Source organism: Pinus tabuliformis, chromosome 7 (assembly GCF_031772625.1).
Source record: "Pinus tabuliformis cultivar Carrire ecotype Pingquan chromosome 7, CPIR1, whole genome shotgun sequence".
Lineage (NCBI taxonomy): Eukaryota > Viridiplantae > Streptophyta > Pinopsida > Pinales > Pinaceae > Pinus > Pinus tabuliformis.
The window spans coordinates 1,280,541,227-1,280,685,405 of record NC_142293.1 but is presented as its reverse complement, the minus strand read 5'-3'; positions in this window follow the sequence as shown (position 1 = coordinate 1,280,685,405).

The following is a 144,179-nucleotide window of genomic DNA, read 5'->3' as shown; positions in this document are numbered from 1 at the left end:
GGTGATAGCGAAGATATGACTTGGTCCTTTATTACTATGATTAATTTGAATTCCTGTACAATAATTGATCCAAAGTCTTTCATTACTATCAAGTTTCAGTCCTTGATGTCATGGTAGCATACACTCAACAATGTAGTTTGGTTATATTTCAGTTTTTGAGGCAGCCTTTTAATTTGTCATCATTCTTTGTGTAATTCATAAACACTTCAATCCTACTATATAGACTCTGTTCTTTTGGAGAACCTTGATGTAATTCGAGTTATAGTTCTCATTTACTTGTTGTCTATACTAAGATCCGAATTCTTCTTTGAGAATTTTATCAAGCTTTGTTCCCATACTATGAATTTGATTTACAGTGAAACTCCTTCTGTAAGAAAGATTAAGACATGTCTTACTCACATACACCGAAATGCATCATTGAACTTCTTGTTGAGATTAGTATAGAACTTGTTTTTGAAGTCATCAATGCCTTTCCACAAACTTCTGACTTGATCTTAAACATAACCTTTTACTGGAAATACTTCAAAGATGCATAAGTAAACTGCCTTTTGATCATGACCTTAGCTCTGATACCATGTTGAGAAATCCAAAGGGTGGCAGTTAAAAGATTTCTATTTTTATGACATTATGTTGTGATGTTTTTCATTATTATTATTTGTTCTTTTGAATTATCTTTTATTATCATCAACACTAATGCCAAGCAACAAATAGAAGAGAACACAAGATGTACGCACATTGTCAGGGAAAATCCCCACTCTAGGGGAAAAACCAATCATAATTATTCCTTCAGTAGATTCAAGATGAGATGATGAAGACCCTTACAACTTAGACTTGAGATTACCTCCCTCAAGTCATCCTTGTTTTTTCTTCCTTTCACTGTGTTCGCATACCAAGATCCATGTCACTCTATTAGCACTGAATTCTTGCCACTGAGTTTACAACGAGACATCACCACTATAATACCACCAAGACCTTATCAATGCAATGGCACTAAGATCTTATCACTATAATAACATTGATACCTCATCATAGTAATAACTCTGAGACTTCATTTATGTAGTGGCATCGAGACCTTCACATTGTGATGACACCAAAACCTTCTCACTATAGCGGCACCGAACCATTATCACTGTAGTTACTCCGAGATAGTGATTTTACCAATACTATGTTATGTGATAGCACCAAAATTGGACTAGCACTGAACTTCAATCTACATTTACCAAAACAATTTGAAATTATCTTACTATGATTACACCGAGAGTACACATGTGATATACGAACTTATTTAATAGATGATCCAACCATATTATTTTGTGTGTAATGCGAGGTTATTAGGCTTGTATATCGAGTTATTTCTTGATGAATTAGGTTGACATGAATTCATGAATATTTGTGCCTTCATTTAAAGTTAGGCTGACATGATATCACTTAACCGTAGCCGATTTGATGATAATCTATTTGAATCTGACAGAAGGAGAATTGATGGAGGAGTCTTTGACCAATCAAAAAATTGAATTTGACCCAAGTAAACAATTCTAAAGCCTAAAATTGGGGCTTAACCTATGAAAATTGACCCAAATATGAAACACATGCTTTAACAAGTCAATTCAATAATAATAAAAAATATTTTTACTTTTATTTTGACAAATATATTAGATTTTGACTCAAGTAAAATTTATGAATACCGAACTTAGCTACATTATTCAATAGACCTTGCCTCCTAAGGGAGGTAGTAGAGTCCCCTTGGCACATTTTATGTCTCATCACTTACGTGAATTGGGCTTACTCCTCCATTCTATTCTTCCTAAGTCACTTATTAGCACTCTATTCACTAGTTCAATGCGTCCTCCTAATGTTGCCTCTATTCGTTATGCATGTTGATTACTATTTAGTTTCTTGAGCATGGTTCCATTCACTTTCCTCCATTGGCTTCCCTCCTCCCCTTGTGACTTTTCTAGATGATCAAGGAATAGTCATAATCTTGCCACCAATGTAGCCCACCAATCATGATATTATGGGAAAATTCTTTCATGTATGACTGTTGTAGCTTACCTCCTAGATTTATCTAGGTCTCTTAGATAACTTGTTGCCTTTGGTAGCCATAATTAGCCAACAAGTTTGTTGTGGATGTACAGTTGGTGGTTTTTTAACTTTAGATGAATTTATAGCTTAATTTCATGTTGAATCCTCATCCCACAACTACCATGAACCAACACCTTCAGACATTCAGGAGAGAATTTGTCTTATGGAAGTGTAAACTCAACAAGAAAGACATGTCACCTTGGACTCAATAGTCACGGTCGACATAGCCTTTCGGATACCTAGTTAAGACAAATTCATAGGCCATCAAAGCCATTATTTTCATACAATGGACTTGTATTGACATGTTAAGTTGCCACTAGGAAATATTATTTTATATGGAAGACAAAATCAATTCAATCTCATGAACAAAATGGATGAGATGAGAGGTCTTATACTTGACATGGAAGGAAGGCTTGGAGACTCAAGATGGGATCGCTACCTATATCTCTAATTCCACCACCATGCAAGTTGGAGGAAGAACCCATCAATCTCACCATTTCATTTTATAGTTTTAGTTCTTGTTCATCATGCTTGCCTGCCTAGGGTGTTGATAATTTATTTTTAGAGTATATATCTAGTTTTTGTTACTTGTTGCCTTAGAATTTGCAATCTCTAAAGATATCCCATTTTGGTTCTTTTAATTTGTTTCCCCAAGGGTGGAGCAAGGATATCTTTATGAATTTTCAAGTTTTAGACTATCATCTAAAAATAATTTTGGTAACCACACACTTCTTATTATGTTTTCCAAGGTTTCATGCCAAAGGTAGCAAGACTAGTATATCTAATGTATTTGATAATTTTAATGAAAAATCATCTTAAAAAAACCAGCTAAATTATAACATTTTATTATTATTATTATTATTATTATTATTATTATTAAGATAAATAATTAATATATACATTAAACATATATACGTTTAAGAAAACAAGTAACAAGATTCTTAACCATGGAGATTAATTATTGGTGTAGCCTCATTCATATTTGACTCTAGTAACTTCCCTCCTAGCTCTATTCAGGTATCTACAATGTCTTACCACCTTCAACAACTATGAATTTTTAGTGTGCTTGTTTCCAAAGTTGAGGTGGAAGTCGTTGTTCTTTAGGAGGATCTAGAGCACAATTGTGTTCCAAATCCTTAACCCACAACTATGATAAATACACACACCTTTAGACACTCAAGAAAAAATGTGTCTTGTGTAGGAAGAAATTTGGAAAGAAATACAGGTTAGTTTGGACTCAAGAGTCATGACTGACATAACCCCTTATGTTTGAGATACAAGCAACTTCAGAGGTCGTCAAAACCATTATCTTCATATAGCGGAGTTTTACTAACATGTTAGGCTTCTATTGGGAGACATCCTTGTAGATGTGAGAAAAACTCAACTTAGCCTCATGCCTAAACTACATGATCTTAGGTATTGTATTATAAGTGTAGAATTAATGCTTACTAGGCTCAAGATCAGATTGCCACCTAACTCTCCAATTCCACTAGCATGTAATGTTTAGGAATATCTCATCACCCTTTTCATCTCACTATGTTCCTGAGGCTCAAGGTACCTATTTTTTATGCACTGAGTTATTTCTCCTCATGCTTGCCCATTTCGGATGCTGATAATTTATATTTCGAGTATATGTCTAGTTTCTTTTACTTCTTTCCTAATTTTTTAACGCCAATAAAGGCTTCCCATCCCATTTCTTTTCTTTATTTTCCCCAATAGGAATCAGACACTATCTCTATACATTTTAAATTTTTGCATTATGAGTTGAAGATAAGTTTGGTAGCCATAAACTCTAAATATATTGTTTCGAGACTGGTTTCGAAGGTGGCATGGCAGATGAATAACACTTGTCTATCTAATTTAATATTTGATATTGTCCATGAAAAAATAGCTTACAAAATAAAAACAAAATTATAACATTTTATTATTATTATTATTAATTATAAAAAGACTTAATGTATATGTCAAACAAATATACATTTGAAATAACATTGAACAAGATTCTTAGCCATGAACCTTCACTCCAAATTTACTAGGATAATTTTAATTTGTAAATAGGCTTTGTTATAATGTAATGGGCCAATACCATGGCTTATAAATCCCACAAGCCCAAAAAACAATAAATCATTTCATATGAAACTTTTTCATATGGAATTTTTTTTAGTAATCACTTTAATTAAAATGGAAAAAACTTCATAACTACTTTGAAGATAAATATCATCCTTTTATTTCCATGGAGGTTAAATCTCTCCCATCCACCTAATAAATATTGATAATTATTAAAATTATGGATGCCCTATTGAGTTAGCTTGCCATATAAACAAGTGTTGCAGGATAATATAGTCCCTGCCACTGAACATAGAAATTATGTTTTTGGAAAAATTGCATAAATAATTATAACCTACATTGGTCAATGCTAAATTAATAGCGATCAATAGACAAATTGAATCCTTGGAAGGAACTAGGGAATTGAGATGTCAAGTGGATAAATTAATTGATTAATTGGGCACAAGGAATTGCATAAATGTTTCATTGGTCAATATAAGTTATTCATTATTCAAATTAGTTGTTTTAAGGGAAAAAAATAGTTTGTTGATATTCTTTGATCGCTCAAGGAATAAATTGGAACTCTGAAATTGTGTGCAAGAACCAAATAATAAATGCAAATTATATAATGAATTTTTCAATACTAGGTTTCCTCAAGTATCAATATATAATACAAAGTATAGAAGTACCAATAACGCAAACTACAAACTACTAAATTAAGCTATGCCTAACATAAAATATTAGCTTTGTTGGGTTTTCAGGTGCATCCCACATGAGTACTGACTCTATTGGGTATCAAACTCTCAATGCAAATTTCCATTAACATTACGACTATAATTTTAAATTATCTTCTCCTGGGGGGAGCTCGACCCGTAAGCCCGTGTAAATCAAAGGGTTATGATGAAACTAATTCTAGTTTAAGTCCCCTTGCCTAATGCGTGCATGTGGAAGGGGCAACATAGGCACCTAGGGGTTACAGTGGTAGAAGTTGGAATTGTGCTTGTGTCACACGAATAGGAAACCAACCCAATTGTTGATTACCTTAGCCATAAAAATAAATAATAATCTATCTCATTATTAATGTTTTTGTAAATTATTAATATATGTACATAAATAAGCATTCACGTTGCTATCAAAATTACCCACAACCATTATTACTATGATTAAACTATTAACTTGAAATGAAACCAATAACACAATGAAATGGAATTTAAGAATTAGTATTATCATTAAGCTATTAACTTGCAATGAAAAAAACAACACATATAAAATGAATTTTGGATTGTGTACATCTTTTATATACTTGAATTCATTAGATTCCAGGAATTTATAGATAGCCAATAATTTGTTTTAGTCCAAAAAGTTACAGATAGCGAAGAATTTGTGACATTCAAGGATTTACATCATAGGTCACAAGTTTGCGAGCTTCACATATCTTATTCACTTCAAAAATTCCACCATGTGCTTAATCAAAATTGAACAAAACCAAATCCCCCTTATGAGATTTCATAAGAAAGTAGAAAAAATATAAACCTCAAACCCACAATTAAATTCTCATAACAAAAATATAATAATCATCTTTAGTAATATAAATGTCCATAAGATTTTGAATAGATGCTAAATTAAATCGAAAAAAATTACATAAAATTAAAAAAACACTCAACAATTCATTATAAAAATTCTAATAAACTAGCTCACCTAAACCAAATAAAGTTTCCATGGAAATAAATGTGTATATTCTACCCATTCACATTGAAAATTATCATTATTTCGAGAACCCATATCATGTTTAGAAATTCCTTCTTATAGCATAGATTTGATATCACTTGTTTTCATCTCACGCAAGGTTAACAAATACAATACACTCAATATTTGTGATTGTCTCTTATATCTCATCCAAAAATTCAATTATCAAATATCGTCCTCCATTTTTTATATATAAATAGTTATCATCCCAAAATAGCGTCGATGTTGTCATTGGGCTCGAAAAAATACCCATATTTTGTAATAGCAGTTGTCTATAATGCGACTTTTTGAAAGTCTTTTCGGCGGGTTTTTCCGGTGAAAATCCGGCAGCAATTTATTGGAATCGCAAGTTTGATAGCTACTTTCTGCACAATCAAAGCGTCCCAGGGGTTTTTCAGGGTGCTGAAAACAAATATGCAGTTAAAAAACCATTTTAACTGCAACAAATCATGATTTAATCTCAATTTCTTCCGCCGGATTCCGTCACCGGAATCTCCAAAAAATCGCATTATAGACAACTCCTTTTGTAATAAGATTGCAGTGGTACACGGTTTTAGTCATTGAAAGCAAATCAAGTGATTTCCTGTATATTACCCACATGTTCGCCTTGGAGACTGTGTCATCGTCCAGAACCACATCGTAGCCTTAAATGAGACAGTTGCATCAGTCACCCCAAGCTCTCAATTGTTTATGAGATCGGACTTAAGGAATCCCTTGCACCTTTGTAGTTGTAGTCCCTACCCACAAAACGATAAACACATAAAGTATGAAATTTGTTTGTTTCCTTTCCATACGTGTCGGCAAAATTTGAAGTGGATTAACCATAATTAGATATAGATATAGTTAATCACTGTGTTAACTGAATTTCTCTAAACGAGGAAAATATATTTATTGCTCATCTGCCAATCCTTATTATGACTTCTAATGTTTGATATTTCTCGAAAAAAATGAAAAATAAAAAATATTAAAATGAAGAATATAAAGCTGGATTATTAAATTATTTTATATTTTAAAATTAAAAATCACTGAATGAATATGCAACGCCCAAATTAGTTTAGTAGCTATTAAAATAAGTAAAACATGCCGCATGAGAAAGGTGTCGATTCCTCTAACAATAATAGCATAAATATAGTTTTTAACCAAAATTATAGATTTCAAATTAACGGTTTTTACAAATGTTATTGCTTCACCTTTGTGGATTTTCATTTTTTTATCGATAAAATGCATTTAAAATAAGAAATAATTTCCACATGAAGGATGTGCTTAAATATTTATACTATATTAGCTAAAACATCTATCCAACAGCCTAAGTGACTATCAAAAATTTTCTATAGGTCATGATAGAATTACAATAGCGGAATTTGTTGCAATATTCCAAATCTAATTAAGTCACAAACACCATAGAACTACAATTCACAAAGTACCCAAATGCTTATAGGAAGTGAAATTGTGATAAAATGTTACTTGCTGCAGATTACAAAACCAAAACTTCCCTAAACCGTATATAAAAAAAAAGAAGATCTGAAAACGTATTGTGATATAGAGAAATATCGACAAATTAAAACAACACAACAAACACCATATAAAACACTTTGTACAAATACTTCATGATGAATGAAAAAACACAATGTTTATAAGACTTTTTGGACTAAAATTAAAAAACCCATAATGGAAATACTCATACCAATACTTGTCATGAATGAAACTACAATTTAACAATCGAAAGGACAATGCCAAAGTAAAATCTTCATTCAAATTGTTAGGGTAATAGTTTAGATTCTAAAATTGTAAGGCAGGGGTTGTTGGATGTAACTGCCTCAATGAGCCATGTAATATACGTGTTTAGTTTATTTGTTTGAGGTAAAATTCTTTTTTTTGTCATTTTGTTCTAAATATATGAATAAAATAATATTTTTTATATCCTTAAAAACATTATTAAAAAATAAAAATTGTTTATGTTCAAACATGAAAAAATTTCGACCTTTAATTGCCTAGTAAGGGATAAGGACATGCATAATTTTTTGGTGGGTAGTACTACTACTATGTTTGAACATTTACACTTTTACTCCTACATGTTAAAGAATTGAAGAAAACATAAATAATGATAGCAGCTAACTCGATAGATATATTAATTTCCATCTTGTTCTTATTCATTTTTTATGTAAATAAATAGCAGTAGCAAATAACTCTCTGTAGGTATATTTATTTCCTTGTTTTTCCTATTCATTTTTTATTCAATTAATTGCTTAAATTATGGGGTGAAGTAACAGGTGGTAATAGGTTAGTATGAGCTATTTTCAAATATTTTAGTTTTAGGTGGCTTTCCTATGAAGCTTAACAATGAAAAATCACTGCAAAAGTATTTAAAAATCATGACATAAATATTGCAACTACATCGAGAAATTATGGAAAAATATATGAGGCAATTATCCACATGGCACAAAGGCTGCAATAAAACCTTCAAAGTCATGGTTCAAACAAATGTTTGAAAATCAATATTTTCAATAATATTTAAAAATAATTTATTTTTTTTCAAAGTTAAACATTATAACTTGCATTGGTCAATGCTAAACTAATAGTGGTCAATAGATAAACAATTGATAGAACCCTGCCTTCGCAGGGACTAATAAATGGTTGGTAAAAGAATATAACTAGAAAATGATTATAACCATCAGAATACATATTTCATGATAAATATCTCATTTCTAAAACAAAAGAAAACATACAAAAAAAACTAAATTATGACTTTATTTAAAATTGTTGTTATTATTATTATTATTACCTAAGTTGTCTATATGTAAGACCTTTTAGAGTTTCCGGTAGATTTTGGGCATGAATATGACGAAACATATTGTCGTGAAATCTTGATTTATGTTGTTTAATATGGTTTTTCTACTATATACATAGATTCCACACCCTAAAAAATCCCTGCTGCACTTCTACTGTGAAGAATTCACTCATCAAACTTGTGATTTCAATAAATCCCTGCAAGATTCTAGATAAATTAAATAAAATAAAAAAAGTAGAATTTTTTTGAAAAAGTCTCAATTATATACTACGCCTTATTATTATTATTGTTGTTGTTGTTGTTGTTGTTGTTAGATTATGTGAGTGTTGAAATGACTAGCACGCCCAATGTGTGGCTTGACTAGCTACCACCTGGTGGCATATAAGTTGTAAAAATCACCTAGGGATCGCACTTGGGCTAGGCCACACCATCCCTTAGGATTTCTAGATTTTTCCCATTGATTTTCGAATCAGTGAACTTTACAACATGATGTTACTTAAAAGAACAACATGTCACCACCTCTAAGCCCCATGGATATTTTAAATTATTATTATCATTATTTATTATAAAAAGAATTGATAAATGAGTTGAACATATATGCATCTTATGCTTTACCATGGAGATTCTTACTACCATGGCCTATAAATAAATAAAAATCTTAAAAGCATAATTCATTTCACATGACATTATTTTAATTAATGAATCTAATGGAGATGACAGAAAAGGAATAACTACTTTTGAAGTAATTCTCTCTAAAAATAACTTGAAATTTGCATCTACTAATGAAATTGGATTAAGATCAATAGACAAAAATTTCTTCTACTCAATCTGTGAAAAAGAAAACATACAATAGAAACATGTGCAATAATTCAATAAGAATGGACATAGTATTTTTACTCAAGAACCCAACTGGGAAAAACCCCTCCCCTGTTTGTATTATCTCAGATGAAAATATAAATCTATTATAATATCTACTTCAATCCTTGAAGCTCAGTTTGAACTACAATATTGATCTCCTCCCAAGTTTGCTCTTGCTAATACTTAACCAAAATAGGTGTCCTACTTCCTCATATTTCCTTGCACAATTATTTCTCCTAAAGAATAGGAAGAGCTACTATTTTCTTCTGTAATCCCAAGATAATTCCGTACCTGCTACATTCAAACCTTTTATACTCAATAATATACAACAATAAGTATAATTATGTCTTTTCTGTACGATCAAATAGGCAATTCAAATTACATACATGACTAGGGCTATTTTTAGTAAATTGGCTAGTTAAATGATACATAATTGAGTTAGAAACAGTTAAAACTACTCAACTGAACCCATACTCACTCTATTCATGACTAGATCTCAGACAACTGAGTTTCACTAAGTATAGCTCCACTAGATTGGTAGATCTTATAAACCAACTCATGCAAAAACTCTACTTCTTTCCTAGAAACTCAAATTGATTAACTTAACTAAGTGACTTGCCCATGTCATTCCTATTAACTACAGCTCAAGTCATCCTGCTAATGTGGAAATTCAATTTTCTCCATTTTCTTGCTATTATTTAACACTCCCTCTTATGAAGAAAGGATTTTGAGCCACCCCAATCTTTCTTCAATGAAATATACTATAACTAAACTTACACTCCATATCATTATTGTTGTTGCTACTACAACAACTACAACTGAGAAAAATAAAAAATATTGAATCAACTGTGGCTTTTCTCTGCAATTATCTCTTGAGTCTTTGAGTGGAACTAGCCTCTACATTGTCACTCAAGATCTGACTGGATAAACTGACACTCATACTTCTACTACTAAATATTATGGGCCCATGTAGCAATGGTAATGATCCATTAGAATAGTATATTGCAACTTTTACTACTCCCCTATCAACCCTACCCAAATATTTGCAACTTTTGGACTAAGGCTTTACATTGCCCCGCATCACTCCTAGAGGTATAATTGCATGCATGGAAAAATCTACCTTTAGCTTGTAGATATTTTTAACGCTAACATTAATTTTTCTTACTTGATCTGTATAAACATGCTTGGGATATTCCATCCCTCTCCTAAACACCACATCATATCCTTTGTCTTCAAGTACAACTACAAAAACTAGATTTTTCTGCAGGCAAGAAAAATCATACATTCCATTCTCTAGGTGAATATTAGACCCTGACTCCCTATTAAAGGTTGTAGTGCAATCCCTTTGGTACTATATCTCCCATCATATCTAAGCTTTATGGGTAATTGTAGGTCATTCTCCTATAGGTTGTTGAATAACTCCTTATTTCATGTGATATCATATGAAGCACCAGATTCTAGGTACCACTTACTCCCTCTTACTATTATTTCCATAAAAGAAATGAGGGTGAAATCAAACTCGAATTGTGATTTGAGAGAATCTAATCCTCCTCCCGTTGCAAGCTCCTTAATTGATTTCTTATGTGGATACTTGTTTACATAGTGTCCTTACTCATGGCAGTGAAAACATTTAATTTTACTGAGGTATTTCTTCTTACCATGGTTCTGGATGGATTTTACCTCACCTTGGGCCTTCTTTCTTTTGACATTCTTTCCTTTTCCAACTAGAGCACAATATTCTTCCTCATCAAATCTATATGAGACTCCATCTCTAGTGTTTCTTATAATCTCCTCTTGCACCATTTCAGACCAAAGTCTCTCCTAATTTGGGAGCTTATCTCTTCCAATAACTGAATCCTAATAGTTTTGAAAGGACTTCGAAAGACCAAGGAGTGATAGGCTAACAAGCTCATATGGTGACAGTCTCTCATACTACTCGAAGTTCATCTTTGACTTGAGTGAATTTGGATAAGAGTTGAACAATGGTTTCATTTTTCTTCATTCGAATGTTCCTGAGCTTATCTTTCAATGCCAATTTCCTAGCACCACTCCCTGTTTTGAATAACTATGTGAGGGTATTCCACATTGCATAAGAATTCTGCTTGTAATGGAAACTCGAAACCATATGGTCTCTGACTCCCCCAGGATAAGCCTCCTTGATTTTGTTGTGTATTTCTTCCACTGATCCAATTGGTGTGCATATTATGTTGATTATTTTGGAATATCAGTTTATGTGTACTCCTATACTCCATTGTCATCCAGCACAACTTCCATTTTTTTTTCCAAGCAATGAAAGTCCAAGTTCCCTACAATTGATGCTCAAGCCTCAATCCATAGAAAAACAAATCCTGCAATGAAGATAGTTCTTACACCACAAATCTATTATTCGATTTATTTTGAGAGATGATCAGGAATCTTGTTTCTATGTAGTTTTAAATATCACTAATTCCATGTAGAAATAACTCAAAATTTGCAGTTTCTAATGAAATTAGACTGAGATCTATTTGCACAAATTTCCTCTACTCAATATGCAGAAAGGAAAACATACAATAGAAAAACATGCATTCATTCAATCACAATGAACACAATATTTCTACTAGGGAAACCAACTAGGAAAAACCCCTCCTTTGTTTGTATTATATCATATGGGAATATATATCTATTACAATGAGCGCCTCAATCCTTGAAGATCAATCTGCATTGTAATATTGATCTTCTCACGAGCATGCTCTCGCCAATACTTAGCCAAAATAGGCCTCATGCTTCCTCCTATTTCCTTGCACAATTCCTGCTCCTAAAGAATAGGAAGAGCTTCTATTTTCTTCTGCAATCCCAAGAGAATTCCTCACCTTCTACATGCAAACTTTGTACACTCAATAGAATACATCAATAAATACAATTATGTCTTTTCCCTCCACTCAACTAGGAAATTTGAATTACATTAATGACTAAGGCTATTTTCATTAAATTGACTAGTTAACTGAGAGACCAGTGAGTTAGCAATAGTTACAACTACTCAACTGAACTCATACTAACTCTATTCATGACTAGAGCTCAAATAACTAAGTTTTACAAACTATAACTCCACTAGATAGCTGGATCCTAGCAATCAGCTCATGCATGACTTTACCTCTTTCCCACAAAATCGAATCAACTGACTGAACTATGTGACTTGGTCATGTAAGTCCTGCTAATTGCAACTCAATTCATCTAGATAATGTGGAAATTCAAATTTCTCTACTTCACCTAGGAACAAGTTAAATGAAGTCATTTCTTTCTACAATTTAAAAATCTCAATCGTTCATTTGTGAATACTACTAAAAAAAGTATTTTGAAATATTTAGGGCACGTTAAATCACTACCATCCACCTAATAATTATTAATAATTAAATTAATATTTGGGAAGCTCTATTTCAAAATAGACATGTTTATTGATATAGAAATAGCCATAATTATCTACTTAAAAAAGTTAAATATGTTAATTACTAGGGATTGTGGAAAGTAAATTTTAGAATTCTTAAATAATATTTTGCGATAAAGATTATAAAAATTATTAAAAAGGTAATGTTTAAATCAAGTTTATTTTACTAATTTTATAAATAAAGGAAAATATTGCTTTTAATTATCAAAATGGGATTTTAGATATAAACATAGTAATCATTAAAATTTATATAAAGTTATAATAAATAACATAACAAAAAAAATTATAACTTCTTTTTATATGTGAGAAGATTTAGGGCTCTCGAAGCACGTTAAAAAAAATAGTTGGATACTTCTACTAATAGGATATAGTCTCTGGGTTAGATGACCACTCACTCTACCTTCTAATGTATCTAGAGTCAACCACTTGTAGTTTTATCATTCACATTTAACACTATTAATCTACCTCTTAATTTCTTTCGATTTGTAACTTCATTCCCTCACCTACAACCATTTCAAAACTATCGCTCAATAAATAGCAACATCAAGGTTTAGTCTTCATTTATATGCTATTGGTTGAAACATTGACGAGGTATTGCAGGATTAAAAGGATAGAGGTTGTTTCCATCACCTATGTTCCACGTCCTCATCATTTGACTTATTATTAAGGTTCCTTATAGCTTTGTTAAAAAGGTGACCTACCATGTTCTAAAAAAGTTATAAGTCACAGTGACAACGAAAAGAAAATGGTTGTGTCAAGTCTCCATGAAATTTGGTAAAAAATATTTAAACATTAAGAACATTATTAAAATCAAGAGAAAATTTCTTCTTTGTAATTTTCATCACTAAAATCCATTCCTCCAACTTCTTTGAGACTTCCAACCATGTTCTAATCATGTTCATATTTGTTTTCCCACTGCCATGAACTACACAGTACTCATGGGTTTCCACATCATTGGTACAAATGACAATAGGTTTGATAGGAACATCACTACCTAAAAACGTAAAATGTCCCTACAATTAATGGATCATGGTTTTTCTTACAAATGAAAAATCAAAATAGTTTAGTGTGTGTTATACTTAAGTATGTGTTGACATACTTACAACTCTATGTTTGACTCAAAATGTTATCTCTTATCTATATGATCAAATTAACGGTATCAAGTTCCTATATTGTCACATTCAAACACATTTTGGGTAGAAAACACTTACATAATATATGTATATAATAGACTAGGCTATTTTGTTGTACCTTACATATATAGTCTAATGTTTTTCCTCTTTACAGATTGGATAACATGATCTCGTTTGAAGTTGAACGTCGTCCATGATTATGATCAAGAACTTTGATCGGATAGATTATAAAAGTTCCTTGGATCTATATTGATGAAGTGTTAAGAAATGGTAATGAAAGACCACTCTTCATTTTCATGTACATGTTAGAAATTGTTCGGAAAATGATATTTTTGTTAAATTTGTTTGACTATATTAAGATATAATTTTTTATAGAGAAATATTAGAAATAATTGTATGCACCACCCTTACTTCATTCAAGTCTTATTGATTTTTATTGCCGGCCTTCATTTATTCAATTTGTTTCATAAGAGCTACATTCACGGTATTTAAATAGTACCTCTAATATCACTTAATGATAAAAAATCTCTTTTTTTATATTTTGGATCTTTCTTCCCATATATATTTGTCATAAAAAAAAAAAACCTACTTTTTAATAGATATTCCATATTTTATGGAATACCTTTTCTATACTTTGAAATACTAAACGTCATTACTTATATTTTTGTTTACTCACTACTATTATTATGATAATTAGACAAATATGATGCATTATTATTATTAAGATAATTAGAAAAATATGATGTATTCTTAATTTGAAATTAAAAGCATAAATAATGATAATATTAAAACTCTTTATAGGATAGTCTATACATTCAACTCATTTGAAATATAAAATGGGGTGATTCAACAAAATAATAAGTAAATTAATTATATAGGGTGATTCAACAACATAATAAATAAATTAAACATATATGAATTATTAATATTATTAGGACAACTAAAAAATATGGTGTAATCTTAATTTGTAAATTAAAAGCATAAATAATGATAAAAGTAAAGCTCCACATAGAAGAGTCTAGACATTCAACTTATTGAATATATGATATACAATAGTTAAAAAAATAATAACTAATTTAATCATATTTTGGATAGTAGACTATTGACATTCAGATGAATAAAAACCTTTACTTTATATAGTAAATTTAAATTTTAAATGCTTTAAAAAATTATCGCTAATAAGGCATGTAGGTCTAAATTTAAATATTTATATAAAATATATTTTTTTATAAAAATGTATATTTTAAATAAGTTTGTAGCATTTTTTAATTCGATTATATTATTTACTTTATTAATTTTATAATTAAATGATATTACGAAAGAAATATTTTAATATATATATATATATATATATATAATTTATTTATTTTTATATTAAAAAATAATTTTAAAAAGTTTTTTGGTATATGTAAATTAGGTTATTTTTTTAACTTGTATATTTTTTAATGTTTTTTCTTAATTTGTTTTTTATTCAAATTCGGTGGCGGTGGCGGCGGCGGCGACGAAGAAAGTTCTTTAGATCTATAAATAGGTAAGCGCTAAGAGATGGTAATAAAAGAACATTCTTGATTTTCATGTACATGTTAGAAATTGTTTGCACGATGATTATTTGTTAAATTTGTTTGGTGGACATTTTTTATATGATGATGATGATGATGATGGTGATGATGATGATGATGATGATGATGATGATGATGATGATGATGATGATGATGATGATGATGATGATGATGATGATGATGATGATGATGATGATGATGATGATGATGATGATGACGACGACGACGACGACGACGACGACGACGACGACGACGAAGACGACGACGACGACGACGACGACGGCGGCGGCGGCGGCGGCGGCGGCGGCAGTGACGACAATGATGAGGATGACGGCGATGATGACGAAGACAAAGAATCATCATCATCACGACCACCACCACCACCACAACCATTGTAAAGTCCCCGAGTCATCATCACAAAGTTGGCGAGTCGGGCGCGTTGGGCAAACACATTTAACCGACGAGTTGGCCGAGTTGGCGGGTGCACAACTGGCAAGATGAGTTGATCACACTTAACTGACGAGTCAAGGAGCGCGCCCAAATGACAAGTTGGGCCGACCGAATGCGCCATGAACGTCACACGAAATTCGTTTGCGAAAATGGCTAAGTGTTAGCAAAGTGGCGAACTTATATGGGTGGGAAGTCACAAAAATGGGCACCCCACACCATGGTTGACATTAGAAGTATGGCGAGTTAGCAAAGTGGAGGGTCGACTGGGTGGTGGTCGAAGCCCCCACTATGGGCGGAGGGCCATATATATGAGCGGCGAGTTGGTGGTGAAAATCATAAGCAAATCTTTAAGCGAACAAGTAAGCAAAGAGTCCGAGCTAACTTGAGGAGTCTGAGTGAAGGGTGAAGTGCAAGAAGAGGTTGGGCTGAAGCACAGAGCCAAAGAAGACGCATTCGGTTGGATCCACAGGGCGTTCGGGCAGCGTGACCGCAGATGAGCTGGTAGGTTGGTCGCAGGTCGGGCGGCGGGTAGAACCGCACGTCGGTCGGCGAGTGTAACTGTAGGTCAGGTCGCGGGCCAAAGGAAGGGCAAGCACACATGGAGTTGCGATGAGCTGGCCACAATAGGTGGTTGGACAAAGGCGACGAGTTGGCTGCAGCGGGCGGGCAGACAGAGGAGACGAGTTAACCGCAGTGGGCGTGTGCGCACGAAGTGCGACGAGTCGACACGGTGATTCAGCGAGCAGGTGGGAGCGCCGGAGGGATGAGTTGGGCGACCCATGAGTTGGGCAACTTGCATGTTGGGTGACTCGCAAGTCGAGTGACAAGGTGGTTGGGCTAGCTCGGTTAGGTGATTCGGTTAACACGACGGTCTAGTGAGTGGGCAGGAGCATCCGAGGTGACGAGCTGGGCGACCCGCAAGGTGGTCGACCTATGAGCTAAAGGTTGAGCGTGGTGTGTTGGGTGGCACGGTGTAGGTGCGCTGCAGGTGTGCGTAGGGTGGGTGACATGACCGGACAGTGCTGCACGAGGCAACCAAACTACGGGTGAAACGAAGTTTTGAACAGCGAACGGTGGAGGTGGCCCGTGGGCACCTCTGCCTAGTGAAAGGCAAGGCTACATGGTGGTGCAAGCCGGGGTTGTAAGTTTGCTAATTCTACGAGTTGGAACCTGGGGTTCCTCTCTAGTTGTAAATTTAAAAGGATTCTGATATTGTCATTATTTTTGGGCAAACTCATATTGCAGGTAGTTACCCCTCCTATTTATTATTCGTTGTGCACATATGTTAAAATGATAATGGTGATGAATTTTTTATGAATGTTTCCGTTGTGCTAAAAAAAAGATAACACTTGGAAAGTTGAAAAATAAACTAAGTATTAAAGTAGGCGTAGTCCACACTTGTAAGTATTGTTAAAAAGAAAATGAGTGGTGTTGCCGCACACCCCTTCGTGTGGTTGGAAGATTACCGGCTACCGCCAGGGTAGGGGTGTGAAAACCATCATCACGACGATGGCGATGAAAATTATGACGATGACGATGGAAGTTCCTTTGATCTATAAATGGGTAAGTGCTAAGAAATGGCAATAAAAAAACACCCTTCATTATCATGTACATGTTAGAAATTGTTTGTAAAATAATTATATGTTAAATTTGTTTGATAATATTAAGACATATTTTTGAAAAAAATGCTAGAAATAGTTTTATGCATCACCTTTACTTTTATTTAAATCTTATTTTTTTTTATAAAGAGTGTCCAATTATTCAATTTGTTTCATAAGACTTGCGGTCATGGTATGTTAAATAATACTTCTTAACTCATTAAATGATAAAAATAATCTCCAAATCTGTTCTTTTATATCTGTCTTCCAATACATATTTCTCATACAAATAATTCATTTTTTTAATAAATATTTTATATTTTCATGGAGTTTTTTTTTTTTATAATTTCAAATACTAAAAGATTTTTTTTTGTTTATTCGCTATTAATATTATTGTAACACTTACAAAAATATGATATAATCATAATTTACAATTAAAAATAAAAATAATGATAATATTAAAGTTCCCCATATAATAGTCCAGGCATTCAACATATTGACTATATAACATGGAGTAACATGAAAACATTTATCAAAATAATAAATTAATTTAACAAAAGAATAAATTAATTAATCATACCTTGGATAGTATCTTATTCACAATTAAACTAATAATAAAATTTACTTTAAATATAAATTTAAATTAAATACTTTAAGAATTTATCAATAATAGGATGTGTAACTCTAAATTTAATTTTTATATAGAGATATGTTTCTATATAGATGATTGTTTGAGATGAGTTTATAACCATTTTAAATTGGATTACATTCTTCATTTTATTAATTTTATAATAAAATAGATAAATAGATAAACATTATAATATGAAATATATATTTAATAACATCTATTTTCTTATAATAAAGGATATTGCCTTATTTTGTTTTTTATTAAATTTTTTATTTTTATTTTTTATTTTAAAAGCGATTTAAAAAATATTTGGTTAACAAATTATTTTACACATAAATAAATATTTTATTGTCAAATATTACAAATAATCCTATTTTATTGAGACATAATTAACTAGTACAACCACATTACAAATATTAATGTGGTTGATATATGCAAAAGTTTTATAGATATAACAAAAACATTATTGCAACAAAAAATTAAGGCTTCCTATATATAATAAAAAAAACTATTGCAACACGAAAAATGACTTAGTAATGCTCAAATTTACCTCATTAACCATGTATAAAAAGATTATGGGCCAACTTTAACTTGAGAAGAAAAAGTAAGTACACATCTTATTATAAACTAGACCATTTTGTTAAATAATTTTTCTTTTATATAAATAAATGTTATAAATAATAGTGAGGAACATGAAGGAACTTATTAGAATTAGAATAATCTGAAATCTCAAAGATTGGTGAGTTCAAAATAAAAAACCTCCAACAGCATATCCCTTACCTTGATTATTTTAACTTTCCCAACTAATAAAAATGAAATATACTAACTTTCATAATAATCCATACATAATTAATTTCACAAAATTAAAAAAGCAAGTCTGTAATTATGCACTAGTGGGAAAACTCCAGCCAATCAAGTTTCTATCCACATATAATTAGATGTACAAAATTAAAAAGACAAGCTTGTAATTATGCATTATAAGTGTAAAACTGTGGAAATCTATTAGTCTAAAATTACGGAAAACTATTATTAATAATAAAGAGAAACTGGGTTATATTCCTCTAATTATGGAACGCTATTGGTCTATAATTCTGAAACCTATTCCCAACATAGAGAAACCCTCCTACTGACTAATTTTCCTGAAACTCTCCTACCGACTACTTGTCCTCATCCTTGGAGAAGCACAAAGCGAAACTTGCCTTCGTCCACATGCTTCCTTCATATCGAGCAGGGACCCATCACCTTCAGCTCTCCAATCAAAAGTGTGCACAAACTGAGTCAATGCATGCTGAATCGGAGGAATAGCCATCGGTGCCCCTGGGCATCCTCTCCTTCCTGCCCCAAACGGTATCATATGGAAGTCTGATTGATCTGTTAAATTGAGATGTTCATATTCCATGAATCTCTTAGGCCTTGCACACATTCACGCCCTTTCGTCCGTTCTCGCTCTCCTCCCATATTGATTGGATCATCGCAGGCACCTCTTCCTCTCGCACACCCTTGAAGGACTCAATTCTTTTGGTGGTCAGTAGTTCTAACACACATACTTTTCTCATTTTCCTCCAGTGATCTCCATACGTAGAGAACATCACATCTTTTGAATTGCAAAACATTAGTCTCCCATCGGATCTTTGAGGTTGGTTGGAAAAAACTAAGTCATGAGGTTTGAGGAACTCTTTGGCTACATCAAAAGAAGGGAATAACATAAGCTCGTGTGATCCTATGTCTATTGTGAAATCTATGAAAAGAACACACACACACATTAAACTTGCTCTTATAAAATTAAAAACTGTTTTAACGACCCACTGATTTCAAATCTAAAAGACGCTAAACTTAATTTTGTAAACTTTAGAAAAAGGTAATCATCTATGATTATTAACATGTCCGCAGAATTCCAAAAACAGGAACACAGAGTGTAATGCCCTGTGGTTGTTGCGATAGATGGGTGGCACGGGCGACACGCTAGGCGAGCCAAATGATGGAGGAATGACGAGCTGCGGTTGGCAAGGACACGGACGAGCAAGCTACAGTGAGAAACGGGCTAGTGGACGAGCATGGAGAAGTGCCAAGGCGGTGGACTTATAATGGGCGAGCGGGTAGCTCGAGCCCATGAGCCGACTTGAACCTTAGGCAGAGAGTCATGGCGGTTGGGCGGTCCTATTGACAGGCCAACACGTTGGTGGGGTGGCCACACGTTATAATGTGTGGGCCAATGAGTTAACATATGGAACGGGCCAACGGTTGTGCAATACAGTTGAACGCCAAAACAATGGAGCGGGAGGATATATATAGGTGGAGAGGAGTTGTGGCGGAGGCAAGCAATTCAGACAACATTCATCCAACAAGAAGTGCAAGTAGTGCGCAGTTCTGGAGTGGAGCAGGCAAGGCGTAGGAGCCTGGGCTGAATGACCGAGCTAGATGAATGTGGGTGGTGTATCATGCGGACCGGGTAGGCAGGCGACTGGGTGAATGGTTCGTGCAGGGCAACACGAGGGCGCGCCCGCCGAATGACGGGCAGGCTGAACAGAGGTACATGCGTGTGTGGCGACACGGAGGTGTGTCCGCCGGCTGAACTGAACGAAGGATCGTGCAGGGTGACACGGAGGTGCGCCCACCGAACGGTGAGTTAGTGACTCAAGCGGGGCAACCCGCGGTTGGGTGCGCTAGGTAAAATGAAGTGTTGGGTTTGTGAACGGGAGGTGCGACAGGCATGCGGAGGGCACCCAAGTTGGGTGACACGGACACGAGGAGCGCACCCAAGTTGGGAAAACGACACGGTTCGTTCGACGAGTTGAACGAACGCGTTCAGGGGTAAACAAAGAGTTGGGTAGAACATGCGGCGACTGTTCAGGCGTGCCGACGAGCTGGGCAACCGAGTTTGCCGAAGTTGTAAAATTGGCTAAGTGTAAATTTGGGGTTTCCTCCAAGATTTAACTTGTACATGAAAGATTGTGAATTATATATATTGATATATGGGCAGACTCATGTTGGGCACTTGCCCCTCCCTTTATACTGTTATGCATTTATACATATTAATGTTGTTTATGGTGAATTTTTATGGTTTTCACTGTGTATAAAGGAAAACATAATGCTTGGCAATGAAGAAATAAACTAGGGCGTAGTCCATGACCGTGAGTGCTGGTGAATAGAAAAGGGTCAGTGGTGTCACACCTCGCTATAGTGCAGTTGGAAGAGTACCGCCAGTGTAGGGGCGTGACAAGTGGTATCAGAGGTGGTGTTGAAGTATTGAAGCTGCTACACACTTGCACTTCGTGACAAGTGGAATCAAAGCTGATTCAGGTTTTGTAGGGAGACCTGGTGTATGGTGAATGGTCTATACTAGATCACAAAGAAGGAAGCTAATGGCAGATATGGCAGGTGAACCTTAGGTTGTGATGCGTGAGTCTAGCAACAATGCAGGTGATGATTTAATGAATAGGGTATTGGAAAGAATGGAAGAATTGGATTCTTTTTGGACTTCGAAGATGGCCGAGATCACAAAGGATTAAGAAGGCAATGCGAAGATGAAAGAGGAATTCGATGAACTCCAGGACTGATACGAGTATACAAAGTGGAAGTATACACAACTAGAGGAGGAAGTCAAAGAGATTGGGAAGGAAAGAGACCAAGGCTTGGCAAAAATATTGGAATTGCAGCAATCTATTGACGAAGCAAAGGACGAGATCGTAGTGTTGAAGAAGGCCATGAGACATAACTCAAGTGGAGGAGTGTCTTATTTGAAAGTCAAGGAACCAGAATCTAATGATGGTACAAGGAACGCGAAGAATCTTGGTAACTTTGTATGGGACATGGAGCAATACTTGGAACACTTGGGATTGCCTGATGAGGAGACTAAGGTAAAATTGGTTGCTCAGTTCTTGACAAAAGATGCTAAGATGTGGTCGCGAAGAAGGATGGATCAGATTTCCAATGGCAGTACTGACGACATAACTTTGTGGGAAGACATGAAGAAGGCTTTGCAGACCCACTTCAGTCCTCAAGATGAAACTTGGGAAGCAAGGATGAAGATAAAATATATGAAGCAAATGGGAAGTCTGCAGGCATATTAGCGAGAGTATGCAAGTGCGGTTCTGGTACTTCCGGACATGGCGGAGAAAGACAAGGTATTCAACTTTGTTATAGGGCTGAAACCTTGGGCACGGAATGAAGTGAAGAGGCAGAAGCTAAAGACACTTGAAGAAGATTTTGTAGCTGTAGATTGTTTGGTGGAGCATTACGACGAAGTTTCTGATGAGAAAAAGAAGAATTTTTACAAGCTAAAGGAGAAAAATACGACATACGATGCCTCAAAATTGAATGACAAGTCGAAGATGAAGAAGCCATTGAAGTGTTAGATATGTGCGGAACCACATACGGTGAATAATTGTCCTTCAAGACCGAAAGTGGCTGCGATGGCACAATCTAATACGAAGAAAGAAGAGACTTCTATGGGGGTGATGCAGATTCTTGGAGCTGCAGTTGCTACGGAAGTAGTCTCATGAAGAGATCCATAGAGGAACAATTTTGGAAAATGTTCGGATGAAGGTTGGGAGTGCGGATGTAATCACTATGGTGGATAGTGGGGCTACTCACAACTTCATGAGTGAAGATGTTGCGAGAAGGATTGGGCTAAAATTTGTACCGGTGTAGGCATAGATTAAGATGGTGAATTCTCCTCCTAATTCCATGATTGGTGTGGCTGAAAAGGTGGACACAACACTTGGTGAGTGGACCGGGAAAGTTGACTTCACTATAGTGCAGATTGACGATTATGAAGCTGCACTGGGAATGGAGTTTTTGAAACACTATGATGCAATGATTGTTCCACATTTGAAGAAGATGTATATTTACAATGGAAGGGAAGATGTACCCATTGGTGTTCCAACCATTGGAGTGAAGAGACCCGAGTGTAAGTTGGCAGTGATGCAGATGGAGGACAAGAAGCATATGGATGAGATATGTAAGTGGTTGTCTACTGTTGAGGCAAAGCTTGTGGAACAATCACAAGTTATCAAAACATTGTTCGATAGTATCTTGGATTTGTCTAGGAGGCTGGAGGAAGTTGAGGATGATGATGACGATGATGAGGATTATATGAGGCCGAATATCCAGGTGGAGGATCGAGATGCATATCTTCAGAGGATGGAGGTGGAAGATCCAGACAGGTGGATTGAGCTGATTAGTGAGGGAGAGCCTTCAGGCTCTGCTCCCTCCACATCTTCTTAGATGACTTAGAAGATGGGGCTAATTGTTAACTGCTCATGGCAGTGAGTCCTATAAATAGTTTGAGCAGATATGATAGGTAGATGATGTAGGAATGGTTTGGAATTAGCATCATGAAATGTTGTAGATGGGATGGAGATTCCATTGAACTGAGCATGGGTTTAGAGTAGATTCTTGATCGAGTTGATGTTGTGACGAAAAGTCTGAGAAAAGACTAATGATGACATAAGGATGTGCATTCTTATGATTTGAGCGTGACAGTTGGACTGATCACCCAACTAGTTCGAGTCATGAGGGACGTTAGTGTGCAGAGATATGTTAGCAATATGTTAGAGTATCATGGTAGCAGTACACACAATGGCGATACATGATGGAGACTGTTGTATTATATATGTTGCAGGGATGTTTGCAATGTATGGACTAGTTGATATCATGGATTAGGGAGATGATTGTTCTGATGGATTATAAGACATTGGATGGCAGCTACGATGGATGGTCGGATTTCCAAGGACGACAATGACTTTCGATGGGGGAGGATTTAACGCCCTATGGTTGTTGCGACGGACAAGTGAAATGGGCAACCTACCAGGCGAGCTGAACAACATAGGAACGACGAGCTGTAGTTGGCAAAGACACTGTAAGGTCCTCGGTTAGGCGACTCGGTTGGACGCCTGGTGGACTGGGCATGGGCACGAGCGCGCAGGCGAGTTGACGTGCACGGCGGGCACGCAGGCGAGTCGGGCTGCATGACGAGCGCGGGCGCGGGTGGACCAGTGAGTCACGACACACGCGACGGGCGCGCGGGCGGAGGACGAGTTGGCGCACACGTGGGTGCGAGCACAGGCGAACCGGCGAGTTGGGCTGCATGCGGGTGCGGGCGCGGGCGCGTGATGAGTCAAAGCACACCCGGGTGTGACGAACGCACGAGTTATTTGCAACGAAACCAGTGTTACAAGTAAACTTGTGATGAAACGATGGAGTGGTTATACGACCATTTGGAGGATGAAACGACAACTTAGGAGGCTGACTTGCGTTATGGGCGGGCCGACTATAAGGTGGGCATTCAAGCCTTGTACAGGGGTGTGTAAACCATGTTTTCGTGGTTGGCTGGGCAGCCCCACCCATAGGTTACAATGCATATATATTGTGATGCGTTGGGAGGCATTTTCATCAACAATTTCACCAAGCAACTTCGCATAAGAGGTGCAGAACTTCAAGTGCACAGAAGGGACAAGTAGAAGCGCATATCTCATGCGCTAACTTGGTTTTGGCTATACGGTTGGAAGTAGCATTTGGAAAGTCGAAGTTTTGGGCAAGGTGTGTTGTGGGTGGATTGAAGTGCCGGTTTGTGCCAGGACTTGGCGTGGGTGTCTTGGTGGCTCGGGTGAGCACCCGCCCAATGTGCAAGGTGTGCATGAAGGTGAACGGAGGTTCACCTCGATTGTAAAATTGACTAAGTGTAAATTTGGGGTTTCCCAAGTTTTAGCTTATACTTTGTAAAAGTGAAGATTATATAATATATTGATTCGGGCAGACTCATTGTTCAGGGAGTTGCCCCTCCCTTTATACTATGCAATTGTCTTCTTCGTTTATAATTGCTATTGGTAATGAATGAGTATGGGTGTTCATTGGTATAAAGGATAAACATAATAATATTTGGTTGTGAAATACAAACTAAGTAAGAGAAAGTTAATTAGGCATAGTCCACGAACATAAGTATTGGTGAAAAGAAAGTGTTCGGTGGTGCCGCACTTCGCTATAAGCGGTTGAAAGACTACTGCAGGTGTAGGGGCGTGATAGTTGGTATCAGAGTTGGTACATGACGAAGTGCAGGTGTGGATGCACTTGACAGTTGATGACAGTGGAAGCAGGTACTTGCAGGTGAAGGAAGCTAGTTTCACATACAAGTGGAACAAGGGCTGGTTCATGATTGCAGGGAACTTGGTGAAGCTGGTGAATGGTGAAACAGGTTTAGCAGAAGTGAAGCTTAGTGCTTGGACCAAGCTGAACATCAAGGCATGGCAGGTTTGGAAGAATGCGAAGGGAAGCTCTTGCTTACCTTATACAGGTTGAAACGAATGAAAGAAGAGAATCCCCGGATTCGAAAGGAACTTGAAGTCTTGGAAAAGAATGTTGAAAACAAACTTCTTCAACTTGGTTGGACAATAGAGCAAGATGGAGTTGCAGATTGTGCTAACAAGGAAGAGGAAGCCGTGATGATTGAAGATGTTGCAGATGTGACAACGATGGAGGATGAACTTGAGATTAATCAAGTTGGACCGGGACCGTTCAGTTTGCAGACATGGTTGGATGAGGATACTCATGTGGAGGAACCTCATGATGATGATCATGATGATGGTGTAAGTACTATTGATACTTGTGTTTCACTTGAGCATTTGGAAGATGGACTGTATGCAGGGAAGGGCAAAACCAGTTTGCCGATGCAAGGGAGCATCTTACCATGGATGACTATGATGAGACCTTGTATGGAGAAGCAAGGATTATTGATTGTTGTAGGACTTGTTGGGGTTGTTTGTGACCTTATGGTAGAAGGTACAGGGGGTTGTGATAAGGGAGGAACATGATGATCATTGTGGAGGATTGGGTCATGCTTTAGCCACATGGAGAATTGGCTAAGTGCCCAGCATGCCTCATGGACAGATTAAAGGGCACACACTTGAGGTACGATGATGCTTGGGTGGACTTCTCATTGCCAAGACCAAGAGCAAGTCTTGGTGGAACCTTTAGTGGAGGAGCTATGATGGAGAGACTCATGTGATGATGATATGGTTGGGTGACCGAGTTCACTAGACCAAAGATTGTAGACATGGATGAGGATGACTGGTTGTTGTGATGGGTCTACTTGGTTGGACTACATGGGCAACTTAGTCATGGACATCAGGATGGAGACATGGAGCATGGCAGTCTTATGCAGGGACATTATGCGGGAGCACTCGTAGAGGTGCCACTTATGGGCATCCAATGAGGAGTGCCAAGGCAGGGATGTTGTGTAGATAGATTTGTTGATGTGACATGGAGACTTATTACTTATGAGCCGATGGAGAGGTTGTGCACTTATGTACAACAAGGCCATGGATTTGGGTGGATTTGTGAGGAGACTATGGAGCATTCCTACTACATGGAGAGCTGAGGCATCTCACAAAGACCTTTTGGCCGAGACTTGTATGCTTGCTAGGATGTTGGTTGGGGATGATTTATGGAGCTCATGATGACATGAGATTGTTGTGACTTTTGGGAATTTCATATATGGTGGACTTGGGGACACTTTGGAGGAATGGAGTTACAACGATGATGATGCCTTGGTGGCAACACTTGGGCATGGGTTGAGCCGAGACTCAACCACTTTTGACACATGGGAGCTGGTTGATCTATGCTGATGGGCAACACATGGATAGATGAGACGGGTATATACTTGTTTCTATGGCAGACTTGAGGGATGACACATTGCCGACATGATGGAGGATGATTCATGGACCTGGATGTGACACATCGAGAGCCGATTTGATGAGATGGTCTCTTCATATCGAGGAGATACACATATAGATGATGTTGGGATGGATGTGGCTGATTTCATGCAGCACATTGACACCAAACATCATGGACAGCATGTTGCAGATGAGATGAGGACTACTTCATGGACTTGAGCATGGCTTTGTATGGAGATGGATTCTTGATCGAGTTGAGGGTGTGGCAGGATGTTCTGAGAAACGACTGATGGTGGCATGAGGATGTGCATTCTCATGGTTTGAGCGTGACAGTTGGATTAGCTACCCAACTAGTTCAGTCATGGGGGACGTCAGTGTACAGAGATGTGTTAGCATTTGTTGGAGTATCATGGCAACAGTTCACATGATGACACATGATGAGGTTGACACGAGATGTTGCAATGGACATGTAGCTTGGATGGAAGAACCAGCCTTCCACGATGGAGAGCAGCATGTGGAGATTGTGACAGGGTGATCGATGGTCATGGATTGAGATGATTTCCGATGTATGACATACCGATGAGGTGTATACCTTGGTATGGTGATCTTGGTGACAAATGGTTGCCAAGGCGAGACATGGTGGAGACGGTGGTTCTACATATGTTGCAGTGATGGTTGCAGTATGTGGAGGAGTTGACATCATGGATATTGATGATCTTGGTGGATGGCTACCGGGATGGTATGTTGTCGAGGACGGCAACGATTTTAGGTGGAGGAGGATGTAAGGTCCTTGGTTAGGCGACTCGGTTGGACATCGAGCGGACCGGGCAAGGGCATGGGCATGCGGGCGAGTTGGCAGGTGCGCGGGTGAGTTGACATACACGACGAGCGCGCGGGCGAGTCTGGCCGCACGACGGGCGTGGGTGCGGGTGGACCGGCGAGTCATGACACACGCGACGAGCGTGCGGGCGGAGGACGAGTTGGTGCACACGCGGGCGCGGGTGCGGGCAAACCGGCGAGTTGGGCTGCATGCGGGCGCGGGCGTGGGCGCGTGACGAGTCAGAGCACACGCGGGTGCGACGAATGCACGAGTTATTTGTGACGAAACTAGTGTTACAAGTAAACTTGCGATGGAATGATGGAGTGGTTATACGACCATTTGGAGGATGAAACGACAACTTAGGAGGCCGACTTGCATTTTGGGTAGGCCGACTATAAGGTGGGCATTCAAGCCTTGTACAGGGGTGTGTAAACCATGTTTTGGTGGTCGGTTGGGCAGCCCCACCCATAGGTTACAACGCATATATATTGTGATGCGTTGGGAGGCATTTTCATCAACGATTTCACCAAGCAACTTCGCATAAGAGGTGCAGAACTTCAAGTGCGCAGAAGGGACAAGTAGAAGTGCATATCTCATGTGCTAACTTGGTTTTGGCCGTAAGGTTGGAAGTAGCATTTGGAAAGTCGAAGTTTTGGGCAAGGTGTGTCGTGGGTGGATTGAAGTGCCGGTTTGTGCCAGGACTTGGCATGGGTGTCTTGGTGGCTCGGGTGAGCACCCGCCCAACGTGCAAGGTTTGCACGAAGGTGAACGGAGGTTCACCTTGATTGTAAAATTGACTAAGTGTAAATTTGGGGTTTCCCAATATTTAGCTTGTACTTTGTAAAAGTCAAGATTATATAATATATTGATTCGGGCACACTCATTGTTCAGGGAGTTGCCCCTCCCTTTATACTGTGCAATTATCTTCTTCGTTTATAATTGCTATTGGTAACGAATGAGTATGGGTGTTCATTGGTATAAAGGATAAACATAATAATACTTGGTTCAAAACACAAACTAAGTAAGAGAAAGTGAATTAGGCGTAGTCCACGAACATAAGTATTGGTGAAAAGGAAGTGTTCGGTGGTGCCGCACCTCGCTATAAGCGGTTGAAAGACTACCACAGGTGTAGGGGTATGACAGACATGGACGAGTGAGCTACGGTGAGAAACATGCAAGCGAATGAGCATGGAGAAGTGCCAAGGCTGCGGACTTATAGTGGCTGAGTGGGTAGCTCGAGCCCCTGAACCGACTTGAGCCTTAGGCGAAGAGTCGTGGCGTTGGGCGGTCCTATGGACAGGCTGACACGTTGGTGTGGTGGCCACACATTATAATGTGTGGGCCGACGAGTTAATATATGGAACGGGCCGACGGTTGTGCGATACGGTGGCAGGTCAGCCGAATGCCCAAACAATGGAGCGGGCGGATATATATAGGTGGAGACGAGTTATCGTGGAGGCAATAAATTCGAACAACATTCATCCAACAAGAAGTGCGAGTAGTGTGCAGTTCTATAGTGGAGCAGGCAAGGCGTATGAGGCTGGGTTGAATGGCCGAGCTAGCCGAACGTGGGTGGTGTATCGTGCGGACCGGGTAGGCAGGTGACCGGGTGAATGGTTCATGCGGGGCGACACGAGGGCATGCCCGCTGAATGACGGGCAAGCTAAAAAAAGGTACGTGCATGTGTGGTGACATGGAGGTGTGTCCATTGGGTGAACCGAACAAAGGATTGTGCGGGGCGACACGGAGGTGCGCCCGCCGAACGGTGAGTTGGTGACTCCGGTAGGGCGACCTGCGGTTCGGTGCGCCAGGTAAAATGAAGTGTTGGGTTTGTGAATGGGAGGTGTGATAAGCATGCGGAGGGTGCCCAAGTTAGGCGACATGGACACGAGGAGCGTGCCCAAGTTGGGCAAACGACACGGTTCGTTCGACGAGATGAATGAATGCGTTTAAGGGTAAACGGAGAGTTGGGCAAAATGTGCAGCGACCATTTGGGCATTCGACAAGCTCGGCAACCGAGTTTTATGAAGTTGTAAAATTGGCTAAGTGTAAATTTGGGGTTTCCTCCAAGATTTAACTTGTACATGAAAGATTGTGAATTAAATATATTGATATACGGGCAAAATCACAACGAGGAGTTGCCCCTCCCTTTATACTGTTGTGCATTTATACATGTTAATGCTATTTATGGTGAATGTTTATGGTTTTCACTGTGTATAAAGGAAAACATAATACTTCGTAATGAAGAAATAAACTAAGTACGAATGTTAGGCGTAGTCCATGACCATGAGCATTGGTGAAAAAAAGGGTCGGTGGTGCCACACCTCACTATAGTGTTGTTGGAAGAGTACCACTAATATAGTGGCGTGACATAGAGGGTCCCACGAGGGACGATGTCGTTTCAAATTTTCGATGGGATAAAATATTTAGTGTCCTCCTTTAATATACTTTTGCCTAGTTAAAGTATTTAATATGTTTTAATAATATTTATCATTGTTATGTGAAATGCCCATTATATGCATGTTCATAATAATTAACCATTGTTTTCTAATATATTTTCCCTCAGACGAAACATTTAATATTTTTTATATTTTCACATGGTAAATGAGAATTTTAAAATAATGATGAGGTGTCAATATATATTCTCTAATAACAATAATTGATAACTACTTTCATGAATAAGAATTGCAATAAATTTTATGTTTTCCAAAAATAATTTATTAAATTCATCTTTCTATACTAAATTAATTTAGATTCTTAAATAATAAGAATTGGAAATTATTATTTTTTAATGAATAAACGAATTATTATTATTTTAATGAATAAACGAGTTATTATAAATTTTTTTAATGAATAAATAAATTATTATAAATTCTGTCATTTTCAAAAAAAAATAAAATACATCTTCCAATCGTATAGTGTTTAAATTAATTATAATATAATTTATTAATAAAATAATAAAAAAATTTAATTATTAATACAATATTATTAGTCTATTTTAATGTTGGACTATTAGTCCATGGAAGACTATAGCAACAAATTTATTCTTTGATCGCTAATAGTTAACCTTTCGCTTATATCATTTCTACTAATTAATGTTGTAAATTGAATATATGTATTATTTAGTATGGTAAGAAAACAAAAATAGTTTTTAAATTTTTTATTAATCAATAATTTTATACTTTTATGGTATATCTTACTAGTCTGAATTAATTATCTACTAATATTTAATTGTTTTTCAAATGTACTATGGACATACATGAGCATTGTGTTAGGTCAACTTTATTTTAAAATAGACATACATGAGCATGATATTAGGTCAACCCTATTTTGCCTATGTCATGAAGCATCATTTCCCATAGATCCATGACCACCCTCACAACCAACTATGCATGCCTTACCATGAAATAAGAATAGTGGAGCATGATCAAGTCAATCAACCATAATAATAATAATGTTGTAATTGTGTGGAGAGAGAATCTATAACCAAATACAAACTCGTGTTATGTGTGAACAATGCTAAGTAAAGATATCTATTATATTACTACCAGGAAGAACAATTAGATATTACAATTAACTAAAATGAAAAATGTCTTCCATCTAACCATGTAATAGTTACAAGAAAGTAAAGAGCATAATAGAAAATAATGTAATAATCTCAAAATAAAACATATGCATAGTTTGATAAACATAAATAATGTAACCAAGATCTCGATCAATAAAACATTTACTGTAAACCAAATATCTTAAAACTATTATGTTTGGGTAAAAAAAATTTGTTCCATAAACAAATAAATTTCTCAAAACTCTACCTCACATATCTCGCTCACTGCCATAAAGAAAACTGACCAAATCTTTTATATAAGAAAACCCAAAAACCCAATTTACAATAAAAAGCATATATCACAAATGCCTTCAAAAAGCATTCAAAAGTAAGCTAAATACATTCAACTCTAAAGATTTGTGAGAAAAAAATTGAAGGCTCATGGGAAAGTTAAGGTCAAGCAACCCTACTGAAACAATCAACATAACACAAATAAAAATGTGACCAGGGATTTTCAAACATAAAACCCTACGCCATAACTCAAAAATTTGGCTCCTTAATAGCTAGAGTGGCATACGAAGAATATAGAGGGAAATAAAAGTGGAAAGGGAAAATCGATTTGAAAATCGATGTCGAACCCTTACTAAAAGAATTAGAACCTAACATGAGAATTTCCGTAAAAAAAGAAAAAAGAAAAAAAGACGAAGTTTCCATTAGAAATTTAAGTAGGCACTCCCATTACAAGGAAAATCCCTTTTAGTGGAGGCTATAATGTAAGATTTTAGTGATATAAAATTGGACGCTATAATGTAAGATTTTTGTGATATAAAATTGGAATGAAAATATTAAGAAAATATTTGCTAATATATTCTTTTATGATCAGGATGTTTTAGTGGAAATTATAATATAATTTCATCCCAAGTGAAAAAAATTTTAAAAGGGAGATTTTAGCTAATGTCTTTTTAGCGGTATGTTCCATGGAACAATAACGGTGTGCTTCATGGAACAGGTAACCCCTGTGCGGTGCTTCATGAAACAAGGAGCACCTATGCACTATATATATAAAATCACCGAAGCGGCATCCATAATTAAAAGAACTTGCGCGCCGAAGACGTAAAAAAAACCAGTGTTATTAATTTTAATAATACACTAGGGCTGGAAATAATATTTTGTGACATCAGTGCGTTAGTTCTGTGACAACACTCAGACTTAAATAGTTACAATGTACCGAAGCGTTAATTACAAACCATACTAGTGCGTGAAGAACCAAACGCCACGGTGTTGTCTTTTTCGAAAAATGCATCAGTGACGGCAGAAAAGATGTTGTGTCATAGTGATTTTATATAATGTTTTAACGACCGAATAATTTCAAATCCTCGAAGAAAACAACGCTAAACTTAATTTCATAAAATTTAGAAAAAGATAAGCGTGACTAATTCGCTCTCCGCAAAATTCCAAAAACAGGAAAACACGAGGGTCAACGTCGTTTTATATTTTCCGTGGCATAAGATATTTATCGGCTTCCTTTAATATATAATAATTCGTCGTAGGCGTTCTTATATCAACCCCTAGGTCGATGGAGCGTCGTTGAGTTCTTTTTTTTAATGAATGGCGTAGATTTATTCTCAACGGAATATGCCAGTAGATCTTCGTCTGAGTTGCAGATCTACGGCTCAGGTAGGAGGAAGCCTGAAGCGTTACAGTTTAATTCAAATTAATTGAAATAAAAATGATTTTGAATGTGGTGGCGGATGGGGAAAATGGTGGGACGATCCAGCTTGCAGCTGGTAACGTGGAACTGGTAATGTGGCGCCCATGTCAAGTCGAAGCTCTTCATAAGTCAACGTGTTTTCGTGTTTTTTAATTGATCATGATCCTGGGAAGAAAACTTTTTGTGTACAGTTTCCTCAGAGAATTGATGGTATTGATCGACGCGATCTATATGCTAATCGTAACACTTCGATAAATTGATAACAAAATTCATTTTAGAATGCAATGTATAAGAATGGTTTTGATTTTGCTACATTATCAATTTTGGTTTTTGATGTTGCCATATCTGCTCTCATCTCAAGTATGCTAATAATGTCTTATGAGTTTGTATCACTTGCCTAGGTACACGGGATTGACTTCCTATTTTCCATAGCTATCACAACATTGTAGCCTGATCTATAACACCCAAGACAATCTATTAAAATCAAACACTTCATTAAATTCTATGGGGATATTTCAGTTTAAAAGAACTCTGCGACGCATTTGTCTTTTATGATTATTGATGCAATTTTTTTTTGTTTCCTTCACTTTTTTGAGTGGGGTTGTGTATTGGGGTGATATGAAGCACATATTTGAATGAAAAATTGGTCCATATTCTTCAATATTATCTATGTGAGTTTAATCACTTTCTTTCATGAATAGGGCCACATATTTTGAATGATATAACATTTGGTTGACATAGAGCACATACTTTAACGAATTTTTTTTATTTTTTTTTTAAGTTTGAGGAGTATCTTTTAATAATTTAAGAATTGTATTTTTACTATTTGTAAGAGTACATTTGGATTGTGTGAGATATTTATAGGTAGAAAAATTTTAGGGGCTAACACTTGTAAATAGGCTCATTTCCCATATTTTTTCCAAAAAAAATGTAAATTCTTTTTTCTTAAAAAAATAATCACTCAAATTTCTTAAGATAAAATCACTTTTTCCTTAAAAATTATCAAAATCTTATAAAACTATAGAAAATTATTATAAACCTTTATAGAAACATACTTAAATATTTTACTGCTTCGATATTAGGAATTAGTAAGATTTACTAAAGTTTCTAAACTTCAAAATAAATTATCATCCTTAAAGTTTTAGCTAATTAACAATTGTGTATGAGTCTCGAATCCAACATGATAGAAAACAAACGGTTTCAATATTTAACTATTACAAAACTTCAAACTGTTGGAAACTCACACAGCCATATTAAACACACACAACAAATTAACACACAAAACAAACAGGTGGAACAGGCAGAGAGCTAGCATGTGGTCTCTCATGGTCATGTAATGCTCTCTTATTCAAATACTTTAATAATACATTTAAATACATGAGAAAGTGGTCTTAAGATAGTGTGTCTATCTTAGACTCACTTGGTTGAGACAATTTCTCAACTTACACACTAATTTAAGAGAAATAGTTGGAGAGAATCTCTCATCCAAACTAGACTCCTTAGTTTGAGCAATTGTCATGATTTTATTTAGTTAATTTAATAATTGGATTTATTATTGATTTTTAAGAGAGTAAGGATAACATTCCCCACATCAATGATAAATCCAAAACGAACAAGGAACCATCTTCCAAGTTCTCAAGTTGATCCTCAAAAAAAATTTGCCTGAAAAACCGCCAAAGCTGGATGCTGAAAAAACTCAAATCCAAAGAGAACATGAATCAGCTGCATGTATGATTCATCTCTGAATGTCGTTTGACAACTCCATCACGTGCCAAGTTGCAAAAGGATCCAACTGTCCTTTACTTGAAATCAGCATCCGATGTCCATTGACACAATCTGATGAACACCCACTCGCATATTTGTTGATGATGATCGCCCACTCGCTGCTTCGCTAATGTTGTCGAGACTTTCAGTCTCACAACCACTGTCAATTTCATTGACATTTTCCCCCGTTTGTCAGCTGAAAGGAGAGGCAATCTTCTCCAAATTATATCTGAACTCCCCCCCTTCAGGTGTAGGAGAGTTTCACTGTTGTACTCCCCCGTTCAGCTGCACGAGAGTACCATCTTCATTTGACTGTTGGCTGCAATATGTGTGAGTGAATCCGATTGTAAAACTTGTACAATTTTTCAGCTGTGGATGACCATTTCCATGGATCAATCCATGAATAATCGATCTTTAATCTGGCAGGTTGGTCTTGTTTGCAACATTTCTCTGATGAATGATTCTACTTGCCACAATGGTGACAAGGATGGAGATCAAAACACTGATCTTCCAAATGACCAGTTCTTTGACAATGAGAACATTTTGGTTTGTTTGCAACTTCAGTTTGCATTCATTTCTGTTTGTCGGCACTTTTAGTTTGTGTGCACTGATGTCTGTCTGCAACTTGCAGAGAACTTGCTGAGGTGATATGTTCAAGTAATCCGGTACTCACGAACTAAATGGGCTTTCAATAATCAGGCATATGTAAGTTGTCATCATCTTCGACATATCCTAAGCCGTGTCTATTTCGATTACTTTGGATTTCTTCCCTTGGCTTGATGATGGGTTTGGAAGAAAGTTGAACTGGAACAACTTCAACACTTGAAGCTGGTTGGATGAATGAGTTTGAATGATCAACTATATTTGGAAAAGACTTGGAAGCAACACGTTTCTCTTGCAACTCTGTTCTCTCCAGTTGCGATTCTAGTTGAAGAAACTCAATCATTTCATGTGCATGCTAAATATGCACTTGAATGTCAGCAAGAGTGGTTTTGTTGATCTGCACCATGTCACCAGCTAATGATAACATTAAATTGTGAAGAATTTGGGACAGGTGAATGTGTGTCGCCATGTTGTCGGGCTTGAAAAATTGCTCACTTGAGTTGATCACTGAAATGACAGGCTTGCTTGTACCGTGGCCGATACTTTTAAACACTTGCTTGAGCTGTTGATGCTTTTAAACACTTTGCTTGAACTATTGATTTCATGCTCACTTGATGACAATCACTTTGAATGAAACGTTATGAGTGCTTTAATGAACTATACACAAGCTTGCTTGTTGTGCATTGAACCATCACACTTGATTTGGTTACTTGACACGCTTACTTGATCTTAGTGTGCTTACTGTAGACACATGCTTGTTTTGATACTTACTGGAAGATTAGAAGTCACGCTCGTTTGATGATTATTGGCTGCTTGATTATTTTATGAACACACTCTCTTGCTTATTGTTTTTACATGAAATACTTATTGGCTTGATTGTTTTTAATGACATGCTCGCTTGCTTATGATTGTTGTACTTGCTTTAAACACATGTTGTTTTGAACTCTTGGTTGATTACTACACTTAGTGATGAAATAAATGTGATGAAAAATGATGGGTGTCTAACACTGTCGAAAATGCACCCAAATGACAAACAATAAATTCAATGTTCAAGTAACAACTGACTTGACTTAATGATGCACTTTAACATATCAAATGAGGGTGTCGGTTATAACCGAAAATGCACCCTTACAATTCAAGTGAATTTGACTTTGATTACAATTCAAATTACAAATTATGATTTGCAAGTTACAGTTTTTTATTGAGCTTTTTAAAGAAATGGCCCAAGTGCAATTTCCAAAAAATTGTTGTTGAATTGCTGCAAAAAAAATTTGTTGATGTAGATGACAGCTTGATTGGATGTTGATGCAGAAATGTCTTGACTGGAGATGCTTGATTTTGTAGCATCCTTAACTTGATTTCTTTGGTTACATAATGTGAAATGTTGTGGCAGCTTTTATCAAGTCAATAATGTGATGCTTTGTGCTTATGAACTTAATTGGTAATGGGAGCTTTAATTTCAAGAGCTTGATTGATGACTTGTGGATGTAAACTTTTCTTATGTTCATGTAGTTGTTTTGTTAAAGCATAAGAAAAAGAGCGTTTTACAAAATCGACACAAGTCATGTACACGCATACACACGGTGTTCCTAAGATCCCCTTATTCAATTTCGGGCAGATCTAGGACACAAGCACCACAAAAAATATGTCTTTATTAAATATTGAAGTACATCATTCTTTGTCACAACTTTGTAAGCAAATTGTCTTCAAAACTGAATCAATCTCTCTCAAAATAATGAATTTCACCCAAACAAATTCACTTATCGCTCCAAATACAAAAAATTACAAATACTCCTTATCTCACTAAAATATACAAAAATCACTTCTCCCTCCAAAAAAAACTTATCACTCCAAATGTACAAAAAGAATTTCACCTTATGACTCCACTCCTTATCTCTCCCAAAAATCACTCATTCTCTCATATTCCACTTGCTATCTCTCCTTTGTTCATAAACTCACATGCTTTACATTTAATAATAATTACGCTCACAGGAGGATGTCTCATTGATAACTATTTGAATTATCTCTCCCAAAAATCACTCATTCTCTCATATTCCACTTACTATCTCTGTTTTGTTCATAAACCCACATGCTTTACATTCAATAATAATTACACTCATAGGAGAATGTCTCGTTGATAACTATTTGAATTATTTTATGAAGGTGTTCACTTTTAGGCACGTACTTTTATGAAAACACTCATTAGTATTCCTCCATAAAATGTATCACTTATTCCTCCTTACCGTATAACCCAACAACACATTTTCTGGCCTTTTGTGGATGGGTGGTTGTTGTTGTTTTAATGCTTCAATGCCTGCACATGGGCAGTGCAACACGCCTAGAATGCCAGAATTATCACACTATCTCTGTTGAAAACTTCAAATGGAAAGAGCCACAGGGAGCTGTCGAATGCCCAGGTTCACTTGCAGGTGAGGAAGCGCTAAAACCAGGAGTGAATATAAGACTGGATCATATTCACGGGGCCTGCTCACCCCTCAAGCCCACCAAGTGGAGCCCAAGGATACCCTTGGTGTCTCAGATTTTCGAAAGAGACAATGCTCGTTTGAATACAATTATGGGCAGGTCAAAAAACGGAGGCACTTATTCTCCACAGAGCGATGTTCCTATTCATTCTGGAAAGAGTCCGTCTTCAACAAAATATATTGTAACAGTAGGGATTGGCACACCTCCACAGAGACAGTCGCTGATAATTGATACGGCCAAGGTTCCTATTCATTCTGTTAATTTATTACAAATACTTCCCATGGAAATTTAACTACAAGAACAATTGAGCAACAACTTGAAAGATTCATACATAGTTTAATTTGAGTTTGGCCAACAAGAATAGAAAAAATATTAATCTGGTAAAACGAAACATGTTCGAATCCTGGCAGAGAATTACGAACATAACTTAGCCCATATTTCCAATGCTAGCATCCACTACTTTGTTCTAGAGAAATTGACCCACATAAGAACCTCTGCCACCAATCATATTCTCATACCTCCATTCTCGTTCTGAGTCGCAGGATCCCTCCGAGCATACCATACTGTGCAACACTATAGCAGTTGATGTTAGGAGGAGAAGAAGATCATCCACAACAGAGCGCGGCTTTAGAGGAGGCAAACGAGGTCGTAAATGCTTCTATCGTGGCAATCATTCGCATTTAGTGCACTATATTAAATCAACTAATAAAATACACAGAAGAAATATAGAAACCAGAAGAAACTCACAAAGAACACTCCATGTAGTTTCCTTCATGGGCTTTCATGCTCTTTCAACACAGTTTTGAAAGTGCATACGAAGTGATATGTCATTTCTTTGAATTATTGTGAGACGACTCCTATCTCTGGCCACTGACTGATCAATTCAAAATTTATGTCTTGCAGTCACTTCAAATGGGAAACACAAAGAAACCAATAGGCCGAGAAGACAACTCACTTCGGATGTGATACTTAAAAAGTCTCTCAAACTCATGTGTTGAAGAAGATCCCATCAGAATCATCAAATGGTAATGGAAAAAAAAATTGGGCTTTTTTTTCTCGAATGGTCACAGTTCGTTCTTTGCTGCTATAATAATGTTATCAATCTAGTAGCCAATGGAGTAGAATGAATATGAATGAATGAATATATGGCAACAATCTCTCTCACACACCATGCTGCCAAGTTTTCAAACTGATCTTCTGTAACACAACCTTCACACTAATCTTTGCAACATCACCTTGACACTGATCTCACGATCACATAGTCTCAACACTTCGGATCTCAAACACACTGTAATTTCCTTGAGCAGTCCACGAATTTATCAATGCATAGTCAAAGAAGGGCAAATAAAGTTTCTTGGCTTGAACTTCACAATACCTTCACCACTTGGCCCTCTTTCAATGTGGCTAACTGCTCTATGCTATCGCCTTTATGTCAACATAACGGATCCTCATTCCAGTGCTGTAAAATGGTGACATGAGCCTCGACTTCCAATTCCCATTTCCTTTACTAGTACGCACTCTCACACACTAACCAATCTAAAGCAAACACTCTCACTCCCAAAGAGCAAACCATTAGCTTTGATACGAGATGTTGCAAACTCACACAGCCATATTAAACACACACAACAAATTAACACACAAAACAAAACTAGCAGAAAAGGTAGAGAGCCAGCATGTGGTCTCTCATGCTCATCTCTCTTATTCAAATAATTTAATAATGCATTTAAATACATGAGAAAGTGGTCTTACTATAGTGTGTCTATCTTTGGATCACTTGGTTGAGACAATTTCTCAACTTACACACTAATTTAGGAGAGCTAGTTGGAGAGAATCTCTCATCCAAACTAGACTCCTTAGTTTGAGGAATTGTCATGATTTTATTTATTTTATTTAATAATTGGATTTATTATTGATTTTTAAGAGAGTGAGGCTAACACAAACCTTTTATTTTAATATTACAAAACTTCAAACCTTTTATTTTTGCAGCCAAATTTAATTGTTTTTGTAAAAAAAATCTTTACAGACTTACAAAGTCCTAATTAAAAACTTAATGTGTTTTCAAGTATCTTGTACAAGAAGAAAGTGTCATTGGCTAAGATTGGATCTAAAATTTATTTTCATTTTATTTTAAACGTGCGATCAAATTGAAAGAAATTTTATGTATAATCAAGGTAAATTTAATGTGTAGTTAAAGTAAAATAATTTTTTTGAAAATAATTTTCATATTTTTTTAAAATAATTGTGACAAATATTGTCTCAATATGCAAATCAATCATGATCAACCATGGTGAACAATGGTGAAACTTCGTGTTGTGAGAAAGAATCTCTCAATATGGAAATCAACCATGGTCAACCATGTTTAATTTAGGGTTTATAATATTTACCTTATTGTTTATATACCTTGGGTTTATAGTTTGTGTCCCTTAGTTTTATAATATCAATCCCTTGGATATATTAATCTAATGATTCATATTCTTAAGGTCTAGTATTATTCCCTTAGGTTTATAGTCCCTTGGATTTTTAGTATTAATTACTAGGGTTTATTATTCCCTTTGGTTTATAATATAAAGCATGGTCAAGCATGGTCAATCATGGTCAATCATTATCAATGATGGTCCAAAGTTTCATTGTGACAAACATTGTCTCAATTTGAAAATCAATCGTTGTTTGAACTATGGTCCAACATTGCATTATGATAAAGATTGTCTCAATATGATAATAATTTTAAACCATGGTCAATCATGGTCAACCTTGGGCAACCATGGTCCAACGTCGTATTATGACAAATATTGTCTAAATATGATAATCATGGTCAACCTTGGTCAACCATGGTCATCCATGGTCGACCATGATCGAACGTCGCATTGTGACAAATATTGTCTTGATACAAAAATCAACCATCGTTAACCATGGCCAACCACAGCCAACCACGGCCCAACGTCATATTGTAACAAGGAATGTCTCAATATGAAAATCAACCATAGTCAACCATGTTTATATTAGTGTTTATAATATTTATCTTAGGGTTTATATACCTTGGCTTTACAATATTAGTCCTTTGGGCTGAATATTATTCAACCATGGTCAACCACGTTTTGTAAAATCAATCGTGGTCAACCATGGTTAATCATGGTCAACCATGGTCTAACGTTGCATTGTGACAAAGATTGTCCCAATATGAAAATCAATCATTCTCTCAACTATGGTCCAATGTTGCATTGTGACAAATATTGTCTCAATATCATAATCATGGTCAACCATGATCAACCATGTTCAATCATGGTAAACCTTGGTCAATCTTGGTCCAACATCGCATTGTGACAAATATTATCTCAAGATGAAAATCAATCATTGTATCAACCATGGTCCAGTGTCGTATTATGAAAAATAATGTCTCAATAAGACAATCATGGTCAATCATGGTCAACCTTGGTCAACCATGGCCATCTATGGTCAATCATGGTCAACCATGGTCGAACGTTACATTGTGAGAAAGATTGTTTTGATATGAAAATCAATCATGGTTAAGTATGGTCAACCATGGTTAAGTATGGATGGTCTAATGTTAGATTGTAACAAGGATTGTCTCAATGTGAAAATCAACAATGGTCAACCATAGTAAATCATGGTTATTTTAGTGTTTATAATATTTATCTTAGGGTTTATATACCTTTGGTTTATAATTTTTATCCCTTGGGTTTATAATATCAATCCCCTGTCTTTATTAATCTAAGGGTTCATATTCGTAGGGTTTAATATTATTTTCTTAGGTTTAGAATCCCTTGGGATTTTAATATTAATATCTGGGTTTATTGTTCCCTTGGCTTTATAATACCAATCACGGTCAACCATTGTCTAATTTGACATTGTGACAAAGATTCCCTTGATTTGAAAATCAATCATGGTCAACCATGGTCCAACATCACATTGTGACAATTATTGTCTCAATATGAAACTCAACCATGGTCATCCATGTTTATTTTAGTGTTTATAATATTTATCTTAATGTTTATATACCTCGGGTTTATAATATTAGACCCTTGGGTTTAGTCAATAATGGTCAATCTTGGTCATCCATGGTCAACCATGTTTATTTTAATGATTATAATATTTATCTTAGGGTTTAAATAGCTTGGGTTTATAATCTTAGTACCTTGAGTTTAATATTATTCCCTTTCTTTCAACATCCCTTGGGGTTTCAGTATTAATCCTTTGGGTTTATTATTCCCTTGGGTTTATAACATTAACCCCTTGGGTTTATAACATTAACCCCTTGGGTTTATTTTTCCCTTGGGTTTATAATATCAATCCCTTGGGTTTATAATACCAATCATGGCCAACCATGGTCAATCATAGCCAGCTATGGTCAACCATGTTCGAATGTCGCATTGTGCCAAATATTGTCTCAATATAAAAATAAACCATAGTCAACCATGGTCCAACATCACATTGTGAGAAATATTGTCTGGATATCAAAATCAATCATGCTCAAGCATGGTCACCCATGTTCCAACTTCGCATTGTAATAAGGATTTTTTAAATATGAAAATAAACCATGGTCGACCATGTTTATTTTAGGGTTTATAATATTTATATTAGGGTTTATATACATTGGGTTATAATATCAATCATGGTAAACCATGGTCAATCGTTGTCAACCATGGTCCAATGTGACATTGTGAAAAAGATTCTCTTCATTTGAAACTCAATAATAATCAACCATAGGTAACCATTGTCCAATGTCATATTATGACAAGAATTGTCTCAATATGAAAATCAACCATGGTGAGTCATGGTTAACCATGTTAATTTTTGTGTTTATAATATTTATCTTAGGGTTTATATACCCTGTTTTTGTAATATTAGTCTAATAGATTTAATATTTTTCAACCATGGTTAATAATGGTCAACCATGTTTCATAAAATCAATAATGGTCAACTATTGTCCAATGTCGCATTGTGACAAGGATTGTCTCAATATGAAAATCAACCATGGTCAAGCATGTTTATTTTAATGTTTATAATATTTATCTTAGGGTTTATATACCTTGAGTTTATAATATTAGTCCCTTCGCTTTAGTTCATCATGGTCAATCTTGGTCAACCATGGTCCAACGTCGCATTGTAACAAGGATTGTCACAATATGAAAATTAGCCATGGTCAATCACAGTCAACCATGTTTATTTTAGTGTTTATAATATTTATCTTAAGGATTATATACGTTGTGTTTATAATTTTAGTCCCTTGGGTTTAATATTACTCCGTTGGGTTTATAATCCCTTGGGGTTTTAGTATTATTCCCTTGGGTTTACAATATGAATCATGGTCAACCATGGTCCAATGTCACATTGAGACAAAGATTCTCTCGATTTGAAAATCAATAACGATCAACCATAGGTAACCATGTTTATTTTAGTGTTTATAATATTTATCTTAGGGTTTATGTACTTTGAGTTTATAATATTAGTTCCATTGGTTTAATCTACCATGATCCAACATTGCATTGTAACAAATATTGGATCGATATGAAAATCAATCATTGTCAAATATGGTCAGCCATGGTCCAACGTCGTATTCTAATAAGGGAAAATCAACCATGGTCAACAATGTTTATTTTAGGGTTTTTAATATTTATCTTAGGGTTTATATACCTTGGGTCATAATATTAATCTCTTGGGTTTAATATTATTCTATTAGGTTTATAATCCCTTGGGATTTTAGTGTTAATCCCTTGGGTTTATAATATCAATCCGTTGGGTTTATTAATTTAAGGGTTCTTATTCATAGGGTTTAATATTATTCCCTTGGATTTAAAATATTACTCTTTAAGATTTATAATATAAATTCCTTGGGTTAAATACTAATTAATATATAATAATATATTAATATTTTCTTAATGCATAGTTAATATATTAATATTTAATATTAGGTTTGTAATATAGGTTTTATAATTAGCACTTATAATATTGAGTTCGATATTATGGTTTATAATATTAAGTTTAAAATATAACATATATTAACTTGATGCCTACAACGTATATCAACCACATTTATTAATGTGGTTGTGTTAGTATTTAACATTGTTTAAAATAATTTTATTGAATTTTGTTATCTACCTAACAAGTCGATTATATGCACGCTCATAATAATTAACTATTATTTTCCAATGTATTTTTCGCTTAGACAAAACATTAAATATTTTTTTATATATTTCACATGATAAGTTTGAATTTCCAAGTAATGATAAGGTGACAATTTAGGTTCTCCAATAACAATGATTGATAATTATATTGATAAATAAAAATAACAATATTTTTTTTGTTTTCAAAAATATAATTCATCTTTCCATCCTATAGTGTTTAAACTAGTACAACCACATTAAAAATATTATTGTGGTTGATATAACCGAAGACTTCATTTATATCTACCATTGATAAATATATTAAAAAAAAAATTATTAAACCAAAAATATTATTATTAACTTTAATTTTACTTAACCCTTGACAATCCAAGGTCTTTATAATACGAAAGTGTTTTAGAGTTTCTATCCTTTACATCCAAGATATAAGACATTTTTTCTAAAATTATGCATGCTTTGAAAATCCCTAAGAAATTGGTGGGCATTTGCACATCAGCTTTTTAAAATTTATTAAAAGTCAATGCAACCTAACAGACTCTCTTACACACTGCAACCCTTGATTAATATTCAAATGAAGCAAATGCTGAGCATATTCCCTTTAGAATCAATCTAGGCCATTAATTGAAAATAAAATGTCAATAAATACTCATCCACCTTAAGTTGAAAGAGGAAAATTTTAGCTAACTAATTATAATAATATATTTTCTTTTAATAATTAAAATAATAATAACATTCAATTATTAATAAAATTTTATTACTCCATGTGAAAGAAAGCTTTAGCAATAGATTTTTTCTTTAATTGCTAATTGTTAACCGTTAACCTTTGAATTATATCATTTCGAATGTTTAACATTCTAAATTGAATATATGTATTATTTAGTATCATAATAAAATAAAAATATTTTTATATTTATGATTAATCAATAACGCTAGAGTCTTACTTTAGTGTCTTATTTCATATCCCAATAACATGAATTAATTGTGCACTAACTTTTAATTGTTGTTGAAATATACAATGGACATACATGAGCACTATCTATTTTGAGGAAGAATCCTTTCGCATAAATCCACGACCAACGATGTTCCTCATACATAAGAAGTATGTAGATTATGATCTACATATATGTGCCAAAATGCATGCCTACCCTAAAATGCGAACAATGGAGCACTATCCAGTCGATCAATGCACTTCCTCTATCATCAGGGTAGGAGTGGGTTCCTCCCCCACATCCGCCCCAAAGTCTTTCTTAACAGTGTTGGCCTTCCATTAATCTAATGTTTGTTTAGGCTGATCAAAAAATCTAATGGTGTTTTTGCATATCAAATTGAACTCATTTGTACAACATGGAGATGGAATTTGTACTCACACTGTGGTTCCTTTGTTTAGTTTCAACATCACAGCAAAATAGCAGAGAGGATGAGCGCTCTTGCTAAACGCTATAAAGTTTCAATATGCAATTCTAGAAGGTCGAATTCGCAAATGTTTATTCATTGGGATTTAAACAAGAAAATTTCGTAGTACAATGTTTCATCTGGTTGACTACCTCTAAAATCATTTTTTCATTTGCATTTTCTCTAAAGCAAATTTGTAAGTTGTTACAATGATCTTGTCAGTTCAATCCTATGACGTCTCTCAAATCTTTATATATGTATATTGAATTATTCTTTTTTTATTATTTACAACTTCTAACGTTTGCATTGATAACACATTCCAAAATGTTTTATTCATAGTTCGTTGTGTATCATTGTAGCCATGGATATATATATATATATATATATAATTGTTTGGCGTCAAATCAGACCAAAAGGGACGTCATTCTTTTGCAGGTTGATTTCACCCTAGGTCAATCGCGACAAAGGCCTATGCTTATGGAACCGTTGCATTGGTTTAGCGTTTAGCATGACCTCTTCTAAGGAAAAATTCCCCTTTACCTTGGTTAGGATCATCGCCATATGCATAGTGGGATCCGTGGTTAGGATCATCGCCATATGCATGGTGGGATCCACGGTGGGTAACTACGGTGTACACACTTTCCCTCATATTAAACGCAGGTCTTTCTCCCTGACCCTATTCGCATACTTGACGTTTACTCGACCGTTGGATTTTGGATCAACGGTGATTGATGATGGTCGATTGAGATTTTCTGAGTTTTGTGGGGGCTAGCCCCACTCATGTTGATCCCATTGGTTGATGGCTAGTGGACGATGAATTTTCATTTTCTCTTAGGCCTATTTCGAGACTAGCGTTAGCATATGCTCAAAGAGTTATGTTCTCCTGAATCTTCATTGTATTTCCTGTATTCGTGGACTCCTTCATTGCCTCTTTGAGTTTTCTTGCTCTGTTACTATTTTATGTGATTATGTCAATGTTCATTGCAAGCCTTAGTTCATTGACCCTTCCCTTGGCTCCGTGTATTCTCTAGCTTTGTTACTATGGTTTGTGGTTACGCCAGATGCAAGTTGCGGTTGCAAATGGGTTTGACATTATGTTGTTTTCTCTTCCTTTCGATCCCCATGGTTCTTCTTCTAATCAATGAGAGTTGTTTGTGGTGTTTTCTTACTTCCCCTTCCCTTTTTCTACTATCCAAACTTTGAGTGAGGATGACCCATGTTCTTTTCCATCCTCTACGAAGTTTATCCCTATTGTGGTAGTAATTTTCTTGTATTGTGTAGCAATTCTTATCCAAACTTTGAGTGACGATGACCCATGTTCTTTTCCTTCCCTTACAGAGTTTATCCCTGTTGTGGTAGTAATTTTCTTGTATTGTGTAGCAATTCTTCTTGGTTTTCACTGTGAAAGGTATTGTTCGTAATTATATTTTTTTCTTTCTAACTATTTGGGTCTTGTTCATTTTTGTTGTTCATTTTATACAAGTTGTTAATGGCTCCATAGTGTGGTTTGGGCAGGCTTTTACCTCTTAGTAGTGGAAATTAGTTAATGCCAAGCGACCGTCTGATATAGAGAGGTAAGTCAATCCGTGAACGCCTTCCATAATGCTTTCCCAACATTAAATGTTACTCGGCATAGTGATGACATGATTGACGCTTGCATGCAGCTTTTGTTCCCTCTCCATTTGAGCGCTTTGAAAAAAACGCTAAACTTAATTTCATAAAATTTAGAAAAATCTAATTAGGTAAGACTGATAACCTGTCCGCAAAATTCCAAAAACAGGAACACAGAGGGTGCCTGGAGGGATGACGTCGTTTGATATTTTCGGTGGGATAAAATATTTAGTGTCCTCCTCTAATATACTTTTTCCGAGTTACACTATTTAATATGTTTTAATAATATTTATCCAGGTTTAAAATAAGTCTTTTTTTTTACACGGATGGGAAATTTCGATTATATGCACATTCATAATAATTAACCATTATATATTTTCGCCGGCATAAAACATTTGATACTTTTCATATTTTTCACTTGATAAAAGAGGATTTCAAAATAATGATGAGGTGTAAATATATTATTATTATTATTTAATTTTAAGAACTAAGTCAGACATTAAATTGGTGTATGAGACCTCTTTGTTGTGGGACAAGGGACCTACCTCCGTGCAACAATTTGATTGCTAAGTCTGCGGAGGCATACATACTCTACCCTGCTCTGGTTTTGAACCTATGAACTCCTAGGAGGAAACACATGGTCTTAACCATTAGGCCCACTCAAATTATATCACATTTATATTATCTAATAACAATAATTAATAACTATATTGATGAATAAAAATTGCAATAAATTTTATTTTTGAAAAAAATAATTTATTAAATTGATCTTTCTATAGTAAATATGCCAATATGCAAAGCCATGCATGTCAAAACCAACTAGGAAATCACACATGCAATATGTTACCTGCAAGTATTTCTGTTGAAGATGCTTGATCATGTGCTTCCTTGCTTAATCATTTCTTTCCTTTCCTTTCCTTTTCCTTCCATTTCTTGGTTTTCCTTCCTTGCTCCAAAATTAGAGTGCTCCAAGAAAACTTTAAGATTCCAAGAGTGAGAGAGAGAGAGAGAAATAATGAGAGAGCCCCAAAACTGAACTGGAAAAAGGTTTCAAATTGATCATCCAAAGCCTTTTTATCAATGAAGCCTTTATTTTACTCATTTTCCATTATTTTCCTTCAATTTCCTCCTCACATGCAACTTGTGACCTTTCACCTTACTTTTCTCCTAGTTTCCTTTATTTTCATAATTAAATGTGCCAAAAATGCATTTTTTCCTTTTAATGCCTTTGCCAATTTCCTTTAGCCATAAACACATTTAGTGATGCCCACTAGGATATCTTTGCCCAACATTCAGCTTGGATTAAGTCTCCCTTAACCATGGTCTTATTTTTCCTTTATTAACTTTTATTACATAGAATTTTCGCGAGGGCTGTTACAAAACCCTCCCCCTTGGGGAACACCATCCTCAATGTTAAACTACACCGAGGTGTCAGAAAAACAATTGAAAAGAAAATATATTGCCCATGGAGGTTTATAACTTAGCTCGTTGGAGTATTTACAATGAATGACCTGCTCAAAAACAAAAGATCATGACAACAGGACAAGATAACAACCATAGTGCTTATTGGAGCTTTATAACTTGGATCATGGTGGTATTTACATTCATATACATATATACATATACCAAAACATCAGTAAAACTTATGCCAAACATATACCAAACATCACACCAAAATTGCTTTGCTTCAACCAGCAAAAAAAGAAGGATACATGGCCCACATCTGATTTGCCATCTCCCATGTAGCGTCTTCAGGCCCAAAGTGCTTACATTGCACTTTAACTTGCTCTATCGATTTGTTCCTAAGCATGAGATGCTTTTGCTGAAATATGCATTGAGGCTTTATCTGGAATTCTCCTTGTTGCTCCACCTGCAATAGATATCAATCAATAACATGATCAACATATTTAACATACTTCTTAAGAAATGAAACATTGAAAACATCATGGACTTTCACTGTTAGAGATAGTGCAAGTCGATAGGCCACTAATGCAATCCTGTCAAGGATCTCAAAAGGCCCATAATAACATGGTGCTAACTTGGCACATGATCCAATCCTCAGAAAGACCTTCTTATGCTTGATTTCCAAATACACATGCTCCCCAGCATGAAACTCCTTCAATTCCCTATGTTGATTTGCATAACTCTTTTGTTTATTCGATGCTACCTTTATATTCTTATTTATAACTTTCATTTCCTATTCCATGTCTTCCAACATATCTAGTCCAATAATTACCCTATTCATTCGATCACTCCTACTAATGGGAGCATTACAACTACACCCATGCAATGCCTTTAAAGGACTCATCCTTAATAACTCCTGGTAACCATTTTTGTATGCGAACTCAACCAATGGAAGATACTCCTCCCATCTCCTCTGCTAGTGCATCATGTACATACTCAACACATCCTCCAAGATATTGTTGACCCTCTCTATCTATCCATATGTCTGTAAATGATAAGTTTTACTAAAGGGCAACTTTGTACCCAAACCTTCAAATAGCGCCTTCCAAAGCTTGGAAGTGAACTTCACATCCCTATTCGACACAATATTCTTCAGAAAACCATGTAATCTCATGATGTCCTTGATAAAAAAATATGAGACCTCACTAGATCAATATGTAGTCTTCACTAGAATGAAGTGATATACCTTGCTCAGCTTGTCGATCATGAGCATAATATAATCATGCTGTCTCATTATCTTCGGCAAGACTTGTAATGAAATCCATGGAAATGAACTCCAATTTCCATTCTGGAATCATAATAGGTTGTAGTATACCACCTTGATGCTTACATTCTTCCTCTACCTGCTGACAGTCCCAACACTTAGCCACGAATTTTGCCACTTCCTTCTTCAAACTCAGCCAATAGTAGGATTTCTTAACCATCATCAATGTCTTCTGATATCCTTGGTGACCCAAGAATGGATTCAACTAAAACTTCCTCAATATAAGCTTCTTGAGCTCACTGCAATTTGGCACATAGATCCTATCCCTGAATCTCACCAAACCATCTGTCGTAAGACAATACTCCACATCTTGTGTAGCTGCACCTATACCTGTAGCTATACCACTACCATAGATACATGTACCTGTATTACTACCTATACCTATACTCTGCTACAGCTTGTGCATAATCTCCATGTACTTGTCATCCCATTATCCTTCCTGCAAGATCCTATCCTATAACTCTATCCCATAAGAGCTCATATCTGTTATATGATTTACCTGTACCATCCTGCTAAGAGCACCTGCAACTTAGTTCTCCTTTCCCTTAATGTATCTAGTCTTGAAGTCAAACTCACTAAGGGTAGCCAACCATCTAGCTTGCCTAGCATTTAGATTTAGTAGGTCAAACAAGTATCTCAACCTATTGTGATCACTCATCAATACAAACCTCCTTCCCAAAAGATAGTGCATCCACATATTCAATGGATGTATGATTGCTAATAGCTCAAGATCATGTATCAGATAGTTCTACTCGTGCTCATTCAATTTCCGTGATTCATCGCACACTACATATCCTTCTTGCATAATAACTCCACCAAGTACTCTCTTACAAGCATCTGTACACACTATAATTATTTATTTGGGTCTGCAAACTTTAACACTAATGCATGTGTCAACAACTGCTTGAGCTACTCAAAACTAGTTGCACATTATTTTGTCCATTCGAACTTCTTACCTTTCCTCTTTAAGGATGTGATATGATATGCAATGCATGAGAATTTCCCAATGAACCTCATGTAGAAGCCCTCCAAACCCAGGAATGATCTCACCTCATCCACATTTTTAGGAGCTACCCACTCCATGATGGTCCTTATCTTTTTCAGATCTACTGTTATGCCTTCCTGGGAGACAACATGTCCTAGGTAATGTACCTCTATCTGAAATAAGATCCACCTGCTAATCTTGGCGTACAACTCATGCTGTCTTAGCAATCTCAACATGGATGCTAAATCCTCAACATGCTCTTCTCCATTCTTAGAGTATATCGAGATGTCACCAATGGATACAATAACAAACTTGTCCAGATAAGGACGCAACCCACTATTCATCAAACACATAAATGTATTTAGAGAATTATCCAAACTGAATGGAACTACGACAAACTCATACTTCCCATACATAGTCCTCAACACAGTCTTTTAGATATCATCTTCCTTGATGTGTACCTGATGGTATCCCAATCTCAAGTCGATCTTAGAGAACAATGTTGCTCCCTTCAACTGATCAAACAAATCATCGATCCTTGGAAATAGGTACCTCTTCTTGATCGTTACCTTATTCAGCTGCCTCTGGTCAATGCACAATTTGAGAGTATCACCTTTCTTCTTTACGAACAATATTTGTGCACGCTAAGGTGATACACTTGGCCTAATAAATCCCTTGGGAAGCATCTCCTTTAATTACAATTTCAAGTCTACTAGCTCTAGAGTAATCATCTTGTAAGGTGCCGCCTCTGGAACCAACTCAATAGAGAATACCATGTACACATCTTGATATTGCAACAATACTAGGTACCTCTTGAAGATTTCTACATCCTCGACATCTTTACCGTTGTCACTAGATATATGCACTACAAACATCACACAACCTTTTTTGCAACTACGCTTAGCCTGCACATTGGTAACCATCCTCACTAATTCAGGCTTCTTCTTTCCATGCAAAATTCTATTTTCCCCATTATCATCCACACACTTAATGGCCTTGTTGAAGCAATCCGCTTTGGTCCTATAAAGGTACAGCTAATCTTGCATATTAAATATCTATAGTATTGTCTCAACATACTTCCTTTTGTTTAACCAGAGCAACCTCTTTGCCTGATCTCATTTAATTTCCATGCCCAAAATATAATTTTCCACACCAAGATCCTTCATGTCGAATTTGGAGGACAATTGGGTCTTCAAATCCTGGATAATTTCTTTGTCATTTCCAATCAACAATATATCATCCACATACAAGACCAAATAAATAAGACGGTCACCAATTATTTTACTCATTTTCTATTATTTTCCTTCAATTTCCTCCTCACATGCAACTTGTGACCTTTCACCTTACTTTTCTCCTAGTTTCCTTTATTTTCATAATTAAATGTGCCAAAAATGCATTTTATCCTTTTAACGCCTTTGCCAATTTCCTTTAGCCATAAACACATTTAGTGATGCCCACTAGGATATCTTTGCCCAACATTCAGCTTGGATTAAGTGTCCCTTAATCATGGTCTTATTTTTCCTTTATTAACTTTTATTACATAGAATTTTCGCGAGGGCTGTTACAAAACCCTCCCCCTTGGGGAACACCATCCTCAATGTTAAACTACACCAAGGTGTCAGAAAAAAAATTGAAAAGAAAATATATTGCCCATGGAGGTTTATAACTTAGCTCGTTGGAGTATTTACAATGAATGACTTGCTCAAAAACAAAAGATCATGACAACAGGACAAGATAACAACCATAGTGCTTATTGGAGCTTTATAACTTGGATCATGGTGGTATTTACATTCATATACATATATACATATACCAAAACATCAGTAAAACTTATGCCAAACATATACCAAACATCACACCAAAATTGCTTTGCTTCAACTAGCAAAGAAAGAAGGATACATGGCCCGCATCTCATCTTCCATCTCCCATGTAGCGTCTTCAGGCCCGAAGTGCTTACATTGCACTTTAACTTGCTCTATCGATTTGTTCCTGAGCATGAGATGCTTTTGCTAAAATATGCATTGAGGCTTTATCTGGAATTCTCCTTGTTGCTCCACTTGCAATAGATATCAATCAATAACATGATCAACATATTTAACATACTTCTTAAGAAATGAAACATGGAAAACATCATGGACTTTCACTGTTAGAGATAGTGCAAGTCGATAGGCCACTAATGCAATCTTGTCAAGGATCTCAAAAGGCCCATAATAACATGGTGCCAACTTGGCACATGATCCAATCCTCAAAAAGACCTTCTTGGGCTTGATTTCCAAATACACATGCTCCCCAGCATGAAACTCCTTCAATTCCCTATGTTGATTTGCATAACTCTTTTGTTTATCCGATGCTGCCTTTATATTCTTATTTATAACTTTCATTTCCTATTCCATGTCTTCCAACATATCTAGTCCAATAATTACCCTATTCACTCGATCACTCCAGCTAATGGGAGCATTACAACTACACCCATGCAATGCCTTTAAAGGACTCATCCTTAATGACTCCTGGTAACCATTTTTGTATGCGAACTCAACCAATGGAAGATACTCCTCCCATCTCCTCTGCTAGTGCATCATGTACATACTCAACACATCCTCCAAGATATTGTTGACCCTCTCTATCTATCCATATGTCTGTGCATGATATGTTTTACTAAAGGGCAACTTTGTACCCAAACCTTCAAATAGCTCCTTCCAAAACTTGGAAGTGAACTTCACATCCCTATTCGACACAATATTCTTTAGAAAACCATGTAATCTCATGATATCCTTGATAAAAAAAATGAGACCGCACTAGATCAATATGTAGTCTTCGCTAGAATGAAGTGATATACCTTGCTTAGCTTGTCGATCATGAGCATAATATAATCATTATGTCTCACTATTTTCGGCAAGACCTCTAATGAAATCCATGGAAATGAACTCCAATTTCCATTCTGGAATCATAATAGGTTGTAGTATACCACCTTGATGCTTACATTCTTCCTCTACCTGCTGACAGTCCCAATACTTAGCCACGAATTCTGCCACTTCCTTCTTCAAACTCAGCCAATAGTAGGATTTCTTCACCATCATCAATGTCTTCTGATATCCTGGGTGATCCAAGAATGGATTCAACTAAAACTTCCTCAATATAAGCTTCTTGAGCTCACTGCAATTTGGCACATAGATCCTATCCCTGAATCTCACCAAACCATCTGTCGTAAGACAATACTCCACATCTTATGTAGCTGCATCTATACCTGTAGCTATACCACTACCATAGATACATGTACCTGTATTACTACCTATACCTATACTCTGCTACAGCTTGTGCATAATCTCCATGTATTGTCATCCCATTATCCTTCCTGCAAGATCCTATCCTATAACGCTATCCCATAAGAGCTCATATCTGTTATATGATTTACTTGTACCATCCTGCTAAGAGCACCTGCAACTTCGTTCTCCTTTCCCTTAATGTATCTAGTCTTGAAGTCAAACTCACTAAGGGTAGCCAACCATCTAGCTTGCCTAGCATTTAGATTTAGTAGGTCAAACAAGTATCTCAACCTATTGTGATCACTCATCAATACAAACCTCCTTCCCAAAAGATAGTGCATCCACATATTCAATGGATGTATGATTGCTACTAGCTCAAGATCATGTATCAGATAGTTCTACTCGTGCTCATTCAATTTCCGTGATTCATAACACACTACATATCCTTCTTGCATAATAACTCCACCAAGTACTCTCTTACAAGCATCTGTACAAACTACAATTATTTGTTTGGGTCTGAAAACTTTAACACTAATGCATGTGTCAACAACTGCTTGAGCTACTCAAAACTAGTTGCACATTATTTTGTCCATTCGAACTTCTTACCTTCCCTCTTTAATGATGTGATATGATATGCAATGCATGAGAATTTCCCAATGAACCTCATGTAGTAGCCCTCCAAACCCAAGAATGATCTCACCTCATCCACATTTTTAGGAGCTACCCACTCCATGATGGTCCTTATCTTTTTCAGATCTACTGTTATGCCTTCCTGGGAGACAACATGTCCCAGGTAATGTACCTCTATCTGAAATAAGATCCACCTGCTAATCTTGGCGTACAACTCATGCTCTCTTAGCAATCTCAGCATGGATGCTAAATCCTCAACATGCTCTTCTTCAGTCTTAGAGTATATCGAGATGTCACCAATGGATACAATAACAAACTTGTCCAGATAAGGACGCAAACCACTATTCATCAAACACATAAATGTATTTAGAGAATTATCCAAACTGAATGGAACTACGACAAACTCATAATTCCCATACCTAGTCCTCAACACAGTCTTTTAGATATCATCTTCCTTGATGTGTACCTGATGGTATCCCGATCTCAAGTCGTTCTTAGAGAACAATGTTGCTCCCTTCAACTGATCAAACAAATCATCGATCCTTGGAAATAGGTACCTCTTCTTGATCGTTACCTTATTCAGTTGCCTCTTGTCAATGCACAATTTGAGAGTATCACCTTTCTTCTTTACGAACAATATTGGTGCACCCTAAGGTGATACACTTGGCCTAATATATCCCTTGGGAAGCATCTCCTTTAATTACAATTTCAAGTCTAATAGCTCTAAAGTATTCATCTTGTAAGGTGCCTTCGATGCTGGTGTTGCCCCTGGAACCAACTCAATAGAGAATACCATGTACACATCTTGATATTGCAACAATACTAGGTACCTCTTGAAGATTTCTACATCCTCGACATCTTTACCGTTTCACTAGATATATGCACTACAAACATGACACAACCTTTTTTTGCAACTATTCTTAGCCTGCACATTGGTAACCATCCTCACTAATTCAGGCTTCTTCTTTCCATGAAAAATTCTATTTTCCCCATTATCATCCACACACTTAATGGCCTTGTTGAAGCAATCCACTTTGGTCCTATAAAGGTACAGCTAGTCCATTTCCAAAAGCATACTATACGATCCCAATAGTAGTACATTCAAATGTGTTCTTTTTGGCAAACCATTGAACTTGATTGCAAAATCTCTTACCGAATGGTGAACTCTCTTCTTTGTACCTGTAGCCAACTGTACCAACCAAGATTGTGCATACACTTCTTTTATCAAACCATACTTATCCACTAGGTCAAGATTAATATAACTATAATTAGATCCAGGATCAACCAAAATAGAAACAAATTGATCACAAAGCTTACCGTCCATCTCAACGATAGACGTGTGAAGATCCTCTTGTCTGTTGTCCACAGTTGCATAAATATGAAGAATGCTATGACAAACATCACCAACTATATGTGCATATAGATCTGAGTGTTATAGATCTAGGGTCTACCACCCTAATACTGTGGAGAGTACCCCTTACGATGATCCTTGCCACATATCCAACACTACAATGGTTCTCTAAAATTGCCTCTAGTATGCTACTGTCCATGTCCCTTCTAAGTTGTATTGAACTTGTTGTAAGGGACTACATTTTCTTTATCACTTGCATCTTGTGGTCTTCCTCGCTTTGGCGACCATTTTCCTTCACAGTAACCTTCACCGATTTACTATCCTGCATATTAAATATCTATAGTATTGTCTCAACATACTTCCTTTTGTTTAACCAGAGCAACCTCTTTGCCTAATATCATTTAATTTCCATGCCCAAAATATAATTTTCCACACCAAGATCCTTCATGTCGAATTTGGAGGACAATTGGGTCTTCAAATCCTGGATAATTTCTTTGTCATTTCCAATCAACAATATATCATCCACATACAAGACCAAATAAATAACACGGTCACCAATTAATTTAAAGTAAACATAGTGATTTGCTTTGATTTTGGTGAAGCCAGTTCCCCTTTTATATGTATGAAATTTATGATACCACATCCATGGTGACTATTTTAACCCATACAAAGACCTTTTTAACCTACATACTATTTATTTACTTCCCTTCAGCAAAGCCTTCAGGTTTCTTCATGTAGATCTCTTCTTCCAGATCCCCGTGAAGAAGTAATGTATTTACATCCATCTGTTCTACCTCAAATTCAAAAGCAGAATCAATAGATAAAATTAATCTAATAGAAGCTACCTTGGCAATAGGAAAAAAAATATCACCAAAATCAATTCGTGGTGCCTAGGAATAACATTTTTCTACCAACCAAGCTTTGTATTTCTCCACCTTGCCTTCTGGATTCATCTACATCTTAAACACCAATTTTCTTCCAATGGGTTTCCTTCTAATTGAAAACTCCACCAGATCCCAAGCCTCATTTTTCTCCAAAGATGCCATTTCATCAACCATGGCCTCTTTCCAGAATTTTCCATCCTCTAAATCTTCTACCTCCCTCACAGTTCTGGGATCATCATCAGTAATAGATATATAAAAATTTGAATAGAAATCATATGGATTATACCTTTTTGGCTACGTTATTTCTTGAATTGATCTTCTCACAACTCGATTTTGTGATTCTTCATCTTCTGATTCATGTTCTGCTATAGAGTTTGATTGCTCCTCCTTTAGCTCAAAATCTTTCTTCTTAGGTTCCTTTCATAGGAATTGATGTTTAATAATATCTTACACCTCTATAAACACCACATATTGGATATACATAACCTTCCTTGTTTCTAGGTTCAAAAGATTATAACATTTTAAACCATCCTTATACTCAATAAACATTCACCTTTCATATTTACTATCCAAATTGGTTATTTTCTCCTTTGGAACATGTACATATGCATCACAACAAAATACCCTCAGATGTGAAAGAGAGGGTTTCTTATTTGTCCATATCCCATGTGCAGTCTTATCCTCCAACACTGATGAAGGTGATCTATTGATCAGGTAACACGGAGTCTCTACGGCCTCTACCCAGAATTTTTGTCCTAATTGGACACCCGTGAACATGGTTCTTTCCTTTTGCATCAACCATGTTCATTCTCTCTGCAGCTTTGTTTTTATTTAGGCGTGTATGGAGTAGTATTATATTGTGCTATACCACACTTCTTACAGATATCTTCAAATTCCTTACTGTATAACAATATGCCATTATTTGTCCTCAACACCTTTATCTTTTTCTCTGTCTATTTTTCCACTAGAGCCTTAAATTCTTTAAACCTGGCAAAGACTTCATATTTCTTCCCGAGGAAATATGTCCATGTATTCCTTAGGAATTCATCTATAAATGATACATAGCACACATAATTACCCAATGATGGAACCGACACAGGTCCAAACACACCACTATGCACAAGCTCTAATATCCCTTTCGCCCTCTTAGCACTAGAGGGGAAACTCACCCAATTCTACTTCTCATATACACAATGTTCACATAAATTGAAATATAGAGAGAAATTAAAGATACCTTCTAATTACCATGAAGTATACAAAGGCCCTTCTCTCTAATATTTCCAAGCCGTTCATGCCATAGCATGGTCTTTTCTCCAGAGATCACTAGATTTTCTACTTCACTTTCATAAACCACATAACTGTTGCACCCATCAATAATAGTACTATCAAGAAGCTTGTACAAAGATCCATTCTAAACTCCATACATCAATACCATTGCTCCCTGAACCATATTGTAGGAATCTTTCTTGAACATTGCTTTTACACCTACATCATCCATCTTGCTTATAGAAATTAGATTTCTGGTCAATGCAGGAATATGCAGAACACCCGAAAGTGTTCTACTCCTTCCACCTTGCAACATTAGCTTGATGTTTCCACGTCTTATGATTCTAGCCTTCCTATCATCCCCTAAGAAGACATCAAAACCATCATATTTCTCATACTCACAGAACCACACACTATGGGGAGTCAAGTGAAAGGATGCACCTCAGTCAATTAACAATGACTTGTGATCTACATGTTTACTTCAAGAAGAAGTCAGGTACACATCCCCACATTCATTTGAGGTGGTTTTCGCCTCTACCTAAGGAGCATCATCATGTCCCTTTCCTTTCTCCAGATCTTTATATCTACAATTATTTTTGAAGTTCCCTTCCTTTTTTCATTTCCAGCACACCCTTGTAGGTTTTCGTGTCAATTTAGATCTCCCTTTGGATTTAGATCTCCCACTCGAGGATTTTTTTTATCTATTCTGGGACCATCCTCATACAAATAAGGAATATTGCTTCCGACCCTCCATATTTTTCCCTCTCATCCATCTGATAACAAGGATTATACTATTTCATCAAACTTCAAGGTAGTTGTGTTGCTAGTTATTGCAACAACCAGACTATTTGACGAATATGGTAGAGAACACAGAAAACTGATGCACTTATCTTCATCTAAAATTTTAATATCAATAGATAACAACTGGATGAGCATAGTATTAAAGGCTTTCAGATGTTCTATCACCGAGTCTCCATCCTTCATCCTAAGGTTCTACAACTTTTTCCATCGGAACAATTTATTCACCAGAGACTTAGATTGGTACAAGTCCCTGACTTGTCCCACAAAGCCTTCACCGTAACCTCCCCTGATACATTCAACAATTCTAAATCTAAGATACATAATCATATTGTGCTCTTTTCTTTCCGATCCAAATTCACCCAATCTTCATCTGACATTGTCATTGGTTTATTACACAGATCTAACATGATCCAGTGATCTTTATCCACCAGCAGATCCTCCATCTTGAGTTTTCACAACTCAAAAATATGACCATTAAATTTCTATATCTCTATCTTTCCACTGCTCGCCATCTTCTTTCACTAAAAGAATTGATTTTGGAAATCTCTCACTAAACAAGGTCTACCATAGGCCCGAGTAAAACCCATTAGCAGCAAATGTGCCCCCTTGAAGCCGAAACAACTTTGACACCAAATGTACATTTTAACCCTATATATAAATTACCTCGAGATGAATTCTAAAAACATAAAATAAACAATGATGAGAATATAAAACAAATACACATAAATTTTCCCTAGTATCCCAAAACTAGGACTACAAGATTGATTTTTTCAATATGTTCCTTTCAATGTTACAATACATATATATACATGTGAAAGCATTCATAAACCCCAACCCATCAACCCTGGATTAGAACATAATTGTAGTTCCCTTGACTGGATCTACAAACTACCATGGGAAAAAAATCATCATGCCTAACACCATACGCAAAACCCATGCACAAAACAATAGGTAGGTCTGCACCCCTAATATATTGTTAAAAAAAAAATTCCTAGGGCACTGGCTCGGACCCCGTGCAGGGGGGCTACCACCCCCCTCAAACCCTCTGACAAGGGGGGCTTCTCCCCCCTTGTGACCCCACTATTGTGCCCTATGTAATGAACAGGAGGGCCAATCATCCCCCCTATACCCCCTCCCATTCATGAGACTATTCGTGGAAATAATATAACACACACCGACCACTGATGACTGTCTCATATGTCTCAACATCCAAATCCCACATCACCCTACTCATACTTAGTCGAGACACATGTTTCTCCTTCACCTCCCTTCGTTGCTGGTGAGTAGATAAAGGAATCCTTCTGTCTCCAATCATCATGAATCCTTCTGTTTCCCTTTAGAAAATCCTTCCCTAGTATCATGTCAAATTTGTTCATCTCCATGACTCTGAAGTCCAAAAAAACTTGTTAAACTGCAATTCAAACCAACAAATCACTTATCAATCACTACACTTTAGCCCTTGAGTTCACTACCTTGACTTCCACTTCCTTGGGAGTAAGTTGTAACCCAACTTCCTTTTCTAACAATTTCGTCATAAAATTATGAATAGCACCTGTGTCCACTAAAGCTTGGGCAGTTCTCCCATGAATCTCCAAGTAAAGAAACCCCAAACTGTGCAGTTAACACTTCTATTCTCCAAGAACCCCAACCTACATACTTTTATGGTCTTTGCTGCATTCTGTTGCATTGGCTGTAATACCATCTGTCATGCCCTCACATTGGTTTTATGAACCAGAGCGTCGTGTGAGACCAACAAGAGTCATTTTACTTAACATTCCTTCATCTTTCAGACTACACCTACCAACTTCCTTATTATTATCCCAATCTTCTCTTTTTATCATTAACTCGTTATGTGTGAAAAACAAAAAGAAATAGTGTAGAAATACCAATCAAGAGACCAATAACAATATCTTATGAATTTAAACTTTCATTATCATTTTCATAATTTTTACAATATTTTACATGGGTAGGCTTCCCCTAAACGGGTGCAACACTATACCAGAGTTTCTGCACAACTTTGTATGCCTTTTGAATTACTATGTGTTTCCATTCCATGCCTACATGTTGTCGTGACTGTGCACGTTGTCGTGACTTTCTCGCAAGGCGGGAATATACTTGAGTCATCCGACCCAGCCTGCGCTCTCTTCATTTCCTCCCCACAACCCGCAACATTCAACACTTTCCTACAGTCTCACACTGCAACTACTCATGACCATGTGTCTTTTTCTTTGTTTTTTAGTGATGCCCTTCCAACCGAGCTCTTCTGCTATACTTATATGTGACTCACCACTTGTCATTTTGAATAGTCCTGTCCATTCGGTGGTGGGTGAGTTGACCCACCGGTTGACCTTTCCACCACTTCCACACGCCCTTCCACTTATTCTTGGGTGAGCTGACCCGCCATGTTTAACTTTTTCATTCGTCATCTACTACATGATCTCACTTGCCGATTCTACCTGATCACACTTCGTTCGTTCGCTCGTGCTTGAGAGTGGGTACCCTGCCCGGGTGTCCACACTTGGTTGTGCGTTCCACCAAACACGTTTAACCAAAACGTGTGTCGCCTTTAACCAAACTTCACTTATCGTGTCACCTTTAACCAAACTTTCCATTGGGCGCACTCTCCATCCACATACCTTTAACCGAACACGAGTCGGGCGGGCGCCTCGTGCACTTTCCATTACGTCCACATGCCTGATGCACAATACAGGCACTCCCATACCCATGACTCGCCTAAGTGTCATGTGCACCCAGTCGGGTGCATGACTCGCCTAAGGGCTTTATGCCGACTTGGGGTCCTGACTGACTCTTTGTTACACGAATACAAAACAAGTCGAGTCGTCAATTACCCTAGCCAAAAAAAATAAATTAATCTATCTCATTATTAATGTATCATATTAATATTAATGCACAAGTTTATTAGCTCATATAGCTCATTACTTAATCAGTGTACTGGTTAATATATCTCATTATTAATGTGCATGTAAATTATTAATATATCTACATAAATAAACATTCACATTTCTATAAGACTTATCCACATCCCTTACTAATATCATTAAACTATTAACTGGAAATGAAACCTAAAACATATTGAAATAGAATTTAAGCATTACTATTATCGTTAAGCTATTAACTTGTTGTTAAACAAAAAAAACCATAAAAAAAAAATAAGCTTAAGTACATCTATTAGAATTATATTCAAGAATTCACATCATAGGTTGCAAACTTCAAATACCTTATTCACTTCAAAATTTCCACCATATTCTTAATCCAAATTGAATAAAACCAACTCCACCTTATAAGATATCATAAGAAAGTAAAAAATCCCAAACCTCAAACCCATAGTAAGTAAATACTCGTAACAAAAAAATAATAATTATCTGTATTAATATAAATTTCCATAATATTTTGAATTGATGCTAAATTAAATCATAATAGTTCATAAAAACAAAAAAATAAAAAATTCTTTACTAAAAATTCATTATAAGGATTTTAATAAATTGGATTATCTAAACTAAATAAAATTTCAATAGAAATCAATTTACATAATATATGTATATGCTACAAATTTACATTGAAAATTATTATTCATTCTAGACAACCCATATCACGTTTAGAAACTCATAAATAACTTTCTTTCATCTCCAAAATTAACGAATACAACACATTCGATATTTGCGTTTGTCTCTTATATCTCATCCCAAAATTCAATTGTAAGATATTTTCCTCCATTTTCAATATATGAATATTATCTATCCTAAATAGCACATTAACGATATTTTGTAATAAGCTTTAAGTGGTAAAGACGTTCCGCTTGCAGCAGTGAAAGAAAACCAAGCGGTTGACTATATATTACACACATGTTGGACTTGGAGATTGTGTCTTCATCCATAACCACATCGTAGTTTTAAATAAGACAGTTGCTTCAGTGACCACAAGCTCTGATTTGTTTGTGAGATCGAAACTACGGAATCCGTTGCAGCTTTACTGTTGCAGTCCATACTTACGGAATGAAAACACATTAAGTATGAAATTCATTTGTTTTCTTTCCATACCTATTTGTACTATTTGAAGTCGATTATTTACACTTAGATATAAATATATATAATCCATTTTCTAATTCAATTTTTATTGTGAAGAATATAAAGTTAAAGTGAGGAATAATTAAAACATTCCAGCTGAGAAGGATGTTCATTTCATTTCTCTAATAATAATAGTATAAAAATGAATTTTATCTAAAAAATAGATTTAGCTACAACATCTATTTAATGATTTGAGTATAAAAAATATTTTGTAGAGCATGGTAGAATTATAAGGTATAAAATTATTGTAATATTTCAGATCTATTGAAGTCATAAACATCATAGGACTATAATTCACAAAGTACCCAGATTTTTATAGAAAGCAAAATTGTAATAAAATGTTTCTTGTTGTAGATTACAAAACCAAAACAATCGTAAACCATATATAAAGGAATAGAAGATATGAAAACTTACTGTGATATAGAGAAAAATTGACTAATTAAAACAACACAACAAACTCTGTGCACATATTTCACAGTGAATGAAAGAACACAAGATGTTTAAAGAAGAAAAATTTGCATTGAAACTATTAAGAAAATCGTTTAGATTCTAAAATTGTAAGGCAATTGTTGTTGGATGTAACTACTGCAACGAGTCATATAGTATACTCTTTTAATTTTTTTTTTTGGGGAAGCTTGTTTTGTTTTTCATATTGTTTTAAATATATGAACAAAATCATATTTTTTATATCCTTAAAAACATTATATAAAATAAACAAAATTTCTTATGATTTAACTGCCTACTAAGACATCAAGACTTGCATAGTTTTTTCAATACTATTGAAAATAAATATCTAATTTTCAAAGCTAAACATTATAACTTGCATTGGTCAATGCTAAACTAATAGTGGTCAATATAAAAATCGATTGCTAGAGTCTTCCAACAACTAATAAATGGTTGATAAAGGTGGATAAGTATAAATATATGATAAACATCAAAATACTTACTTCATGAGAAATATCTCATTGTTAAAACGAAAGAAAACATAAAAGATGAAAAAAATTATGACTTTATTTTAAATTGTTATTACTATTTTTTTTGTATAAGCATGGTAGATCATATTTCTATTAATATTTTCCAAATATAAGTTTATCTTTAACAAAAATTGCAGGTGGCCTTAACCTACTCATAGGAAACCAGGTCTGTTGTTCACCTGTCTGCATCGAATGCTGTCCAAAATTTAAATAGAGTTTTCATGACCATCAAGGCTACATTGGCATTTTTATCTACTATAAAATTCAAGTTGAAACAATAAATGCTAGCTGACATATAAACAAAATTCTATTTGAGGACCTGCTTCATTCATCTGATGAGTCCATCGAGGCTGGGGCTTTTGCACTAGATCCCAGGATTTCGCTTCTCTTCATGTCCTATATGCTCTATTCAATCATATTCACCATGAGGTTGTTTCGTTATAGTTGCATTTGGACAACTACAATTTCCCTGTGCAGGTCTTTCATACTAGGCTTAGCTACTCTGGCCTCCTCTAGCTCCTCTCGCTCCTTATATAATGTCATTTCCCGGGCCAAGATATTCTTCATGACCCAATATTGTTCAATTGTTTGTCGGAACAACGTTTGAAGTCCTCTGGTATTCTTGGGGTCCTTAGCCACGGTTTCCCATTCTTCTGTCCTAATTTCCTGATTTTCTATAATGTCGTTGAGCTCCCTCTCCCACTCAAATATTTGTGCTTTCACCTTCGGCTGTGTGCCAACCACGTATGCATTTATCAGGCCTTGCATATTGTCTTTCCTGGTGTTCCTTCCCCTTTTAAATGGTCCTCTATTGGAGGTTTCTTCCAATCCTTTCATCTTTTTTCTTGCTTTGCCCATTCCTCTATTTCCTCTATTTCTGCTTCTTTTCCTTCCTTCGCCATCCCTTTCCCCTTCCAGCTTAATTTTTTTTTCTCAGCTGACTCACCTATTCCAGGTTATTCACCTGTTCCTGGACTGGAGCACTATATGAGTTCCAGTACTCCAGGATTCATTGCACTCTGGTAGTTTTATTACCTAAAACATAAACCAGTGAAAATTATTTATGAGTCAGAATTATTTTAAACAAAGTATACATAGGCTTCTCTAGCCCAAGATTTTCCATTCGCTCTAGGCTTGGAGAATTGCAGTGGCCTTCTTTAATACCCAAATTCCCCCCTTCCTCCTCAAGGAAATTTAGGCTTATGTCCTCCACTTTGTGACAGTGGTTTTCTGTTGAATTCTAAAGAAACCATTTTTCCAATTCCCACAAGGTCTCTCTGTTTCTCCTCCCTAATGAATTTTCTCCCCCCCTCGCCTTATCCCCACCCCGACTGACAGGATTAGGCTTTTTAGGATGAACTCTTGTGCAGTCATCCCTATTATGGGTTCCATTAGAGGGGTGGGACCGAGATTTTTGCCTTACTGATTCCCTATCACAGTTTCTATCCCTACTACGACCTTTGAACCCGCGGTCTTCAACCAGGTCTAGGCTCGGTGATACACAGACAATATGTAGCCTTGGTGCTAGATCTAAGAGGGCACCTAACCCCCCACCCGTGACTATGACTCCATCCCTCCTAGGCCATAGACTCCACCATACTGGTGCAATAGGTTTCAGTCTACTTCCATTATGAAAACCCCAAAGGATGTCCCAACGGTCTACAGTCCATCAGGACCTTTCTACCCAAAGACCCATTATAGATTTCCCTCACCCCCTCACCCCGATGATATTCCCGATAGTATCACTCTAGGTTAACGGGCTAAAGCCCTGGAAGGAACAGGTCTCTACTCTTGTTGAGTCTTGAGATGCCATAGCCGTTAACAAGTAATCCTTTGTAAAAAGCATTTTTACCAGGCAATCTAGAATGGGGGCCAAGATAACAAACCAGATCTTGTTGATGAAACCCAGTTCCATCTCGACGTCCACCAGCCCACTTCCACCACCTTCCGCAGCACGTCTTGCCTTCGCCCTCAACATGCAAATTCCCCAGCTCCTACTTGTCTTACCTTTTTGTTTCTTTGTCCAACTTCCTCTCTTGCCTTCTGAAGGACACTCCATGTGCCTTCATCCTCCTTTCACCGCCCCTTCCTTCATTTGGTTTACTCAGGATGTGGTTTCCCTGACACTGCCATAATTTCCTTTCATAACTCCACTTGTTCCTCCGGCAACTCCTGTCGTGGGATTATTCCTTTCATCTTGCCACTTGCCATCTTCTCCTGCCTACCTGCTCCTACAATTGACACTGAGTTGCCATCTCTGACCTCCACCCTCGTCCACATATGCCTTTTCCCTGTACTGCCTGCTACCCCACTATCGTGTATTGCATGCTGCCCCATTTATGCTCGTGGCCCTGCACCGTCGACTTCCACCTCTACCCTTCGAGCCAGCTGGGTGTCTGCTCTCACCTCGACCCCCCATGTCCTATGGCCCACCTCCCCTGCCGTCACCACTTCGTACCTACCGCACCCCTATCGGGGTTTTTCTCCCTTCTCCTTATCGGTTTTTAGGATTTCCTCTAAACATCTGATCCCTTCCATTTGGCTTAACTCCTCTCCCCTTATATCAAGGTTTTTGCCTACCTTCCCGCACCCCCAGTTGGCAAGGTTATCTGCTGCCACATTACCCGATCTATGGACATGCATCAGGACAATGTAGCCTATCCTTCTAATTAGATTTCCTATTAAATTCTTGAACTAGTCGAGCCAACCTCCAACTTTGGCTGATCTTCTCCCATGTGGTTCCTTGTTGAATTTTTTTCACCATTTCTATAGCCATCTTTGAATCTCCCTCCACCTCTAGTCTCTAGAACCTTACCCTCATTGTGATTTCCAACCCCCACTTTAGCGCATGGAGCTCAACTTCGTTGTTGCTCGCAGTGCCAGAATCCATAGCAAATAGATAGAAAGTATTTCCTTTGTCATCTCTGAACACTCCTTCATATCTCGCTGCCCCCAGGTTCCCTTTCACAGCTCCGTCAAAGTTAATTTTAATGAAATATTTCTGAGGTCGCATGAAGATGAGAGGATCTCACAGTGAGGTGAATTCTATTTCCATGAGTTAGGATTGAGCATGCTTGGTTTTACACTTAGTCCTACCATTATTCGTCCTTCCTCGGGATTAGTTTCCTAGTCCTCTACGTACCAGTTCTCATCTATGATCATTTCTCTTATGTTCTAGACTATCATTCTCCATAATTCTACTGTTGCTCTTTTTTTCCCTTTGAAGATTCTTATGTTTCTTTCCTTCCACACTGCCCAGAGTAAGAATCATAGTGATATCTGCTAAGTGGGATTCACTATGGAGTTCTAGTAAGGCTTTCTCCTCCATTTGTCCATTGTTTCTTTCATACTCATTTGATCCCTGTTGCTAACTCCAAAGAGTTGTTCATGGTTTTTCCAAAGGATTTCGTTGTAGTTGCAGGCGTTTGTAAGGCATTCCATTGATTCTGAGTGTCATTCACAGGTACAATAGACCGATGGACCCTACAGACCTTTTATTTTGAGTTCATCCCACATGAGTGCTCTACCATGCTGAAATATCCACAGGAAGAAACCAATTTTCGACCATGATTTATCTTGCCAGATTCTGTCTCATATAGGTGGCCCATGTTGCAGCTGGTGCACTTCTTGTATTTAGTAGCCTTCTTTAATAGCGAAAAACCCTTTGATTTTATACCCAGACCTTATTATATCTAACCCTTTCGAGATTGCAATTTTTCGAGTTTCCATCTATTTCTCATATGTTTCCCATTGGGCGGAATCGGGGGCACCTGACCAGTGTTGTTTATGTTTCCATTTTCTCCAATGTTCTCCTATGTCCGAGCTCCAAAAGTTTTTCACTGTCTGATTTGCAGGGCTACTGGTGAATTGACATATTTCCCCTAGATCAAGTCTATTGTAAAGTTTTTCTCTCTGTTGCCATGCCTCATTCTAGAATTTTTCTTTTCCTCCTTCCCTTATTTCCCAAAAGTTGTGGGTTCTTATCACTTCTCTATTTTATAATGCTAAGTTCCATATGGCTGACCCCTTGATTTTTTCCTGGACTCTTAGCCTTCCTTCAATTGAACTTGGCATTCCATATTTCCTCCCCCATATTTCCTTCCATATATCTACTCCTCCCTGAATCCATTGCCACCAAATCTTTGCCCCCATTACTTGGTTGAGAATGTATAGGTCTTTCAGACCTAACCCTCTTTCTTTTAATGGCTTGCTGAGCCAATTCAATGATAGTAGGGCCCATATGTATATATTTTTTATTTTTTATTTTTTTTATTTTTATTTTTTTATTTTTTTTTTGGGCCCTTGCCACAATTTTTTTTTAAATATCAATCATCCTTTGGTGCACTATTTTGGGGGGCACTTGACTAGATAATTGGTAGATCAGAATCGAATGAAGCATAAACTTCAACAATATAACAGGGCTTGGCATATTCAATGATCTGAAGGTATGGTTCTGCATTCTTCCTTGGATTTTCGCCAACAGAGTCTTCCAGTTCACCACTCGGATTTAGTGGTCACATAGTGGGATTCCTTGGTATTTTGAAAGGATATTTCCAATGCGAAATCCCATTATACTTGATAGCAATGCCTGAGATGGGTTTGTGGTGTTAAAGAGAAAGATATCTGACTTATCCTTATCCATCCCCGTCCTAGAGGCGCTCGTGAGGTCATTTAGGATTTCCATCAGACCTCTGGCTTCCCTAAGGGTTGCTTGCCCAAACATCATTACATCATCAAAAAATTATTGATGTTTTAACGGTAAATCATTGCCCCACATTCTGAGACCTGTAAATTGATCCCTTTGCACCTTCTCTTTTACATACCTCCCTAGTCCTTCAGCAACCAATATAAACAGGGACAAGGACATTGGGTCGCATTGTCTAAGCCCTATGGTACCATTGAACACCTCAGTGGGTGTCCCGTTGAGAAGGATTGAAAATACCGGGATCGATATCATCGACATTATCCATCTTATCCATCTTGAATCGAAGCCAAATGCCTTTAGTATGCCCTCTAAGTACTTTGAGCTCAAACGGTCATAGGCTTTCGATAAGTCTACTTTTACCAGCGTCCCTTTATTTTTTTTTCTCTTCAGGAAGTGTACTGCCTCTTCAGTCGCAACAATTTTGTCTACTATTTATCTCCCTTTGACAAAGCGTGTCTAATCCTCAAAGATTAATCCAGGTAGGATAGGTTTGAGGCGATTCACCATGATTGTGGCCATGATTTTGTAAATTACGTTGCAGAGCACTATTGGTCTGAAACCTTGCGGTTCTTCCAAGTGGTCGGTTTTGGGTATGAGGGAAAGAAAGGTAGAATTTAGGGCTCGATGCATTCTTTTATTGTGTTGGGACTCCTCCACGATTGCCACAATATCATCTCCCATGAACAGCCAGGTAGCCTAAAAGAACTCAGATGTGAACCCATCTGGGCCTGGTGCATTGGTTTTCGCAAGGCATTTGATTACTTCTTCCACCTTGCACTTGGAGATTTCCCTTATAAGGGCCAGATTCTGTTCCCTTCTCACTAATTGGGGAATATGACGAGTTAGTCTGTATATATTCTTTGTCCTATCTATGTTGGGTTCAGTCAACAAGCTTTGAAAGTGGTGAACTATCAAGTTCTCTATATCTTCCTTTTTAGTAAGGCAATTTCTTTCCTGATCCACTAGGGAGAAGATCTTGTTTTGCTGCCTGTATTGAATCATTTCTTTGTGTAAAAATCTAGAGTTTCTTTCCCCGTCCTTTAACCACTGGATTCTTGATTTTTATTTCCATAGGATCTCTTCTTGTTGCCTTCTTTCCTCTAATTTATTTATTAGTTGTCCTTCTGCCTCTATTAGGGATTTCGATCTACCATCATTAATTATTTGTTGTTTCACTTTCCTCATCTTAGCTTGAATCAATTCCTGATCTTGATGTATGTTTTCAAACTCTTCCTTGTTCCATTTTCTTATTTTACCTTTGAGATCTTTGAGTTGGAGTTGAAAAGTATGCATTTGGTTTATGCCTTCTTTCTCACTCTCTTTCCGCCATTCCTTCAGCTTTCCAATGAAGGTCGGGTCTCTTAGCAAAAAGACTTCAAACTTGAAGGGCCTTTTTGTTTTCCACTGCTTCATGTCCACTTATAATCTAATCGGCCAGTGATCCGAGCCCAAGAAGGGTAGGATGGATGTCTCATATTAGACATCTTTGCTGATGAGATTTTTTGTTGCCAAGAATCTATCGAGGCGAGACCCTATTTGCCTATTTCCCCCCCATCTATTTTTCCATCTATATCTTCCAATAATTGTTGGGATATCCACCAGGTGAAGCTCTTCCTGGATATCCTTGAATTTCTCCATTTCTGGCTCATCCCTTCTAAATCCTTCTTTTTTCTCCTTTAACGATGTTATCAAGTGGAAGTCACCTGCTATCAACTATAGCTTTTCATCATGCGTCTGGTTTAGAGTCTTTATCTTTTGGAGAATGTTTTCCTTTTCAATTGGGATGTGCGGGCCATAGACTACTGAGAGCAAGCACAAGTCTTTACTTTCTATGAGGCAGAACTGACCTGTGAGGATGTGTTGCATGCCTATCCAATGGTCTACAATTACTTCTGTTGGATTCCATAAAATTGTTATCCCTCCTGCACTTCCTTTTACATATGTTTCCATTCCCTCATACCTGAGTTTCATCTTACTTGGGATCTCTTCTAGTTTTTCTTCTGTGATGTTAGTTTCTTGGAGAAGCATGAATTGTTGTTTTTCCTTTCTGAGTCGCTCCACTAGTTATCTTTGTTTACCTTGGTTGTTTAGGCCTCTTATGTTCCAGGATATTACTATCATTGGGAAACTTTATTTAGTTGTTGGTATATCGCTGATAACAATACCACCCTGCTTCTGTTCACTAACATTTCTCCCATTATCTGTATTGATTCATGTAGGTTTGTCTGGCCTCTTTTCTTCCCCCCTTTTTGTTTGTTTTGATACTCCTGGGGATTTTCCTAGTGCATCCCTAGTTGTTATGCGATCTCGACCTGTCCTCGTCCTTGCTTAGCTTGATATTGTTGAAACATCTCTTTGTACAGTTTGTTTTGGTCTTCTGGGATAAATCTTTCACCTAAGTGTCTCCATTCATTCAAGAATTTCTTAAGGACTTCTTCTTCCATGCTAAGCTCCTCCCCCTTGCCTAGGTCAATTTCCATTATAGTGGTTTCCATCCATATTTTTTCATCTTTGTCTGTGAAGTCCCTTTGGGCTTTCCGCTTGGGTGTTGTTTTTATTTGACTGGAGTTGCTCTCTTTTCCTTTTTCCTAACAATCCATGGGTTGGGTCTCATTTTTCACTTCTTCTTCCACCTGTAATACTTCTTATATGTTTTTACTACTTGACTGGGCTTGGGTTTCTTTCTCCGGGTTATGGAGTCCCCTTGGTTGTCTCCTCTTGGTTTTTACTTCTTGGAACCCTTCATTTCCACCATGTGGGGTCTTTTTCTGCATTTTCTTGTTCTCCATCTCTTCCTAGTTCAGCGGGCATTTCTTGAATAAATGGCCATATTCATGGCACCTTTGACATCTAAACGGGATATGCTAGTAGTCTAGGGTCTGCTGCCAAACCTCCTCATGGTATTCTAGCTCCACTGATTCAGGTATGGGTTCTGCTATGTTCATATATACACAGATTCTCGCATAGGATGTGTATTGGCCTCTTTCTGTAGTTTATGTTATTTTGACAAATTTTCCTATCATATTCCCAATGCCCTCTAATATTTCTAGGTCCCAGAAGTCCATTGGGAGGCTAGAAAGTCTTACCCATACTAGGGCTGCCAAGAATTTCTGTTTCTCTGGTTCATAGCATTCCTCCCAATATCGCATGAACAAACAAGTATTGTAATGGAAATAGGGACCATTTTCAAATACTCTTTCTTTATCTTGCAGGTTTGAGAAGAATACCGTAAAGAAGCCTCTGGTTCCTAGCTTGAGTTCGATAAGGCCCCTGGGTTGCCATTTCTATTGTATCCACTTGACGAGGTCTTTCTCCCTCGGCCACACTCCTATGAACCTGTAGATCATTGCATAGTCCTTCATGAAGCTTCTATACCTTTCCAATTTGTTCATCGGGATGAAGAATATTGGTTTCTCTGCTACACATAGCAGGCATTTTCCCCTACAACAAGCTTGCCATTGTGCCCAGAGGACAAGGTCATTTGTTTGGTTCGTTTCTTGGGTTTGTGGCTAGGTGTTAGTTTTATGGTGGGAATCGCCTGCTGCAACATCCCGGAAGGAGGGGATCTCTCCCCCTGCTCCAACTTCCTCTGTCATCCCTTCTTGTCTTGCATTCCACAAGCTAGCTCTGCTGATAGAGCCGTCAGGAGATTAGGTTCCCGACTTAGTTTAGGGCATGGTAGAGTCTCAGGTCTGCTAGGGTTATAGTGATCGTGAAATATTGATCAACAACTAATTTAAATTGTTTTTACTATTATTATCATTAGGAGTTGTGTATAGGTGAGTTTTTAGAGTTTACGCCAAATTTTTGGTCGATATATGATGAAAATATTTGTGGTGAAATCTTGATTTGCATTATTTAGACTATTTTTTTTTACTATATATATGGATTCAACACCCCAAAAACTATGGGGAACTTCGATTATGAAGAATTCACATGTCAAACTTCTTGTGATTTCAATGAATCCCTGCGAGATTCTCGAAAAACTGGATGGGAAAATAAAGAGGAAAACATTTCATGCTATGTTTTACCATGGATATTCTTAATACCATGGCTTATAAATAAAAAATAAAAAATAAAACATATTTCATTTCATATGATATTTATTTTAATTAATCAATCTAATTAGAATGGTGAAAACGGAATAAGTAATTTTTAAATAAATCTTAGCCTTTGATTTGTGAATACTATTAAAAATATATTTTGAAATATTTAGTGCACGTACAGTGATTACCATCCACCTAATAGTTTTAATAATTATTCTAATATTTTAGAAACCCTACTTTAAAATAAAGATGCTTATTGATGTAAAAATAATCACGTGTATCTACTTAAAAAAGTTTAGACAATTATTAAATATGTTGATTGATAGATAATGTGAAAAATAGATTTTAGAATTCTTCAATAATATTGTGCAATAAAAATTATAAAAGATATTAAAATTATATTTTTTAAATCAAATTTATTTTATTAGTTTTATAAATAAAAGAAAATATATTTTTTTAATTATCAAAATGAGATTTTAGATATAAACATATTAATTATTCAAAAATTATATAGAGTTAACAAAAACAAATTATAAACTTTATATATATATATATAAAGATGTAGGGCTCTCTAAGCATATTAGAAAACACAATCTGAATATTTATGCTAATAGGAAACAGCTTTCGAGTTAGATGACCACTCACTCTGCCTTCCAATGTCTCTATAATCAACTGTTGGTAACTTTATCATTCTCATTTAACACTATTAATCTACCTCTTAATGTCTCCGGATTCGTAACTTCATCCCCACATGCAACCATTTAAAACTTGCTCTCAATAAATAGAAACACCAAGATTTATTCTTCATCTTTATGCTATTGGTTCAAACATTGACGAGGTCTTCTATTACTAAAAACATAGATGTTGTTCCCGTCACCTATTTTTCACATCTTCATCATTTTCTTTATGAAGGTTCCTTGTAGCTTTGTTAATGACCTACCATGTTCGAAAAAAATTAGAATTCGCAGCAACAACGAAAAGAAAAGTTAAAATTCTAATGGGTGTGTCAATTCTCTATGAAATTTGGTTTTAAAAATTATTGAAACATGGAGAAGATTGTTAAAAGCAACGGTGAAATTCTTCTTTGTGATTGTCATCACTAAAAATCCATCTCTCCAAGTTCTTTGAGCCTTGGGAGGATGTTCTAATCATGTTAGATATGTTTTCCATGGCCATGAACTAAACTAGAATCATGGGTTTCCACACCATAGGTTTGATAGGAACATCATTTAACTTAAAAATGTAAAATGTCTCTACAATTCATGGATCGTGGTTTTGCTTACAAATGAAAAATCAAAATACTTTAGTGCATATTGTACTTAAGTATGTGTTGACCTACTTACAACTCTATGTGTGAGTCAAAATGTTATCTCCTAAAATGTTATCTCTTATCTATATTATTCCATGAATGGCATAAGGTTAATATTTACGTGACATTCAAACACATTTAGGGTAGAAAAACTTCTAATAATATATGTATTTAAGAGACTAAGCCATTTTTTTTTTTACATTACATATATAGTCCAATGTTTTTCCCCTTTACATATTGGATAACTTGATCTCGTTCGAAGTTAAATACCATCGATAATTATGATCAAGAGATTTGATTGGATAGATGATAGAAGTTCCTTTGACCTATAATGGGTAGGTGCTAAGAAATAGTAATAAAAGAACATTATTCATTTTCATGTATATGTTAGAAATTGTTCTGAGCATGCTTGCTTGTTAAATTTGTTTGACAGTATTATACATTTTTGAGACAAGTGCTAGAAATAGTTATATGCACCATAATTATTATTTTTTAAGTTATATTATTTTTTATCACATGGTTTTCAATTATTCAATTTGTTTCATATGCCTTGCATTTATGGCTTGTTAAATAATACCTCTAATCTTAGTAAATGATAAACAAATCTTCAAATCTTTTCTTTTGTATCTTTCTTCTAATACATATTTTTCATAAAAATAACTCCTATTCTTTTAATAGATAATCCATATTTTTATGGAGTACCTTGTTTATACTTTCAAAGCCAAAAAGATATTACTTTTTTCATTTATTAGCTTTTTTTATTATTAAGACAATTACAAAAATATGATGTATTCTTAATTTGCAAATTAAAAACATAAATAATTATAATGCTAAAGCTCCCCATAGGATAGTGTATACATTCAACTTATTTCAACTTATTTGAGCATATAACCTGGAGTGATTCAACAAAATAATAAATATATTAATCATATCTTGATTATTAATATTATTAAGACAACTAAAAAACGATATAATTTTACTTTCCAAATTAAAAACATAAATAATGATAATACTAAAACTTCCCATAAGATAATCTAGACATTTAACTTATTAACTATATAACATGGAGTGATTCAACAAAATAATAAGTAAATTAATCATAACTAAGAAAGTATTTTATTGATAATTAAACTAATAATCAACTTTACTTTACATAATAAATTTAAATTTTAAATACTTTAAAAATTGTTTATAGATGTATCATTCTAAATTTAATTTTTTTTATATATAAACCCTTCGAATTAGATTACATTCTTTATCCTATCAATTCTATAATATGAAATATATATTTTAATAACATATATTTTATTATAACAAAATCTATTGCTTTATTTTTTTATTATTTATTTATTTTTTATGTTTTAAAAAATACCTAACAAACAAACTAGATAGATGTCTTTTCCACAACACATTACCAATAATCATATATTATTGAGATATAATAAACTACCACAATCCATACATAAATAAATAAATAAATATAATTTATTATTTTTGTGACAGCATCCCATTACTTTCCTAAGGTAATCATGTATGACTAATAACCTGTCCGCAAAATTCCAAAAACAGGAACACAGAGGGCCCCACGAGGGACGGCGTCGTTTCACATTTTCGGTGGGATAAATTATTTAGTGTCCTTTAATATACTTTTGCCGAGTTAAACTATTTAATATTTTTTAATAACATTTATCATCGTTTAAAATAATTTATATGCACGTTCATAATAATTAACCATTGTTTTCTAATATTCCTTAGACAAAACATTTAATACTTTTTATATTTTCACATGATAAATGAGAATTTTAAAATAATGATGAGGCTTTAATATATATATATTCTCTAATAATAATAACTGATAACTATTTTGATGAATAAAAATTGCAATAAATTTTATGTTTTCAAAAAAATAATTTATTACATTCATCATTCTACATTTTATAATTTTCACATGATTAATGAGAGTTTTAAAATAATGATGAGGTGTCAATATATATTCTCTAATAATAATAATAATGGATAATTATTTTGGTGACTAAAAATTATAATAAATTTTATGTTTTCAAACAAATAATTTATTACATTCATCATTCTATACTAAATTAATTTAGATTCTTGAATGAGGCATTTTTTTAAATCAATAAACAAATTATTATAAATTCTATCATTTTCAAAAAATTAATTATTAAATGCCATTTCTGTTTGAATTAATTATAATATAACTTTTTTATTTAAAAAAATTAAATTAATAATAAAATTCAATTATTAATGATGATGATGGTGGTGGTGGTGGTTAGTGTCCACTGAGACCAAACTTTGGTCTATCAGACCTAAAGAAACAAATTATTTAGTTTGATTTAAGATTTTATTCCTATGCTCAAAAAGCTTGGAGAGAAGCCTCCCGAGCTCACTATAATTTTGACGTCATAAAAGGCTAGGAAGGTCAGTGTTGCGACAGAGATTATGAAACTGAGATCTAATGTGGTTGCACATGGGGCACTCTAAGAGGAAGTGGTTTTCATCCTCAATGTTCCTATTCTCACAGAGGTGGCAGAGCCTTTCCATCCATGGTGTTTTAGGAACTGCCCAATGACTTGTTTCACTATGAAGCTCATGAGAGTTCATTCTAATCTCCGCTCTATTAATTTTCATCTTTAAGCTAGTTAAAACAGAGAGATACTTTTGATCTTCTAGGGTGGGGTTGATGACCTTCTTATAATAACTTAATTTTCTTTTAGTTGTTAAATCTTTTTCACACCACATTTTTTCTTTGAACTTAGAAGTAACAATATTTTTAATGTTATTAATGTTTTGCAATGAATCATTCTCGTTGATCTCCCAATGGTTTAACCAGGCCCTCATGTCTTTATACCACCACCGCTTGAGCCTTAGGTGGTTTTGGCTGGAATTTAAAGCTAGCTTAGGAATTCTATGATCTCCTATATTATTGAGTTTGTGCTTGTACACCAAAAGCCTAGTCATAGCTAGGCTCTTGATAGGGGAAAGACCTACTTCTATAAGGAAAATAGGATAGGGTGTATTGCTTTTAATTTTCAGGTTATACATTATAAAACGCTTCTGGATTTGCTCAATCTTTCTCCAAGATTCTCTAGAGATGCTGCAACCCCAGACCTCACATCCATATAAGATAACAGGAGTGACTAAAGTTTCAAAGAGGAACTTCTTTTTATCCCACGTTACGAGGTTTGTCATTTTGCAATTATTTTCAAGACCAAAATAAGCTTTCCACCCCCCATTAATCATTTTCTCAATGCTATAGTTCCAGTTGAGCTTGTGATGAATATCAATTCCTAGGTACTTGTAAGAATACACTTCCTCCAAGTTATTATTGTCATACATAAAATTAGTGTAAGTGTCCTTCTTGGATTTGATAATCATAACTTTAGTCCATATTATATTATGGACTAATACAATATTATTAGTCTATAGGACATTATCAATAAATTTATTTTCTGATTGCTAATAGTTAATCTTTGTTCTATATCATTTGTACTAATTAATGTTGTAACTTAAATATATGTATTATTTAGTATGGTAAGAAAACATAAATAGTTTTTAAATTTTTGATTAACCAATAACTTTAGAGTCTTATTGCATATCCTACTAACATGAATTAATTATGCACTATTTTTTAATTGTTTTTCAAATGTACAATGGACATACATGAGTTTTGTGTTAGGTCAACTTTATTTTATAATGGACATACATGAGGATGAGAATTTTGTTAGGTAAACTTTATTTTGCGTATGTCGTGAAGCAACCTTTCTCGTAGATCCATGACCACCCTCACAACCAACTATGTTCCACCCTCACAACCAACTATGCTCCTCTTGTATAGGAGTATGATTTGCAAATGTGTGCCAAACTGCAAGCCTTACCACTAAATGAGGAGAATAGTGGAGCATGATCAAGTCGATCAACCATAAAAATAATAATGTTGTAATTGTGTCTATAGAGAGAGAATTTATGGCCAAATACAAAATCTTTTTATTTGTGAACAATGTTGAGTAAAGATATTTGTTATATTACTACAAGGAAGAACGATTAGACATTACAATGAAGTAAAATGAATAATGTCTTTCATCTAATTATGTAATAGTTACAAGAATGTAAAGAACATAATAGAGAGGTGGATAACACATCTTTCTCCAGTATAAACAAAAAAAAACAACATAGTAGTCTCAAAATAAAACATATACATAATTTTATAAACATAAATATTGTAACCAAAATCTTAACCAATAAAACATTTACTCTAAACCAAATACAAAAAAGTGTTCCATAAACATATAAATTTCTCAAAACTCTACATCAAATATCTCGCTCACGATCAAATATCTCGCTCACGATAATAAAGAAAATTGACAAAATCTTTTATTTAAGAAAATGAAGAAACCTAATTTTCAATAAAAAAAAAACATAGATCACAAATACCTTGGAAACACATTCAAAAATAAACTAAATACATTCAACATTAAATATTAGTTAAGGTCGAGCAACCCTAGGCAAACAATCAACATAACAGAGATAAGAGTCTGACCACAGCGACTCATTGATTTTCAAACATAAAACCCTACTCCATAACTCAAAAATTTGGTTCCTTAATAGCTAGAGTGGCATACAAAGAATATAAAGGGAAATAAAAGTGGAAAGGGAAAATCGATGTCGAACCCTGCTAAAAGAATTAGAACCTGACATGAGAATTTCCAGGAAAAAAAAAAGCTTCTATTAGAAATCTAAGGACGCACTCACGCTACAAGAAAAATCTCTTCTAGCAAAAGGTTATAACTTAGGATTTTAGTATTATAAAATTAGGAAAATGATGTTAAAAAAATATCTGTTAAATATTTGTTTAAAATAGAGGATGTTTTAGTGGTGATTATAGTATTATTTCATTTTAACTTAAAAAAGTCTAAATAACAGAAGATTTTAGGGAATATCTTTTTAGTGGTGTGCTTCATGAAACAAGTGCACTGCATATACAAAATCACCAAAGCAACATACATAACTAAAAATACTGAAAAATTGAAGGAAAGTAACATCAATACTTCAAATGTATTCATGGAATAAGTAACACTGATGTGCTACATATATAAAATTGCGGAAACCGCATACATAACTAAAACATCTAGAAGTTAAATGAAAATAACACCAATGCCTGAAATGTATACTACCCTGATACATATATATCAAAAAAATGCCTCATGAGGTTCCTTTAAGGAATAACACCGGGGCAGGCAAACAAAATACCGGAGACTTGGTGCTATTATTTAGACTCGTAACGTCGATCCATATGATATAAACGAACTTGTACACTAAGGACATAAAAGAACTAATGTTATTCATTTTATTGGAAATAATATTTTGTGGCATTAGTTTTATAAAAGCGCTGAGGCTTAAAGAGTTACAATGCGGGTGTTAATGGCAAACAATACTAGTGCTGGAAGAACTAAACGTATTAATGTTTTTGTTTTTCAAAAAGTCATCAGTCACGCAAAAAATGTTATCAAATTGATTTCATATAATGTCTTAACGACTAATTAATTTCAAATCTTTGAGAAAAACAACTCTAAACTTAATTTTAATTTCAAATCTTTGAAGAAAACAACTCTAAACTTAATTTCATAAAATTTAGAAAAGGATAAGTGTGACTAATTCCCTGTCTGCAAAATTCCAGAATTAGGAAAACAGGAGGGACGAGGTCGGTTCGTATTTTCGGTGGCATTAAATATTTATGGGCTTCCTTAATATATCACTAGCATAGCCATATTTACCAAGGTAAATATGGTATATCACTAGTATAGCCATATTTACTAAGGTAAATATGGTTGAGATAGGTCGATAGGCCAACTGATCATTAATAACTATTAACAACCATATTATTTATAGATATTATTATATGAATATTATATTAATATAATAATAATAATATAAACTCATAATAATATTATTAATATTAATTAATTAGATTATCATTATATTATTCAAGAAATAAAATAATATAATTATTATTATATTATTATAATAATAATATAAAATTATAAAAATAATAATAACAATTATATTGTATAATAATAATAATAATAATAATAATAATAATAATATCAAATAATAATATAACAATAATATTATATTATTATATTAATATACAAATATAATTATTAATAAGATAATAATATAATTAACATTATAATAATAGTAATAATATAATAGCTATAATAATAATAATAATAATAATTACTATTATATTATTTTATTATTATTATAATAATATATTAGGATTATTATTATAATATTATAACAATAATATAAAATAATAATAATAATCACAATTATATTGAAATATTATTATTATAATAATAATAGCTCATAATAATAATCATGATTCAATAATAATTAAAATTGTGATATGTGAATTATTATGTGTAATTTTTTAGAAAACCAATCATTTATGATAATTAATAAATATATAAATAATAGCAATGATATTCTTACATATTTATATTTTTATGATTATTATATTAATATTATTAAAATAATATAAACTCATAATAATATTATTAATATTAAATATTAATAATTCATAATTAATAATAATAATAATAATAATAATAATAATAATAATTATTATTATTATGAGGTTTTATTAATTCAACCATGTTTATTTTAGTATTTTTAATATTTATCTTAAGGTTGATATTATAGACTCAAGGGATTAATACTAAAACCCCAAGGGATTGTGAACCCAAGGGAATAATATTAAACCCAAGGGACTAATATTATAAACCAAAGGGAATAATAAACACAAGGGATTGATATTATAAACCTAAAGGAATAATAAAACTAAGGAATCAATATTAAAACCCCAAGGTATTATGAACCCAAGGAAATAATATTAAACCCATTGGACTAATATTATAAACCCAACATTGTTAAACCCAAATATAAACACTACAAACACTAAAATAAACATGGTTTATTTTGATGGTGAGACAATTCTTGTCACAATCCCTTGTTGATAATATAAACATAAGGAAATAATAAACCCAAGGGATTGATATTATAGACTCAAATGAATAATAAAACCAAGGGATTAATACTAAAACCCCAAGTGATTGTGAACCCAAGGGAATAATATTAAACCCAAGGGACTAATATTATAAACCTAAGGGAATAATAAACCCAAGGGATTGATATTATAAACCTAAAAGAATAATAAAACTAAGGGATCAATACTAAAACCCCAAGGGATTATGAACCCAAGTAAATAATATTAAATCGATTGGACTAATATTATAAACCCAACATTGTTAAACCCAAATATAAACACTACAAACACTAAAATAAACATGGTTTATTTTGATGGTGATACAATCATTGTCACAATCCCTTGTTGATAATATAAACCTAAGGGAATAATAAACCCAAGGGATTGATATTATAAATCCAAATGAATAATAAACCCAAGGGATTAATACTAAAACCCCAAGGGATTGTGAACTCAAGGGAATAATATTAAACCCAATGGACTAATATTATAAACCGAAGGGAATAATAAACCCAATGGAATAATATTAAACCCAATGGACTAATATTATAAACCAAAGGGAATAATAAACCCAAGGGATTGATATTATAAACCTAAATGAATAATAAAACTAAGGGATCAATACTAAGACCCCAAGCGATTATGAACCCAAGGAAATAATATTAAACCCATTGGACTAATATTATAAATCCAACATTGTTAAACCCAAATATAAACACTACAAACCCTTAAATAAACATGGTTTATTTTGATGGTGAGACAATCTTTGTCAAAATCCCTTGTTAATAATATAAACTTAAGGCAATAATAAACCCAAGGGATTGATATTATAAACCCAAATGAATAATAAACCCAAGGGATTAATACTAAAACCCTAAGGGAATAATATTAAACCCAAGAGACTAATATTATAAACTTAAGGGAATAATAAACTCAAGGGATTGATATTATAAACCTAAATGAATAATAAAACTAAAGGATCAATACTAAAACCCCAAGGGATTATGAACCCAAGGATATAATATTAAACCCATTGGACTAATATTATAAACCCAACATTGTTAAACCCAAATATAAACACTACAAACGCTAAAATAAACATGGTTTATTTTGATGGTGAGACAATCGTTGTCACAATCCCTTGTTAATAATATAAACCTAAGGGAATAATAAACCCAAGCGATTGATATTATCAACCCAAATGAATAATAAACCCAAGGGATTAATACTAAAACCCCTAGGGATTGTGAACTCAAGGAAATAATATTAAACCCAAGGGACTAATATTATAAACCTAAGGGAATAATAAACCCAAGGGATTGATATTATAAACCTAAAGGAATAATAAAACTAAGGGGTCAATACTACAACCCCAAGGGATTATGAACCCAAGGAAATAAGATTAAACCCATTAGATTAATATTATAAACCCAACATTGTTAAACCCAAATATAAACACTACAAACACTACAATAAAGATGGTTTATTTTGATGGTGAAACAATCATTGTCACAATTCCTTGTTGATAATATATACCTAAGGGAATAATAAACCCAAGAGATTGATATTATAAACCCAAATGAATAATAAACCCAAGGGATTAATAATAAAACGCCAAGGGATTGTGAACCCAAGGGAATAATATTAAACCCAAGGGACTAATATTATAAATCTAAGGGAATATTAAACCCAAGGGATTGATATTATAAACCCAAGGGATTAATACTAAAACCCCAAGGGATTGTAAACCAAAGGGAATAATATTAAACCCAAGGGATTAATATTATAAACCTAAGGGAATAATAAACTTGGAGATCTATAATTGAATGCATAGTTTATTCTTCTAATTATATTCATCATCTATTTCAATTTACTCTTTTAATCTATTTCATATTCTTGATTTTTTTTTAGAACTTCATTTCAAAAATTATTATTTAACAAATATATTTCAAAGCTTACTCATTCACTAGTATTGATATCTATAATTTTTCAAATTAAATTTAATCTACATTACATTTTAAGAATTTAGTGTTCAACAAAGATAGATTTTAGAATTATATTTCAATATTTAATATTTTTCAAAAATAAATACTTATCATTTATTAATTGATGTTTTGTTGTTATTTTCCACTTGACATTTTAAAATTTCTATGTTTAATAAAAATAAGTTTTACAATTACATTTCAAAATTTTATGTGTTATAATTAAAACTTGGAATCCATATATTTAATTACATTTCAAGGTTTACTGGACATCTATAATTGAATGTAGAATTTATTCTTCGAATTATATTCATCATCTATTTCAATTTATTTTTTTAATCTATTTCATAATTTGATTTTTTTTTTAATTGCATTTCAAATATTATTATTTAACAAATGTATTTCAAAGTTCATTGGTTCAACAATATTGATGTCTATAATTTTTCAAATTAAATTTAATCTACTTTACATTTTAAGAATTTAATGTTCAACAAAGATAAATTTTAGAATTATATTTCAATCTTTATTATTTTTCAAAAATAAATACTTATCATTTATTAATTGATGCCTTGTTGTTATTTTCTACTTGACATTTTAAAATGTCTATATTTAATGAAAATAAACTTTACAATTACATTTCAAAATTTGTTACCTCACGATGATTATAATCTTTATTATTTTTCAAAAATAAATACTTATCATTTATTAATTGATGCCTTGTTATTTTCTACTTGAAATTTTAAAATGTCTATAGTTAATGAAAATAAACTTTACAATTACATTTCAAAATTTGTTACCTCACAATGAATATGGATAATTTGATGCACATCCATTTTTTATAATTAATTTTAAGATGCACTTCATATTTTAAAACTAAATTGATGTTTTATTTTTATTTTCGACTTGACATTTTCAAATTTTTATGTTTAATAAAAATAAGTTTTACAATTACATTTCAAAATTTGTTGTTTCACAATGAACATGGATAATTAAAGATTAATTTTAAAATAGTTAGAAAGGATCAACCTTTCTATATTTATTTTTTAGATTTTTTTAATAAATTAAAAATGGTGATAAAAATATATTTTAGAAGGTTACATGAAATTAAAATAATTTTTAAAATAACAAAAAAAACATAGTTATAAGATAAAATTGAAAATAAATTAATATTTTTTTATTTAAAAATGTATAGATGTTATTTTATTTTTATTAAATTATTATCTAAATAAGATCGCTTATTCTTTTATTTACCATAAATTAAATTACACTTTTGTTTTTACTGGAGTGTATTTTGAAGTTGATAAAATTATAGTAATATTTTTAATTTTTATTGTAATTTTATTTTACATAAAATGACTTGTACCATTCCAATTAAAATAACTTATTATTTTGTTTATATATATTCCATTCTAGAGGGTTTTGGATACACAGTTATCTCAGGTGTGGGTGTTTTGTTGATGTGAAGTCAATTTCGTGTGATATATTAGACATATTGAAAATGTAATCCGCAAAACTTACACACTATATATATATATATATATATATATATATATATAACTCCAATCTAATATATTTTAAATAAAATAATTTTCATTATTTTCATTAAAAAACATATATATATATATATATATCTTCCTAATTTTTATTTTCTTATGTATGTTATTAATATTTATATTACTATGTTTATGTAATAATGTCTTTGTATTTATTTTTAAAGCATTTTTAATATTATTTTACTATAATTATATTTTAAAATTGATCTAATTTGGTGTAAAGTTTCAGTTTGATAGAAATTATTTATATTATTCTTTTGATCTTTACACATTAATTTACATAAAAAGGATATGGAACGGAGCAATAACATAATGCTCTAATAACCCCGTGGACTATAGGAAATAGCTATTCGCGATTCCAACGCTCCAATGCTAGGCTCCTTCCATTCCGATCTGGTGATGCGATAACAATCACAGACTCGATAACCTTTCCACTCTTCTCTATAACGGTTCGGGTCCGGGTTGTTGGAGTTCGGACTTCCGCGGTTCCAAAGGTCCCTTCCACTCCACTTGTGGTTCTTGTGATGCGATAATGGTTTGGACCTGATACGGGTATGAACCAGATTCAATAATATTTCAAGTCTAGAACTACATCCATATGAAGTCACCCATTAATATGAAGTCACCCGTTTAATTTCCCATTCTAATATTAAATTATATTTTTTTGGTGTTGTAAAATTGACAATATACTTTTTAATTTTAAATATGTATTTTCTAGATGGTCATCAATCCAAAGAATGTAGTTGCAAGTCAATCTAATTCATACGTCATATACAGAACAATGTGCAACATTTACATTTAATGGAGGTTTAAAATATGCACGTGATTTGTTTTTCATGGATGTTTAACAGAAACCCGCATATTAAGTTTATTTTAATTTTTTACATATGTGATCAGGGAATCTAGGAAGTGTTTATATGGCAATATCACATCTGATCTTGTGTTTTTCTTCAATAGTAATTCAACATTTACAACTACTAATTTAGTTTTATTATTGAAATTGAGATTAATTTCTATTTATGATGATTAAATATTTTAATTATAATTTGCTTGCATTGGGTATTGTTTTTGTTCAATTTTACAATTTTATGAAAATAAACGAAACAAAAAGATGTTAGAAATTTTATATTTTTTTATTCGTTTATAGCCAATGACAATTTTATAAAAGTAAAACAAATTTTGATTTTCATAAATATATTTGGGATATTCTGAAAATATTAATTATATTTTATAAATTTATAACCATTTTTTTATACATTTAATAATTTATAACCATAGTAATGGAATCTTTTTGAAAGGCTTTTATCGCATCATTATCGCATCACAAGAACCACAAGTGGAGTGGAAGCCTAGACCTTTGGAACCGCCAAAGTCTGACAGCTCGGACCCGAACCCTTATAGAGAAAAGTGAAAAAGTTATCGTTCTGTGATTGTTATCACATCACCAGATCGGAATGGAGGGAGCCTAGCAATGGAGTGTTAGAATCATCGCCGATATCGATTTTCGATAGTCCATGTACTATCGCACCAAGGTTATTGGAGCACTATATTATTGCTCCGTTCCATGTGAAATTTTAGAACTATATTTCAATATTTAATATTTTTCAAAAATAGGTATTTATCATTTATTAATTGATGTTTTGTTGTTATTTTCCACTTGACATTTTAAAATTTTATGTTTAATAAAAATAAGTTTTACAATTACATTTCAAAATTTGTTGTCTCACAATGAACATGGATAATTTGATACATATCTATTTTTTTCTGATTAATTTTAATATACACTTCATATTTTAACATTTCTATCTTTAATAAAGATACAATTAATATAATATTTGAACATTTTATGTGTTATAATTACAACTTGGAATCCATATATTTATGATGTGTTGTTATTTTCCAATTTACATCAAATTTTTTAATGTTTTTCTACTCTTTCAAAACCATGTATATATATATATATAATGTTGTATTGTTCTTTCCCACTTTACATTCTAAAATTTATGTTTAGTGAAATTATAAATTTTTAAAAGTAGGCTTCAAAATTATTATTTTACAAATGTATAATTTCAAAGATACACAAAATATTAATTAAGTTTATATTCTAGGGCGTGAGGATTACAGGATTGCAATCCTTTCCCTCAGTGCGACTCTAATTAACGTGTCAAGCCGGGAAAGGGGCTAGGTGTTAGGTTTTTGTGTAATAATCATCTTCCATCCCGAATTTAGTTGGTTTCATTTTATATTAAAATTAACTAATATTTCAAATCCGAATTAAGTTGGTTTCATTTTATATTAAAATTAACTAATATTGGTTAAAAATGTAAAGAAAAATTAAAATATTTAAAATTATAATTTTAAATCTTCAGTAGAACTAATTCTATCGACTACTTTTATCGTATAATTTCATTTACATTGTGCGTTAATAAATGAGTTGTTTGAAAATTGGCTCCAAGTTCAATAATAATGTTACATTTTATTTAATAATATTAATTTTTATTTAATATTAAGGTTTGTTTTCACGTGTTTCATTAACAATGTGTCACAATGCTTAAATGTGCGTCTTGCTTTCCCTTTATTTGTAATAGGGCCGGTGGGCTTCTTCTCTTGCCCCTTCTTAGCATGCCTTTAGCTTACTCTTTTTCCTAGGTAGAGGAAAGTAACTACTCCCTCATGGGGAAGCAATGTGGGACTTTCCTCATATGTTAAAGTGGTTACAGAGAAGAAGTGACTCCCTCGGAATCAATAACATTGATTCTTAAGTATCGAATACATTTGCAATTAGATTTTTAAATGAAGTTTTAATAAATATTTTATTGTATTTTAATGTATTAATAATGTATGTTTAATATTGATGATGTTACAATATGGTGAGTAGTAAGTTAATCAACAACTCAGGTTTATAGTTCGAACTTTTTATTTTCATACCCGGAACAAACAAGTTAGTTATATTTAATTGTAAAAACAGTGTGTCAATCATTACCTTACTGCATGGTATTTAATCTTTGCAGTGTTTAGTAAATGCCAGTAAATGGGTATTTTACAGCCGAAGTATCACACTTTTCTTTTGATTTCGTTTAAAGACATTTAACATATTTGCAGAGCAAGCAAAAGGGTTCCATCGGCATCTCGATCTATGCCCCGTGGTATGTACCAATGACAAACTCGTCCGAAGACAGCGCTGCGACTCAAAGAATCTTAGATTTCTGGTATGGCTGGTAATGGCAGAACCAGAAAACCCAACAAATAATGATAAAGTCACTCACCGTTTGTCTGACTAAATTCCATTGTTAATGTGTGAATTCATTCTCTGATTGAGCAGGATAATAGAGCCTGTTATGTATGGAGATTACCCTTCTTCTATGAAGAAGATTGTAGGCTCCAGATTGCCTTCTTTCACCAAACAAGAATCCGAAAAGCTGAGGGGTTCCTTCGATTTCATTGGTCTCATCCATTATACTACTGGTTATGCTTCGGATGCTCCTAGTTACAGGGATTTAACCCCAAGAGACTTTCTAGAAGATATGTTGGCAACCATTTCAGGTATATACCTGCCTCTAATGTCTTTAAAAACTAATAACTAGAGCCGGTACTCTTTTGATCGAATGCTCTACAGACAAATAAAACTATTATGTATTCAGCATATAAAGATTAAGAAATATATTTTCTTTAAGATAATTTTCTTTTTATGAGGCCATAACAATTGTAATCGAGCTGAACACTGTCATGCAAAAGTTTACATTAAAATTTGACAATTAGATGTTAAAACCCGCTGGAACCCAAGGGCCGGACCTCAAATATTATAGACCTGCCTCTATAAATATCGGTGGGTGCGCTCCTTCGCGCCATTCCGCAGTGCCGCTCTCTATCTTCTTCGAACTCCGACTGCTCGATTTGGGTTCCGGACCTCAAATATTATTGACCCGCCTCTATAAATATCGGTGGGTCCGCTCCTTCGCGCCATTCCGCAGTGCCACTCTCTATCTTCTCCAAACTCCAACTGCCCGATTTGCGATCAGCGTCTACATCGCGACTTTTGATCTTGAAGTTGATTCGACGGTTGCCGATTAATCAGCGATCATAATCTCAATGCTTCAACTGCCAATTTCACTATCATTTCAATGATTCCGCCGATGCGATGTGGACTCTCCGCTATTGGAATTTAATTCCAACTGCAACAATGAACAGCTGTACAGGAATCTGATTTGCAGTAAATGTTACAGGCTGTTCGATGCCGCAAAGTCGCCTTTCATATTTTTGCACATAAATGTGCATTAAACTCACAAAATTGATTTCCCCTGCAGACAGCCGACTTGTTTTTTGATAGAAGCATTACCGCCTTGCTGCATTAAATTCAGAGATAGGCATTAGAAGATATTTTGTAATATTTTATTGTTTAAATCAGATATGTTTTAAACATATAAATATACCACACAGCAGTTCTATTTTAAGGTTAGCAGCAGATTGATAGAGAGCAGAGGAGAGCACGCAGCAGCGTGAAGAAAATACTTGCCAGATAGTGAAACGCACAACAGTGCACAACAGGAGTAGATGCAACAGCGCAGCAGAGAGCAGAAAGGAAAAATGCACAGCAGTGCAGATATTTGAATGAAATTTGTGTTACAGATGTTTATCTGTGTGGAACAGAAGCATTCCTTAGTGAATCCTTGAGGAAGATATTCAGCAATAGATGTTGTGAAATTCCCTCTATATGAGGAAGACGAATCTGTAACAGTTAGTTTTATTTTTAATAAATACAAGTTATTTTCATGTTGCTGTTACACTGTCACCGTTGCTGTTACACCAGTTACAGCGTTGTTGCAACACCAAACTACGTTGCTGCAACACCATTTCCAGAGAATGAATTTTTCTGTTTTCTGAGTTAAAAAACAGAGTATTGTTTTTTCGTTTCCAGAAAACAATTTTCAGTTTTCTGTGCAAAACAGAGTGTTAAAACATAGTATTTTTTTCTTGTCTGTCTGTTATGAAATTTATCAGAAAATTCCAACATGGTATCAGAGCTGGTCTAGGCACTCAGTGAGTCAAAAACAGAGATTGTTTTTCACTGTAGGAGCTGTAAGAAGTTTGTTGAGCAGAATTTTTTCCAGCAGAGAGTTTTTTGCTTGTTTTCATTTTACAGTCAGTATCTTTTCTTTACCAATACAGGTTAAGATGGCAGATGCTGGAACAGGTTTGACAAATTCCCAACTGCCACAGTTTAATGGGAAAAATCACAGTTATTGGTCCATAACAATGAAAGCATTATTTGCTTCTCAAGGAATATGGGAGCTGGTTGAAAATGGCTATGCTGAACCTGCAGATGCAATAGCACTGGCTGCTTTGACAGTAGCAGAAAGAGACCAGTTGAAGGGCGATAGAAAGAAGGATGCCAAATCCCTCTTTTTCCTCTTCCAATCAGTACATGAAAGTGTTTTTCCACGGATTGCGGCAACAACAAAATCTAAGGAGGCATGGGATATTCTTAAAACTACCTATCAAGGCATGGAGAAGGTGAGGACTGCAAAGTTGCAGATGTTGAGGAAAGACTTTGAAAATCTCAGCATGAAGGAATCTGATACAATAGATTCATTCTTCACTCAGGTTATTGGCTTGATAACCCAGATAAGATCTCATGGTGAGATTCTTGAAGATAGAAGGATTGTAGAGAAAATCTTGAGATGTTTACCCTCAAGGTTTGAATCTATTGTGGTAGCAATAGAAGAAACAAAAGATCTCTCACAGTTCATGGTAGATGAGCCGAGTGCTTCTCTTTTGTCTCATGAACACAGACTGAGTAGAGGAACAGATTCCTCTTTTGAGCAAGCATTCAAGACTCAGATGTTATTTGGCCAAAGAAGAGGTCGAGGCAGAGTAAATAACAGAGCTCGTGGAAGAAGCCAAAACAGAGGCAGATATTATCCTGCTAGCACAAGCGGAAGGAGCTGCAATCAGAACCAAGCTAAAGGTTCAAGCAAACAGCAAGCTCATGGACAAAGGTATGACAAATCCCAAGTCCAATGTCATTATTGTAAGAAATATGGGCATTATGCCAATGAATGTAGGAAAAAAAAAAGTGACATGAATAATAGGCAGAATGCTAATTTTGCAAATGAAGAAGATAAGAACCCAAAGAACATGTTGTTAACATGTAACATAGCAGAAGACAAACAAGAAAATTTTTGGTTCTTAGACTCAGGTTGTAGTAATCACATGACTGGAAATATTGCAATGTTTGCCAATCTGGATGAAAATGTGAAATCTGAGGTAACAACAGGGACTGATGATAAGATAACTGTCAAGGGTAAGGGCAGAGTCAGTATTCGAGCAAAAAATGGAGAACAGATGATTGTGCCAGAGGTATACTATGTACCTGGTCTGAAATGTAATCTTTTGAGCATTGGACAGCTCATAGACAAAGGTTACAACGTGTTCTTCAAAGATGATACGTGTACAATCAGAGACATACCTCCAAGTAAGAAGATCATTGCACAGGTGCAGATGACCAGCAATAGAATGTTTCCTCTCAAACTCAGGGCAGATTTGAAGGAAGGCAGAACTATTGCCGCTGTAACACAAGAAGTCTTTCAGGAGCAAGTGAAAGATGTGATTTGTTTGTGGCATTTGAGATTTGGACATCTCAATTTCGGAGGCCTAAATCTGTTGCACAGAAAGAGAATGGTAAAGGGATTGCCGTTGATTGAGAAACCAGACAGCCTTTGTGAAGGCTGCATCTTGGGCAAGCAACACAAAGAAAGCTTTCCAGCAGGAAAGAGTATAAGGGCAAAAGCACCCTTGGAAATTGTTCACTCTGATGTGTGTGGACCGATGCAAATACCATCATTTGCTGGAAATAAATATGTTTTAACTTTTATTGATGATTACACCAGAAATACATGGGTGTATATGCTGAAATAGAAGAGTGAAATGTTTGAGAAATTCCGCCACTTCAAAACTCTTGTTGAGAAGCAGTGTGGGTATTATATCAAAGTGCTCAGAATAGATAGAGGAGGAGAGTACATCTCCCAAGACTTTCTGCGTTTTTGCAGAGAGAATGGCATACAAAAGCAATTCACCACAAGGTATACACCTCAGCAAAACGGTGTTGCTGAAAGAAAATATACGACCATTCTTGACATGGTCAGAAGTATGCTGAAGGAAAAACACTTCTCGCATGAGTATTCGGCAGAAGCTGTTACTTGCGCAGTTTACATCTTGAATAGATGCCCAACTAAAGCTGTCATGAACAGAATACCAGAAGAGGCATGGAGTGGTCAAAAGCAAACTGTTACTCACATGAAAGTATTCGGTTGTGTGGCATATGCACATGTACCGGATCAGCTAAGGCAAAAGCTTGATAGTAAGGGGGAGAAGTGTGTCTTTATTGGCTATTGTGATGAGTCAAAAGCATACAAACTCTATAATCCATCCACCAAGAAGTTAATAGTAAGTAGAGATGTGCAGTTCATTGAAGATGAAGCCTGGGATGGAAGCTTAGAAAAAACAGTGAATGTGAAGACAATTGTGTCTCATGAAGAAGAAGAGGAAGGGACAGTAGCAAATAATCCTTCCTTGGTGGCTCCTCCTACACCACAGCAAGTTCAACAAACCACACCACAAGCTGGAATTCGAACAGCCTTAAGAAGTCAAGGAAGAACAGTTGCTGTTACACCACAAACAGCTGTTGCTGAAACACCACAGGGATCAGATATACCCTCAAGTTCGGATGGAACTCCAAGCACACCAAGAAGACCAAGATTCAGAAATCTGAGTGAGATTTATGAACAAGGAGAGGTAAGTAACAATACCGGTCTGAATTCATTATTCGCTTTATATTGTCATGTTGATGACCCAATTCATTTTGAAGATGTTGTAAATGAAGATAAACGGATTAAAGCTATGAATGAAGAAATTGGTGCAATTGAGAAGAGTAAAACATGGGAGTTAGTGGATCTCCCTGAAGGCAAAGATGCCATTGGAGTTAAGTGGGTCTATAAGACCAAAAGCAATGCTGAAGATAAGATTGACAGGCACAAAGTAAGACTTGTTCTGAAAGGCTACAATCAGCAACAAGGCAAGGACTATGATGAAACCTTTGCACCAGTAGCAAGGATGGAAACAGTGAGAACAGTGTTGTCTATTGCAGCACAACACAAATGGAAGATTTATCAGATGGATGTTAAATCTACATTCCTGAATGGAGTGTTGAAAGAAGAGGTTTATGTTGCTCAACCTCCGGGCTATGAAGTTGAAGGCCAAGAGCATAAAGTTTGTAAACTGAAGAAGGCTCTTTATGGGCTGAAGCAAGCTCCAAGAGCATGGTACAACAGAATTGATGCTTATCTGATTGAGAATGGGTTTGATAAGTGTGATGGTGAACCCACACTCTACATAAAGCAGAATGACGGTAAGATTATTATTGTTGTTTTATATGTAGATGATTTGACTTTTACTAGCAATGATGCTTCTCTCATTGCTGATTTTAAAGTAGTCATGAAAAGTGAATTTGAAATGACTGACTTGGGCTTCTTAAGATATTTTCTTGGAATTGAAGTAGACCAAAGTGAAAATGGTGTTTTCATTTCTCAAGATAAATATGTAGAAGCAGTGTTGAAGAGATTTAACATGCAAAACAGCAAAGCAACGGTGACTCCAACTGTAGTGGGGTTGAAATTGACCAAAGAAGACAGCAGCAAATATTTTGATCCAAAACTGTACAAGAGCATAGTTGGCAGCCTTATGTATTTGACTGCAACTAGGCCGGACATTATGCACGCTGTGAGTTTAATTTCCAGATTTATGGAAAGACCAAAAGAGACTCGTTGGCAGGCAGCCAAGAGGATTCTAAGGTATGTGAATGGAACGAAGAGGTTTGGTATTTTATACTCCTCTTCTGAAAGTTTGATGTTGACAGGTTACATTGACAGTGATTAGGCTGGAAGTGTTGATAATAGGAAAAGCACATCGGGATATGTGTTTCATATGGGATCGGGAGCCATCTCATGGGCTTCCAAGAAGCAACCAGTTGTGTCTTTGTCAACAGCAGAGGCAGAGTATGTGGCAGCAACAGCAGCAACATGCTAAGCAGTGTGGCTGAGAAGAGTTCTCAGAGATTTGTGTCATGAACAAGAAAATGGCACAACCATTTACTGTGACAATAGCTCAGCAATAGCATTGTCTAAAAACTCTGTTTTTCATAAAAGAACAAAGCACATAGACACCAAATTTCACTTCATACGTGAATTGGTTAACAATGGTGAGATTGTTTTGCAGCACTGCAGAACAGAGGATCAGCTAACTGACATCTTAACAAAACCATTAGCAAAGAAAGGTTTTGATCATTTCAGGAAATGTTTGGGTATGCAGCAGTTGAAATTAAGGGGGAGTGTTGGAATTTAATTCCAACTGCAACAATGAACAGCTGTACAGGAATCTGATTTGCAGTAAATGTTACAGGCTGTTTGATGCCGCAAAGTCGCCTTTGATATTTTTGCACATAAATGTGCATTAAACTCACAAAATTGATTTCCCCTGCAGACAGCCGACTTGTTTTTTGATAGAAGCATTACCGCCTTGCTGCATTAAATTCAGAGATAGGCATTAGAAGATATTTTGTAATATTTTATTGTTTAAATCAGATATGTTTTAAACATATAAATATACCACACAACAGTTCTGTTTTAAGGTTAGCAGCAGATTGATAAAGAGCAGAGGAGAGCACGTAGCAGCGTGAAGAAAATACTTGCCAGATAGTGAAACACACAGCAGTGCACAGTAGGAGTAGATGCAACAGCGCAGCAGAGAGCAGAAAGGAAAAATGCACAGCAGTGCAGATATTTGAATGAAATTTGTTTTACAGATGTTTATCTGTGTGGAACAGAAGCGTTCCTTAGTGAATCCTTGAGGAAGATATTCAGCAATAGATGTTGTGAAATTCCCTCTATATGAGGAAGACGAATCTGTAACAGTTAGTTTTATTTTTAATAAATACAAGTTATTTTCCTGTTGCTGTTACACCGTCACCGTTGCTGTTACACCAGTTACAGTGTTGCTGCAACACCAAACTACGTTGCTGCAACACCATTTCCAGAGAACGAATTTTTTTGTTTTCTGAGTTAAAAAACAGAGTATTGTTTTTTCAGTTGCTGCAACACCAAACTGCGTTGCTGCAACACCGTTTCCAGAAAACAATTTTCAGTTTTCTGTTCAAAACAGAGTGTTAAAACAGAGTATTTTTTTCTTGTCTGTCTGTTATGAAATTTATCAGAAAATTCCAACATCCGCTCCGCTGCGACTTGATCCATTTACTTATGATTAACTTGTATAATCTTCGCAAAATTTAAAAGAAAACGAAATTATTTTTTAGAAAAAAGTATGGAAAATTACATCATCTTGAATTATCCCTGATCTAAACCATGAAAAATACACCTCTAGTTTTTAACCATTTCGTTAACCAGCCTCAATCTAAATTTTCCTCCGTGTTACCCTGGTATTTCCTCTTATTCGTTCGGTATGACGCCTGTATTTGGAAGCAACGAAGGAGGAATGATCAAAGAGATCGCGGATATAAATACTATCGTCTCAGTATCTAAAATGCAGACACTGTGAGGGAAAATGTTAAAAATACAGAGAATTTTGAAAACGCCAAAGAAATAATCAAAGCGACCTGGAATATAGATATATTCTTATCGAATATAAATACATTCATCTCCGTCAGTATCTAAAATGCTAATACTATGAGGAAATTGTGAAAAATGTAGGGTGTTTTGAAAACGCCAACGATATAATCAAAGCGATCTGGAATACAGATACATTCTTGTCGCCTCCAATATATAAATGCATTTGTCTCAGTTGGTGTCAATAGCTAAGCACTATACGAAAAATGTAAAGAATATGTAGAGTTTTGGAAACGCTGAGGATCCTGTGGAATTTTCGAAGCAGAAGGCAGCGAAAATGCCAAGAATAACACCTCTGTAAATATAAAATATAAACATAAAGTACACATTAAAATTCTCCAGTAAACATGAATTTTAATGAGGATTTTGAAATTACATATATTTGATTTCACATGAATTTTAAAATTTGTATATAAACAATCTAAACATCTCGTTCAAGATAATTTTTTCTAATGAAAGTTAAAATCGAGGGTAAATTGTTGTACTTCCAGAAGTTTAATGAAAACAGTTGGATTAAAACATTGGAACAAATCGAGGTGCTTGCTCATGACTACTGGTCAAAATTTAGGTATTTATTCTGAATAATAACTATGTAAAAACCTCTCTGGTTATCACTAAGACCAAGGACTGCTTTATCGCTTATCGGGCAGAGGTGCCCCTGAAAGAAATGCCCTAAAAAACACAAGAGCACGATTGCGATTGAAAATAGGTACAGCATGCCCGACGCCATAAAACGTTGAAAATTTCAGACCTTCATAGTCTTGAGTCCATCCAGCCACCTGCATGAGTTAAGACAACATAGCGAGAAACAAATAATGCTAATTAATACCGCAAGTAAATCTTTCAACAAATAAAAGTAAGTAATAGCTTCACTATTTCTTGACAACGAAATTATAATAGGTATTATCAGATTTTAGAAAAAGTTAAAGTGAAAAATGTATAAAAGATTGTTCCCTGTTGCTCATGAAACCAAGGTTGCCATGTTTTTTTAATAGGAAGCTTAAGTTGATCGATACAATATCTGGTCGATATGATTGAGACTCGTGCATCCGTATCTCCACTGCAACATTTTCAATACACCAAGAATCATCGTATAATCAAACTTTTACTTGCAACGATTTGTTGCAGTAAAAAACTCAAGGTGTTGGACAGTGCGGGTCAGCTGAGTTTAGTATGGCAATGCTTGCATACCTATATACCCATATGCGAAGGCCTCCTGCTATGAGTTTTTGATATATGGCGAGCACAGAGTTTGGGGAGAATCACATCCTGTATTGGAGAAGAAACTTAAAAAACAATTAGAAATGGTAACGCATTAGGTCAAAACAATAATGAAAAAAACGGTTAAAACTAAACCTTAGTTATTTACCCGTAGATCCGCAGTGATTCGTTCATGGCATCAAGTTGCGCAAGTTGAGTAAATGCCGACGATCCATGCAACTTGGGAAAGCATTCGGAGAACGACGGGGAGGAGCGGCCGAGGTATCTGCATACATCTTCATACGAAGGGGCAACAGTTTCTCTTGAGAATGTGAACAGGCAACAGTTTAAATTTTATCTGGACGTGAGTTGGAAACGTTACAAAGGATGTGAACTGGAAATAGTTTAAGGTTTACCTGGACGCGAGTTGGAAATGTTACAAAGGTTTACGTGCAGGAGTTGGAAACGTTACAATTGACATGTGGTCGGAGTATACGTTTCAGAATATGAAGAGGCATAAGTGTTGTTCCTCTTTGATCCACGTCTTTTAGGTTAATATTTTATAATTTTTTTAAATACATTTCTCACTAATCAACATATGTGGTTATCAATGAGAGGCACAGTGAATTTTTAATCATGTTTTGTAAAATATTAATTTAAGTATGGTCTAAACATGTGTGCTAGACCTGTAAGAAAGTTACTGTAGCGAATTTCATTCATTGATTTAATGATTACTACAAGAATATATTCATTGAGGGAGCGCGAAGCGTTGAAGTTAAAGTCAACCTAATTGAAATTAAAATGATTTTGAACGTGGTGGCAGTTGAGGAAAATGGTGGGACGATCCAGCTCGCAGCTGGTAACGTGCCACTTGTAATGTCAAGTCGAAGCTCTTTCTAAGTCAAAGTGTGTGCGTGTTTTTTCATGGATCACGCTCTTGGGAAGAAAACTTGTTGTGTACAGTTTCCTCAGAGAATTGATGGTATTGATCGATGCGATCTATATGCTAATCGTAACACTTCGATAAATTTATAACAAAATTCATTTAAGTATGCAATTTTGCTACATCATGAATTTTATCTTGGATGTTGCCATATCTGCTCTCTTCTCAAGTATGTTAATAATGTATTATGAGTTTGGATCACTAGTCCAGGTGCACGGGATTCACTTCCTATTTTCCATCAAGCTAGCACAACATTCTAGTCTGATCTCTAACACCCAAGAAAATCCATTAAAATCAAACAGATCATTAAAATCTATGTGGATATTTTTGCTTAAAAGGACTGTTAATTCAGGCACGATGGAAATAATTATCTCCGCATGGAATGCTGTATGCTCATCATTACAAAATCATCATGACAGAGTGGGATTTTCAAGAACATTTTTTGGAACCATGCAACTCTCATATCCAAGGTAATTCTTAGTTTTATAAGTTTCTTTTGAAGATGATAAATTTGAGGCTATGAAATACTATCATCTTATATTGAAATTAGTAGGAGCTAGGATGTTTCTTCAACAATTTAATAACCCTAATTTATTAAAATTTACATATTCTAATTCTTTTTTAATGAAACATTAAAATTCTTGAATTAATTTATTAAAATTTACATATTCTAATTTTTTTTAATAAAACATTAAAATTCTTAAATTATTTAGCAATAAGTGTTATGGGCAATTTCATAAGAGAACTCTCCATTGTTCAAAATATAGAATTGTTCAAATTCCATTTACTAGCAATTTTAATTAATAAATGCATTTTTTATTGGAATTTAACAATATAATTTTTGTGAAATTGTAATTTTTTATTATTTAAAATGTCTTTTCAAAAGTATAAAAAAAATTACGAGCTTAAAATTTCTTTAAAACACTTTAATTTTGAAATTTCTACAACTTAAATTTACAATTTTTAAAAATATCTAAACAATCTTTAACCAAATCTAACAAAACCAAATGGTACTTAGAATACGACATTCTATTGATATTTTCATTGTCAATTCTGTGATCCAATAACGTTTTAAACATTAAAAGTTGTGGCCATAAGGTGTCTTTATTCTTTTTTTAAATGGGGCTGGCTAGTCCCCTGAAGAAGCATTTATTAGGCCATATGTACAATATATTACATGAATATAGGCAGATAAACCGTCATATCAATCGACATTAATCTCCATATATCAAATGCACTGCCGAGCATCATCAAGATGGTGGATCGAATGCAGGCGGGGAGCGTATAAGCCTGCCGCTGGACCATGCACACATGTTGAGTATACTATTACTATTATTTGTGAAAAAACATGTCACTTTTTTTTAGTGATTCTTTGCATTTAATTCACATAGAGCACATATTTGAGAGACACATTTGTCTTTTATGGTTATTGATGCAAAATTTCCTTGGTTTCCTCGCTTTCTTGAGTGGAGTCATGCATTTGGGTGATATGAAGCACATATTTTAATGAAAAAATTGTCCATATTCTTCAAGATTATCTATGTGATTTTAATCACTTTCTTTCATGAATTGGGGCTCACATTTTGAGTGATATAACATTTGGTTAGCATAGAGCACATACTTTAATGATATTTGTTTTTTTTTTTTTTAAGTTTGAGGAGTGTGTTGAGCTAATTTATTAACTCAAGTATTCATTATCAATCTGGGTTTGTCAAACTTGGAGGCAAGTCCACAGTATATGGATATCAGATGTAGCCAAGCTTAGAAGATAAAATTTGAAGAGTTAAGGAAGTACATATTACAAATATAAACCTATTTTAACAATTTCTAATTAATTTATGTAATATGTGAGAGATGAGGCTCCTAACTTAGGAGAACCAGGTTGTCCTTCCCTACAATACTACATTAATGGAGAGAAATCTAAAAGAACTAATTAACAATGGTTTATGATGCAGAAGATGTAAAAGAAGAGGCTCCTAACTAACGAGGACCAGATTGTCCTTCATCACAATTCTACTATATCATAATTACCATTGCTTCAAACCAGAAATGCAGAAATAACTTCAAAAGGACAATGGAATTCAGTTTTAGTTCAAGATCAAGTAGAAGGGGAATTTAACTTAAATTCATGTGTGTCCCTTCATATGTAGATTAGAATTAAACTAATATTCATTCAACAACCATCAGATGTCTAAATACATTTGAAACAAGAACTAATTTATGAAAACTATGAAAATTTAACCAAGAAGTGCACTTAGCTTCATGTGGGGGCCCTCCACCCTTGCCTTGCACACTTGAAGAAATCTCAGCTACAACGACTTCAATAAATCAACCAAGCATGAACAAAAAATTGAAATGAAACAGGTTCTTCAATTATCTTTCAGTATTCAAAAAGTCTCAAAATCAAATTACATAAACTCTACATTAATTCTCAATTCATATGCCTTCAAAGATTTGGCTTAAATAGGAGATCATGAAACAAACTGATCTAAAGTATCTCTAACAACTATATCTATCCATATCCACCTATCGAAGTCGAATCCATCCAATCTATCACTAAAAATATGGAAAATACCATGAAATCATAGAACTACTCTATTTCCCAGGGATTTTCTGGGTGACAAGTCATATTTGATCAACCTTGACCAGGCCTGATTTAGCTTGTTTTGACTGAACCAATTGGAATTAGTTCAGTCCCAGTTCCCAAGCTTTCCATTCATGTATCTATCTCGAGCTCAAGTGTCTTGCAAATATGTCATCTACATAGCCATTACGGGAATTTCTGATTCTGTCCAAAAATACTCTTAAAGCACAATTTTTTTTGCAAAAATATCTAAAAATTGAAAAACATAATTTATTTTCTTGAATATGCATAATAAGGTCAAAATAAGGTGTATATGGATGATATATGGTGGAAAATGATGGAAATTAGGTGGATTTTAATAAGCAAAATTTGATTAAAAAACGAGGGCCAACAGAATGTCTTTTAATAATTTCAGAATTGTATTTTTAAATTTAAATTTTTTTTATGATTTAAAGTATATGTATATTAAGATATACTTACTATTTGTAAGAGTACATTTGGATAGTGTGAGATATTTATAGGTAGAAAAATTTTAGGGGCTAACACTTCTACATAGGCTAATTTTCCATATTTTTTCAAGAAAAGAATTAAATTCCTTTTTCTTAAAAAAAGAATCACTCTAATTGCTTAAGATAAAATCATCTGTACCTTAAAAATTATCAAAATATTATACAACTATGTAAAATTACTATAAACATTTATTGAAATACAATTAAATATTTTATAGCTTGGATAGTAGGAATTAGTAAGATTTACTAAAGTTACTAAACTTCAAAATAAATTATCATCCTTAAAATTTTGGCTAATTAACAATCGTGTAAAAGTATCAAATCCAATGTGATAGAAAAAAATGGTTTCAATATTTAACTATTCCAGAACTTCAAAACTTTTCTTTTGCAACCAAATTTAATTGTTTTTGTAAAAAAAATCTTTACTAACTTACAAAGTTCTAATTAAAAAATTAATGTATTCTCAAGTATCTTGTCTAAGAACAAAGTGTCATTGGCTAAGATTGGATGTAAAATTTATTTTTATTTTATTTTATACATGCAATCAAATTAAAATAAAATTTATGTATCATCAAGGTAAATTTAATGTGTATTTAAAGTCAGATAAATTTTGTGAAAATAATTTTCATATTTTGTGAAAATATAATTGTGACAAATATTGTCTCAATATGAAAATCAATAATGATCAACCATGGTGAACAATAATGAAACGTCATGTTGTGAGAAAGATTGTTTCAATATGTAAATCAAACATGGTCAACCATCTCTATTTTAGCATTTATAATATTTATCATATTGTTTATATAGCTTGGTTTACAATATTTATTTCAGTATTTATCATAGGATTTTCTCGATATGGAAATAAATCATGGCCAAACATGGTCCAACATTGCGTTTGGACAAATATTGTCTCAATATGAAAAACAACCATGGTCAAACATGGTCAAACATGGTCCAAAGTTTCATTTTCACAAAGATTGTCTTGATATGAAAATAAATCATGGTCAACCATGGTCCAACATTGCATTGTGACAAGGATTGTATCAATATGAAAATCAACCATGGTCAACCATGGTCAATCATGTTTATTCTAGCGTTTATAGTATTCATCTTGGGGTTTATATACCTTCAATTTATAATATTAATCCATTTGGTTTAATATTGATCCCTTGGATTTATAATCCCTTGGGTTTATTAATCTAAGGGTTCATTTTCCTAGTGTATAATATTGTTCTAAGGGTTTATAATATTAATCCTGGGGTTCCATATAAATCGCTTGGATTTATAATCATGGTCAACCATGGCCCAACATAGCATTATGACAAATATTGTCTCAATATGAAAATCGGCCATGGTTAACCATTCAACCATTGTCAAACATGGTGAATCATGGTCAACTATGGTCCAATGTCACAATGTGACAAAGATTGTATCAATATGAAATCAACCATGGTCAACCATGGTCCAATGTTGCATTTTCACAAAGGTTGTCTCAATATGAAAAATAACCATGGTAAACCATGCTCAACCATGTTTATTTTAGGGTTTATAATATTTATCTTAGGGTTTATAATATTTATCTTAGGGTTTATATGTTGGGTTTATAATATTAATCCCTTTGTTTTAATATTATTCCCTGGGGTTTTTAGTGTTAATCCCTTGGGTTAGTTATTCCCTTGAGTTTAAAATATCAATCCCTTGGGTTTACTAATCCAAGGGTTCATATTCCTAGGGTATAATATTATTCATAGGGTTTATAATATAAATCCTTAGGTTTATAATCATGGTCAACTGGCGTCCAACGTCACATTGTAACAAAGATTTTCTCAATATGAAAATCAACCATGGTCCAACGTTACATTGTGACAAAGATTGTCTCGATATGAAAATCATTCATGGTCAATCATGGTCAACCATGGTCCAATGTCACATTATGAACAGGTATTTAGATTCATCTAGTCAAATAAGTATCTCAACCCACTGTGACCACTCATCAATACAAACCTCCTGGCCAGAAGATAGTGCCTCCACATCTTCAATGCGTGTATGATTGCTACTAGCTCAAGGTCATGTGTCAGATACTTCTGCTTGTGCTCATTCATTTTTCGTGACTCATAAAACACTACCTGTCCTTCCTGCATAAGAAATCCACCAAGTACTCTCTTACAAGCATTTGTAAGCACTACAAATTCTTTGCTCGATTATGCAAACTTTAACATTGGTACTGTGTAAACAACTACTTGAGCTGCTCAAAACTAGTTGCACATTCTTTTGTCCATTCGAACTTCTTACATTTCCCTTGTAATGAAGTGATAGGATATGAAATATGTGAGAATTTACTAATGAACCTCATGTAGTAACCTACCAATCCCATGAATGATCTCACCTCATCCAAAATTTTAGGAGTTGCTCACTCCATGATGGTACTTATCTTTTCTGGATCTACTGCTATGCCTTATTTGGAGACAACATGTCTGAAAGAAGCTACACTTGCTAAGCTTGGCATACAACTGATGCTCTCTTAGGAATGTCAGCACGGATGATAAATGCTGGACATGATATTCTTCACTCTTGGAGTACATTGACATGTCATCAATTAATACAATAACAAACTTGTCCAGATAAGGATGCAACCCACTATTCATCAAAGCACATGAATGTAGCTAGAGAATTAGTCAAACCAAATTGAACTACAACAAAATCATAATGCCCATACCTGGTCCTCAACATAGTCTTGTAGATATCATCTTCCTTGATGCGTACCTGATGGTATCCTGATCTCAAGTCTATCTTAGATAACACTATTTCTCCCTTCAACTAATTAAACAAATCATCAATCATTGGAAATTGGTATGTATTCTTGATCATTACCTTTTTCAGCTACCTTTTGTCAATGCACAATTTGAGAGTACCATCTTTCTTCTTTATGAACAATACCAGTGCACCCCAAGGTGATACATGACCTAATGTATCCTTGGGCAAGCATCTCCTTTAACTACAATTTCAAGTCTACTAGCTTCGGAGTACTCATCCTCTAAGGTTCCTTCAATGCAGGTGCTTCCCATGGAACCTACTCAATAGAGAAATATATTTCCCTCTGAGGAGGTAACTCTGGAATCTCTACTGGAAACACATCTTGATATTGCAGCAATACTAGGTACCTCTTGAAGATTTCTGAATCCTCAACATCTTTACCCTTGTCACTAGATATATGAAATAAAAACATCACAAAACCTTTTCTACAACTACACTTATCCTACTTAGTGGTAACCATCCTCACTAATGTCACCTTCCTCTTTCCATGCAAAATTCTATTTCCCCTACTATCATCCACACACTTAATGGCCTTGTCAATGTAATCCACTTTGGTCCTGTGAAGGTACAACCAATCACTTTCCATAAACATACTATACAGTCCAAATGGTAGTACATTCAAATGCGCTGCTATTGGCATACAATTTAGCCTGAATGCACAAGGTCTTACCGAATGGTGAACTCTCTTCTTTGTACCTGTAGCCAACTATACTAACCAAGATTTTGCATGCACTTCTTTTATCAAACCACACCTGTCCACCAGGTCAGGATTAACATAACTATAATTAGATCCAGGATCAATCAAAGTAGAAACAAATTGATCACAAAGCTTGCCATCCATCTCAACATTAGATGCCTGATGATTCGCTTGCCTGTCATCCATAGTTGCATAAATCCGAGGAATGTTATGACCAACATCACCAACTGTATGTGCCTATAGATCTAAGCATTATAGATCTAGGGTCTACCACCCTGATATTGTGGAAATACCTCTTTTGATGATCCTTGCCACATAGTCAACACTGCAACTATGCTCTGCAATTGCCTCTACTCTGCTTCTCTCCATGTCCCTTATCGGTTGTATTGAACTTCTTTTAAGGGACTACAATTTCTTTCTCACTTTAATCTTGAGGTCTTCCTTGCTTTGGTTACAATTTTCCTTTAGCTTTATCATTTCCTTTCAAGTCACACTTAGGCTCAACTTTGCGCTTTGACTGCTCATAACAATATTTCAGCTTTCAAATGGCCTCCTCTAATGATCTGGGCTCATCAAACTCAATCCAGTCTCTCTATGCTACTCAAATTCCTCTGATTAATCTCTGAACCTTCACCTTCTCCTCCTTCATGTAAGGAACATAACTCAAAAACTCCAAGAACCTACTAGTATACTCATCATCTATCATGGAACCCATCTACAACTCATAAAACTCCTTAACTTTGTTATCGTAGTACCTTTCTGACAAATAATTCTTATTGAAGGGCCTCTCAAACCCATTCCAAGTTAGGTCATCCTCATAAAAACCTTTGACATTCTTCACATCTTCCCACCAAATATCTGCTTTACCTTTGAAACTAAAGTTGGTTTTCCTTGCTTTCATGTTTTTTGAGTAATCATGCAATCTGAAGAACTTCCTCATACCAAGTATCCATGCCTCTGTATCCTGTGATTTCTTCATCTCTCCATCAAAATTAGGTGGATTTAATTTATTAAACTCATCCGGTAAGTATCCCCTATTACTCCTCCTATAAGGATGATAATGAGGACGATCATGATGCCTGTCAGAACCAGAACTAGAATAGTATATGTGTCTATAACCTCTCCTATCTGGAGTATCCAACAACATTCCATCTCTAATATTATCATCTCTATCCGAATTGTGACCATAATGAGACCTATTGCCATATGCCCCATTATTTATGTTCTCCTACTCATGGCTGATATGAAGTGGTCCTTGTCACTATAACTGTGACAAACTATGCAGGAGTATTGCATTAAGCTCTCCTTTTTTCTCTTATGACTACATGATTTTATCATTTTCTGCCTTACAACATCTTATTTCTTCCATCAAGATTCTCAATTTGTCTGCTAAATCTAAGGAGTGTCCAACACCATAATACTCATTTGCTTCATGGGGAGAGTCTTTGTGGTCTACCATCTTGTAGCCATTTTGATCTCTTTCATTCAAGGCATACTATGTCAGCTAAACCAAATCACAATAAATCAACGCACCTTAGTATACTTCGGGGAGGATACCTTGTTTACAAGATCAACAAATCAACATGATGGATGTACAATATAATCATGACAACATATAGAAATGTAACACATAAGCATGTAATGATATATCCATCATTCTCGCCAGAGTCTAGTCATCCATGCATGACCATATCAACTACACATACCATGACCTCATGCACGAAAACAACAACCATGCCACTCTGCACTGACAATACGCAAGCATAAACATGTAACCAATCATACACTCATGACGACACACTTCACAATAATAACATCCTCTTTCACATGTTGACATCACTACAACCATGACCAAAACCATGCATATGCAACAAGCATATAGACCAGAGGATGATTAACACATGTGCAACTGACATGAATGCATGTCCACACACATAGCCCATATAGTCAGAGGGGCGAACCATGCTTTGATACCACTCTATAACACCCCCATCCCAAACTACCCAAGTAACCGACCACCTAGGTAAACATGCGACAAGAGGCCCCTATGAATGGATTCAACCTCCTAGGTGACCTTAAGGAAATGGAATCGATGGAAACACATTATACACACCTTCCACATCAAAAAAAAGACTCGCAGGAACCATCAAACCCCTTCTAGTAGCTAGCCCCTAGGTCCTACTGAGATTTTAGACAACTTGACCCCCTAACGCTCCCATGATATGGGCATGAAAGCATATAAGAAGATCTAGATGCTCCCACAACATGGCATGCCAGTGTCCAAAGACTATTTTTCTCATTTTTGTTCTAGCATCCCCGGGATTTGAGCCACTTTTTGGGGGCCAAAGCCCAGGTCATTTCCCAGAATTTAGTGACACTTCCAGAATCCATGATTTACATAACGACAAATATTACCAATCAAAAAGTAACTCCAGGACTAGGCCTAACCATCCCCGACTAGGACTAACATTTTTTTAAACACTTGGCATAAATGCGATCTACAACAAATGAATAAAAGAGAAATCATAAACTACTTATAACTCAGATGACACTTGACAGGAAGGATCACCACCCTCTTCCCTTAATTGTTTTGAAATCAATTAGGTATTGCATCTATTATCCTTTTAGTTACAAGTAAATACATGAAATAACCATGAAAATTAATCGTCATATAGCAATTCTTATAAACAACGTTAACCATGAAAATAACAATGATATAACAACCATCAAATCCTCATATTAATACGTAAAAAATGAAGAGAACTTAGATTTTATTAAACATAGGAAAATTTGACTAGGTTCGAGACATCCATGTACCACCTGACCATAGACATGGTTGAACCACATATTTCATTCTTGGCGCAGTCACCCCATGCCATATTCCAAGCATGAATGTGGGATCTCATGGATAAACCCACCCAAAAACAACCAAGGGAATCCAAAGGTTAAACCACTTCCACCATCACCATACCATGATCACACCAAAACCGGTCCTCTGATCACAAAACTAAACCGAACTTGGAATGCTATCTGAAATGCATCACTATACTTGAGGAAATTTCCATCTCCTTGTCTCTCAGGCTTTACCGCAATCCAATCCCATATTACTACGCCCTAAACCGAGATACCTCCCTCAGGATTTACTGTGTATGCCGCCAAAATCGGTCAAGGGATTCCTATGCCTTTGGGAATGAACCTTGAGACCACCTCCGCCTCGGATTCCGAATCCATCAAACAATTCCAAACCTCAAAAATCATATCAACATAATAAAACACTATGGAATCTGGAAAAAGGAAATGCTACACTGAAAACCATTGTAACAACCTGACAGAGGCATGCAACCGACAACAAGAGAACCATACACCAACATGCAAAGCCATGCATGCCAAAACTAGCTAGGAAATCACACATGGAATATGTTACCTACAAGTATTCCTTCTGAAGTTGTTTGATCCTTCTCTTCCTTACTTGATCCTTGTGTTCCTTTCCTTTCATTTTCTTTCCTTTACCTTCTTTTCCTTCTTTTCTCCAAAAATAGAGTGCTCGAAGAAGACTCTAAGTGTCGAAAAGTGAGAGAGAGAGAAAGATAATAATGGGAGAGCTCCAAAAATGATTTGCGAAAGGTTACAAAGTGATCCTTAGAAGCCATTTTATCAATAAGGCCTATTTTTTCTTCCTTTTCATTATTTTCTTTCAATTTCCTCCTCACATCAAACCTATGACCTTTCACCTTAATTTTCTCCTAATTTCCTTTATTTTCGTAATTAAATGTGGCAAAATGATTTTTTTCCTTTAGCCATAAACACATCCAGTGATTCCAACTAGGATATCGTTACCCAACAATCAGCTTGGAATAAGCGTCCTTTAACCATGGGCTTATTTTTCCTTTATTAACATATATTACATGGAATTTTCACGAGGTTTGTTACATATATTTAATTATGCTTTTTTGTTTATGTACAAGTTTCAACTTTTGCATTGAAAGCACACTCCAAAATCTTTTAATCAATATATATATATATATATATATATATATATATATATATATATATATATATATATATATATATATATATATATATATGCAAATAATATTTTGGGGGTCAAAGCCCATCAAAGGGGATGCCATCCTCTTGCATGTTGATTCCACCCTAGGTCAATCCTAGCGAAGGCCTAATTTTATGGAATGGTTTCATTGGTTTCACTTTTGGCATGACTAGTTCTAAGTTGAAATTCTCCTCTACCTTAGTTAGCGCCCTTGCCATATGTGTAGAGGGATCCATAGTGGACGACTCGGGTGTACGCACATTTCCCCATATTAGATAGTGGTCTTCCACCCTCACCCTATTCACGTGCTTGACATTTTCTTGACCATTTTATTTTTTATGAATGGTGGTCATCGATGGTCAACACATAGTTTGACATAGGTTTATTATTCTATCCTAACTAGAGTTGATCTCAATGGCATGGTCATGGTTGGTGGATATGTGGATGGAAAGTTCTTATTTATGGTAGGCATATCTCAAGACTAGAGTTAGGACATGCTCTAGGAGTTATAATATCTTGAATGTTCATTGTATTTCCTTCATTCGTCAACTCCTCCCTTGGATCTATGATGTTTCTTGCTCTATTACTATTTTCGGAGGTTACATCAATGTTCATTGCGAGCCTTTGTTCATTGGCCCTTCCCTTGGCTAAGTGTATTCTATTTCTCTGTAGCTATAGTTGATGGTTATACCCGAGGGAAGTTGTGGTTCCAAATAGGTTTTAAATTGTGTTATTTTCTCTTACTTTTGATCCCCATGGTTCTTCCTCTTATCAAAATTAGTTATTTGTGGTATTTTCATACTTCCCCTCCCCCCTTCTACCATCCAAACTCTGAGTGTCAATAACCCATGCATTAGGGGAATTTTGAGCTCTAAAATGGGCCTCCTAAGGAAATTATAAAATAATAGTGGAAATAATAAAATAAGATTAAATTACATCATCAAAATTTTAGAGGAAAAAAAAGAAAAAGTAGTTTTACAACTCCTATTTTCAACTTATCTCCCTATGGGTTTACCCAAATTTTGAGAAGAAACACTCATTGGATGAAAAATTTGATTTCTCATCCAAGGAGTACCCATGTTTCATACTTTTGATGGACCCTGCTACACGAAAATTGAGAAATACATTAAAAACGTGATTACAATCACGTTCTTTTTATGTATTTCTCATTTTTTGTGTAGTAGGGTCCATTGAAAGTATGAAACATGGTTACTCCCTGGATGAGGAACTAAATTTTTCATCCAACGAGTAATACAACTCAAAATTTTAGTAAAACCTTATGGAGATAAGTTTAAAATACGAGTTGAAAAAGTAGTTTTATTATTTTTTTATTTTTTTATCTTTTTACTTTTTTACACAAAAAATGGTGAATCATCCCCATGGTTGACATCATCATCTTGAATACTATTGGTTCTTATAAAGTTTATTTTGGTTGTACATTTTTCTTAGGAGTCCCATCTCAGACCTCGAAATTCCCCTAATGTTATTTTCGTTAATTTACGAAGTTTGTCTTCCATTACGTATATCACTACCCTTGCCTGCAATACATTAAAAATGTATAGATTCTAATATGAGGTGTATGTATTGTTGTTGTTGTTACCTATGTCTTTGACTTTCAATCTTGATTTGGAGTTTATCTCTGAAGAAAATTTAACAAACTTTGGACATGCCTTTCCTACATTACATCTATTATTTCCATTTTATTTTTGTTGTTGCTAAGATTTTGTGCACGAAATTGGTTTCTCAGATGAATGGTTATATAACTAGTATGTTGTCATCATTTTCCATATTTTTCTCCTTGGGTATGGCATAATTCATAGGAGAATTTCCCCTTCCTAAGAATATCAAGCTTCACATCATAATGACCCTGTAAGGGTTGGGTTCAAAAGTCCATTCTAAGTTTTGGAGTCTCTGTTGCTTGAATTCATTCTCACAAATGACATCACTAATTTATATTACCTACAATCATCACTAATTTTTGCATATTTTTGTAAATTCAATGAAAAACCATCTATGATGGTGGCGTATCCAAAACTAAGTTAGTTTAATCATTCTCATTGTGTTAGCTCTAGGAGGTTAATTGCATCATTTTTCTTTGCAACATTTCGGGTCTTATATGGTTTCCCAAGTTAGGTGGGTCATTTCCTAAACACATACATTCTACTATATTCCTTCCCTTGAAGTCTTTTAGATGGAAATTATTCTAGTCACCAGTTACTTAATAATATATTAAAGGGGATTTAGCATTTATCCCCGTTAATCTAACTCAGAGGTTTTGTTGGCAATAAAAATATTATGCTATTCTTGTGTGAAGTATGACTCTCATTTGAAAATATTCCAAAAAAAATTCTAATAAATTGACAATGAACTTACATGATTTTTATTGTATCTAAATATATAAGGAAATTTACTATTCTTTTACTATATACATAGAGAATTGTAGCATTCTCCTAATAGAAATTAAGGAATTGATAAGCGAATAAAAAGGCCTTGCACATAGTCTTAATCTTACTAATCATTCTATTTGACAATACTATTGTAACATACATGTTAAGTATTAGACGAACTTGTAATGATATGGGGTGAATAAGACTTATAGGGGACATTCCACCCATAGGTAGATGATCAATAAGAAATATTTCTTTACCAAGAGTCCCCTAAGCCTGGATTATAGTTTTATAGATACAACTTCCCCATGCCTATTATTAGCTATGCAGATTTTGCTTTCATGTATTAGAATTGGAACTCACAGATACAACCTCCAGCTAATCATTTCTTGTGCCCCTATGGCTTCAGACTCCTTTCTCCTCTTGAATAGCTTCTACACTCAACCTTGACCTCTCCCAATTTCATAGCATGCAGGAAACCTCCCCCTCATATTTAATTATCACATAGGAATTGTTCCACCATTAGACCATATCCCCTCTATTTTAGGTGGTCCCTCAAAATTTATGGTTTGTCCCCCATTTAAATTTCCCTTCAGAGAATCGAATTTCTTCAACTTGATGACTTTCACAACTTACCAACAATCAAGCAATGTCCTCTTCCACAAAATTAGAATCCGTAATCATTAATTTCAATCACCAATCTCTATGTGTTTACTTATTATTATAGAAATCAAATTGCTTCAAATATTTATTACAATGTATGGCACACATTCAGGTTCCTTATTTACAATAATAGTCCATGGTAATTTCTTTTTAAATTAATGTTTTGGGGTAATACATCTCTTCCCGTCTAATATTAAACTTTGTCCTTGATGCTTATTTCAAACTCTTGATTCTAGAGTAGATATGGATATGCTTTCCTAGATTCTTCCTCCATCTCCCACATAGCCTCTTTAGAGGTGTACTGCTTCCACAAAAATTTAACTTACGTGATGACTCAATTCTAGACCTTTTTCTCTGTTCAATTGAGAATGTGTAGGGGCTTTATCGGAAAATATCCCTCTAGCTCCACCTCTACAAAATTATAATCAACAACATGAGACATATCATACACATATTTTAATAAAAGATAAACGTGAAAAACATTGTGTACTCTAACATTTGCTGGTAGTGTCAGTTGGTATGTTACTGGGCCTACTCGGGCAAATACATTGAATCGCCCACAACATATTTCTACTAACTTGATGTAACTTCCTAGCCCAAGTTTTATTATTTTCGACTTAACTGTAAGGCAGATGTGGTCTCCTACATTTATATCTAATGTTGTCATTTTTATATCTGCTTATCTATTTTTCATGTCTTGTGTGGCCTTTAAATTATTCATTTCCTTTTGTACAACCTATTTTAATTCCTGGAACATGTTCACATCAAGAATCATTTGATCCACTGGATTGTTAGAAATTACTAGTGTTCTTCATTTCCTGTCATATAAAACTATAAAGGGGAAATTTTTTAAGGATGAATGATACATGTTATTATATGAAAATTTAGTTGGATGTAAATATTCTTCCCATTTCATAGGCATGTACATAACACTGCATCCTAATCATATCCTCTATAATTTGTTTTTTCCTCTATATTTGCCTATCTATTTGTAGATGATAAGCACAACTAAAATTGAGTTGAGTACCTAGGCCCTCAAACAAGCCTTTCCATAAATCCCTATCAATTTTGGGTCTTTATTTGACATCACATTCCTTGGGATTGGTTGTAATATGAATATCTCCATCATAAGAATTTCTATTGTATTAACAACTTTATAGGTGGCTTTCATGGTAATGAAATGGGCCATTTTAGTTAGTTTATTGACCACAACCATAATTGAGTCATTTTGTTTTCTCGTTTAAGGGAGTCCAATAATGAAACACATAATGATGGTTTCCCATTTCCATTTAGGTATGGGTAAGGGTTGTAGAAGCATTGTAGGATGTTGTTGTTCAAATTTATCTATTTGGCACTATAGGTGTCTTGGTATATATTTTGTTACCTCATTTTTTAAGTTTGGACAATAATATTGACTTTTTACTATTGTAAAATTTTTGTAGTATCTTGGATGTCTAGAATATGGACTTTTATGAATCCCATCCAGCATATTTTTCTCTAAATATGCTAAATATGTTGCAAAAAAATTGTTTTAAATTCCAAACCTTTATTTATCGTTTATGCTTTGTTGTCTACAAATTTTAATTTAATTTGTTTAGCTCTTTTTCTAATTTTCTTATGTTATTTTAAAATTTGGTACCATATATATTTCAAAATGACTTGTGACTGTGGCGTGTAGCAAGATTATCCTCCTACTAAGAGCATCTGCAACCTTATTTTCCTTGCCTTTTATGCACTTCATTTCAAAATTGTATTCGTTAATAACGACTAACCATCTAGCATGTCTAACATCTAAGTTAGGATGGTCAAAAAAATAACTTAGGTTGGTGTTTCCATTCATCAGCGCAAATAATTTCTCAATAAGATACTGCTAAAACACTTTGAGAGTGCGTATGATTGATGTCAACTCTAGATCATCGATGGCATAATTTTTTGTTAAGTTATGGTATGTTCTATGCTTATAACAGTTTACTTGTTTTTCTTATTATACTCCATAGATTAGAAATCACATGTACATAAAGAAAAGTGCAGATAGAACATTAAACGATCGATAGAAAACAAGCCAAGACAAGAGACACAAGATGTGGTGGCTAGCCAGGGACAAACCCCACAATGTGTGGGGAAACCCTTTGATCAAATATTCTTTTATCTTCAATAATTCAGTAGAGAGAAATAGTACAATAAATCTAATTTATATCACTAGTAGCAAAAAATATATCAGCAGCATCAGCATTAGCGGTTTCATCATCAAAACTAGGGCAGACGATATCTCACAAACTGACCGTCGAATCAGCTTGATTCCACCACCAAAAGTTGCGACTTTCAGAGGAGGTTCAAATGAACCGATAACATAGTTCAGATGAGGATATCTTCTAGTCCACGTAGGTCAAACTTCACTTCTGTAGTTGCAGCTTCAGTTTTAGCAGCTTCCTTCAAACTAGGGCAGTGGATATCTTGCAAACCATCTATTGGAATGACTTGATTCCACCACCAAAAGTTGCGGCTTTTAGAGGAGGTTCAGATGAACCTACAATGTAGTTCGGATGAGGAGATCTTCTAGTCCACACAGGTCAAACATTACTTCTGTAGTTGCAGCTTTAGTTTAGCAGTTTCCGGCTTCACATGTGAGAGAGAGAGATCATTTTCTGCGTAGTAGAGAAGAGACTCCTTTCTGCGCAGTAGAGAGAGAGAGATGTGATGAGATGAGTGAGTCCAAAATGAGAAAAAGTACTGCTATATTTATACACATTATTGGTGTTTGAATAGATGTGACTGTTCGGCTTCTAAGCCTACATGAGTTGTAGGTCAGCTTGATAATAATTCCATAATCAAAATAAATTCATATCACCATGTATACTTATCTGAATCAGATGGTCTTTATATCAATCCTACACCTTTCGACGAGAGGAATCTAATAAAAATATTATCAGCCATGAATAAGATAACCCACATGAATTTTTTCCCTGGTTTCCAATTTTAACACTCCCTCTCAGCTAGGGAGAACTTCATCTGTAATCTATCTATCGGTCATTACTATTCATCCATCAAATGAACTGCCCTTGTACAACCTGACCCTTGCCCTGCTCTGCTCTATTATGCCTGTTCTTCTTTGTCTTGTTCTACCTTGTACTGATCTGTATTGTTTTGTTGTGTTCTACTCTGCTCTTGCATTGTTCTATTCTGCTCTGCTTTTGTCTGAATTATGAAGAAGAATATTTGATTGAGGATGTATCATACTGTCTCAAACGTCAGTCTCAGAGTATGTACCACTGGTCCCAGACCAGTCTCGACCAACTCAAAGTCAGTGTCATAGTGAGTTCAACACCACTGGTCCCAGACCAGTATCATCCTCCACTGACTCAAAGGCAGTCTCAGAGTGCATACCACTAGTCCTAGACCAGTCTCGACTGACTCGAAGTCAGCTTCATAGTAAGTACTGGTCCTACCACTGGTCCCAAACCAATATTGCAGTCTCAGAGAGTGTACCACTGGTCCCAAACCAGTCTCAACCGACTCGAAGTCAGCGTCATAATATGTACCACTCTCATTGGTCCTAGACCAGTACTACACTGACACAAAGTCAGTCCCGGAGTATGTACTACTAGTCCTAGACCAGTCTCAACCAACCTGCAGTCAGTGTCATAGTAAGGTATAACTCCTACCACAAGTCCCAGACCAGTATCATTGATCCCAGATCAATGGAGGTCATCCTAGCGTAGGGAGTACAGTAGATACAACGATGTGCCCATCGGTACTACTATGGTCCCTAAATTCATTTCCCTTCTCATTGATCAGATGGGAGGTACTTCCCATATGTCCCAGACTGCAAGGGTAGGATGCCTCGATAGGAGAACTAATCAATCCTGTCCTCACAGGAGAACACATCAATCCTGCTATAATCTCCATGGAGAACACATCAATCTAGGCCGCCATGGAGAACACGTCAATCCAGGGCTCACAGGAGAACACATCAATCCTTCTGCAGTCGCCATGGAGAAGACATCAATCCAGGCCTCACATGAAATCTAATCATCCTGCTACACAGGAGAGCAAATCATCCTATTCCACAAGAGAGTGAATCATCTTGTCCCGCAAGAGAGCGAATCATCTTGTTCTAGTGCGCACCACCAGGGGAGGGTGAGCCACCTTGTGGTCTTATGTTGCTCCAGTAAGAACCACAAGCCCTCAGAGCTCCCAGAGCTCAATGTATCCAACATGAAGGACCCTTCTACAAGGGTTTCTTGACGACTCCAAATCATTTGGGAGAATCACATATTAGATCTTTCCTCAGGGCTTTGACAAGGTGTATCAACCTCTACATCATCTTAATGCGATGGAGCCTCCTTTCTCATCGCCTTACCATATCCTAGATGATGTCTATCTATTGGAGAAATCGACAAATACAAGATTCCTCAATAATCGAATCCCACCTCTAGTTGTTACAGAGAATCACAATGGTATGTGTTCAAACAACTCACTAAAGAGCTTCCCCAACCAAGCAGCTTCATACGAGATCATACTCATACATATGAATCCAGTCTTAGCAGTGCTTATGGCAACCAACTTATGCTTCTTTCTCATCCATTATATCGAAGTAGAATCCAAAGAGAAACAACACTAAAAAGTGCTCTAATGATCCTCCACACTCCTTGCCTAATCAACATTCAAATAATCATGTAGTTTCATATTTTCGGCAGCGTTTCTCAATCCTTGAGAGATTGTGTCCTGAAGACATCTCAGAATATTCTTGACACCAATCTAGTGAGGCTCAACCAAATATGAGCTCACAATGCTAACTGCAAAACATATGATAGGATAGAGGTTCACCAAGAACATCAATGCGAATGAGTTTTTGAGACTCAAAGGCATTTCCCAAATCTGGTCTGACATCACTACCATATAAATTCTGAAAGCTACGATCCTCGAGGTAGTCATAGGCTTGCAGTCCACCATACCAAATCTTTCCACAACCTTCACCACATATTTTCCTTGAGATAGGAAAATTTCCCTTGGCTTCTGCCACACTTCAAGTCCTTGGTCCTTCATTTCAAATTCAAAAGCTAACTCCCTCTTACATTTTTGAATGAGAGGGTGTGCACCTGTTAGAAAGAGGTCATCCACATACAACACCAGTAGGAGAGGCATGTCATCTTCAACCTTAAGGTAAAGGCTAAGATTGGCTTCACTCCTAGTGAATCCCAGCTTCATCAAGTAGCTATCGATCCTCTCATACCATGCTCGAGGCACTTGCTTCAGCCCATAGAGAGCCTTCTTCAACCTTCATACATGATATTTTCGATCATAAATCTCAAATCCTTCGGGTTTCTCCATGTATACCTCTTCTTTGATCGAACCATGCAAGAATGCGGTCTTGACATTCATCTAATGTAGGTTCTATCCTTGTGAAACTGCAAGGGCTATGATCGAGCGAATGGTTGTATATCTGGCAACAGGTGAAAATATCACATCATAGTCTATACCTTCCTTCTGGGAGAAACCACGAGCAACAAAACGAGCCTTGTACTTTTTCGTACTTCCATCTGCTGCATGCTTTATCTTGTAAAGCCATTTAGAAGTGACAACTTTCTCGTCTGAGGGTGTGGTAACTACTTCCCAGACATCATTCTTCATAATAAACTCATGTTCTTAGGTCATAGCATCCTTCCATATTTGATGCTTGACAGCATCTGAGAATGGTGAAGGCTCATTTTGTATGATCATGCTCATGATGGTCAGGTATCCTTGATACCTATTAGGTTTCTTACTTTCACGGAAGGTTCCTTAGGGTGCAGCGTGTCCTTCAACATCATCAAGTATCCCGCTAAGCCATGAAAGCCTCTTCCTAGAAGAGGGAGGCTCAGGTGGATAAATAGGATCCATGGGTTCCTCCACATTAGGAATTGTTACATCATCTACCCATAGAGACAACTTCCACAATTGTATGGCTCTTCCTTTCCGCCACACCATTCTGCTCAGGAGTATGTGGTGTAGTATTCTCCCTGTTAATGCCAGCCTCAGATATGCTTGTGTGAACCAACTGTAATATATCAAAGGTCTTGCTTTGGCTTGAGGGGAATGGTCCCCTTTTTAGCTTTCCTTCAGCACATATTGGACATACACCTTCTTTCTCTACTCAAAATTTGGGCATCCCTGTCACAATTTGTCTTACACTGAGTAGAGCTTTATAATGAAGGTGGGCAAACCTCTGATGCCAAAGTTCGGACTAAAGAGATGTGTCATAAGACATGACACCTAGCAGACTTACATCGACCTAATATAATGAATCAACATGAAACCCAAGAGTAAAGGCATCTTTAACATTATTTTTCATATACATACCTTGCCATCATTTAAGGTTACCTTGTAGCCTTTGTCTTCCATTGCCGAGATGGACACCAGGTTCTTTTTGAGGTCAGGTGCATTTAATACATCCTGGAATTTCTAGCCTTCTTGAATGCTTATCCTCTTCCTTGATTCCCAGCTCTCCTCTTACCCTTGCTATTGAATTTATCATTCCTTTGATTGCCATCAAAGGGATTTTTATCATTGTCCTGGTGTGAGTCCTTTCTATCAGGGCACACCCTTGCATAGTGACCTACTTTATCGCAGATGTAACATCGTCCTTTTCTTCCACCCTTAGGTCCAGCCTTTCCTTTTGATTTAGTCCCATAACTATTTCTTCTTTTTTTTAGCATGAGAAGAAAAGGCAGCAGGAGGACCTTTAGGTAAGGGCATTTCTTACCCTTGTTTCTTCTTGAATGCATCTAGCCATTAATTTCTCGAAACTAGGAATTACATTACTGTTCAGAAGAGTAGTCCTGAACACGTACCATTCGGATGGTAATCCTCCAAGAGTCATGAGTGCCATTTCTCTGTTAGTAATAGTATCCCCAATAGATAGGAGATCGTTCTTGATCTCAGTGATTCTTAAGAAGTATGCTTGCATACTCTCATCTTTACCCTTCTTGATTTCCCTCAGCTTATTTCTAAGAAAGAAAACTTGATTAGCATCATTAACTTTAAATAAACTCACCAGTCTATCATATATTTCCTTGAAGGTGTCTAGATTAGAGATGTAAGCCACCAAGTGCTTGTCGATAGAGTCGCAGATGATCTTTTGTTTTGAATTCTCTAGTTTTCCATTTGTTCCATCTAGCAATGGATGCATTTGATGGAGGCTCAACAATATTACCTCTTACATGGTCCAGCACTTCTTGATCTTCTAGGGTTAGATCTATATACATCTTCCATCTGTGATAGTCATCTTTCTCACGGAGCTTGTCTTCAGCAGGAAAGAATGTTGAGGACCACATAGTTCTTTTAGGATAGCCTTGCCAATCTTCTCTTTGGTGATTGCTCTTGCTCTTGCTTGGGATTTGTCTTCACCTCAGCTATGATACCATGTTAGGTTATGGTATGTTCTATGCTTATAACAGTTTACTTCTTTTTCTTATTATATTCCACAAATTAGGAATCACATGTACATAAAGTAAAGTGCAGATAGAACATTAAACGACCGACAGAAAACAAGCCAAGACAAGAGACACAAGATGTGGCGGCTAGCTAGGGACAAACCCCACAATGTGTGGGGAAACCCTTTGATCAAATCTTCTTTTATCTTAAATAACTTAGAAAAGAGAAATAGTACAATAAATCTGATTTATATCACCAGTAGCAAACCCTAGATCAGCAACATCAGCATTAGCAGCTTCATCATCAAAACTAGGGCAGACAATATCTCACAAATCGACCGTTGGATCGGCTTGATTCCACCACCAAAAGTTGCGGCTTTCAGAGGAGGTTCAGATGAACCTACAATGCAGTTCAAATGAGGAGATATTCTAGTCCACATAGGTCAAAATTCACTTTTGCAGTTGCAGCTTCAATTTTAGCAGCTTCCTTCAAACTGGGGTAGTCGATATCTTGCAAACTGTCTGTCAGATTGACTTGATTCCACCACCAAAAGTTGCGGCTTCCAGAGGAGGTTTAGATGAACCTACAGCATAGTTCAGATGAGGAGATCTTCTAGTCCACATAGGTCAAACTTTACTTCTGTAGTTGCAGCTTCAGTTTCAGCAGCTTCTGGCTTCACATGTGTGAGAGAGAGACCCTTTTCTGTGCAGTAGAGAAGAGACTCTTTTCTATGAAGTAGAGAAGAGACTCTTTTCTGTGCAGTAGGTCAACCTAGTAACCTTCTAAATATAGGTGAATTTAAAAAGCCTAGTCCAGTCCACTATGACATTTATTATTTTTGAAATTGCATTGTCATTTCTTGTTCATCATATTGCGACATCATTTGTTCTTTTTAATTTGAAATGTTGTTTTTCACTTTTCACTATTGTCACATTGCCACATGGATTGTTGATTATTAAATTATGAATTGTTGCTTGTTCATCACATTGCAATGTCATTTCTCATTCCTCAAATTACAACATTATTTGTTGTTCATTACATTGTGAATTTTCCTTTTGTTCATCACAGTGCAACTTTGTTGGTTGCTTTTCACATCATTATGTTGTTTATTATTTGTTACATTGTGAATTTGTTTGGTGTTTGTCACATTTGGAAAAATATTTAAGTTAGAGCCCATGGTGACTATGGTTTTCCTTAGTTTGAATGGTTACTATGGTTGACTTTTATGCTCATGATGATTATGGTTTTGTTGGAAACAACGTTAATACTGAGAGGGGGTGAATCAATATTAAGGCTATTTTCGAGTTTTATGCCAATTTTTCTTTACTCATTCAAACTTGGTATCCACTTAAATGAGAGAAACCATTAAAAAAATATAACAACAGCCAGATGAATAAACATAAACACACACATCATGAGAGACACACATATGACACATAGGTTTAACATGGAAACCCTTTCAAGAGAAAATCCATCAAAGCGTGTTTTTGTTATTGATGCAAAAATAAGAGAACCTACTCTATTACATCAATTTGTTTGTGAGATAATGGTACAAAGAAGCATAAACTCCCTTTGATTTTTTGGTAGAACACATTAGCAGGAAGTGCAATTTCCCTCCTTCTGAAAAAACTTGATCAGCCTACTAGAAGCACCATCTGAAGCACCAACTTCATGGATTTATTGCATGAAACAAATTGTAGCTCCTTGGATTTATGCAAGAACCAACTTGTAGGAGGAACCAACACACAAGTTCTTAGACACCCACTAGTAAAGGAAGGACCAACTTCTAGTATGCCAGCTTCAACCCATAATCAAAAGAAAACTTACTGCACACTGTAATTCGCAGCTTCTCTAGCTCTTTTTAGCTATGTTCTCCTCAAAATCCTTTTGGCCCATGCAACAATTTGTCCTTTGCACACTCTAGAGAATCCTATTATTATATTCATCAGTCTACACAAATACACAACAGTCTGTACACTCTTCGCACTTTGCAACAACATACTCATGTGACCTCTTTGCTCTATACCTTCTCTTTTTGCTCTGGCACACATTCTGAATAGTGCAATCACACTCGAAGCTCTCCACACATCTTACACTCCATAGAATATACTCCACTCTCGACCCTTTTCTATTCTTTAGGCATTCTTAAACTCTCGCAATAGCCCTGGAACACTCTAGGACTCTTTCCTCTCCATAGGAACTCTCAAACTCTCTTTGCAACACTAGTAGACTTGGCCTCTCCTCAACAACACACACACACACTCAGGTCTCCACACATATATCTGGACAATGTTGCATACCTGCCCTTTCTCAACTAAAATCCTAGTTTTTTTATTATTAAAACACAATTATCGATTGTCTCTCTATTAGCCAACACTCTACCATTCACAGTATCAGAGTGTATCTCTGCATGGCTTCGCCATTCAGTTGTTGCATCTCATAACTTAAATCAATGCTATGTTGATAGTTTGATTATGGTTGCTCGACCTTGAATTACTCATGAGGCTTAAATCCTTTCTCTCCATAATATTGAAAGTCAAATGTTTTTATCTTACTTCTGAGTGTATTCTAAAGGAACTTTTGACATATGCTTACTATTATAAACTAGGTTCTTTGCTTTTCTTGTATAAAATGTTTGTTAGTTTTCCTTACAACCACAAGTGAGTTATCCATACATGGAAATATTTTGTTTTACCTAAGCATAATAATTTCAGGATATTTGGTTTATAGTAAATGTTTTACTGGTCGAGATCTTGGTTACAATATTTACGTTTATCAAACACTGCAGATGTTTTATTTGATGATGCTTACATTCCTTTCTTTTCCTCATACTAGAAAAATAAGAGTTATCATCCTGTTTATTTTGTTCTTTAATTTATTGGAACTATTTTAGAATTAGATGGAAGACATTTTTCATTTTAGTTGGTTGTAATATCTCATCTTTCTTCCTTGTAGCAATATAATAAATTTTTTTACTCAACATTGTTCACACATAACAAGGCTTTGTATTTTGTCATATATTCTCTCTCTCTCTCTCTCTCTCTCTCTCTCTCTCTCTCTCGCTCTCTCTCTCGCTATATATATACATATATACATATATACATATATACATATATATATACATACATATATATATATATATAGACATATATATATACATACATATATATATATATATATATATATATATATATATATATATATATATATATATATATATATATATATATATATATATATATAATATGCATAGTTACAACTTTATTCTTTTTATGGTCCAAGGGTCGGTGGGACATGTCTTCAAGACCCACCATATACCTTACATTCCTAAGTATTTAAGAATTTGGGAGTGTGTGAGCAGGATGGATAGACCTTATTCTGTCTAAAAATGTTTGGCACTAACCTAAATTCATTTATATAATATTCTCTTTACCATATCATAGTATCAGTAAACATTTTCATAGTATAATAGGAAATAAATACATATAGGAAAATTCTTCCAGCATATTTCTCTTTTCTATTTTCCAATGTTTGATCATGCCACAAAAACCATTGGAGAAATAGAATTCTCCATCCAACAAATGATATCTCGAGTATCCTCTACCAGGAATCCCCTCAAGACAATTTTACTTCAAGATAAATTTTCCTTGACATATACCACACTAGGTCCACCTAGGAATTCTCTGACCACATCAGGTTTAGGATAAGTTTTCAGTAACCACAAAATGTCCAATTTGGAATTCTACTGGAAAACTAGCTCAATAATTACCTTTTAGCAAAATCATACCTCCCTCAACAACACCCTATCTGGGGGTATCAAGCTTACAACTTTTCTTTCCTCTTTTGGGCCTCGTGCAATCAAGCTCCTTGATGTTTTCCTGGCCCTTAGAATAGGCTAGGATATGCCTCAGCCATAAAATTCTCATCCTCCCGGATAGGCTCTTCTGGGGTGAAGTGCATTACTTGCACTTTAACCTGGGTGATAACTCATTTCCATGATATTAGTTCTCTCTGGTTGAGAATACAGGAAACCTTGACGTGGAATTCTCAATTCGACTTGACCTACATTCCCAGTCACTAAAACTTTTGCTAGTTTCCAATCAATCATTAATTAAATCATTTCAAGTTTATTATATTACCTACACAACATCCTCGCAATTTATAATATTCTTAGGATCGTGTATGTACTTATTTAACAAATAAACATGTAATACATTATGTGCATGTATATGGCTAGGGAAATCCGATTGAGAAGCTACATGCCTAATTCGAGCAAGTATTTGGAAAGGGACACAGAATCAAGGAGCTAGTTTTTCCCAACTTCCCCACCCCAAGGTGCTCTTTTTTCTTTTAACCCTTATATACAAATGATGTCCCACTTGAAACTCCCTATAAGTTCATCTTTTACCTACATAACTTTTTTATTGATCCTGAGCAACCTTCAAATTCAATTGTACTTTCCTCATAGTGTGTTCCCTTTATTTTAGCATGTCTAGTCCCAATATTAGTTTATGTTCAAGAATACTCCAATTAATAGGTGTCCTACATATCCACACATACAATACCTCGAATTGGGCTCATCCTTAAGGAAGCATGATAGTTATTATTGTATGAAATTTCCACCAAGCGTAGAAAATATTCCCACTTTATTAGTTGTTGCGTGACACAACCATAATCTATCGTCCAACACTTGTTTTACTCATTCAATTTTCCCATAAATATATGGATGGTAGGAAATAAATAACTATACTTGAGTGCTTAATATACTAAACAGAGCCTTCCAAAAAGCAGAAGTAAACTTCATATCTCTATCATAGATTACTACCTTAGGTATACCATATAAATGAAAATTTTCCCTGATAAAGATGTCATCAATTTGATGAGATTTGTAGGTTTATTTTACAAGAGAAATATGTGTTTATTTACTTAATTTATCTACCATGGCCATTATGGTGTCATTTTCCTTTTTGACTTGCGTAGACCTATGATAAAATCTAGAGTGGTAATTTCCCATTTCCATTCAGGAATGTGTATCAAGTGAAGTGAACTTGTTGGATGTTGATGTTCATCCTTTATCTGTTGGCACTCTCTACATTTTTTTAGATATTCTGCCATTTCACTATGCATACTAGAAAAAAATAATCCTTCCTCAAAAAAATAATTACTTTCTAGCGACAAGGGTGGGCAACATAAGGGTTTTTCTGATATTCATATAAAATTAGTTTCTTAATCTCTTTTTGGTTAGGAACATAAATTTGGCTCCTATAGATAAAGAAAGTCATCCCTATTAATGTCATATCTCATTTTTTCTTCAATTTTGTTTTCTTCTTTAATTTTCTTCCACAAAATTTGATATTTTGGGTCTCTTTGGGTTGTATTTTTAATCTAATATTAAAAATGAAATTTTATTTGACTAAATGAAATTTCATAAACATAGTTAAGCCTTCTACATAGGGAATCTACCACCCAGTTTCTTTTCCTTTCAAGTTCTTTATATCAAATACAATTTCTCTTATGGAAGTAGTCCATCGTGGTTGTCGAGCGTTAAGGGTGGGTCACTTCAAGATACTAGCCTAGCTACTATGATTAGTCATCAAAATAAATTTCTTTCCTAACAGGTAGTGTTCCCATACCTTTAAAGTATGGACTACTATTGTCAATTCTAAATCATATACATAGTACCTTTTCTCATGCTACTTCAATGTTTTGGACTCATATGCTACCACTCAACCCTCTTGCATCAAAATGACCCCTACCCCTCCCTGACATGCATTTGTACAAGCAATAAATTCCTTTTGTAGGCCTGTAATCCTTAGATCGGTGGTTGGAATCAATAGATGCTTTAGTTGGTCAAAAATATTTTGACATTTTATTGCCTACTTAGAATTTCTCCCCTTATTTTGTAAAGGGGTAATGACGTATGTGACTCTTGAAAATCAATATATAAAGTGGAAATAATAACCCACTAACCCCATAAAGGATCTAATATCTACACCATTTTTATGAATATGTTATTCCATAATTATTTTAATATTTTATGCATCTACAACTATTCCTTCTTTCTTGATTACATGCCCCAAATATTGTATTTTTCAATTTGTAAACTCGCATTTACTATACTTAGCGTATAGTTTCTCTTCCTACAAGGTTTGCAATACTCTTTGTAAATGGATTTTATGTTCTTCCACATTCTTTGAGTAAATTTGTATGTCACCAATAAAGATTGAGATGAAATTTCCTATATATGGTTGAAATATAGGATTCATAATGCACATAAATGTGGTCGAGGCATTAGTAAGCCCAAAAGGTAGGACTACAAACCCATAGTTCTCGTAAGAAGTCCTGAATGTAGTTTTGATTGCAGTTTTGCATATGTCTTCTTCTATGTAATTGATGGTACCATGAGCATAAATAAATCTTGGAAAACACAATAGGGACCTTAAATTTATTGAATAAATCATCGATTCTAGGTAGCAGATATTTTTTTAATGGCTAATTTATTCAGTTGTCAATAGTCAATTCAAAGCTTTAAGGTGCCATCTTTCATGTTGACAACGATTATAGGGCTCCCCATGGAGATACACTTGGAAAAATGTATTTTTTATTAAGAAACTCTTGTAGTTGCATTTTTAATTTAGTTAGTTCTAGCATAATCATGCTATATGGTGCATTAGATATTGCGGTGGCTCCCATAACCAATTCAATTGTAAAATCAATATCTCATTTTGGGGGAAACCCAAGAATCTCTTATTGGAATACATCTACAAAATTCATAACAATTGAAAGATTTTCTAAGGTCGTTGTATTTTTGTTAGAGTTAGAGTACCCGAATTAGATTGAAAAAATATGAAAGCCCTTCATAATGAATTTTCCCAGCTATGAGGCTATGATTGTTCTTAATTTGAAGGGTCTTACTATCCCTTGGATTTATTTCCTAACACCTTCTTCATCAATAAAACTAATAGTTTTACTTTTACATTCTATAAGGGACTAATGTTCTTCTGCCTAATCCATACTAATTAAAATGTAATAAGAACCTGAGGGAAAAATGTTTAAATTTATTTTTATTGGTTGTACTACAAATTTAATAGGATAATCCTCAATTTTTGCTAGCAGTCCATTTCTTTCCCGAGGGGCTAACTAAACTAGCCATAGGTTCTTAAACTTACTAACTTGCAAATGACATGACTCCACTATTTTGGGATTAATGTAGCTCAGGCTTGCACTAGGGTCTATTAAAATGGACACAACATGACTGGAAATCTTACCTTCAAATTCAATCATTGTAGGTTGTTAACAGTCCTCTAGTACAACATTGATCTTGGTTAGAATTCTCGCCACTTCTTCTATAGTAGATGCCACTTTAATATTTTCTACCTATGCTCTTCTTCCACAAGAAGGACAATTTTTAATATAATGTGGTTCTCCACAACCCCAACACTGTAGTGGTGTTTTTTGTGGTTGGCCAGATTCAAGTTTGGTTGACAATTTTGTTGGTTTGGATTCATTCTCTAGCCAAGACTTTTGCCTACTTTTTCCTGAAAACTTACTTTGTTGGTTTTAACGTGAATTCTTAGTATTTATATATTTTTTTATTCTTAGTATTATAATATATTTCAACCCCTTCTTACCTAAGCATTTTTTATTATTATCTCCTTTTTTTCAGTCATTGATAACATATTTGTTTTTTACGAACAACTTATTTTATGGTATTAGTTTTATCAAACTCCAACTATTCCTTCATAGATACTGGTAGACTACCTATAAAACACTACACCTTAGCCTTTTCTTCTCATATGTAAGGGAAATACCTCAATAAGGAAGTAAATTTTTCTACATACTTACTCATAGATAACTAAGCCAATTTGAGCTCATGAAATGCTTTGGCTTTTTCGTCATAAAACTGCTCTGTTAAGTACTTATTCTTGAAATATTGTTGGAAATTCTCCCATTTTATCCCATGTTCATAAGCTCCTTGGAATGCCTAAACTTTTTCCCACAATAGGGTTGCTTTTATTTAGAGCTAATATATTGCTAGACAAGCCTTCAAGTTGTTGTCATATTCATAAATCTACTAGTACTTATTAATATTTACCAACCAACCTTCTGTAGCTTCCTCAAATTCACAGTGAAAGGTTGCGGGCATAATTTTCCTAAATTCCCCTTGTAATTTTCTTTTTTTATATTTTTTTCCCACTTTTACATTTACCCCTAAGAAGCACTTCAATATTATTCCTCACCCATTTTGTAGGCACCCTCTGACTCTTCGTTAGGATTTTTCTCAAATATTTTGTACTCCGCATGTGTGATTCTACTTTGTTTCCATTATCAGGATTTGGCGCTAAGTTTCTTTGATTCTATTTGTTGTTTAAAAATTTTATTTTTATTTTTTGGTCTCATGTCAATTTATCATTATCAGCCCTTAAATTTTCCTTCATATCCTCAACTATTGCACTATTTCCAGTAGCATTGTGGTTGTGGATCGAGGTTAGTCCCCTAACTCAACACAAATTTGTAGATTGGGTCCTGGAAAGGGTATTGAGCTAGGCCCTGTAGGTGGTATGATCATCATACCAATTCCACTTCTCATCACTTTATCTCTCTTGAACAAAACATATGATTTGTTACTATCTTGGTTTGCCCTCAATAGACCATAGTGTGCTAACTGTGGCTCTGATACAACTTGTAACATACCTCCTCATTTTTTTTTTTACTATGGTAAATGATAAATTACCACTTATCACTAGTTGTAAATTATTTATATGGTCATGCTATTTCTTCTAAATTCATGATAACACTTTATATTATCATTGTTTCCCATCACATATAATATATGTGACACACTTATAGTTCATAAAACTCATAGTAGTTATGTTGGGGTTGCTTGTAAACTTACATAAGTTATGTCATTATGTTTAATTCATATGTGGAAATATACAATTCTTCCCTTAGTGCAAAACCTAGGGTTTTAATTTTCTTTGTTTTATATGATGTTATATCAGCCTCTCTATGTGCCCATTGGAAATTAGACATTCCATACATGTTTGTCAAATTAGCACAATAGTGTTGACATTGCTTCATCTAAATATTTTAGATCTCTAGCTATTCAGACTATGATCTTCGGATTCAATTTTCCTTTTGAATGGGAATACAAAAATGATTTGATGTTCCTGATGATTAGTGTTTCGATCTACAATGCGATGGAGTTAAGTGGTTATAAATTAACTACCTTCCCTTCCACGACGCTGCTCCTAACTTAGATGTACACCTTTGCCCATAAGGAACAAGCTCTGTAATGGAACCCTTACTATTCATAGTGCTTCCTTAGTTCTAGACCATTTTACTCATGCATTCTCCATGATTGTCTTTCTAGGTGACGTTGATAATTGGAAATTTGTGATTTTTTTGGGTTTCGAGCTAGGGTTACAATTTTGGTTTAACAAAATTTCCACTTATTGTCTGCTTTTAGCTTCCTCTGCCTGAGACTGTTTGTGCAATAATATTCCTCCAATGTTAACTACAACATGTGTCATTAAATGCATTGTTTATTATAGGGATAATATTTGGAGGAGAATACCTTACCTCGACCTATAGTTAGCAGCAATTACATATTATTTTTTAATTATTCTCATTGACTTATCTTCTTCAAGTTTTTATGTATATCATTCCCCAACTAAATTTTGATGTTTTGTGTATAATGTGATGGTTATGGCCTAATCTAGGAGGATCCTCAAAATGGTCAAAGTTCTAAAGTCTTAGATGCTCATAGAACTGGTGCCAAGTCGAAGAGACCTTCACGTTGATTTTGACAGTATATTTAGTTTCAAAAATGGCCTCCAAATGAGTGAGAAAACACACTCTCAAAATTTATGGCAAACAGGTAAAAACATGGGCCTTTGAATGCCAAGTGGAAATCTCATATCATGAAAATTAGCAGGTCAATGTCAACGCATGTGGTCAAAGTCGAAGTAGGTACAGTTCAAAGGTCGGATGGGCAGGGTCGGGGTCGAACTCACGACCTCTGCCTACACAGTGAAAAACCTTACCAATACGCCATGTATTTCATTTATTAAATGATGGGCACAAATATGTATTTATTGTTTTGTATTATAGCAAGTGGGGGTAGGGTTGGCAAAGCCTGCCACATATAGCGGCCTAATCAAGCCAAAACCATGGTTTAATGGGCACAAAAAGAATCTAAAATGGTGAATATAAATGTTATATGGCAATGGAAGTGTTGATATGTGGCAACAGAGGTATGGTACGGAGTTAAGAACAAGTTCAAATTGCGCAGAGTGTTGATGTGGCACGGGAGGTGGCACCCAATGGCACAGAGCAGTATGTTAACAGTTTATGAATTGGCATGTCATGTGCCATAGGTTTCAACATGGTTCCACCACTGCGTTTGGTTACAATATATGTCAAATATATATATATATATATATATATATATATATATATATATATATATATATATATATATATATATATATTCTGCCAACCTATAACATTAATACCAAATGCTATATATTAAATTCAATGTGCCATATTTAAACTATGTTGTAATGTATTGCAATATATCATATGGTTTTCAAACCATAATGCGCCAACTTCATATTTGTTAAAACAAAATTCCATATTTTCCATTCAAGTCTGGGAGGTCCATGGGTTTGACCCTGGGACCTGCCCGTGACCTTATAAAATGATATTCCATTACGACCTAAAGGGGGAGTTGTATAGTGCAACTGAAGAATATGTAATATTTTTGCCTACAAAGGCCTTTCTAGGCATATCTTGGCCATCCTTGGGCCTTTTTGTAATCTGAAAGTTACGTTGAAGAGTTGAGGCTGAGAGCTATCAGCTCACAAAATAATTTTGATCTTAAGAGTCTTCTCAGCATTCCTAATACAATGGACGCACACTTGGAAGCGGACCCAGAGATGTAATCTAGGAGGGACGAACTTCGTCATCAAATTTTAATGTGTTTGCTTCTTTTATTTCTGTTGTTCATCCTCATTTCAGTTTTGAAGTTTATGTTTAAGGCACTTAGAAACACAAATTTCTCTCCTTCATTCACATAAAAGAATCCTTAGTTAATATTTGATGAAATTGACCAAATACTCAATTTTGTGTTTTCGGATCATATTTTGGTATTAAAGCAAGGTCGGTCATGTATAAAAAGGATATTTTCCAATTTGAATGTTCACTAGATCTAGGGTGCAATGTGGAGAAGGGAAAATTGAAGAGTTTAATCCAGAGATTGGAAGGAGGAAAGTCTCGCAAAATATGGCAGGTTCAAATGAAGGAGAAGCTCCCGAGACAACGAGGGAGGCTCAATTTCAGTAGATGTTCCTTAATATGTTAATGATGACTGTATAACATTATGAAGACAAGAATACTAGAGATGCAACTTCGTCTTCTAAAGGCGTGAAAGTGAAAGAGGGAAAGGAATATGCTGATGGTAATGAACCTCCTTCTCCTTGATCTTTGTCTTCTTCTTCTTCCTTATCCTCTTATCATTCCAGTTCATATTTAGACTCACAAAAGAAACCAAATAAATCTCCTCTTTTGAAGCATGATGTTAAGTTTGAGTTTCCACTATATGATGGTGAAATGAATCCTGAAAAGTTAGATAACTGGATAAAGCAACTTGAGGTGTATTGTAGAATTTAGAATATTGTCGATGAATCTACAAAAATTTAGTTACACTTAGAATGGGGTGAACAACTTTGATTTTAGTTGGAAAGTAAAACTCAATCAGATTTGAAGCATAAAGGTAAAATTATCTCTCAATGGTCTAAGTTTGTTAAAGCTCTCAGAAAGAAATTCTATCCTTTAGTATATATGCAATGGGCTATAATGGATTGGCAGCATATAAGGTAAAGTAAAGGACAAAGTGTGCAAGAGTTTACATAGGAATTCATGAAAAATGCATTAGCACTTAATATTCTATTAAACACACAGGATAATTTGTTAAAGTATATTGGAAGTTTGCATTGTTATTTGCGACATACATTACTTATGTTTAATCCAACTGACTTTGATGAAGTGCGTGTACAATCCATTCATATTGTATAAGGTGGCAGACCTTTTTAGTCAAAATTTTCAAAGAAACCATTCAAGCACTCAGAAAAAAAGACTCCAAAGACAGTAAAGGGAAGATAAAATCAAAGGGGAATAAATCAGCAACAACTAAGAAATAATGAGAAAGGCCTACTTGTACTCATTGTCAGAGGGTTGGACATGATGAATCCAAGTGTTGGGAGCTTCATCTAGAACTTAAGCCAAGGAAGTTTCTTAAGAAGAAGGGTGAGATGAAAGTTAATGCTGCAGTTCAACAATATTTGGGATTCAACTTTGGTGATGAAAAGAAGATAACCATTATCGGTTCGATAGGTATTCCCTTTGAATCTAGATTTACTTCTACTTGTTCTGCATCTTCTTCAAAATATAATGATGTGATTAAAGAAAAGAAGAGAGCTGAATTGTTTCACCTAAGGATTATTTCCAAGAACACTAAGATAGATACATTATTCGATAGTGGATCACAAGAAAATCTAATATTTGAGGAACTAGTAAGGAAATTGGGATTAGAAAAGAAAAATCATCTAAAACCATACCCTTTAGGATGGTTAAAAGAAAACACTCAGATGCAAGTCACAAAACAGTGTCGTTTAAGGCTTGCAATTACAACTAATCTTGTTGATGAAGTCGATTTAGATGTGATTCCTTTGGATATATGTGGATTTGTACGGGGTAGTCCATATATTTATGATCGAGATTCCATATTTCATAGAAAGGAGAATAAGTGTCTTCTTGTTAGGGATGGTATTGAATACATTGTCATGGCACATAGAGTAAATACAAGCTTGGATTTAATCAATGTAAATCAAATGAAAAAACTCATAAGTTCAAGTAAAAAGTATGTTCTCATGTTTATTAAAGAACAACCTAAATATATGTATGATGCTTTTCAACTATGTGATTCTCGGTTTAAGGACAATTGGTTGAAATAGTATATTCTTATAAGGAATTGTTTAAAGAACCAAAAATTCTACCTCAAAAGTGAGAAATACAACATGAGATTCAATTACAATATGATGCCCCTCTTCCAGATATTGGCATGTATTGTATGTCAGTCATAGAAAATGAAGTAATTAAGAAACAAATTCAGGAATTGGTTGATAAAGTCTTCATTCGAGCTAGTTCTTCTCCATGTGGATCACTGATCATATTAGTCCCTAAGAAAGACATAACTTGGAGAATGTGTGTTGATTTTAGAGCCTTAAATGAAATCCCCATTAAGAATAGGTATCCTCTTCCGAGAATAGATGATTTTCTTGATCAGTTAAAGAATGTTTTTTACTTTACAAAGCTGGATTTAAGAAGTGGTTATTATGAAATTCATATTGCAAATAATGATATATGGAAAACTGCATTTAAGACTAGACATGGGTTTTATGAGTGGTTGGTTTTTCTTTTTGGTTAATGCAATGCTCCAACAACTTGTATGAGAATGATGAATGATGTGTCTCATAATTTTCTCGATAAAGTTTTCATAGTCTATCTAGACGATATTCTTATTTTCCTTTCAATTTTGGAAGAACATGTAAAGCATGTAAAACAGGTTTTTGATGTGTTGCAAAGAGAGAAACTGTATCTCAAACTTTCTAAGTGTGAATTTGGGAAAAAATTAATTAATTTATCTTGGTTACATAGTTGGAGGAGGTCATCTTAAAATAGAACCAACTAAAATTGATGTAATCGTTAAGTGGCCACGACCTCAAAATGTGACGGAAGTTAGAATTTTCTTAGGTGCAGTTCAATATTGAGGGAAATTTATTTCTCATTTCTATTTTATTGCATCACCACTTCTTGCTTTAACATGTTCTAAAGTCTCATTTCAATGGGGAGGGAAACAAAAAAAAGCATTTGATACTTTAAAGCAGAAAATTGTGACAGTTCCAATCTTAGCATTACCAGAGCTTGAACAACCATTTTAAATAGAAACTAATGCTATTGGGTATGTAATGGTTGCAATGTTATTGCAAAAAGGGAAGCCTATTTGTTTTCATTCAAAAACATTTTCTAAAGAAGTTGCTAACTATCCAACATATGATAAAGAATTGTATGCATTAGTGGGCACTGTTAAAAAATGGAAACATTATATAATGGACAAAGAAATAGTGATTGATACAGATCATCATCCACCTCAGTACCTTCAATCTCAAACTAAGTTGCAACAATCTCGACATTATATATTGATGGGGTTTTTGCATAAATTCCACTTAGTAATCAAATACAAGAAAGCTACCACTAATAAAGTAGTCAATATGTTATCAAGACCATCTTTGAATGCTTCAATAATTCTTCAAAATAGTTCTTTAGCACATGAAAGTTACATTGAAAAATATGTTTAAGATATTGATTTCAAAGATGTTTATGAATCACTAACTAATGGTGCTCAGGTGGAAGAAGTGGATTATCATGTTCATGACAGGTTATTGTACCATCTTCGAGAGTTGTGCATACCACGGGGAGAAAGAGTGCATGTGATCAGGGAAGCACATTCTTCTCGTGTTTAAGGGAATTTTGGTGTAGGTAAGAGAATGGCACAATTACAAAGGTATTCTTATTGGCTTCGAATGAATGAAATTGTTGCTAAGTACATGAAAGGTTGTGTCATGTGTTCAAAAATCGAACCAAGCAACAGAAAGTTAGGTTTGTATATGCCACTTCAAATTACTTCTAGACAAAGAGACAATATATCTATGGATTTTGTAGGAGGACTTCCTGTGTCTAGAAAAGGGCATGATTATTTGTATGTCGTGGTTGATAGACTTAGCAAAATGTGTATTCTTGTTCCATGTAGAAAGCAATTAACTATTTAACAAACTACACAATTGTTCTTTTAAAATGTATGGGTTCATTTTGGGTTGGCTATTTCTATCATTTTAGATTGGGACTATTGTTTCATGGGAGAGTTTTGTTCCACTTTGTGGGGACCGATGGACACTAAGTTGAAAAAGAGCACAGATTTTCATCCACAAACCGATGGGCAAACGGAGGTGGTGAACAGAATAGCGGTACATCTTCTCATAGGATATTGCAGCAAGCATGCTAAGTTGTGGGATAAATCATTACACTATGTCCAGCATGTTTACAACTAGGCCTTGCATTCTTCTACGTGCATATATCCTTTTGTGACATGTTTTGGGTACCTACCAAAATCACCAATGGAATTCATGTTTCGTGAAGAATCTTAGGAAGATGGACATGGAGATGCCGACAAAGCCATCAAGTTCACGAAGTAGTCAAGGATAAATTGTAGAAAAGTCAAGCCAAGTACAAAATGCGTCATGACAAGCATTAGGTAGATCATCACTTCGAGGTTGGTGGCTGAGTATGCCTTTACGTCAGCAAAGAAAGGATGAAAGGTGAAGGTAAAAAGTTGAGACCTATCAGGTATGGTCATTTTGAAATTGTTGAAAATGTTGGTCACAATGCATTCCGGTTAAATTTTCCTCCATATATGCACGTATATTTAGTTGTAAATGTTGAAAATTTGAAGTTGTATGAAACTCCTATTATCATGGATCTACAGGAGAATGTTCAAATTCTAGCTGTAGATGATTTTGAACCTGAATGTATGACTGAGTTACATGAAGATACCATCTTGAACAGGAAAGTCTATACTTACAGGTGAGGAGATGTTGAGTATCTTTTAGTGGGACTCAAAGGCATGAATCTAAGCAAGGCAAAGTGGATGGAGATCGGAAGCGTGAGGGAGTTGTACCCTCACCTCATTTCTGCTTAAAACCAAACTTTTGGTGGTCTAAAAGCTTCCAATGGCGAGGAATGATCTAGGAGGATCCTCAAAATGCTCAAAGTTCAAAAGTCTCATATGCTCACAAAAATAGCTCCAAGCAGAGGATCTCATTGTGCTGATTCCAACAGTATATTCAGTTTCAAAAATGGCCTCCATATGAGTGAGAAAACACACTATGAAATTTATGGCAAACAAGTAAAAAAATGGGCCTTTGCAGGGCAAGTGGCAATCTCATATCATGACAAGTGGTAGGCCAAAGTCAACGCAGGTGGTCAAAGTCAACATAGGTATAGTTCAAAGGTTGGATGGGCAGGGTCAGGGTAAAACCCATGACCTTTGCCTACATAATGAACAACCTTACCAATACGCCATGTATTTCATTTATTATGTGATAGGCACACATATGTGTTTATTTTTTTGTATTATGGAGAGTGGGGGTAGGGTTGGTAGAGCCTGCCACATCTGGCAGCCCCGCCAACCCAAAGCCATGGTTTAATCAACACAACAACAATCCAAAATGACAAAGTATAAACGTTATATGGCAACAAAAGTGTTGATATGTGGCAACGAAGGTATGACGCGGAGTTAACAATAAATTCAAATGACACATAGCGTTGACGTGGCACAGGAGGTAGTACTAAATAGCGTAGAATGGTATGTTAATAGTTTATGAATTGGCATGTCATATGCCACGGGTTGCAATGTGGTTCCACCATTGCATTTGGTTACAATATAAGACAAATATATATATATATTCCACCAACCTATAACATTAATACCAAATGTTATATATTAAATTCAATGCACCATATTTAAACTATGTTGTAACGTATTGCAGTATATCATATGATTTTCAAACCATAATGCACCAACTTCATATTTGTTAAAACAAAATGGCATATTTTCCATTCAAGTCTGGGAGGTCTGCAGGTTTGACCCTCAGACCTTCCTGTGAGGTTATGAAATGATATACCATTGCGCCATCAAGGGGGATTTGTACAGTGAGGCTGAAGAACATGTAATATTTGTGCTTGCAAATGCCTTTTTGGGCATATCTTGGCCATCCTTGGGAGTTTTTTTAATTTGAAAGTTGTGTTGAAGGTTTGAAGCCAAGAGATGCCAGTTCACAGAAGAAATCTTATGTAAAGATACATTTGAGCATTCCTAGTATAGCAGACACCCACTTGGAAGCGGACTCGGAGATGTAGTCCAGGAGGGACGAACTCCGTCATCAAAGTTTTATGTGTTTTATTCTTTTCTTTCTATTGTCAATTCTCATTTTCAATTCTCAAGTTTATGTTTAAAACACTTAAAAAATCAATTTTCTCTCCTTCATTCACATAAAACAAACCTTAGTTAATATTTGATGAAATTGAGAAAATAGTCAATTCTATGTTTTTCAGATCATGACTGCAATGGTTAGGGTCACAATGGTCACATCCAACCTTTTCTACAGCTGAAAGATGAAACCCTAAATGCACTTTTCTTATGGACCCTAAGTTGTTTTCTCAACACTACAAGGAAAAGACCTTCTAGTGGATTTTTTGTGGAAGCCCTTATAAAAATAGCTGAAAAATATGTTTGTAGTAAAGGTCAGTAGTGGTGGTCTGCAAGAAAATGTTTTAGCAGATGTTTCATTGACCGTGCATCTGCAATATATGAACGCATTGGTGCCGATTGAACATGGTGTAGTGTGGCATATTTATTTAAAAAAATGGTGTGTTAAATAACAAACAACATTGAAGCATATACTACTCTATAGCACCAAAAAAGGATTAAATTTAGACAAAATTTAGTTGTAAATTTCAATTTTCCCAGTCTCCTTCTATACTATAATGGCAACCCATGTTAAACCAGTACTATAACACCCTCGTTCATGCACAACATACCTCGCATCAGTGCTTGAATAATAGATACCAATCGATAAAGGTTAAATTTTAATTTTTTTTGGTGTTATGTACAATCGTAACACTCATTCCCTTCTTGTAGTAAAACACCTCTTTGCATACTTAGGAGTGCGTCTATAGTTTTTAATTTTTTAAAAAAATTGTTCATATATTCCAATGAAGAATTGTTATTTTTTATCTATTAAAATTCCCCTGTCTATCTTAGCTAGAGCACCACCAGGGTTTTTTTTTAAATGTGGTGTTATATTCCCATGGAGAACTGGTACTATCAATTATTTAAAATGACCCAGTGTATCTTCACAAGAGCACCACTGTAGGGTTTTTAATTAAAAAAATGGTGTTATATTATTACAAAGAACTGATGTTGTTCATTTATTAAAATTCCTTGGTGCGTCTTTGAAAGAGCTCCTCTAGGTAGTATTTAGTTGTTAGAAAATTTGATGCTATAGTTCGATAAAGTATTGGTGAAATACAAGTATTCAAACACCGTGGTGAATCTTAATAAAAGCACTGCTATAGGGTTTTTATTTAAAAAAAGTGGTGCTCTTCGATATTTGACGCATCAGTGTCGTTATAATAATGCAACAAAAGAGGTTTAAATAAACAAATACCTGCAGGCCATAAATTTCATTTTTACCATCTACAATGTTTTAGAGTTCTGAAGCACCATTGCCACTCTTTCCTCATGCAAGCACCCTGACGTCATTGTTTCTCTTGTTCACCATCCTTCCATACCATGCTCAGTGTGTCACTTTCCAATTTTCTCAAATGGTGGTGAAATTTGTTTTTCTAAATTACGTGTCAACAAAAGCTCTCTGATGAAAAGATGTTAAGGTAATGTCTTCATTTCTATTTATTTTAATTTTTTAGTAGATTATAGTTCCAAAATAGGTCAAAAAATCAACTCGTTTTGAAAAAAAAATCATGTGTTGTCCTTTGACAATTATGGCTCAAACTGACAATGGTGCACCTCGTAAATTTACATGGTGCACCGGAGTTCGGTTCATGAACCTAACACACTACTATTTTTTTGGTTCATTTCGTAAATGAAAATGCACTGGGAAAAGCTATAAATTATACCCTGATGTGTACATTTTTATGTTACGCCTATTGCATTTATATTTACCAATCGAACCACACAAATAATGTTAAAAAATATAGCTTGGCGTGTTCGATAACTTGAATGTTCTTTACTAGTGCAAAAAAGTAATACACTCAAACAGAGGCATAAGTTTGAGATCAACCACAATGAAAATATATATATGTGAAACAAAAGTGTTGCGTTATATATATGTACGCATTTCCTTTAGTGTAGTTGTGTTTGATAGCGCATCAAAGCTGGCGCATCACTCTTTTTTGGGTGCACTGAAGATTTTTTTTTTAATTGAAAGTTATGTTTCCATATTTATAAATACATTTTTCATTTAATAAAAAAAGATTATGTTTTATGTAAGAGGTTGTTGTATTTTATATGTCAATAATGTAGTAGAGATGTCAACAGAGAGAGTAGCAACAACAGTAGGAGAAAATGGCAGACAAATACAATGTGTTCTGACCGTGGGAGGATTGAGAGAGGGAGAGGGATTTATACTCTCTCCCTATTAGCGTAACAACCCGATCATACTTGACGAATCTAGGCCTCCTTAAGTACTATGAGGAGGCTACAATCTTGAAGTTTCACTCTATCTTGTTGGCACATCTGATCTGCTAGTGTGGAGTCGAGAAGAAGGATTTTTGTATCTATCCTAAGGCATGGTATAGACCCTCTAAGGAGGAAATCTATTTTATCACTGGCCTATCTAGGTGAGGCGGTGATTTTCACTAGTTCCCTGATGTCCCCAATGGGGTTGTAGCAGAGATTCAACTTGTCTACTCTCAAAGATATGTTGGGGCTCATGTAGTTTGTTTACCAAACTTTTAGGTGCATGGTCAACATGTACAAATTTCTCTTTTGCTGCATACGAGGTTAGGTGCCTCTCATTATTAGTGACCGCAATTACACACTATAATAATGATGGGAAACACAATAGTTTCCTTCTTTTATGTTATGTCATTTATTTGATTCAGGGGCCATGATGTATGAAATGGTATGCCATTTTTTTCATGTAGTTTTGTAGGGACTTAGATAGATGTCATGCGATGATACATGGGAGGATGACCTTAACTTTTTATTCAGATATTTTTTGTTTATTTTTTAAGGGATTTTCAAAGACAAGGCTTACATTTGAGAATCACCCTCTTAGGCCGACAAATGAGGTGCAGATGTGCATGTGGTGCCAGATGATGCCTAGAAGGGGCTTGCTAGCGTATCCAGACAAGATTTACACCCACGCACTAGTGCTAATGACCAATCATGATGACCACACATTTATCTTATTGTTGTTTCTGTATGTGGTTATTTATTGGAGACAGTGTCCCAAGATCCTCATCACACCGGATGAGTCTGCAGATGATACAGGTAATATTAGTGTTTTGTTTAAATTAATCCAGTTTCAATTTACTGTCTTAATTAATTAGAATAGAAAGTTAGAGGAAATTTTAGTAAAATGGTAGTTAAAATAATAAAATAGGAGTTATGAATTTTCGAGGGAAAAGAAGAAAACTAATTTTTTAATTGTATATTTGGCTCATCTTCTTATAGGTTTACTCAAATTTGAATTGTAAACATGTTTTGGATGCATAATTAAATTCCACATCCAATGAGTACCCATTATGCATACTATTGAGAAGATCCACATTGATAAAAATTGAAGATACATTAAAAAAAAATGTGGAACACACTTTTTTAATCTATCCTCATTTTTTTTTATCAATGTGGGTCTTATCAAAAGTATTCATAATGGGTACTTGTTGGATTTGGATTTAATTTTGCATCCAATAAGTGTCTACACATGAAATTTGAGTACACTTATAGGGAGATAAGCCAAAAATACACCTAAAAAGGTAGTTTTTCTTCTTTTGCCTCCAAAAAATTTGCATGTACCTCTTTTTAAATTTAAAGGATTTTGATTGGTATACATGTTATGAAATGGAAATTACATGAAAATTTCATGGGCATTTTTAGGCTGAAATTTCCTCCAATGTTTATTCTATCACGTTGTTTAACTTATTTTATTATTTGTTTTAATGAAATTGCCTAATTATTATTGTGTACTATATATTTTGTAAACATCTGTACATTCCTTAGGGACATTCCTCCTCCCCCAACGTAGGGAGCAGATGAGAGATGGGTGAGGCCCAAGAGGGTGAGTCACATCCTCATGGGGACGTGTGCATCTGGTCCCATAGGTCTGGTCTAAGATTTAGGATGGTCTACTGTGACATGTTGTTTAGAGTTTTGGTTGAGGAGAGAATTCGCCTTGCAAGGCCTCCATACATAAATGCAGATTCTACATTAGTAGGTCTCTTGAGGTACTATCAACGTGAGATGATGAATGTTATGTGTCATATCGTCGGAGTTAGCAGTCTACTAGGAGTGAGAAGGGATGCAGGGCATTCAATGGTAGATATGCCACATGAGCCTTCACACATTGTTATACTGACAGATCATCATGACGAGGGTAGTGATAATGCTTCTGGTTGTACTACCCCATCGGGTCATGGTCAAGGTCTCGGTGAGCCTTCTGGTAATACACCTCCTCATCATTCACTTAGTGATCACATGTCAGAGCTAGAAGATGTGCCTCATATTTCTCCTCACAGAGAAAACCAACCACCTCCTCCTCCACCTCAAAGTTCGATAATTGAGGCAGTATATGAGCATCCATCGTCTTCTACTACAAAACATGCTATCACTATTATGTTTGTTGTATAAGGTATTTGATAGTAGTTATCTTATTTGTTTGTATATATATATCGTGCTTTTTTTTGTTCATGTTTATGTCCTTAATTTATATGTTGGTGTTGATGTGTATAATGTTAGGACATGTTGGATATGTCCATTTAATGTGTTTGCAGATAGATGTGTATGTGATAGAAGTTATTTGACATGAGAAGTATATTAATTTGAGGATGTGTGTGGTGATGATGTTAGATTGCACTACTTGTGTTTTGTTATATGTGATGAATATGATGATGCCCTTTTATATTATTAGATGTGTGTTATAGGTGTGTATAATTAAATGATGGTAATGAATTTCAATGTGTATATTAGATGATGTTTATGTTTGTTAGATGGTTATTATCATGATGTTTATTTTTATGAAATATTCTTTATTATAGATTATGTATTGGTGAAAATATATCAAAATTTTATATCTGAAATTCCATGCAAAATGACTTAGTTAAAAAAAAATGAAAAGATATTTTTATAAATTGCAAAATTTAGTATGGTTGAAACCATCCTTGTAAAATTATGATACATATTTTTCTATTGCTTAGATAGTTCATTCATATTCATTCTAACCTAATTAATAAACTATTTCAATACTCACAAGGAAAAATTAATTAATGGTAAAATAATTTAGTTAGTTCTTAACAGGAAAAAAATGTGTAACTCACTCAATTTTTAATATAAAATATTAATAATATTAAATTATTCAATAATACAATTTAACAAATGAAAATTTACACTATGGTCAACCTATATATACAAATAGAAAACCAATGCTATAGATCCATTTTCATCACAAATTTATGAATCACTAAAAGAGCTTAAATCTTTTGACATGTACATTTATTTTCAAGTTTTACATTCTAAAAAGGAATTTTCATATAATGAGATTTGATCCCTCTTGACTCATGGTACATCTATTATTAAGATGGATCTATATTGGTTTATAAAATTCAATATACTATTAAATTTAAAAAACTTAATTCATAATTTTTATAATAAATTTAGATTTAATATAACACAAAATTTTCTATTTTAATAAAATTTAATTTATCACTAAAGTTATGAGAATTTCAAGAAATTCAAATTTAATACTTATAGCAACTCTCACCAATTTAAATTAGAAATGTAAAATAAGGCTTGTGATGAAGTTACTTGTAATTTGAGATTTTCTCTATTAGAAGTTCTCCCTTAAAGAAGCAAGTGAACCTTTTTTTAGTAATAAAGATAAAACATTTTGGTGCTATTTTTATTCTTTATTTTTTATTGTACTGGTTTAAATTTAATTTTTTTAATAATAAATATGAGCTAAATAATACAAATTTCATACTATATTATATTTAAAATTTTTACAAATAATATATTTGATTATTCTTAACAAAGAACTAAAGAAATATTATTTTTTCCACATAATTATCACGAGATAGTCACTAAAATTCATGTTTTCACATTTCTCCTAGCTAATATTACATCATGTTCATAATGATAAATATATGTTTACTTTAAATAATTTACTTATAAATACATAAAAAAAGATATTTATTTTACATAATATAAATAGGAAATAAAAACGCATCACCAAGTTTATTAGAAAGTCAAACGAATTCCTCTTAATCACCATTACATTATTTATCTTTTAATTCTTATCCATAAAATATTTATTAATTCAACTTTTGTTTCTAATTACGATTGAAAAGAAAAGTCAAAATTGTTCTACTATCCATGAAAAAAAGATTAGAAACTATGATGCATCCATGTAACCCCATTTGTTTCTCTTATGGTCCGTAAAAAGATGTAATCAACATTTTAGACATGCACAAGACCTATTTTTAGTTTACATAATGTTGCAAGAACTAGAGTTTAAATATAGTAAACATAACATTCCCTCTCTTGTCAAGAATCTAATTGTACATTTTAATACACAATTTTTTCATTTTTAAAGTCCTCATAGCGTTATCACTACATGATTTATATTTATCTTGAACTAAACAAGAAGAAACAACATGTGAACTAATTAATAAACAAATAAGTATCTAAATCGAGAATAAATATTCAATGTTGTTTCTAAATTCACTATTTTATCATTTTAGTTATATTCTTATCGTTTTCCTATTTGAGAAGGATTGTGACATTGAATCCTTATTATCATAGTTGTACAAAATTGGAAATACTTAGTTTTCAGGGTAAAAACGTTTCCACTACAAAAAATGTGTAAAAACGTTTCTGAGTCTTAAAAAAATACAATTAGCGAAATAAAGAAAACAAAAACATACAACAATAGTATAAATGATGAAATAACACAACTACATATCATTCTTCATTGTCATCACCCTGATTATCTTCCTCACTTGGCATGATAACATTTTTGTTCTCAAAAATATGTTTTGATCTATGGCCTTAATATGGACCACCAATCCCTGTCAAACACATCTGGGTAAAAAAAACACCTAGTTACAATGTTTTGGGAAAAAATAAGGCTCCCTAGCTTCATGCCACATCTTTCTCTAGTTGATAGATATCAACCCACTATCATGATCTTCCTTTACATTATTCTTATCAAAGGTTTAACACCATTTGTACCTAAAAACAACACATTTTAACAAAAATAAGTCCACTTGAATGATCTCTTGTACCTTTCCAATGTAGCATAAAGTCCCTTGCATTGGGCTTTGTTCGCGATGGCTAGCATGACTAGAATGGTCCAACCTGACTTCCACTCCATATGCTTGTGTCATGCATCCATCATTTTCATCCTCCATGCAAAAATGATGTCCAGATGCCCACATAAATGGGAACAAATTCATCTATAAAAAAGTGAAAAAATCACAGTGTCATGTTAAGTAACCCTAACATAATTAAAAATATAAAATATATATAGATGTTATAATTCAAAGGTGAAGTATGAAGTTAAAAATGTATAGAAAGAGATTATTACCAAGTTTTTGGACCCAATTCCTATGTTTAATGTATCCTCTGAAGCACGCACGTAATGACCAAATGCACCATATTTCTCTCTAACTTTATCAGAAACCCAATTTTTAAGGCATACCATTCACATTTTTTCTTTTAAATGATGAGGGTAAGACACGATTCTAGCATTGAACCATTTGAATTCTTCCCTACCACTGTCCCATTTCATCCACTTCTTCTCATATAATGTGACCCGTGGTTTTTTCGCTTCTATATTGTAAAGAATGAATTTGTTGATGGCTTCAATTTCTGATTTCAATAATGAAATCAAACCAACATATATAGTACATATGAGATCAAAATATGCATTAATCTGAAGTTCAATGTGAATAGTTACAATGTAGGAATTTGACAAATGATAATCCATTAACTCTTTATCATGCATCTCCTTCCATTCTTTTTATGAAGCTACCCTTCTCTTTGGTCTTCGTCCCTTTTTTCATCCCAAATCATCGCTCCTGGTGTGTTATCGATATGCTTGATATACTCATTGGCATAATAGAAAGACTCATATGATATATACACCTTTGCCACAGACCCCTCAGGTTTTTCCATTTGTCAAATAAAACCTTTCGATGTATTCATGTACCTCTCTAAGAAGAACATCCAACAACAAGAAACCACACCAACAAATTCAACCTCATCTATTAGGTGAATCAGAATATGAACCTGCAAATCCATGGAAGTCATCGACAGTTCCCTCTCAAACATGTAAACAATCTCAACAATCTCTTGATGCCACTATGGAATGCTAGCCATGTGAATATCCTTTGATGTGATCCAACATACAAATGCAGATAATTTAGATATGGAACTTTGTAGTTCTTGTCGGAAGTCATGGTCTACACACCCATGCATGACAAGAGGATAATGACACTACAAAGTAAAGAGTACATTATACAAAAATTAATTCATTTCATTAAAATGAAATAAAAATTAATAAAATAATATCTTTGAAATACACACTCTTAGGAGGTTCAAATGGTCATGGGATTTGAACCCTGACAAATGGTCTTCCATAGTGAAGCAGTGACA